Consider the following 144,179-nt stretch of genomic DNA (forward strand, 5'->3'; position numbering starts at 1 on the left):
GTGACAAAAATATCATTCTCTCATCCTTATCAGTATTGTGCATCTGTTTTCTGGCTATTGTGTGCTACACCAAGGAATTTTACCCTCTTAAAAAATTACATGGCATTAAATTTCTATGGTGTAATTCCTGGACAAGTCCTGGTAATTCCTGTTAGAAATGTAAAAATAGAGGAAATGTAACAATAAATTTTCATTAAAATAAAATTCCACAATTTTAACATAAATAAAGCATAAATAAGTTATATGCAAGAGCAGTTATGCAGATGTGCCTATCCTATGTTGCCTGAGGCAACATTTAAGTCAATTTAGTCTGTGTACATTGTGGATAACGCCATTAAGCTTTTAAAGGAAGTATTGATGATGAAAGCCTGCTGCATTCTGCTGCTGCAGTGTATTAAAATGTGATGACCACGGTGTTTTGGGAAGGAGAGCTTCCTCATTCAGTAATTACCATTCCTTCCAAAAGTCTGTCAAGTGAGCATCTAATGTGTATGGACAAGTTAAAGACTGAAATCCAGCTCCTGGAATGCAAACCATTAACTCCACTGCAAAGACTTTCTCTAATAGGGGGAAATGTAATATGAGCATGTAATAAACGAATAAAAGGGAGACCTTCCAGACAGAGAGCCTGACGAGGGACCCATGTATCACTGTCATTTAGTTCTGTAAGGAGGAGCTGTACATGACAACTGTACAAACACTACAAATTTTATTGATGGCCTCATTGCATTGGGCTTGACTGATTCATATCCAAGGGAACAGAGAGGAAGCGCAGGGTCCCCCTCCCCTTTTCAGTTCTCGCCACGGCAACCACCTCAAGTGCAATGCTCAGTTGTGCAAGTCAAGTTGCCATGGCAACAGGGCCTCCGTCATTTGAAATCCTTTCTGTACAATAGAGAAGCCCAGGAATGGGGGGTGGAAGCTTATTAAGAAAAATCAGGTCATAGCTAGTTTTTTTTTTCTCCCTACAAATTCGAGATGTAATAGAATATCATAAGGAGTGTGCGTGTGTGTGGAGGAGGGAATTACAGCTTATGCATCGTATTCTTAAAATACCATATTTATTCATGAATTATTATAATTTTTTTTCTCCTAATACTCATTTTGTTTTCATTTCCACTGTTTTTATAGGATTTGCGCTGTACCATCCTCGCACCTTGTCTGTTCGCACTAAATGTATGTTTATCTGGCTGTAACTTGCTGCTGAACATAGTACATGAATGTACCAGTTATATTAAGACATCCAATCGGCTCTTTGCTTCTACAGCTGATGTCCAGAATAACCGTTATTGAGCACCGGGTAACATCAAGCCCTTGTCATTGGGCTTCTCTGCCTGCAAATGTCGGTAACTGGAACATCATAGCATACCCCCTAATCCTAACCCTAACCCTAACCCTAACCCTACTCCCTGACTCCCAGGCAAATCAAATGTCTCCAAAGTGATGATGTCATGTATGGCCTTCAGTAGTCCCTCCCTCACTAATTGTCTTTTTTTTGGCACAATAATGTGCATCACAGCAAAATAATGTCATAATGTCATGTTCTTTATATGCCGAAAAATTACAATTGGCTAAAACAATGAATGTTAATGGAAAAGCCCTCTAAATTTGTATAGAGATATATACTATTTATTTGGCTGCTAACTCTTCTTTATCTTAATTTGTCTTGCATTTTAAACAGCATTCTGTCTGGATCACAGGGATCAGGAGCAGCAGGGCATGGAATAGCACAAAGGCGTTTTAGGGGGGGTGGGGGGTTATCATACCAGTGCAATTTTAGTTGTAAGGAAGAATTTCATTCCTACTTGTGTTACAATGACTTATAGATCACCAAAATCGGCAAACCTTAGGTAATAATACTCACCACACCACTGGTTAATTGCGAGTCTTTTACCAAAGGCAAACTACATTAGAGCATTTCCACTTTTTTGCTTTGTGAGCTTACAGAGGCCTCCGGGAGCCATGGAGACAGAGATAGTCGGAAATAAAAGTGGCAGGTTAACTATACAAAACATATGATCACCTTGGCTCAGAAACAAGCATCAGAGCCATTATAACCATAGATATCATTATGGCTGAGCTTGGTTAACCACACACATGCACATAAACACAGAGGATGGACAAAATAACAGGAACAGCTAATAATACAATTATATCAAGCATAAAATAAGAAACAGGGCTATCCTTTGCCTTCAGAACAGCTTCAATCCTTTTTGGAATGCAGTCATACAAGTCCTGAAATGTGTGTAAAATGATATTGGACCACTCGTTAAGAAACAAAGGCTGAAGGTCTTTGAAGGATGAAGAAGATGTAAATACACTCTGTACTCTTCCCTCCAGAAACTACCATAAAGGTTCAATGATTTTAGATCTGGTAATTGTGGAAGCAACTGGAGACTTTTGAGTTGATCCTGGTGTTCAAGAAGCCACTGCTGACTTTCTGTAGCAGTGTGTTGTAGGGACATTCCCATCTCAGAATATGGAAACATCATGAAAAAACAGTGTCTGCACCAGAGAGGGCACCTGCTCTTGTAAAATACCCTCATATTTCGTGGTCATTATATGATCATACAAGGTAATCATTAGATCTTGTGACTCTATAAATGACTACCCAGTGAAGGCATTCTTTGGCTTTCCCCAATCTCTTATGACCCTTGGGCCTAGTCCTAGTTGGAACCATCCTTTCTCATATTATGAGCAAATAGCCTTTAAGAGACTTCTAATTTGCTCAGTTGAAGGAAGTCCCACCTCCCCCAAGGAACATAAGAACATAAGAACTATACAAACGAGAGGAGGCCATTCGGTCCATCGAGCTCGCTTGGGGAGAACTTAACTAATAGCTCAGAATTGATCAGAAATTATCTAGCTCTGATTTAAAGGAACCCAAGGATTCAGCTTGCACTACGTTATCAGGACGACTATTCCATACTCTGACTACACGCTGTGTAAAGAAGTGCTTCCTTAAATCCAGTTTGAAATGTTCTCCCGCTAATTTCCACCTATGGCCACGAGTTCTTGTATTTGAACTAATGCTGAAGTAACTATTTGGTTGAACAGCATCCAAACCTGTTAGAATCTTATAGACCTGGATCATGTCCCCCCTCAGTCTCCTTTGCTTGAGGCTGAACAGATTTAGCTCAACTAACCTTTCCTCGTATGACATTCCTCTAAGACCAGGAATCATTCTTGTGGCCCTATGCTACACCTTTTCTAAGGCCGCAATGTCCTTTTTAAGATATGGTGACCAAACCTGGCCACAATATTCTAGGTGAGGTCTCACCAAGGAATTGTATAATCTTAGCATTACCTCCCTTGACTTAAACTCCACACACCTGGAGATATACCCCAACATCCTATTGGCCTTTTTTATGGCTTCCCCGCACTGGCGAGAATGAGACATGGAAGCATCAAGATACACACCAAGGTCTTTCTCATAATCAGCTACCTTTATTTCAGTAGGTCCCATAAAATACCTGTACTTTATATTTCTGCTCCCTACATGGAGTACCTTACATTTGTCTATGTTAAATTTCATCTGCCAGGTATCGGCCCAGTCACTAATTAAATCAAGATCCCGCTGTAGTTGCTGAGCCGCTAGTTCAGTATCTGCTACGCCACCCACCTTGGTGTCATCTGCAAATTTCATCAGTTTACTGTATATATTGGTGTCTATATCATTTATGTAAATTAGGAACAATAGTGGTCCTAAAATTGAACCCTGCGGTACCCCACTATGAACGCAGGCCCACTGCGACATTGTGCCTCTTATAACTACTCGCTGCTTCCTATCTGTTAACCAGTTATCAATCCAGGTCGCTACAGTTCCTAAAATACCTGTCGCTTTGAGTTTAAGTAAGAGCCTCTTGTGGGGGACAACATCAAAAGCCTTTTGGAAATCTAAGTAGATGACATCATAGGCCTTCTTATCGTCAAATTCCTGAGTAGCTTCCTCAAAAAACTCCAACAGATTTGTTAAACAGGATCTACCTCTCCTAAATCCATGTTGGCTATCCCTCAAAATGTTATTTGAGTCCAGGTAATCTACCATTTTCTCTTTGATTATAGCCTCCATAACTTTACCAGTTATACAAGTTAGACTGATTGGCCTATAGTTTGACAAATTACTTCTATCCCCTTTTTTGAAAATGGGTGTTATGTTGGCATGCTTCCAATCAGAAGGTACCACACCTTCAGATAAGGATTTTTGAAACAGTAAAGTTAAGGGTCGGCAAATAATATCCCTCATCTCTTTTAACACTATACTGTAGGTAAGATGCCATCAAGGCCCTGTGATTAAGAAAGGATTGGATGTTCTCTATATAAAAGAAGACCACAAAACAGGAGGAGTTTAATGATTAGGTTGTGTTATTGGTGGTTTAGGACTACAAATTTTGGTTTTGGTCTTTTGTACAAACTTCGTATCTTTGTGTGTTCTCATGACCCTAGTTTTGAGCCACTTGTTTATTTTTCCATTCTTCTTTAGTTTCGGCATTACATGGGAGGGAGAATGCCACTTATGCATAATTCAAATTTTATTTGTCACACGCATCATCACATATATCACGCAGTAAGCGTGGCATGGAACGGAGACAGAGGCACAGACATCAGGGAATCAGAGAACACAGGGTTTAATTGAAGGGTAGGCAACAAGGATCAATGAACTCAGAATGACAATACAATGATCGGACTGGGGAAACATACTTAAACGCGGACTTAAATACATAGGACTAATGACAGCAACAAGAAACAGCTGGTAAAAGCGGGGATTCCACATGAGGTAAATGAAGGGACATGGCACACAGAAGGAACGGACGATCGGGGCAGGACAATACATAGTACAACCTACAGTGAAATGCTTATTTCAACTTCTCCAATGAAATGTTACTAAAAAAAACTGTATAAAAAGAGATGAAAGAGATTAGATATAGTACTTTCTATACCATATACAGAGATATACAAAATATATATGCTATGCACATATATTGCACTATAGAACAACATTGAACATGGAGTTTACAGAACGATGGGGTGGCATAGGAGTATGGCGTGCATAAAATATAATATAATATAATATAATATAATATAATATAATATAATATGAGCAGTTGTCACAGCAGCCTACTGCAGCAGCACCATCTTCACAATGTCCCTCCAGTGTTTAGTTAGAGAGAGAGTTAGGCAAGAGAACTGTTTCTTTATGTTGTATATAAATTTAAGATATCTTTGTGGTAACCCTAGAATTTAAGGTTTGTTGAAGCGAGATTAGGTATTATCCTGCCATACTGCTGTGTGTGTATATATATATGCTTTGTTTCCTTGCTTAGTTAGGCATTTCCAATTTTTGCCTTGCTTAATTTGCATTACAAAAATGAAAGTATCCCGTGGAAATATGTGGAAAATATTTATTTGAGGAATGCCCCCGTGAATGGAAATAAAAGTAAAGCATTAACTTCCACATTCCATCCCAGAACTAATTAAAAGTCAAAAGTTTTTGCACACACTGAGATTTAACACATTTGTATGTTACTCACTAAACATGTACTAAAAAAAATACACTCAATATTCTTTGCTGACAAATAAAATTACAGTATGTTCACCGTTTAGGACCAATACTAGCAAGAAAATGTCATTTTCTAGCCTCTAGCAGTTATAACAGCAGAGAAAATTCGAGACATTCTGTCTAAAAGGGACATTAAATACTGCTTTGTTTCATGGGATGAAACAGTAAACTAGTGCGTTTAAAAGTTAAAGGACAGCCTAGAATCTGACTATGCCGTCACCACACAACCAGTTAACAGGATGTCAGGCATGCACCGTGTTTGAGTCTTTACATGTCTACATGTTTTGATCAAGTACCACCAGACAAACAAACCGTAAACCCATCCAGATGCTGGAAAAAGATTAGTACTGCCATAAATTCCAGTTTGTCAGGCTAACAATGTTTCTGTTTAAATTGGGTTATAGGGATGCTGCTTCAGTTCTGCGCGAAATTTTGAGGCCATATTTTTCTTGTGTTTAGCAAATATCCTCTCGTTACATCACTGCTCTTTTTTGCTGATGCAGTGCAATTTGGACACCAACTATGGCCTTTTTGGACCTCTGTCCTGTGTTATTGCCCTCATGTTGCTTTGAAAACTCAGAAGTGCACAGCTGACACATGCATGCTGATAATTGGCTTTCAACTCAATGTGACTCACCATCGCATCTGTGTTTGTAATTATGATTTAGCTATTTACTTTAAAGTCCCGTTTCATATGCTGATTCTATTATTTTATGCATCCTCAGTATCTTTATTTCTCATTGTCAGCAAAACATACTTCTCATTTTTGTATTTCACCTATTGTGTTAATTCCTGGGGAACAAAGATAGACTAGGCTGTTTTCCAAGTTACACTAATGTAATTAAATATGTAAACTTCTGCAATCACTCAACTTAAAAAAAAAATACGCACGTCACACAAGGTCAATATACAGTAAATTGTGAGTTTACAGTTTACAACCGCGGTAGCGCGGTTTGCGCAACTTGCGTATATTACGCCAATATCGCAGTTAACGGCATGTTATATCTGTATGTTATATACATTATATATCTTAAGCCTTGTTTAAAAACGGTATTACATTATCTTTCCATCCGACCAGCTTATGACCCGGGGGTGTGCATGACGATACTACTCACTTCTGGATTGCGTATATTTATAACGTTTATTTTCAGAATGTCGTTTCAAACAAAGCTCCGTTAGTGTAACATGTTAACATATACTTCATTTAAAAATGGTTATACAGATATGTAAACTGAAATGAATCCTACTAAAGTAAAACGTCGGTAAATGGACGTCCCTTTATGAACGATATAAACGATGTGTTATTTTCAACATTGTGTACACATTAAACATTGGGCTGGCCACAAAATGGTGTGAAGACTGTTTTAGCATCGTGTACGCAATTCGCTACATTGGTGATGCAGAACCCAATACATATACGTACAACTAAAGCAATATGTGTTTGAAATACGATATTATTGTAATTTTGCGTGCATGGAACTTACCAAAAGCGGATATTAAAAGAAAACACACACAAGCGTCATAAAATTAAGCACTACATTGCTTTCATAAATTAAAAACATTAAAATATGCTAATACATGTGCACAGAAATCCGCAAGATCCTGTTTAGTTTCACCATTATTTTATTTAAAATCTGCATCCGCAAAGAAACACATTTAAAAGGTATAATAGCTCGGGACCTAGATGCCTCTGATTTTTCTTTCATCCGATATATTCCTTCGGAGCGCCACTGAATGGGAACCGTTTCTACCAATAATTAAATCTTTTTGTGTTCGTCGCTACGCTATTTTTCAGCTATTAGATAAACTGCTATGTAAGTTCAGTTACGTAAGCTAAGCAAATTCAATCACATATGCAAACTGCATAAATCATCCATTTTCTAACGGCTTATTCTGGTCAGGGTCATGGCGGTTAAATAATGTAATCTATTTAAAATTACTCACGATGTGTACGCTGTAAGTAACGTGAATAACATAAGCAATGCAGATTATAAGGTTTGCTCAAAGTGCGTAAATCACGCAAGTTTCATCGCTCTTTACGCTAGTTGCGTGAGTTATGTACGTAATATAATGTTATGTTACATACGTCACATATTTCCCTATTGGCATTCCATTGATGTTCCTTGTCCCCTGGGCTGGCTCCAGCCCTCCCACTGCATATGCAGATGAAAATATTGTTTCCTTCTTTTCCTTTGAAATCTGAAAATATTGTAGAAACCACGGATCATGAAAAAACACACACACAAAACCAAGGCTTAACTAACTGTTCACCATATAATGAAATAATTAAATTAAAACCATTTAAAGCTAGTTTAATTCTGCAAAAAAAAATAAAAAAATTTATCAATAGTCATTCTATCATTAAATTTGCAAAGAGTATGTTTGCACAACTTGAAAGCTACGATTTTTTTTTTTAAGATATAAGCTACCACAGACAGTTTTAGGGAATGAATAAGAAGCAAAACCTTTCAAAAACTTACCTAGACATTAAAACAGCATTGATGAACAGAACATTGAACATTCTAAATATGCAATTACATTTTCAGTGAACCGATGGTATCTAAGTAAAAGCATCACCTAGAACATGCCCTCTATGCCCACAGTGATAAATGGGATCACATGGGAAAAGATTCCCCCACCCCAGGGGTCAAAGGTCAAGCAGGAGGAAAAGCAACCCATTCCAGAATGGTGGATATATTCTCTAGTAACTGATAAAAGATATAGCATGATAAAGGATGGCGTATCACACTCACATCATACTCTGTAGGCTTGCACTGGCTTTGTTGCTTGCGCCATTTGACACACAAATGAAGGTGGGGGTCTCAGCACTGAACACTTCCAGCTGAAGGACGCACTCCAAACTCAGTGTGTACAGGATGATGCGCCCCACTGGGCCGACATTTCTCACTAGCGACGTCTCTCCCCCAGGATGACATCACATTCCCGGCAGCTCCTTTGCCGGAGTGTCTGCCAGGCCCAGTGCCCAAGCTCAGCAAAAAAATTCCCCAGTTAGAAATCAGAGAGGATTTCTCCTGCCTCTTAACCTGCTCAGAACAGAACAGGCTCACAATAGGTCTGCAGCTAGCTTACGTACAAACAGCAGTTTCATTATAATGGTGATGTTTCCTATGTTTTGAAATATGCAATGCATAATATAAGGCGCTTTCCCACCAAAGTTCACAAACCTAGTTCCAGGGTCTGAGTTTCTGAGCCATTTCGACTGGGAACTCTTGTAGTTCCTGGCTACTTTCGTGTGTTGCTTTTCCACTGAACAGCAGACACTCTGACCATTATGCTAAATAAGCAAGGGACACACAAAAAGCTCATAGGTTAAATTTCACATATAATTTCACACAATGGAGGATGAACAAGTCATATTTGTTAATTATTGCTAGGATCAATCATCTGAAAATCAGTCCGAAAGTAGAGGAAAAATCAGTTCAAAACAGGACACAGCATTTTATTTACATGGCCCACACAATGTTTATAATTCATTATTAAATCTGGCCAGCATATCAATTTTTAGTTTTCTGCTGACTAAAAATTATTATTAATAAGCTTTAATAAACACTGGCAAATTTAACTGCTGGCATCAACATTAATAGACAAAAATATATCGGTTATCAATCTAATTTTTTGATGCAGATATTTGGAGACACAGGCAAAAAGATGTATTCATTAATGCATATAATGTAATTGACATACAAAAATAATCTGCTTAATTTTCGCTTCACTACTTCTATCACTTTTCCCTGTACTTCCATGAAACTTACATGGCCAGTGCTTGTGGCCAACCAATCAGCAAAATGTATTGCTTTAAGCCCTACTCAGTAGATTCTGGTTGAGCGAAAAATACCTACTCCAGAGTTGGGACTATAAACTATAAACTACCTCAGAGGAACTACAGTCAGGCTTGAGTACCTGCAGTGGGAATGCGAAAGAAGTTCTGGGTTCCTGAAAAAGGTTTCTGTTTCTTGAAAACAGTTCCTGTGGGGGGAAAACACCTATATACTATATCAGAAGACAGATACGGGGGAGGGAGAGGGGCCTCAGGGAACTGGCGCTATATAAAAACTGATTGTCTCTCACAGAGTCAAAACATACCAGTGCTAATGATATATATATATATATATATATATATATATATATATTTCGTGTGTGTGTGTGTGTGTGTTGTACTGCTGGGAAGAGCATTAAGATAAAAAGACAAGGCTGCCGCTGGCTAATGAAAATGGGCTGATTGCCTCACCGCTCTGAAGGCACACACGTGACATCCAGCCTTGCTGTCTTGCTGATCCTTTCAATCCTGCGCATTGTATAATGAGTTGGCCGGACCCAGCAGCCACGCGGGCCTGCTGCTGTGAGAGCTCTCCTCGCATGTAACGGCGGCGCTAAGCAGCCACACAGGCCCCGTAAGCAGACTACAGAAGGGCGTGTTTGCGCGTAAAGCATTCTGACAGCACTCCCCGCGTCCCGGCCACGCCGCTATATATAGCAGTGCTGGCTTTCAACAGCCCGCTCATCTCCATTGCAGATTAACCCCGGCCAGGGATTAGTGGCAATGCAGGGACCAGCCGAGCCAAAGCAGGAACGATGCAGTGTGATATGGGGGGGTGGGGAGACACAGTGACGCAGTGACTCAAACAACCCCTTCACCCGCCCTCCTTGTCCTCAATTGTTCTGGTCCGGCAGAGCTTCAGTCGCCTTTCTGACCCCCCACGGCTGTAATACCCCTCCTCCCCACGTACCCCACATGCATATTTAATAATGAACGCGCCCCCCCCTTCCACATTGGGGTGGGTTTTGAATCTCAATCATGGCCTAACTAAGCTGGTCCTATTCAATTAGGCTGGTTTGCTTTTCACATATCCAGTTAATTATGCATCCGATGCAAATTACTCCTAGTATCAGAAACATCGGCATTATGGATGATGGTCAGACAGCCTGAATCGGGAAGGATAATAGTGTCATGGGGGGGTCACGTCGACGGGGAACGGCCGCGAGACTCCGTGGTGAACCTCTCTCACATCCTCAGCCCCGCCACTCATTAATACTGAGGGGATTAGGCTGGGTGGGGGGGGGGTAGGAGGCGGGGAGATGGGGGACGTAGGGAGGGGGGAGCCAGGGAGGGGGGAGGGGGATAATTCAGTCAGTTGCCGTAGGGATGCGCGCAAGCTCTCTAGCTAAGTAGAGCTGCTGCCTATCGATTCAAAAACAACAAGCACCGGCCCTGCGAGCTGAGAGACGGCGACGGCGAGCGTGCAGCCAAGCAGCAGAGGCGACCGTGGGGGGGGGGAACGCAGAGAAACAGCTCCGCCATTGTCTCTCCTCACCCTAGTGGCTCAGCGGACAGGGGATGCCCGTGACTGCCGCCGTTTCAGCAGCGCTGGGATTTGCAGCAGATGAGGGTGGCATAGCCTACATCTCAGTCGCCTAGGAGGTCCTTCCTACCCTCCGCCACACAACCCGAGGACTCCTTCGTTCATTTGCAGGTAATAGGTTCAGGCACCGTCTCCATCCCCGAGGAACCTTTTTTTTTTCCATCATTTTCTCTCCTCATTTTACCTTGTTTCTCTCTATACATACTCAGATCTTCCTCCTGCTACTCATCTCTTGCTTTAACCATCTCTGGCTTTCTCTGTCTGTCTGTTTACCAGCAGTGAGGTAAAACCATTTTATTTGGTGTTTTCTGTCTCTAGTGGAAGCTGGCTTCCATGTTTGAAAACATACTGCTTTCAGTGTCTCCGAACGGTAGCCTTGAATGTCAGAATTAGCATTTGATAATTACGTTACTTCAGCGCGATGTCATTCCCAGGGACTTAGCGCTTATAGCATTGGCCCTTCTGTTGCGTTCAACGTGAAATATGTTGGGAACGAAAGGTAGCTGGACATTGCTGGTACATTCTGTAGCCCCCTGTCATGTGGTTTGTTTTGCACCTGGGTCATGTGAGCTGGTTTTTTTTCAACACTCTTGATCGATGTGAATGAAACATCACACAAATGCATGAATTTACAATACTGGCTTTCAACTATAATTAATTTAATTAGCATTTATTCATCCTAAAACAGCATATGTCTTTTAGTAATTAAAAAATTGCAACACGTGACAGCTATTGTAATGTCTTTGCATCAAAATATGTGGATGCAATCAGAGATGTAATTCAGACTCCATTTTCTACACTAATTATTTGTACTCTCTGCCAAATCGGGACAGCTCTTGCTTTCTGTGACCTATGGCAATCTTATCGGTCTCTTTGTTTTGAACGGTTGTTGTGTAGAAGGGATTGGGTCCAGGGAAAGACAATAAACCTTGTTCCCTGAGATGCCGGGTGACAAACGCACACACATACACAAGCGCACACAGACACACAAACCCTCCTTTTTCACTCCACTTAGTTTCTCCACACTTTCACGCCTTCGAGAAATCATGAGAGATGATGAGACCGTCTCACTGCCGTCAGACAATCCCCGCTTCTGTTTTCCACACGACGTACGCTGATGCTCTGGACGCTATGTGCTCAGGATAAGGGCTGTTCGCTGTATGGGACTTCATGAGAAAAAAAAAAACAACAGCAACATTATTTATAACAGTGGTTCTCAAACGGCTTAGCCTCAAGACCTACATATTTCCTTGATCATTAAGTCAAACCAAAAAATTTTAAATTTTGAACAAAATTTATTGAACAAAAAAATAGTGCAGTAATAGTAAATAGACTAGTGTGCAGTAACAGTAGCACAATGCCTTTGTGCACTGTGGATAAAAAAAATTGCATCAGGAAAAATTTTCCAAATCATTTTTTTTTAATCACACACTCTGGGGTGCAATGAAAATGGCCCCAAGACCTACGTTTGGGCTACAGCTCGCCAACTGAGATGATTTATAACATCATTTTATAAATGATATCTCAAACGGCTTCCAAAGCCACTTCCTGCAGAAGAAAAAAATCTGCTAATTATTTAATATTGAATTAAAATATCTGTTTTTATTGTGAGCGATAAGCATCTCAGAGCAGGGCCTGTTACTTTGTGCCAGGGGATACCACTTGCTCCTAGAGTGTTTGGTGGCAGCCTGTCTCCCCAAATACACGTGGGGACCTGGAGGAAGTCAGACAAATGCCACCTGCCTTTGATTTAAGTGACTCTCTGCTGAGTAATGAGGCACCAAGGAGGGGCTTTACGCAGGCTGCCTTACACAGGCTACTTTCCAATGCATTTTCTCTCCATTCCTTTTGCCAGGCCAGATAAGCATCTAAAATTGTCTTTGTTGTTCATGCAGCCCAAAGGAGTCCTGTAGTGCTGTCTATAAAAATACGAGAAAAAAATATTATATGGTTTACATTAATAATAATATTAAAATATAATACAACAAAATAATATGATGGGCTTTACATCGTAGGAGCATAACTGGTCTGGGTCGTCCCTGATTTGATGACATAAAATATAAGCGTCGTGAGACGGGTTAGCAAAAAATGGTAATGTATTTCAGATATATAACAGGCAAATCATAGAAATATTTTTGTATATATACAAGAATCTGTCTTGCTTTACAAGAAGGTATGACACACACACACACACACACATATATCCATTTTCTGTAACTGCTTGTCCTGTTCAGGGTTGCAGACCTATGGGCAATGTGACATCTCCAATTAACCTTAGTATGTTTTGGACTGTGGGGGGGAAACCAAAGAACTCAGAGGAAACCCCATGATGACACAGAGAGAACATGCAAAGTCCACACACATGGAGCCATGCTAGGTACTCAGATGAGTAAGGCAAGAGAGCTGACCACTGAGCCACCCCAGTTTTATATATAAATATTAAATTCCATTTAAGTGTTTTTGCTTAAATGTACATATATTTGCCTTGCAATGGACTGGCATCCCATCGAATCCTAGCCTTGTGCCTGTGATCTTGACTGGGATGATGGATGGATGGATGCATGCATGCATGTAAACATGTTGTGTAAAATATTGATAACAGTATTGAATAATAGCCATAATAAACAGCTCTGAATATCACTGCACACTGTATTGTGACTCAGCTTAACAGGGATTATGTTACTGATTGGCCAGATTGTGGATTTTATCCTTTTAACAATGTTACGACACTGCAGTTGACACTTTATCCCCACCCCCACCTCGATTCTGCTTAAGATACAGGTTGAACGCTCTTCCAAACTGTTATCTATCTTTACACAATGCATGTTGCATCGCATTGTGTACCAACTGGTAGAACAGAATGTCCTTCAGTGTTGCCAAGAGAAGTTCTGAGCTCACTTTAATTTGAAGCCTTCTCCTTAGTGGCAGAACAAGGGTAACAAGCCATGGTAACCTAAGGGCTATGCTTTCAAATGCCGTAGCTTTTGGCATATATAATTTCTGGGGTTTATTCATAACCCTGATTGCTGGGTCCCTTGCTTCATCAGCAAAATCCTCACTGTATGCATTTCTGAATTTGATCTTGTCCATCCAAAGCACTTTTGCATTTCCTACAGAACATCTCCATCTTTTGACTATGTCTTTACATGTTTTTTCAAGAGCTTAGCTTGGCTTAGAAAAAAAAAATCAGTTAAACAGAAAGTTAATTAATGTGCTTCTCAAGTGAATGCATTTTAATACTGCAGTCATCAAAAATACAACTGTAATTCATCTTACTGATTTATTGTGCTCTAGAGGTGCAGATAGCAAATGTTATAAATAGCTGATGGAATACTGAAATGGTTTATGTTTTTTTAATGTTTTCCAGTTAACGTTGCCGGGAACATGTTAAACCTTCCCACCGTTGAAAGGTCTTTAATCCCTCCCCTCGTGATGTCTGCTCTTATTTCAGGACTCTTTCTTTATGTTAAGCTGTGACAACTACAAAATGGAGGCTCCACTTGTATGTCTGGATGAGGAGTTCGAAGACCTGAGGCCTTGCAGACACGAAGAGGTGGAGCAGGCACCTCGACGTCCCTTCGGGACTGTGCCCCTGGTCCGGGAAGACTTCTCAGAGCTAGAGAACTTCTCTGAGATGATGAGCTTCAAGTCAATGGAAGACCTGGTCAACGAGTTTGACGAGAAACTCAACGTGTGCTTCCACAACTACAACACCAAGACCGAGGGATTGGCTCCCGTGCGCAACCACTCCCACACAGAGGAGGACGAGGAACGTCTGCAGGATGAAGAGTGAGTGCACCCTGTTGCCAGCTTTTCTACCTCTTTATATTAGCAGTGTCGCTAATTGTTTTTAGCATATCCATACTCTGACGTCCTTAACACATCTCTATGTGTCCTGCTACTGTTCTGAGACATGTTGCCTTTGAGTCTGGGCAAGGTGCATCTTTTCCATTTTTATAATAGAGAAACGTGAGATTTTTCTGCATTGTTTCTTCGAGGGCGGACTGTATTTCCACATTCCCAAATCCCAGCTGACTCAGTTGTGAGACTCCAAGGTTAATTCTGGCCTTGAGAGTGATCATGTGACAGGCGCACGGCCCACCGAGCCATCCGCCACCTGTACGGCTCCGCCTACAGCTGACTTCCTTAGCTCTAAGTCATTTCTCTTGTTTTCACGCACGGTTCGCCAGCTCGGTTCGTCCGCGCCTTCCGCTACCAGCAGACAGTTGATTTGCCAAGGGCCAGAAGGCAGGAATGGCGTCTAAAAATAACCTCTCTTGTTACAAAAACAGATCAGCCCTATCTTGTCCTTTCATACCAAAATTAGTCAATATGAAATATTCAAATCCAAACAAAAATAAGCACTGGGTAAAAATGGGGGGGGGGAGAATAAAAATAACAGATAAACAGAAAATAAATATAAGGCTATAAAATAAGACATTATCCCGAGTGCATGAACTGTTATTCTTCCTCCTGGTTGGAATCGCTGCTTTCCTGGCTGCGTGCGGCACGTTGCACCACCAATTTTCTGCTTCCTGAAGGACCAGAGGCTCCGCCTGCATGCAAATGAGCGGACGGCTTGGCCTTCAAAAGACACTTGTTCCCTGTAGTGCTGGCCAGTGCCACTTAGTGGCCTCAGGGCTGGATTCGAAAGAGAGGGCACGAAAAGGAGGAGCTGACCTCCTTCCTGTGTCAAATTCCATGCAGCAAGCAGCACGCACCCTGGCTGATGTCTAAATGTACAGGAAGCCCCTTTCCTCCAAACAACAGTCTTGCTCCATATAGACAAAGACCATTTGGCTCTCAACAACCATTGGCTCATCAAGGTTTTAAGACAAGAGCCAATAGCATATGAAGTCTGTGAATAATTTATTTAATGTTTCAAAAACATTACAGTTTATTGTGAATGTGAATGCGTCACCACACTAATGAAGAATTCTTGATATATAGCTGTACACCCCTAACCTAAAGGGGGAGCCCCAACCAACCACGTCCATTGTGTTTTTTTTAATAGTTTCTTTTTAAATCATCTTATGGCAGTTTTGAACAGTCATCTGTCAGTGCTGTTTCTCGATTATCTGTATTTACGCGTGTCCAATTAAGAATCCACACATACTCTTTATTTATTGGACTTTTTTCCTATATATTCTGCTTTCTTTGTATTTATTTACCATCATTTCTGTTGTCATTATTGACTCCTAGAGCAACAATACAAATAAAGTCAATAAGAAATTGTCACATCATGCCTTTGATGGCTGTGGCCCACAGCAGTAGTTGTCCAATTCCCTCATGGGCTCTGACATGACTGACAGCGACGGGCGACAGCACTCTGGCCGAGCCTTTAATTATAGTGAGAAATTATCATCAGGATTTGCCCCTTTAAGTCCTGCCGTCTGCAGCGAGCCGCGGGATACCACCGCGGGATAACACCTGACTGTCGTTCGCATCGCAGCGTGTGGGATGCTCTGACTGATAATTACCTGCCCTCGTCTGGCTCCAGCTGGGACGACCCCAACTCAGAGGGATTCAATGGAAACCTCTCCGATCAGGAGGTAACTGTGTCCGATCTGCCTCCACACTCTCCGTGTACAAAAATGATGGTAGGCTTTATTCTGTATAACCATGCACACAATTATTAATCTATCTGACACGTTTGTCCAGAACTTACAGTACAGGGTTGCAATTTTATGTGCGTTCCCTGGGATCCAGGCCCTCGACCCATGTACTGTAAGCGCATCACTCTCCTTGTCAAGCTCTTTGTTAAGCTACATACACTAGTGGCCAAAATTGTGGAAACGCTTCCAATTTTTACACACCGCAGAACTTTAATCCAGTTACTCCAGTGACTTATTTAATCATCCAGTGTATGATATTTGTAAACATTCTTTGATTGTTTTTAAACTTTACTAGCAGTATTTGTACAGTAATTCTTAAAGCGTAATGCCAAAAATGCTAGGCGTTTCCACTATTTTTGCAAGCAAAGAACATCTGAGCATTATCATGTATCATAATTCACTGAGATGAGACATACAGTGATCTTGGTGTAACTTGATGTTCACTGCATGATTGCAGCACTCAACCTATCACTGAGGGGGGCGGGGGGGTTCTCAGTGCTGCTGTTGTGCCTGCAGGCTATAGCTGCAATCCCCCCTCCCTGTCTTCTTTTCAAGTAGGATGATGGGGGAGGATGGGGGGGGAAATATAGCTGCAGTGTACTGACTCCTCAGCACCACTCAGACATCCATCACCTGCCATTCTGCTCTCTCTCATCCTACATCTGTAGTCCTCTCCCCCCCCCCCCCATCCCCCCCTCTCTGCTCTCACTCATTTGCAAGGTGGGCCCAGGCTTAGGGAAACGCCTCAGAGTCTGAGGGCCAAAATGATTCTATTCAAGTCAAGTCAAGTGGGGCTTTATGTACAGCAAGCACAAAACAACATTCTCCAGGACCACTGTGCTAAATATATACATGCAGTGCAGAGGCAGACAGGAAAAGTGCAAAAAAAAAAAAAAAATTAACATTAACACACAATGTAAGCATAAATAATGTTGGAATGTTTAAAACTCTAGCCAATGGTGGAAGCAGCAGAGCTGGACTTAAATAGCACATCCTTCACGTATGTTGGATATATACTGAACAGAGGCTGAGAAGGACAAGCAGTGTCTTACAAAGATAAGCAGTGTCACCAGGGAACACTGTAAACACGAATGACCTCTGCTTCCCCCTTTAAGGGTGAATTCATAGTGTAGGCAGGAAGTCAAATCAGATGGACATCCTGTCTGATCAAATTTAGCATTATTATATATTAGTATTTTTTAAGGCATAGAGCAGTCTCAGTTCCTGAGAAGTTTTCTAAATATCTTGGAAAAAGACTCATTGAAAACTTCAACAAATCTGCAGCTAATATATACAGAGGTTAAGCAGAACCTTAACCTTAACTACAGTTTGTTCTCCTTTTGTAATGTCACGTCTGTGAATTGCCAAGCGTCTGATGCCCCAGTGTGGAAAAAGTGGCATGTAAGTTTGTGCTCAAAAGGCGACTCCTATCATGCCCCCCCCCCCAAGGGAGACTGGCGAGAGAAAGCTGGGGCTGTCTTTGAGGGAAGAAAAAAGCACAGTTACGTACTTGGAAAAAGTAGGCCACAATCAGAATCAGCCATTACTGATGGAGCGTAATGGACGCCATTAGCTGTTAGGGCACTCAGCCCTTTTTCCACATCAAGTCAAAGAACATCACTCTCATGAATTTAAGCGGAAACAACAGAGCACTGAAATAACAGAAAATATTTGACGAATTGGATAGAATTGTATCAGCACTTTAATCTCGTGAATTCCCAGTTGTTTGTGCTGGAGATTGAATGTGCCAGTCGCTACTGCACGCTGGGATCAGTAAAGGAGGCGTACAGTGACCGACGTGACAGAGAAACCAGCCCAAACTTTATAATAATCTTCTGAACATGCTGGAAGCCTAATGAGGCAGCACTGCCTCCCGTAACACCTGCAGTACAAAGGGGCGGAGAGGAGCAGGGAATCGTGGCCGGCGGAGGCGACGCAGCGGCTGCAGGGCAGACGCGCAGGCAGTCACTGACGGATGTGCTTTTCTTTCAAGATTCATGAGAAGGAGGAAGAGGAGATGAACGAGAAGAACGAGATGGCCAACTGCCTGAACGAGGAACCGCTAATTACGGCCGATCAGGTGACCGTTGGGAATTATTATTCAATTCAGTTCATTTTTATATAGCGCCTTTCACCACAGAGTTGCCGTAAGGCACTTGACTAGAGTGTGTAGCAAGATGGAAATTAAGAATGCCAGAAGACAGTGAAGGTGAGGGGGGAGTTATTAGCGTTAGGTTGGCTAAATTATTGGCTTGTGGCACGTTATGGATAGAATGCAGAAAAATGAAGCAAACAGGCATGACATCATGGTCATTTAGCATGTCTGCAGTACAGCTTTGGCGCCAGATGGATGGATACTAGGGCAGGCTATGTAAGCTACAGCCCGGCTGCCCGAGGACAGGAGGTTTGTGGAGCACTGTACTTCCCCTGCCCTTGAATGCTCCCAGACGAGGAGAATGTGTTACAGGCACCTGCTCGGGGGAGGTGAGGAAAGCAAAGAGTAAAAATAACTAAAGGCTCAAGGTGGAGGAGATGGAGCCAATCGATAAAACAGTCCAAAGAAGTCACGAGGTTTGAAGTTGAGGTGAAATAATATCTCCATGGTTTCCTCCAATCAGCCAGAGTTTTGGAGGGTGGTGAGGCTGTGGGACAGGAGCGGGGGGGGGTTGACGTTAGCAACAGGGTTGTCGCTAGAGCTGTTTGTCCTTCGGCCCCAAAAAGATGTGCGCTAATTAGTTTGAATAGTATGTTCTCATTCTTTTTTTATTAAAAACTGACCCCTCCCCCCCACCCGTAAAGGCTCAACCCCATAAATCTCTAGTGACCATCTTGGGTGGCAAGGGCTTTCAAAACCGGATCCGTCTGCCTTACGTAGGTGATCGAGGAGATCGTGGAGATGATGGAGAATTCACCAGATCCAGGGGAGACGGAGGAGGAAGAGGAAGAGGAGACCGGAGACTGCTTGCCGCCCAGCAGCCCATCCCTGCTGGAGGAGATTCGTGTGCTGTCCAAGGCCTCCAATAACAACTGCTCCTACGAAGGTACAACCTGCGTGCTTATCTCAGACAGGCAGTGGGGCCGCGGGAAAATCGATTATGGAAACTGGATGCGTTTCAGCTATTTTTGACAGAATTACGAGCTTCTTTTTGAACTGGTAGAAGAATCCCTTGATCTCTCTAACATGCTGGGACAGGAAGATCTGTCTGCCTCTGTGGCTGTGTTGTGTCAAGTCAAGTCACTTTATTGTCATTTCATACACATAAAATGGAACCAGAAAGCTAGAACAAAGAAGAGTTTGAACAATAAATACTGGATAAAAAAATATATACAACAGTATACAACAAAAATACAAGCAAACAGTAGGTGCAAGACAGCACATATAGAAAGTGTGTAAAATGCAAAATGCGCCCCTTTGCATGCACGTGTGCAGGCCTGCGGCTAATGCCCAGTTCGGCCCTCCTGGAGCTGCTGTGTCGCATGGAGGCCGCCATCCGCGAGTACTCCGAGGAGCTGGTGACGCAGCTGGCCCGCCGCGATGAGCTCGAGTTCGAGAAGGAGGTGAAGAACAGCTTCATCACGGCACTGATGGAGGTGCAGAACCGGCAGAAGGAGCAGCGGGACGTGGGCAAGCGGAGACGCCGCGAGAAGGGCTCCAGCACGCAGGGGGCAGCCCGTGCGGAAAAGTCCGGATCCATGCCCATCAAGGTGCTGCAAGAGACGGAGGGGGCATGGGCTGGGTTTGAGTACAACGTAAAGAACTAAATGAAACGATACTTTATTTGCCGTTTGCAGAAGTACAGGTTCACTGGAATGTGTCTTTTCACATATCCCATCATGCTCTCCTTTGAGACACATATCCCATCATGCTCTACTTTGAGACATACACATTAATATATACATGTACACAACTGAGAGTGAAACTTGGTGTCGGAGCGCAGTGTCAACCATTTATTGGGCATCCCTGGAACATAAGGGCTCTGCTTAAGGTCCAAAAGGGACTTATGGCCATTTTGCCAAGGAGGGGATTGAAACCGGCAACCTTCTGATCATAAACACAGAGGCCTAACTTGCTGAGTCACACTCCACCTCCCAAACTAAAAGGCTTGATCTCTGGAGGACGAGAAGCTGCCTGGGTGGTTTGATAGGGTGATGTGCCATAAGCAGGGAGCGGAGGGCGTCCATTAGCATTGAGCTGCACTTATGGGTAAGCTAGGAGGCATGAGTGCGATCCTTCCCACAGCTCGGAGGAGATTCCAGTAACAGGGCTTCCTGGCTGGAGTTGCTCCTCAGCTCCTCAAATCCGCAGTTCAATTTCCCGTTTGCATCCGTCCCTCTCCAGGCTGCAAAAGGCACTCCTTAAATCCACCATAATCTCTATTCTTGACCTATGGCGCCCCCTGTCTGTAGCACCGGCGGTAACACACAGGAGATGGAAGCTGTGTATGCCACTTCATTGAGGTCTCAAACCCCAAACTGACTTGCCTCTTCCCTCCCCTGCTGCAGCGGTTCAGTATGGAGGGGCTGTCCAATATCCTCCAGACGGGGATCCGGCAGACATTTGGGAACTCAGGGACAGACAAACAGGTAAACAAACATCGCTATGTCTCGAACACCCCTGACTGCATGTCCTGCTATGCCCAGGAGCAACACAAGAGGGCAACACATTCACACACACAGAGGATTAAGCTTAATTAGGACAGTTTTTTTTTTTTATTAATGGTCATTGTAGTAAAAAAAATGCTAAATTATGCTGCTCTTACCCATAACACGTGAGCCTCACCTCTGACCCACATGCAGTGCCTTGTATTCCTCCTTTGGTGGTTTTTTCTGGTTGCTTCTTTGCAGTATTTAAGCACAGCAATCCCTTCTTGTCTTTTGTAGTATTTAAACACGGTGATACCATATGAGAAGAACGGCACCCCTCCTACAGTGGAGGACCTTCAAATGCTGACGAAGAGTAAGTCAGTCACTGCGCTCCTCCTTGCCGATCCAGTGCAATCCTCCAAACGCATACAGCAGCAGGGGCGCAGCGCACTTACAACTAATCCGAGTTAAATGAGGAGAAATCTGTCATAGTAATATTCCATTTCATGACATTTTTTGTAGCTATTTTGCCCACATGTAAGATCCTCCCCCTGTCCTTTCAGTCAGTCTGTCCCCTTCCTGTCCCTCTGTCTCGCAGTTCTTTATGCGATGAAGGAAGACAGTGAGAAGGTACCAACACTGCTGACTGACTACATTTTGAAAGGTAACACCTCCACAGTGTTCCACTCCCCCCATATCATATCAAATTATATGGTTGGGCCCTTCATAAGAACTATGCCCCCCCTACTTTAAAACCTGCTAGAGTCATCCCTAGCTGGGTGGTCGTCATCCTTGATGTCTTGCATCGTTTCTTTTCAGTGCTGTGTCCCACCTAAACGAAACGCACGAGGCCCAGCGCCAGCGAGGCTCTGCCAGGGTGCCATCCACCTCGAGTCCAAGCTGCATGAGACCCCAACCATTAATAACGATGGACCATGGCATCTAATCATTGTACCTTATCCATCACAAGCCCCAAATAAACCTCTGCCTTTGCTGAGATCATCTGGTCTTTCCTGCACCTTTACAAAACCCAGGATTTGAGATGGTGCTCCCCCCTTACCTGTCCCCATCTATAAGATGTCTATGTAGCTATTCCAGACCGGATTCCACACGGTACGTCAGGAACCGTCAACGGCCAGATGCACGCACACATGTACTTAGACGGGTCATTTTAAAACCCAATACATATCGTGCATGGTACCCAGCGCGCTCGCATTTGCCTATTGGCTACCCAGCTCAGATGCAAATCAAGGATCTGCCATTCATTGGTCGTAACACACTAGCACGGCATCTCAGTCTAGCGAAAACTGAGAGATAACGTTACAGCTTCATGTGTGGAGGTTAGCCGCCCTGGTCTTTATTTCGCTTTACTTGCGAGCCCGTGCACTTCGAACGCGGCTCTCACATGCAACTCAGATGGCAGGTAGAGCAGGTTTTCGAAATCTGTCACCCCAGTGAAAGATCGAACAACACGTGTCCAATGCCACTCCACACAAACATTGATATAATGTCTTCAAGGACCTCAGGGTTTCGTCAACACAACGATATCTAGCCATCTCCCATCTTTGATAACCCATGTAATTTATCGCATATCATTAACGTAGCTGTCGTATGCATCTCTCTCTTGATTAAAATGAGCGATTTTTATCCTTAATGAAATAAAGATGTGTTCCCTGTGATACTGCTCCCATGACTTTTTCTTGTGCCTTATCCGTGTTCTTCCCGAGTTAACCATTTGACCACAATGACGCTAAGTGGCTGTTGAAAATGATAATGAATTACCTTCAAAAATGCTGTTACTGTTGGCTTTCGTAGGAGAGGTGTTCTTGAGTAGGAAAGGAAAAAAGTCTTTGCTCAGTCATATCTTTGACTTTATCTTTTCTCATATCACACACAAACTCTAGAAAATGTCATCTGGAAACATGCTCTATTAAAATTCAGCTATAAAGGCCTCAGGAATGCCTGCCCACTACATTATTTTAACCTAGGACATCACAGTACATGGATAAGTAACTCTTGAAGTGCAATACCACGTAAACTTGGCTAGATGGCAGTGTTATCCTTACCGCGTATCCTTACATACGTCAGTATTACATACGTCACAAAGCGGTTGTCATGAAAATCCTTTCCGTCGATTCTTTTGTGCTATGTGGATTCGTCTTATAAATTTTGATATATATATATTTTACGTACGACATATGTTATTAAAGGATGCTAAATTTATTCCAAGCAAAAAATCAATTCCGGGTATAATGAAACGACACAGACTTTATTCAAATCAGACAATATGCTATAATGCAATTTAACAAAGTCTAGACGATATTCATGAAGGTTGCGACGGTACCACCTTGTGGAAAATTTTGGTTTTGTTAAATTCTGTTTATAAAGAAAATATTGCGAATGCATAAAATATTGCAACGCATTTTAAGCATTTTTCTGTTTTATTTTTTAAAAAATCCACAAGACAGAAGCTCAATACACATAAAAACATAAGTCAGTTGCTGCACTCATTTTCATATTAACACTATACTTACTATATGGTTCATGTAATACATAAGCCATATTCCTTACAACTGCTTGTAAATACGGTAATATATTATTCTACCTTTCATTACACATTTATTTTATATATGAAACGGATCTGTCTTTACTCCAGATTGCTTAAGCTATAATTATTTTCCAGTGAAACTGGCAGTATATAAAAAAAAGTAATAGAAATAACGTATAAATGCATTTAGGGTGGGGGTGGTCGTTAATTTTCGATTACGTCTCGGCGACTAATGCTTTTGTTGGCATGAAGTCCGTTACGAAAAAGCATCTAATATTTACTTGGGTTATTTTGCAGATACAACATATAAAACGAAAACGTAGCACTGGACAAACCCGTCCGACTCACAGGTGTAGATTAATAAGAATATTACAATGCGGGTTGCACGATTTGCTTTGCAGTGTTTGTGGAGGGGAAACGACGGGTTACATTGAAGTCTTTCAAATATCTATAAAAACCAAAGGTCGCAAGACGGTTGAAAGGAATAATTCTCATCTTTCACATTAAACATGAGAGGGAAAATACGTAATCGCAGAATAAAATACATAATAAAAAATGTTAGTACTGAAACTACTATAATATCAAAAACAGAGCATCACGTTATTTCAATGAACAGAACATTGCACATAAAGGCGTATTTGCATTTGAAAAATTCTTAACACTAAAGGCAAATAAAGATTTTTGGTTGGGTTCTGTCTGAAACCCATAAAATGAAAAGAGCAAGTTGTTTAATCTGTTTCTTACGACTTTAGCACAGGCATGAGTTAAATGATTTATAAGCGATTTGGTTTGTGACAAAACTAGGCCATAGGCAGGCAAATATATTTCAGTCTCAATAATCTGAAACGCAGAAACAAATCTTGACTTTAGCGCCACCTAGGGGAAGAACATCTTCCCACCTAAACCAATTGTTCACCACAGCGTCAGGCATGTCTCACGACACTTAAAGCGACACCGTCTTTAACAGGCATCGTTTTCTTAGGTCCTCATCAACAAATACATCAGTAGGAAAACATTTCACTTACGAACCTAAGCCTAGTCTTTCTATACTGGTACAGGCGGTTTGCAATTTTAATTTAAGTCAACTAAATTATACTTCTGGATGCTGTAGATCACTTCAGGCTAACCATCTTGCTCAAGGGCACAAAAACAGATTTCCTCTTCGGACTTAAGCCGGCAACCTTATACTTACAAAGATATTTGTCACCTAATCCAATTTAATTTATGTATATCTTTAGAAAGCGCGAGTCATCAAGTGTTTGGAAAAAAAAGGAAGAACATTTTGTGCTATTTCAGTGCAGTGTTAAACATATCTACTAATTTTATACATCTTCGGTACAAAATCAAATCAAAAACTGCATATGTACTGCATACGCTTTCATGAAGTTACATCATAACATACTTTGGCAGTAGTTTGACTGGCCTTAACTTGTCTTTTTTCCTCCTGACATCATTGTCTTCATAACTGGTTTGCCACCTCCAGTAGTAACTTCCCCTTCAGGAATCTTTAGTCCGATTTGCTGAGGGTGTCCAGCAGACGGCTGAATCTGGGGCGGGGCTACACCAAGGACCCCGCTTGGTTCTGCGCAGGCACCATGACGGGCACTCCTCCCATACGGGTGATATTAGAACTTGTCACTCCAGTGGAAATGGGGGGAACCAGGGAACTGGTGGGAACGGCAGGTGGAGATGGGCGTGGAGCTCGGGCGGGCTCAGGTCTTTGCAAGGAGTTCCCATTACTGGTGTGCGGCCCAGTAGCAGCCCGGGGAAAGCTGCCGTTGTACCCAGGCCCAGCATGCAGACCGGGGTTGATCTCTCCTGGGCGCAGCCTGTAGCCTGCCATGCTGCCCGTGGCGGTGATGATGGAGGCGGTGTCGGAGACCGGGTAGCTCTGTATGTGGAGGTGGTCCTGCGGAATGGGGCTGGTGATGATGGAGGACAGGGTGCCGTTCTTGGAGAAGCTGTCCGAGCCCGTACCGCTCTTAGCCCACGAGATGCGCTTGGGTGCCTGGGCGTCCTCCCTACAACGGACAGAAGAGTTTTGGAGGTGCGGGACGACAAGACAACAGTTAAATTTCAGTATATCCACTGCAACATTCCATAGTCTTGATGGCAACATCTAGGGTTTTGAATACTGTCTCAATCACAACTCCCTCCCACACCCACAAAGAATCAGACAAGCAACACTTCAGACTTTGCGGTAGACACTCTACACAATCTCACTTGATGTCATTGGCTATGTCGTCCTCGGACTCCTTCTTTCTTTTCAGGATGAAGTAGACGAAAAAGACTATTGCCACCAGGCCCAGCAAGGCACCTATCGTGGCCCCTGCGATCACCCCTGCGTTGGACACTGCACGTGGAAAATGACATGCCAGATCAGAGCTACACACAGAACAGGACACAGTCTCGTCAGATTTCTGTATGACAGACTGCACAGTCCCTGACATGTAAACCGCAGGTACACACGCACCGGTGGAGACCTCGAGCTCGATGTAGCACACCCCCGCGCCCGCAGCATTGCTAGCCTGGCAGGTGTACTTCCCTGACATGTTGCTGGTGAGGTTGGTTAGCTTCAGTGTGCCCAGCTGATGACCTGTAAGAAAACATGGAAGTATGGGGGGGGGGGGGGGGGTCACATGACAGTCACATGATCGTCTGATAACCTAGGCTGCCTATTCCCACAGTGCTACAGCATGAGCTGTGACCAGCCAAGCCAATAAGTCTTCCTGCTTGTCGATGATGCAGACACGGCTTTTCCAGCTGAGCACAGTCATGCTCCAAATGTTAAGCCTTGTCATTCATCAAAGCACCAGAGAGTCCTTTGATTACAAAACTTAGAATGGAAGGCAAATGACATGTGCTATTATTATTTCCTACCTCAATGCACTCCAAATGCATTTTAAGCTAGCAGAGATCACCAAAATAGGCTACTTCACTGAAATGATATACTTATATGCGTGTTAAAAAAGATAAAGCCATTTTAAAAATCTGTGAACAACCATACTTGCAGAAGATACATTTCTAAACCCATTAGAATAATCATGAATGAAGAGAGTCCTGATTGCTCAAAATGCAGACAACCTCAAAATGAGAAGGCATAGAAACAGACCTGTTTGAAGGTGAAAATGACCAGGTAAAGACAAATAAGCTGCATTGGTCAGTGAAAACACACACAAACCTAGTAACACAAAAGACCTTCCAGATGTCATTATGACCCCAAATACATTCATCTCAAAACCCAGAATTTTGGCAAAATGGAGCCAGTCATTTGGTGCACCCAATATGATCCGGAACGTAGAAATACTGGCACGGTCCCCGGTTGGCCTGTCCTGTGAGCATACCATCTGCTGCCCCCTATCCAATGCCACAATGATTGCCACAGTAAGAGCTGATTGAAAGTAGACAATGCTGAGACGGAAGGATAAGAGAGACCAGGGGCATCGGATATAAGGGGAAGGGAGGACGCGCCCCCCCCCCCCCAGTATTGGCAGACCCCCCTCTCCCTTACTTTTTGCTATTTAATACGTTTCTGTCACAATACAGATGAAACAGATCTGACAAATTAAGAACACATTTCTTATCTCTCATTATAAATCCGTGCATTGCTGAGGCCAATTTGCTGCACATGAAGAGTGTGAATACGACATAGTAATAATAATAATTATTACTGACCCCTGAGGGGAAATTCTCTTTACACCACCCCCATCTTTCTCTCTGTAGGTAAGAGCACGCTGGCTGCAAAGGGCAGCCACCCATACCAGCACCCAGGGAGCAGGGGGTTAAGGACCTTGCTGAAGGACCTGCAGATGTGTTGAGGCTGGGCTCAAACTGGCGCCTTTCCGATCACAGGCACAGAGGCTCGGCCCGCTGAACCGCACGCTGCCCCACATACCTAACAGAGACTGCAGTCCCATCAGATAAAATTATATGGGTCCATTCGTTTTTTTGCTGGTTAATTTTGAAACTGCACCCTTAACAGTGTTGGTTGTCTTTTAAATGATGAAATCTTTATTATTGTAAGATTGTTTGAAAATCTCTTGAACCGCATCCTTTCACGATTTGACCATTGCATGTGTGCCCCCTATGTGACCCCACTGGGGGGCGTGTGCATGTTACACTTCACAAGGGGTTTTATATGAAAACAATGAAATAGGGGCTTAAATACAACTGCGATTTGAAGCTTTAGTGTCTAAGAGAAACGTTGAATTACTATTAGTTTAACATGAACGCAACTGAAGATTTTAACGCCGTAATTCTGTCATTCCCCGTTTTTTAATTTTTTATTATCTGCAGCCTTTTCTGAATCCTGGTTGTAAATTAAATCATTCTATGCAGGTCTTTAAGACTATATTGAAGATAATTCCGTGTAATCTGACTGACATGTGACAGGAGGGAAAGTGCATGACAGTTTCCGTCACTAAATGTTTCAGCACCTTCCTTGTTACACATGTCAACTTTAAACATCTGTTTAAATACATTATAAAGAAAAAAAAAAACTACTGAATATGAATGGGTTCCAGTCGTCCACATCAACAAGATCAAATGGCAAATAAAACATCATCTCAATGTACTCCTAATGTTTTTGGGGGTAGCAAGTAGCTCAGGGTCTGTGTCTGGAAGGCCGCTGGTTCGAATAATCATAAGCAAGGTCCATACCCCCCCCCCCCCCCCCGAGGTGTTCCAGGGGCACTGGAGCAATGACTGACCCTCCCCTCGGACCCCAAGCGTCGCTCTCAACTCCATGCATGTGTGTCTGTGTGTTAGTATCTCAATGGAGAGCAAGACGGGATATATGAAAAGAAGCATTATAATGTACATGTACTCATACTTGTGTAGATGGCACTGGGATCAATTAAGTGTCATTATTATTAAAGCATCATTTCATATTCCAATGCCACCATATTTATCCCACCAGGCTACTGTCATTCCATTTCACTGCATGGCCTTTCTAAATTAGAAAACGGATGGGGAGAGAGGGAGAAAACAGGCGTGTAGCCATATGGAGGGCGTGATCGGCAGGGGCACTCACTCAGCATGGGTGGGAAGAACAGCATGCTGTTTGGGGAGCTCTTGTTCCAGCGGTACAGGGGTGCTGGCTTCCCTTCCGCAGAATTACAGTTCAGCGTGATGTTTCCCATCAGCACGGGCTGTCCGGTCATGGTACACACAGGTACAGAGGGGGGGACTGGGGGGGGGCAAGGAGGCAGAATGATGCCATTAACTGACAGTGTTTACACAGCAGCAACTGGCCAGTGCAGATTTTCCGACCGGAGGGCAAATTTCCAAAACTCACTCAGGCAGCAGGATAGGTTTCCGAGAACAGTTCACTAGATTACATGAGGATTGAGCAAGTTATGGTTCCCAATACTGTAACATAGAAGACTGACTTTAGGTCATTTACGGTCTCATCTCAAAAACCGCAAACAACAAAATGAGTTTTGGAAATTTGCTCTTCAAAAGGGTATTTATTTATTTTATCTATCTATTTATTCATAGCCACACTTACTGTTGACTGTGAGCTTGACTTCCCCATTATAACCAGTACCTCTCGGGACAACCACCTGCCAGTTGTACTGGCCCGAGTCGGCCTCCTGTGTGTTGTTGATGACTATAGAGATGTTGGTGGAGGGCATTTTGTGAAAGAATTCCACACGATTGAAGAATTGCAGGTCTACCGTGCCAACCCCAGCGCTGGTGTACGTGATGACCTGGAGAGAGAGAGAGAGAGACAGAGAGAGAGAGGGTGCTCAGCTGCAAAGTATGTGCAGTAAACGGAAGCTGCACAACGTGCAATATTAATATCCACATTGCATGTATCTATTGCACAGTAAAGAAGAAAATTAAGCCAAAATGTATTCTTATTGCAGCACATGTGGCCTCTTTCGAGGTACTGGTCAGATTATCGGTGTCACAAATGCGCCAAAAACTCAAAGGTTTATCTTCTTTTGTGAACAGTTTTGCTTCAAAGAACAATTGTAATTACAGATAGTAATCACAGTATCACTCAGGCTAGGGCTGGACAATAATTCGATATCAATAAATATCGCAATATAATTTTTTTCAATAACGGTGATACGATTTTTAAACACATTTCCGATATTTCGATATACATATATACTGTATCATATAATATACAGTATATGAATAATCAGCCTGTTTTAGTTTAAATGGAAATATATTATTGTTAATAAGCTGAGTCTGAGAGTTTTATTTATTTGATAGTTTATTTCACATTTCTTGTTTGTAAAGGCTAAATACAAATAAAAAAAGTGAACCTTATTTTTTTTTGTACTGTTTTTATTTTAAAAAAAATTATATAATTTTAATCGGAGGAGCCTGGAGGTATTATAGACTTTGCAAATTCAGTTTGCAGACATCCATTGTGTGTGTCCTCGGCAGTTTTTTCCTGAGGCTTTTTAATATTGTCCATATCGATATCGGAATTATATCGTATCGACCAAAATTAAGAAATATATCGTGATATAATTTTTTGCCATATCGTCCAGTCCTAACTCAGGCTGTGAGAACCTAGTTTCTAGGGGTCAGGGTCCGCACACTGCCACAGTACCTGTGCTGATAAAAACAATGACAGTTACAGATCAGAGAACCCATGAGGAGAAACTGATGATGTTCTCACTGTTTCATGATGTGCTGGGAAAGACACAGTTCAAGGGAAAGGTGTTTTCCTTGATTGACTCAATGGATTTACTTTGTATGATTTTGTCTGGAAAATCTGCCCCAGTACCCTACAGACAAGCCTGCAGCTGGGTGTTAAATGAGACAAGACCAACTGACAGGAGACCCCCGTCCTCAAGAAGAGACACCAGGGCCAGCCGGCCACCCACCTGCTTCGTGACGTTGAAGTTCCATACGATAACGTAATCCTTGATGTCCGATGTGGGCTTATAGGAGGCCGGCAGAACTACCCTCCCACCTCTAGTGACCTCGACGTTACTCACTGGGTACAGCTGCGAATGACCTGCAAGGACATCTGACATTAGCCCAACGTAACGCCAGCTGCACAAGGCTTTCAATCAAAGGCGTCTGGAGCCTTTATTCACAAGCAAGGTGTAATTCTGCTTTAGACCAGCAATTCTTGACCCTGGGTCGCAACCTAGATTCGGGTGGTGGCAAGTTATGAAAGGGTCGTGAGTTGGAAATGTAATCATTTTAAAACCAGCAAGCTCCTATACTGATTCACGATCAGATTTCCCAGCCCCAGTCCTAGAATTCACCTATATAAAGAGGTCTTGGTTCTGCAACTGCTTCGTGCAAAACACTCCACCAATCCAAGAAGCAAAACCACAGATTAATTTGAAATTCACTGGCACAAATCTTATCCGATTTGTGCGACAGGCATTGATTTGGCGTAAATTGCAGAGTGAACTGCACACTTGATCATAGCATTAATTTAGACCTAGACCTGATATCGGGTCGTGACTGAGCTGGCATGGTAAAAATTGGGCTGCGGTGCAAAAAATAACGTTGGGAACCACTTGCTTTAGACCATTTCACAAATGTGTAACGAACATGACATTAGCAGAAAATTATGGTTTAGAGCAGATAGATAAGGATGAGCTGGCAATTTAATGGATGTTACCACCTGCCTCCTATTTTATAAGAATTCCAGGATATTAAACACATGGGGATCTTCAAAACCGTCCATCCATCTTCCAATTGCTTATCCTTAGCAAGGCTGCATAGGGCAAAAGGCAGGGGTACACGGTGAACTGGATGCCAGTCTATTATAGGGCACATTCACTATGGGCAGTTGGGAGACGTCAGTGAGTCATGCAGTGAGAGACTCTGCATGACTTTGGACTACAGAAGGAAAGCAGAGCAGCTACAGAAAAATCACACAAAATGGGGAAAACATGTAAGGACAGAGGGTGGGATGTGAAGCCACAAGAACGGGGGCGTGAGGCATCAGTGCTCCCCAGAGGGCCTTTCTCCCATCAATGGTGTCATGTCAGACTGCCCACCCTTAGGAAAATCCTAGGGTACGCTTCTTTTCTAGGGCCATGTCAGTGGGACATACAGAAAAATTTTTAAAATAACCAAAGTGCATATTCTAAAATATTTAAGGTACAGTTTCTTAGGGCAGTTAGTCTACCATTGTAAAAATGCATCTTTCTAAACCCTCTATGTACATAACATGTGTTACAAATCTTAAATTATAGTTCCCCGGTTTTAATACAATTTGGAATATTTGCCTTATATTATTGGCATTACTAGCATATCCAATTTAAAAGCATAATAGCCAGAAAGCTACTTTATTGGATGAAGAAATGGTCATTACATGGCTGATTTACAACAATCAGCACAGAACAAATTTTTCAGCTTCAGCTAGAGAGAATGAGAAACGTGCTTAGAAGATTAAATGCAGTGCTCCTAAACAGACAGAAGGGGGCAGCAAACCTTCAGGAGTATCCCAAATTAAGGCAGACCTTTAACAATGAATACTTGCATAGTTTTTACATTCACTAGTTGCCCCAACAGCTTTTTCTCTCTTTCTCTATTCAAAGCCACATAACAGCAGTCATGCATACAACTATATGTACATTTTTAAGCACTAAACGTCCTTGCAAAATACATTATAAATGACCAAATGGTTAAAAATAACTGCAGGATATTAAGATATTACAGCTACCGCTCATCACCGGGAGGGTTCATTGAATCCCAAACAGGATGTCGCCTGTGTTTTGTCATTGGTCTCTCAAATGCTGCCCCGTCTCCTCCTTAAATCCTCCTCTGCTATGCCCTCGCGGGCCGAAGCTCCGCGGCCGCAGCCCTCACGTCACTCCAGCTCTTTTCATCGCGGTCGCGCTTTACAGAGCAGCTACTCTTTGAGCCTTTCATTCAGCAGACGGCCACATTTAGACGGGAGGGCGCCACCACGTAAGAACCGTACGTGACCTTCAACTGCAGCTTCGCGTAATAAGCGGTATATTTAATGCCACTGCTATTTTAAATAAAGAGCTTCGAGGCACTCAGATTAGAAAGGAGGCTGTATGACATGGAATTAAATTAAAATGTCTTCGTTAGACAAGTTTTGCGTTATATGGTTATCTACATGTTATATTCTGTGTCGTCCAGGTGTGACTTTCAGCCATAAAAGTGCTGTATCAGTAGAACAAATGAGACATTTCTTTGCATCCATACGCCTGGCTGGCGGTTCTTGAAAGATACCACTCATAACTAATCGCGGGGAGGGGGCCGATGCAAGGCGCAATTGGATTACACCCAAATAATCTCTGAAGCTATTTTCAGGCAGGCGGGCAGTTCGGTCTCATCACACGGACAGTTCCTGGCAAAAACCTTAAATCCGTCTTTCCCTCTATCACGTTTAAATGAGTTCTGAAATAAAAATGTCCCTGCGCCCATCTTCTGAAGTGCATACACTACAGGGTCTCTGTAGAGAGGGGGGTAAATCCGTGTAATACGTACACCTTTTAAAACGTTCAGGTCCTCGATGTAATTACTACGCAAAATAAGTGAAAATCTGTTCATTTTTCAAACCCTGCTGCGTATATTGAGATCACAAGTGGCGGGAGGGGGGGTCATAGGAGCAAGAGAGATGATGTAAGACAGGGAAGGGGGGCAAGCCAGAGAACTGAGAAAATGTAGAATGAATCTTTTTTTACACTCCTCATAAATCAGAATTTTGAGAGGGGGAGCAGAGACTGAGTGTGTCACTTTTGACTGGCTGTGGCCCATGGCATATGGGAAAATTCTCCCATTTCAGACCTGCTCCAGAATTGTTCATCCATTTCGGCAGGCAGGTGCACGGCGTAGAAATAATGTATTAGGAATAATTACCTCCTAATATGAAACAAAGGCCGAAGTTCACTGTGCTCATATCAGGCACATAACGCTAAAACACTGCCAATCAGAGATCATATGTGCCAGCTCCCACATATGCAGCACTACAATGGTTATAAATACAAAGACTGTAGATTAGGAGGTGCAGTCTAGCAGCAACAGGGGTGCAGAATGTGCCTGGTGTGTGTGTGTTGGGGGGGGGGGGGGACGGGTAGTTGAGAGTGGGGCTGAAACCACACCTACAAAACAACCCAATTCGCAGGTCAAAGAACACACACAGAGGGGGAGGGAGCCTAATGTAGAGAGGAGTACAGACCTAGTGGTTCTGTGACCCTTATCTTCCTGCTTCACAACCACATTTTGGACAAATAGAACTAGAGTTCTAGACCAGCTTGGACCCAGCCACTCCAGACGTTATGTACTTCAAAACCAAGGAAGCAATGGAGTCTAAAGTATGCTTAGCAGAGAAGACTGCAGTTCATGAAAACAGGGAGGAACGCCTAATTCCCCAATTCATTATAAGCAAGGAGACTAGGAAAGTGAGCAGAAAAGGAGCGAACAAATCCTCCCGGTCGATGAACGTTGCGTCAACGGTGTCAACAAGCCCTACAACCTCTGAACACCTGTTGAGTTTGTGGTGGTACTGGAAAGGAGAAAAAAAAATCCAAAAGGCAGCACTGAGGTTGATCACAGGACACAAGATTGACAGATTAGGTAACTGATGTTTGAAACCCTGAACTGATATCTTGGCCTTTGCAGTCACTGCCTCGTCTAGAGAAGCATCAGTATAAATACGAGGCGGCGGCAGACTCTCTGGGATCAGAGGGGTGCAGAAGTACAGGTTGGATGAAATGCAAGTTCTCAACTCATTTGATGGAGTAATTTCTATATCCTCCAAAGTCTGATGATCTTGGGGGGGGGGGTTGGGGGGAAGAGATGAATGTCATGGCAGCGAGAGATCAGACTTCCTTCTCGCACCTTGAAGCTGGCAGCCTAATCAGAACATCGATCTCGCAACTCATGCGGCAACTCATGCGGCACCGCTGCCTGTCTGCGATCTCAGCGCGCCGATAACAAGAACTTGAAACGCATTTGCTCTTCAACATCCAAACAGCCCCTGTCCTGGCTGTCCACAAACTCCCGGCTCCCTTCTTCATGGACTTTGAAGGAGATATTTATAAATCAGTTCTATTTGGTGGGTGTGGGGCTTTTCATCCAGGCAGCAAAGGGAGCTGGTGTGATGATCTGATCCACTGATATGGTCTCCAGGAGCTCAGCCTCTGGGATGGATGAGCTGGTTCTGGAGCTAGAGGTTAATTGGGGCTGCAGAGCAGATGCCAAGTGATGTATGATGGAATCATATGAGTTTGGATTTGATCTGCTATTCAAGGAAATATCCTGTACGACTAAGCTGGTCTCCCAAAGACAGATGCATTGTATGGCTCTGCAGGTTAGGAATCATAGTGTGTGGCATAGGAAGGTCACTGGTTCAAATCCGAGGGTCGTCAGAGCAATTTCACCTTTCGGGCCTTGAGCAAAGACCCTCATCCCTAACTGCTACTTTCTGAGTTGGTTGTAAGTCTCTTTGGAGAAAAAGCATCTGCTAAGCAAACATAATACAAATACTACATTACAATATATGCTGGTTGTATTATTCGGTCAAGAACTGTGAATCATTTCGTTCAAGTCAACTCTCAACCACAAAAGGTAAACCAAGGTCATCACGTATTATTTGGGAAAAGGTGTGATCTGACCTCGAAGAACCTGCTCATTATGAAGTTTACTGTGTACACAGTATCTGATCTCATGCAAGAGTTTCTAAACAAAACCAACTGTTCACCAGCAAGTCTCAGTCTCAGGAAAGGTAGAATCTCAGCACAAATGTGAAAAAAATCTATTAGTCAAGCTTCCTGAATTATTTGGGTGTAATTAATTCTCTTTTGGGTTTTTGCAATACCCATGAAAGCAGAATAGAGTATTTAAAAGTGAAAAAACTATTTGTAAAGTGCCTTTCACAGACAGTGTCACAAATCACTGTACATAAGAAAACATTAAAAGATATACAAACACAAGATTAAAAACAAACTAATAGTCCAATGAAAAGCAAACACTGGAAACAAACAGAGCACATGGCTACTCGCAGGCTAGACTAGACAAATGCATCTTCAGATGTTTTCTGAAAGTGTCAATAGTGTCAACCGCCCACTAAACAGGACGAAGACTGTTCCATCATTTCGGCATAACAGACTGAAGGACATGATCCCCACGTGTCTTTAGGCTAGTATGAGGAACAATAAGAAGACCCAGGTGAGCTGACCTAAGTGATCGATTGGTGGTATGTCCGGGTAGATGATCCGAAATATACTGAGGGGTTTGATCATGCAGAGCTTAGTAGTGAGGACTAAATTTATACGACGAGTTCAAAATTCTTTTAAGGTGTGTATGATTCACGTGGCTTGGTCAATTCTACTGGGAGCCAATGAAGAGACAATACAATCAGGGTAATATGAGACCACTTAATTGAGCAGGTTAACGGTCTAGTAACAGCATTTGAAATAGACTGAAGATGTACCAGCGTGGTCTTATTTAAGCATGTGAGCTGGGTTTTCAGCCTTTTTCAGACTGGGACCCCTTCAGCAAGGGCCCTCTCTTTACACTTACAGAACGGTGTTATTATTTGGCCTGGCTAACTTCTGTGAATGGTGTCATGTTAACCTGTCCGTCCTTACAAACAAGCTTAGTGGACATTGGCTAAATATATTAATCTGTTTAATTATGAATAAATGAATAAACATAATGAATAAACATGACCCCATTAACCAATTTATTTACTTTGTCTCGACACTTACCACGCAAAAACTATAAACACTATTGAGAGAAAGGTTACATTTTTTTGCAACACCTTTCTATGTCACTTCATAGATTTTTAAGGTGTGTATATACAATTCAGGTAACTTAGTCAACACTATGGACTGCAGATAGTGTTTCTTTTCTTGTTTTAATACAGCCTTTTAAAGTACAAGATACAAATCAAAACGAATTAAGCGAAACAGACAGTGTCTATATAGCAGTGGAGGTTACATATTAACATGAACATACAAATACAACAAACAAAATGGACACACACTGCAGTATTGCTACATTATATTGTATAACACCTCATTAGTAGCATTGTACATGAGTGTTCATTACCGCAGTGCATTTTCAGCTTGTATTACAGTCCTCTGTATTGTCCCCGTGGGGCACTTGTACAATAGAGTATGGATGACAACCAAGCGAGCGCATTTCATAGAGTAGTTTACAGTGATTATCAGTGGTTTGCCTTATTACTGGTTGGAATTTATATAAAAATTTATAGACATTTTATAAAATTTCAAGAAACAGTTTGTCATTACACAATGATTCACAGACCCCTGCTGAAAACCTGTATGATAAAAACAGGAGCGTTCAAGACGGGGACCTAACATGAGGAGGCAAGGAGAAAATTGATAACTGTACATTCAATGCAGAATAGAGATTCCGCAACTGTCAACAGAACCGGAGGTCATTTCACTGTGTGTATGTATCAATGTATGAAATTTAAAAAGCCACAGTGTATGAAACGTTAAATGTGTCCTAATAGTTTTTTTTTTTTTATAACTAAAGCATTAACAATGTTTTGCAGTTTATTATTGTTTTGTATGTTATCAATTGCTTTCACTTGCCTGTTCGATTCATGTATAATGAGACCCGTTATATGTAATTGGTTCATACTTCTTTAAGAGATAAGCATTTTGTGTCATGCTGTGTAATGCAAAAATAAGTATGTTTATTTAGACAAATCTGCACAGAGTTATCCAGTCTACTGTGGATTTACTTTCCACATACTTTCTTATGTAAATAAAAATTTGATGGTTTTGCATTACTGAAGCAAGGCTATGGTTAGCAAACGCGTCCTCCTGATTTAATTGAGAAGCTAAAAGCCCAAGTGTTCTGTAGGGAAATCCAATTTGAATTTTTAGTATTTTGGTTTTAATTGGCTTACAAATTGACTACCCATGATTGAATTGGTCATTAGACTGCATAAATTTAGTGTTTTAAAAGGTTTTGAGCAACCTGTTAACTATTAGTAATACGTAAAAATCACAATTTTGCTTGTCTCTTTTCAAGATTTACAATGTAAAGTCACCCAAGCAGCACTCAAAGCAAAAACACACAAATATCATCACCACTTCCTTATGCCTCCTACAAAAGATCGGGACAGGAAAACCCTGGACTGCCTGATATACACACAGAGACTCACACACACACAGTGGGACAGTATCCAAAATGACCAAATTCAGTACACAATGCACCAGGTGTCTACTATGGGCAGAAACTCAGGAACAATCCTTTCTTCAAATCCATACAAGTCAGTTTCCTGAGGAAGACTTTACATGTTCTGATTTCTATAGCTGTGACCTCACTCAACATTTTTTGAAAAAAATACCAACATGGAACAACACAAAAGAATACTGCACTGCAGGGATTCCAACAAAAAGGCCATTTATAGTCAAAAAGTACAAAGGCTTTGCCCAGCCCTCCTCAACGAGTTCCCGGATCATCCTGAATTATCAGCAAGGCACAATCATACCGGACAGCCCACTGTAGATGGACTGCATTTCTGCTCTGTGAATAGAGAGTCTGGGATCTGGCATTTGATGAGGTCTAGGGACCAGACAGCTAGAAGTGGAGGCGGGTGGTGGAACTCATCAACACTGCGGATTAACAATGCGTACACTCTCTCACAAACTGGATCACCACAGCGAAACACTGCAGATTAATCAAGCTGCGATTGGTACAAGCCATCCACTGCACTCATGTGCGTGAATACCCGACTGCCCCTTTAGGTGTTACTGATAACTGTCTGTTATGAGTGATCTCTCTAATTTTAAAGATACGTTAAAACCGTGACTCACAACTGGTCATGTCCCAAAAGTGGTCACAATACCATTTTCAGTGTAGTGTGTGATCAAAAACAAACAAACAAAAAGTTTTTTTTTTTTTTTTTTAACAGGTAGCACCAATCCCTCTGGCACGTTGAACAGATTAAGGTCCTAAGATTTTAAAAATCTGGGTCATGACTTAATGTCCAAAGAAAAATGTGTGTTCCTCAGGCTAATCCAGTTGAGAAACACTGCTTTAAGGGATACTCTGAGGTTTTCATCAATTGATACAAAGGCAGTTGTCAGTTAATGAGGTGGCTCAAGGGTTAACCAGTGCCGTCTCATCCGTAGGGTGAAGGGTTCAAATCCCACCTCCACTAAATGTGCCATGTGCGTTTCCTCCTGCAGTTAGGATAGGGCAAACCCCTGGCATGTGACCTGGGCTGCCTCAAATAGTGCCTAGGCTGCCCTCCCATGAACTGGGTAAGTGGTATATAAAAATGGATGGATTTACTGTACAAGAGCATTCTGTCACTACTGAGTCACATACAGCCAGTTCCATACTGGATCTGAACTGGCCCTCAGTGACATACAATCCATCCTGCTTGTTCTGGCTGAAGCTCATCTCAGCCAGCAAAATGAAACACAGCTGGGATACGCTCTCACAGGTTCAGCCAAACACTACAGCAATTAAGAGGCACCAATTAGCACAACCTGGATGGGGAAAAAGAGCGGAGGTGGGATTTGAACCCAAAACTGCGGAGGAGAAAGGCAATATTGCGACTGTGCAGTACTATTTATGTTATAATTGTAATAATATTGTATTTTAAATAAGTTTCATTTCAGGAACCCAAATGAGAAGAACCATCACATTGTCATAAATACATACAACTCGAAAACTGAATCTTGCAACCATGTTTGACCTTAATAATTTCACTAAAGGATGGACGGGGTCCAGCGACAGTCAGATGCTAGATGACTTTCACTTTAGGGCCAGTAGACTGGCACATAAACTCTTGTGTGTTTCAATTCCTGTGATCACTGCAAATGGGGACTACAGCAGAGACAATACGGACCATAACAGTGGTTCACACATACTGCATTTGAGGCCTGAAACCAGCTCGGACACTGTGTGCAGGGCAGCAATTCATCTGCCTAAGCACTGCAGTGAATGTGGCCTCAGGGAAAGTTGGTCATAGCCACTGCTGAATCTCTCAGTGGGCATTGTTGCCATCAAATATCCATTAGCTGTGTGAGCAATGATATCCAGCTGTCATCCTCTGCTTCTGGTCCAACAGTACACCTACCCAATGCTCCATTTAAGTGATTTCCTCTAAACTACAGGCCGCAATTTCATGAGTATCCCACCGCCGCAGCAAACACATTCCCTGACGTTGAAGGTCTGAAACGTTAACCTAAAATAATCCATCATCATAATTCCAGGTTGAATACTCTGGCATTCAATTTGGAGGAATAAATGGCTTAATTATCACCAGTGACCACATTCCTGAGATGATGATAGCTGGCCCGATGCTCTAGATGAGAGCAGACTGGAAGTTCCCTAGTCTGTGACAGCCAGGAGCATGCAGTAACATCCACGCTCACCATAAGCAGTAATGCAATTGTGCTGCATTGTTTACGACTTGCAAGCAAACGTCAAGTCCTCCATCGAGGCACTACTGAAGTGCATGGTGCAGTTTGTGTGAGTATGAGCTCAGTGTATCCGAGTCTTGTTCTTCAACTGCATTAAACATTTAGGTTCTAAATAACTCTTAGTCCCAAATTTCAAATGCACACAAGCTTAAGTGTCACTTTATTTCAGCCCATGTTGGCATCTTACAGGCATGACATGCAAACCTCCAGAGCTGTTGTGTCACCCAATCCAAAGATGGAGTTTTTTTTTTTTTTTTTTTTTTTAAATCACCCATTTCACCATTTTCACTGCAGCTAGGTTGACAGATACGCACAAGCACAAACACACATCATTTAATGCTGCGGACGCCCTCCACTCAAGATTCATGTCATAACCAAATCAACCATTTTCATTAAATTCACATCTATTTACACAAGTATGACAAACGCAACTCTTACTTTGTTGCTTGGAGCTGGCATTGTATTACAAAACAATGACTTGAATCTATACTTTTATTGTGACATGAGAACAAATAGCATTGCAGATACAACGTGCAAAAACAACTTGAAAGGACACTAATAAATGAGAGTGCAGTAATTGTGGTGCAGTGGCACACAGCCTGTGTTCACAGTTGAATAAACAGGGGCCGGGCTGACACAGTGAGAGTCTGAGAAAGTAAATTATAACTGACTGTAGCACAAACCACACGGCCAGGCAGAGGCGCCTCCCCAGACAAGCTTTGGGAGTCATTTCGGGAGTTTCTCAAGCAGGGCTCTGCTTTTTAGATTACAGATAAATCCCTTTTATTTTGGTGCTGGATACTGATTTCCCAGGTGTGACCTGAGAATTACTTGGCTTTAAAGAATTCAAAGAAATGGTTTTATACCAGACAGCTGACTTGGTTAATTTTTGCAAAAAAATTAAAAATGTATCTGCTATGCTGATGCTTACATACCGAAACTTTCACCCCCATTTATGGTTTGAAATGTTATGGGAGCGACTCAGGTTTTACTGTTCCATGGGGTACAATGGCAGCACCAATGTAAACTGGCAAACCCATAGACTTGATTCTATCATAGACACAATATATGTTAAAAAACCCCAACATCATCCAGGCATCATTAAAGTGACACAAAGCTTAGTAATGTTTCTCCATTCACCCAATGTTTCTCACCTACTCTGAACAGCTTGTTTAGATAAGTAAATTCAATGCAGGTCACTTTTGCAGTGAGAATCCAACACCCCTACCACCACACACACAGTATTTACTCAACAAAATCATTAGTTCAGCAGTTAAGACAAGCAGGAAGAAACTTCAGTTTAGATGTTTTTTAAATTATACTCTCCAGGGCATCGGCCATTCCCACACCAGCATATCAGGGGAGGTTTCAGTCTTTATCTCCGGCATTAAGGCCAGAATCCTAAGAGGCAACGGATCCATTCAAAGCACAGCTTTAAAGGAGCCGCACATTCATCTAAACTCACCACATTCTGCGTTCTGATGCAACAGCAAAAAACCTGGCAGAGATTCAGTATTTCCCAAGAGAAAGCACAGTACGCATTTACTCTCACAACATTATTGTTGTATTGTATTGTTGTCATGTAAACAATCAGTGATGAACTGGTTCCCATAAATATTAAGGAGGGAGTTGGTGGCTGTGCGTTCAGAGGACGCATCCTCTCTGCCTGAGGTCATGACAGTGTGGCAGGGAAGTCTTCCCCATGAGGAAGGGGAAAACACACCTTCTTATGGAACTTGGTCCAGATGACAGCCTACACTGAGATGAACAGCAATGACTAAATCCAGCAAGGGAACTCCAGGCAAATTGAGCCCGGACCAGCTGGTGTTCCCCATGTTTAGGGAAGTGCATCATTATTTCGTATTGTGTTGCAAACAAACCAATGAGGGAGTTTCTGGTGAACGGTGAAGCCCGAGAACGTAACAAGCCTTACGAACCGGTTGGTGAGAAGGCTGTCGGTTGCAAACAGCATAATTGTTTAAAAGTTAAATAAAAAGTGTGCAGAGGACAGGGATTTGGTATCGTTTCCCTGTCTTTTGGCTTGGATCCCAATTTTTCAGCAGTCAGGGACAGAAGTCTCCCAAGCGCTGACAAAAGGAATCCAGAAATATAAACCGGCCTACAGTTCCCTCATATCTATGCACGCTTCTTGGCAGCACTCCACCTATTTTTGTAAAAAAGCAATAAAAAGGCAAAAAAAATAAAAAATCTTACCATTCTGTGTCACAATCGAGTAACTGAAAAGGGGGGAGAGGGAAAATAAAATGGGCAAAACACAGCATGCTCACACGAAATGACTTCATTAATAAGTTAAGAGGCTAGCGCAGTGAAGTTGGACGCTGTTTACGGGGAGAAATGTCTCGGCGCTATAAACATGAACAATCTCGACCCGAAGTCTTGTCAAGGAGTGGCAGACAGTCACGTCATCTTGGCCTTTCATCTTTCCTGATGGAAAAAAATAAGTAAAATAAAGAAAAAAAAAAACAAGAGATGTGTGACAACAGAAAACAGACAGGGGAGGAAGAAAAACGACAGCGACTCTTCCTCGCTGGGTGACGACGCCGCTAACCACGCGAATAGAGTTTGATGGAACGCTTGCAGTCAGCTGATATGACAGCGAAGGCTGCACAGTCGTCGTTTTGGGCCACATGCAGTTACCTGAAAACACCTTCTGCTACGCTACCTGGGCCCTGCAGTTAAAGGGCTAGCAGTAATCCTGTACAAAACAAAACAGAGAAAAAAACGATAATCTGCTCCGTTAGCTATGTGGGGGAAAGTAGCAAAGGCAGATCTGACACAGAAGCAGGGATAATTTTGTGTGAAATGACTTTACCAGCTTCTTTTCGTATCTATCTGTAAGTTAACAAGACAGACAACCTTAATTACTTTAGCTTCATGTGAAACTGCTAGCCACATTCAACTGCTTCAACACCACCTTTAAATTAGTTTCAATGGGAGAGGTATGCGAATGTCAGACTGCTTGTATGAAAATGAGCGCGCGCGCACACACACACACACACACACACACACACTCCATGAGACCGAGGCGCACTTTCCTTTTCTCAAGTGTCAGGACAGCTGTGTCAGAAACCACCACGGAGAGCTAATTTCATGCGGCAACACACGTCCGACCTTGAACAGCGGACAGCAGAAGGCGGGCAGCGATGTGCATCGGGAGCTCGGTTAGCCTCGATCTTCTCCCACCGAGAGACGACGTTCGGAAGAGTTCGCCTGCTCCCTTTCGAAACCAGGCTACAGCAAGGAAGTGCAAGAGAACAATTCCCAGGGATACTGCTTGACAAAAAACCTGGCATTTTTCAACTGCGCAAGCCACCAACGCCAAGGTCCTTCAAAGCGACTTCACATATATATTGGCAGGAATTACATTTATATAATTCCAAGAGATTTCTAAAGGTTTTGTCAGATATATAATCATAAAACCACATCCAGCTGGTCAAGTGGTCTACATTACATCACCGTCATATGCGAGCTGAAGAGTCGAGTCCTTATGATACAGCTTGAGAAACTTTTTTTTTTCTTAAGTAAACCACTAAGAATATGGCTTAATGAGTTTTAATTTTTATTCAAACACACCGATAATTAAGAAACTGTTGATTCCAGAGGGAAATTCAAGAATCAAACCCAGCACAACGGCAAGGAAGGGCTCGTGTCCGTCTCTAAAACCACTTCTGGACACTCTAAATACCATACCCCTTTGACGATGTCATATCAGAAGACATTTTTGTCCATCACATTACTGGAAATACCAGTGTGTCGTACCTACACAAACCTGTCACTATAAACCAAGAGGTTTTCAAAATGCATATTGAAGTAGCCATTTCTCCTCTAACTGTAGCAACTAGCCTTTTATTTCACGCAGCCTTGTACTCCACCCCCAAACGGAGGGTCGAAATAGAGAGCCCCCCCTCCCCCCTGCACTATGAATACCTGTCGGCTATCTTTCTGCCGTCCCAGCAGGAGGTCAAATCGACGTGACTAAATTGCCTGGGGGTATCGAGGCTGACAGCCTGGACAGCATGCACAGCAGGCTTTGCGTCAGCTATGCTGTTCCTTCTCCTTGACTAAGTGGCAACAGGTCGGGTGGACCTTTTTCCTCCTGCTGTTCTTTCATTGTACCAAATCATAGCTCAAGCAGCACAAGCTAATTCGCTAATATGGTGACGTCACCCCTCCCACTCCAAGAATAACAGCAAGAGACCACTTGGTTTGCTAAGCTAATCCTCTTGTTGCGAAGCTTGTGCAGATGTGTTAGCAGGGTTGCAAAGGGGCGAAAAATTTCTGGTAAATTTCAGGAAACTTTCCATTCCATGGGAAGTTAAGATGGGGAATTTTGGAAACTTTCCATGGGAATTAACTGGAATATATGGGAATTAACAGATATTAACTGAAAATTTGAGGTAATTTATACAAACAATATCATAAAAAACAAGCAGAAAACATTTCTACACATTAAACATACAAGTTCCCTGTTATAGGCTAACTGGCAATTTTGCAAATTTCCAGTTTATTCCCATTAATTCTCACATATTCCCATGGAAAAAGTTTCCAACTTTGAAAATTCCCAGAATCTTGCAACCCAAGTTGGCAGCCCTGGGACTGAACTTGCATCTCCTACATCAGCAGCTTTTCAGGTGTGCTTCCCAAAGGCAGGTTCCCTACAAACATACTCCCTTAATGATCAATTACAGGAGAGCATACATCCAGAGGACTTCAGGGCAATCTGTATCAGCGGACACGGGCCCGGAGATCGCGTGGCATGCCGTGGCGATCAGACAGACGCCCCTTTCACAGCCTTCGAATCATGCAGTAAATGGGGGGAACAAATGGCACACTGTTTCCACATCTTTCAATAACATAGGCGGTATTGTCACGGAAAAAACAAAAAGTATCACAAGTTACATCATACAGTCAGTGATTTATGAAAATGCATGGAAGAATGATCACGAAGTAACCCTTTCACTGATAGCTAGGATTCCCAAATTCACTCTTAAATAAAAAATACAAGATGCCACCCCCCTGGGTCGAAGTGGGGTGGGGGGGTGGAGGTTCCCGACAAAATTTACCAAGCGGGAGAAAACAGGACAAAGCTTTTTATTTTTCAATACAGCACCATCCCGAAATTTACAGAACAAGCGGCAAATCTACCAATAGAGTCCATGAAGACATGGAAACCATGGATGTGTGCATCTAGTTTGACGGCTATGAGATTTCTTTTCCTCACATTCACAGCTGCAAAGAGGCAGAGGTCTAGAAGACCATGGGGGGACAAGTGCCCAAAGACACATCCTCTCATTTGGGTGATCAGCCTGAGGGAGAAACGTAAGGTACACAGCCTTAGTGGACATGAACTGAAGTGATGGAGGAGCAAAAGAGTGAGAGAAGCAAGTGGGCAGCCTGGGAAATTAAGGACGGGAAGAGAACGCCAAGGAAGAACATCGTTTGACCCCAAAATTCTCCAGAAATCCAAACCATTCCAGAATCAAATTACACACAAAGGCCAACACTTAAGGCAGTCAAGTAACTTGTCACTGTGTCCCGGAAAAAGCTAATGAGGGTTGCAACATGGCCGAGGAGAGTGTCATGTCTTTCCATTAGCATGACACGATTACGTGTGAAAAGCTTGTAACGTCGCTCCTGTCACAGGCCGTCCCAAGGGCCATTGAGAGGCGGCCGTAAGGAAGGCACTTTGCACCAACTAAGAGTTAATCCTGATAATAGCCAAGAGCCTTTGTTAACATATCGACTGGTTTCCCGACACGTGATGGTTTGAGGGTAGCGTTAGGCTGCGAGAAACATACTTTGGGCATAAAAACCAAGCTTGGCAAATTGCCAATTGGTTCAGTGTGAGTGATAAGAGGTCAGCTGGGGGCGGCGGTCACTAAGCGACATCCTCCTACACTCTCATCCTGTCAGTTGTGCTTAAAAGATAAAGGAGGATAGAGAGAAGAGCCTCTTGAGCAAAAAAAAAAAAAAGACAGCAGCATATCTCCAACAGCAGCTCTGAAACATGATTAAACATCAACACCCATCACTTAATGCATGAGGAAGGGATACTTTTAAGTACATTGATACACAAGCTCAGTGTTACATGGGCCATTTGTTGACTTTATCTTTACAGGGACCAAAAGCAATCCCACACAACAGTGGATCATTGTTACTGTCAGAGTTAAAGATATATGTAACCTTGGAAATGAGATTACAGGAGTTAAAAACAATAACTTGTTTGGTACGAGTGATTTGTATTAAAGGTTACACACAAGACAATACCGCTTTCCAAGACTTCCTAGCACAAACTCTTCAGGGACTGAACACACAGGGCTTTGTGTGTTACAAGCAATGGAACCTTTGTGCTATGACTCCAAGACCTGGGGTATTGTGTCCACTGGCATGGTGTTAAGTTACAAACATGGCCAGTAGAGTATTGCTATTCCAGGACGCAGAGGGACAGCAAACAATGCGGGAGACTTGAGTTACTGGGTCCCATAAAACAAAAAAAAAAAAGCACCACTGAGCCCCCCCCCCACCACACACACACACACACACACACACACACACACACACACACACACACACACACACACACACACACACACACACACACACACACACACACCCCTTTCCCCCACTAAACACAATGATCCAATAGCAGGAAGGAAGGGTGGGTGAGTTATGACCTGTCACTACCGGCACAATTGTGAGCGGCGAATGCCTTTAACTCTTGAGGGCTTGCCCCACAGAGAGCCAATTTAAGCGCAACAAGCAACGGTTATGGGTTTATGAAATCCTAACTCGCGGACACCGGAAAAATGGGTCACCCTCTTGAAGGGGGTGGCTCGTCGTTCGTCAAACGCAACAAATCCTCAGAATAAGGAGGTCGATTTAAAAGAAACTGAGAATAGCAGTGAGAATAAAAAATTGCAGTAGAGTCCTTCAACCCTTCACACAGGAAAAATATAATGAATGAAATTAAATGAAATGACATTTACACTAGTACAGGTACATTGGAACGCTTATTGTCGTACATCCCATATTGATCTTTGACAGACAGACAGGTAGACTAAAAGCACAAAAATATTGGGACACCTGGCCATTACACCTTCAGGAACTTTTATGACACCCCATTCTAAATCCACAGATATCGATATGGAGTTGGCCCCCCCTTTGCAGCTATAACAGCTGCTACTCTTCTGGGAAGGCTTTCCACAAGATTTTAGTGTGTGTCTGAGAATTTTTGCCCTTCTATTCAGACGAGCATCAGTGAGGTCAGGTACTGATGTTCGACGTGAAGGCCTGGCTCACAATCTTTGTTCCAGTTCATCCAAAAGGTGTTTGATGGGGTTTAGGTCAGGGCTCTGTGCAGGCCAGTCAGGTTCTCCCACACCAAACTCTCCCAACCATGTCTTTATGAACCCTGCTTTGTGTACTGGGGCACAGTCATGCCGGAACAGAGAAGGGCCTTCCCCAAACTGTTCCCACAAAGTTGGAAGCATAGAATTGTCCAAGTTGTCTTGATATGCATGCCAAGAAAATTTCTATGCCATAAAAATTCCTGTTGGTGTAATGGCCAGGTTTCCCAATAACTTTGGTCCATAGAGTGTATATATACTGGAGTGTGAAGCTTGGGGTCCAATCGCAGAGGCAGCCATTTATTCAGCACCCGTTACACATTTCAGGGGGTTTTGGGCCTTGGTCAAGAGCTCAACGGATGTGTGACTATTCTGCCAAGGATGGGACTCGACCTGGCGACTTTCCGGTCACAGCCGAGCCAACCCCCCCCCCCCCCCCCCCCGCTCCCCGTGTGAAATAGGGTGTGTATTTGAGGGAGGGGGGAGGGTGGGGTGCAATCAGCAAGAACCCGGCTTGAAGAGGCAACAGCCCATGGTGTCACAACATTGCCCTCTGGACAGCGCTCTCCGCGGACCGTGCTTGGAGTGGGGTACCTCCCCACTGGAATGCGAGGGGGGAAGAGTAGCATTTATTTAATTAGGTGCCGTTATCCTGGAAATCGGTATGTGGGGGGGGGGGGGGGGGGGGGGCATGGGGCGGCTTTGTGTCCAAGCACACAAGCTTATCAGGGAGGACCAGACAGCTAGGGAAGGAAACGAGGGCTGTCAGAGAGAGATAAGGCCAGGATACAAGCCCTTCCTGCTCAGAGGCAGCCCAAAGGAGGGCCTGTGGAAATCAACTATTCCAATAACCAACGTTTTCTTTTTGGTTCGATAGAGCAGTTAGGAAAGCAACGCCAAAGTACAGCAGAAAGGCGACCTCAAAATTATGCACCAGTAGATTTTTTTTTTTTTTAAAAAAAAAGGATCATAACAAGAGCAGTTTAAACTTCATCTGGAGTGACGGCGCTGTGATCCACGTTCCAGAAATGCTCGCACATTTCATTCCGCAGCCACAGAGTTGACTGTCATATTTTCTATTCCCGGTTAATCAGCATGAGTCTGGCAGAGGGATGCTTCCAGATACAAATCACACAGCAGCGGACTGCTTGGGTCGCTTTAACTGCAGCACCCCCCCCCCCACCCCAATTTTGTAAATCTCAGTTAAAGCTGTTGTCCTTGTAAGACATGCGTCTGAAACTGACTTTTTAAGACAGTCATTCAGCTAAAAGGAATGAGAAATTAAGAAACAATGGTTGGCCCTCCTGGTTCTGTTGGTCCCTGCTTTAGGGGCCATATTAGCACAATGATTGGGCGGGGGGACAGTCTCTAAGCTCGTCCGGCTTTAGCGGCATCGTGAGCCCGGATTTCCCCATATCCTCGGATAGCGCGATCCCGGATCCTAGTGCAAGGCAAACCAACCGCTCTGCTGTCTGCAGCTGCAGGAATGAACCTGGTTTTAATGGGTTTGACGTCTCAGTTTACATTTGCGAAGCCTCGGTTTACAGTACAGATGATGCTGTATAGGCCTTTTATACAGTAAAAGCCTTTTAAAAATTGATTCCCTTAAGTCTGTAAATATTTACAGTTCTGTAAGAATGGCAGACAAAATTACTCCACCCCAAAATTCCTCAGTACTATTTCAGAGACAAAAAAGTTTAAGGTAAGGACGTATATAACTTGTCTACTGTTTGAACAACCAAAAAGTGGGTATCACACTAACAGGTGATACCCATTGTCAGGTTCTGCAAAAGAAATGCTCTGGGTCTTTGTGAGAACACACACACACACACACACACACACACACACACACACACACACACACACACAGTGCCATTTCCTGAATTAAAAATGTCCAAAACAATATGATACTTTATGACGATTTTAAAGGACAATAGCATAATATTCCGTCGCTCCTGGTACAGCTGTGGGCCTCTGCTCTTTCGGATGGGCTGCAGCCCCACCCCGTTACCCTGTACTGGACAGGAGGTTAGGAGATTGATGGATGGATAGTGTTGAGTCCATAGGCCTTGCAATCCTCACAGGAAAACTGCTCAATACAAAGGCTGCCAATTTGCATACTAATGGCTTCTAATATACAGCTTTCAGAGCAGAGGTACCAGCTACAGAAGTGTGATTTAATCAAATATAAACACATTATTACAAGCAGTAGAGACTTGGTGAAATGCAAGCACTCTAGATATCAAGCTCATACACCATCAAGGGACCCCTTCCTGCATATTAACTGAAACGATTCACACTTCATTGACAAAGTCATTACCCCTTTACGGACCAACACCCAAACTATTAGCAGCCAAAAGCCGCTTTCCAAGCAGCTATGCCACATGCCACTACACTAACCAAACCCACAGCAAACCCCAAGAATAACAGGCTTGTTGAAATCCTGTCAGGTTATGGGATAAGCTGACCAATTAAAATGGTGTTAAATGGTATTTCAAAGAACAAATGAGAATTTAAAAAAAAAAAAAAAAAAAAACGGTATGTTTGCTACCACAGGTGAGTGACTTCCCAGTGTTCCCAGAGCCACTAATAAGGCCCACTGTTGGGAATCCTCTGTTGTGAGTTCATACATGGAGTGTGGTGGCCTTCAACTCCTACACACTTATCTGCTGGGAACAGCAGTCTCTGGGATGGTGCCTCTCACATCAGCGAACCTCTCTCGACCAGACATTCCTCCCCGGTAAATGGAAGAGGAGAGACAGCGTCATACACACACGCTCACATACACAGTGCTTGCAATTTATGTAGTCGCTCAAATTTATTCATACAGTCCCCATCCCCCGGGTAACCAGCATGGTAATTACACCTGACAGTCTTCTAATACAACCAGGCAATATTGCGTGACTTGGGGTCTGAAGTGATCCAAGGCATACAAAGAATATTAATTACGGTTTCACAGAAATGCTATGTATTTTACCAAAAACCCATATGTTATACATACTTTCAGTGCAGCAGTATCTTAAGTCACCTGTATTTAGTGAAAGTTCAATCTGTTTTTTATATTTATTTTATTTGGTAGTAGCTGTGTTTCAGTTAGGCGCAATAAGTCGAAACCCTGCTGCGCTGTTGGTTTAAAAATTACAGTGGCAGGAGAAGGTCTGTCAGTTGGCATTACGGCTTCGGCGTCTCAGGCAGACCCCCCCCAGTCCCCGTCCCAGTCGGCTAGAGCCCACTCACTTCCCTGACTTTGCCGCGTTTGGATTAAAAGCCAGTTCTGCTTATGCCTCAAGATTCCTGGGTAATCCCACTGATCCCGGCGCTCGCGATTAAGGCGGCATGATCCAAGACGCGAGAACGCGCCTATGAAGAACGCGCCTATGAAGAACGCCTTCGCTCCACCTGTCAGGTTCCAGAGCTTTCCGACGCAGCCCTCACCACCTCAAAAGCAAAACTTTTTTTTGTTGTTTTTTTTTTTTTTTTTTTTTTTTTTTTTTTTAAACTGAGCACATTGTCTGTGATATTCTGGAATACCTAGTAAACACGTCAATTTTCCTACCACACAGTACTGCTTTATATCTTTTCCACTGGAGAACAAATTGTACATTTTATTTAGCAGATGCTTTTATCCAAAGCAACATAAATTGAGAAAGGAGGGGTCAACTGGGGGTCAAAGGCCCGGCACAAACAGTCTGCCAACTTTGGGATCTGAACCAGCAAACTTCTGATCACAGGCTCAATGTCCTAACCCAATGAGGCACACACGACCCCCGGTTTCGTTTTGACCAGTGTCTTACTAAACTCAATGTTGATTATTCTTTCATGCTGGATGGGGGCCTTGAACATTTGCTGATTTGTGGACTAGTCACAAGACCCCAAACTGTCCTTGAGATCTAGTTTTCCTGCAATTCTCAAACTTCTAAGAGACATGACCTTTTCCGTGTCCAATTTCCAGCCTTTATCGAGACAGGCTTGCCAGGTTGCAATAATTTACATCGTTTCCTTTGACAGAATGGGTACATTCTGGGGTGGCAGGGCACCTCGAATGGGGAGGTGCTGTCAGGATTCTGTTCCGGATAGTTCTTAATGCCTTTTGCACACCGGCCCTTTAAAAGACTCCGAGATCACTTCAGCAGTGAGTGCTGCAGTTGCATCCGGTGGCGTCTGAAGACACGGGAAAGTCATTTAAAAGAAGCAATATCCTCTCACCACAGGACAGCAGAGGGAGATGGAGGTGTTCAAGCACCAAAACCTTAAAAAAAACTTAGTACTTTTTAAAAATAAATAAATAAAACCAGTTTCTCTCCACATATTGGCTGAAGATAAGTGTAGAGAGCAGGACATAACACACACGGGAGGCAAATGGCAGCTTGCAGGGAGGGCACTTTTCCCACAATGCACCGTGATTATCAGTAGGTAATAAAATGCCAACATTTGGGCAGGACTCTGCACAGGCCTGTCCACAGGGCCCTAGATGCAGATGGGAGACGGCTCCTCCCAGCTTTCCCTAGCCAGATCGACCACTCCCAGGCTCAAAGCATGATGCTTTTGGTTGGTTAGTGATTTCAAGTGCACCCCTCCAGCTGGGCTCTGGAAAGAGGTAATTGCCATGGTCATGGGCGACGGACAGTGGGATATAGCTGGACCGCGGAACTTGAAGCAGATTTCTTCCACTGCTGAGCTGGCTTCCTTTAGCCCATCTACTAATAATGTATATATATATTTTTTTAAATAGTTTAGAAGTTTTTCGCAGCAACAGGCTGTAAAGGAATTAATGGCTGATTTGTGGCTGTCTGGTTTTCACGCACTATGTACCCCGTAAGGTTTTTCTGTGGGTCCCTCCACTGGCCAGAGACTCACACAAATGAAACAGACACATATGCAAAGGACCTACAGCCCATGACCTAAATTTCATTATACTGATTCTTAAAGCTGCCACCCCCTACCCACCACTGTGTCTGGGGGGTGGGGGGGGGGGTTGCGTGCCCTTCCTCCTCTGGATATGCCAGTTGCCTCCCAAAGTCCAAAGACACACAGATGACGTGGACTGGTATGTCTGGACTGCCCATAGTACCCGCGTGTGCCATTTGATTGCCTGAGACTCTGCCCAGGGTGACCTTTGGCTTCAGGGAGGAGTTTGTTGTTCCTGGGGCCTCCTTCAAAAAAGTCACTTTGGGGCCCTGCCCCCCCACCCCGAGGGACAGGAAAATTGGGAAATTGTGAGTTAGTACTCAGAAGATCATAGTTAGCTAGCAGAACATGCTGCTTCAGCATCTCCTGAACAAAGATCACATTTATTAATGCTTAGTGACTGTCAAAGACCAACAGGGGGCCCCCAAATGTGTGGTTTGAGTGGTATAAACACACCGCCTGCCTTGTGCCAGGATTTCTGGAAAGAGCTTCTGTCTGACTGGAGGGTTCATTAATAAACTGCGTACTTTTATGAAGAGATTTCTGGCAACGGTGGTACTGCATCTTAATCTAATTTATTGTCAAATCCACCAAGGGGAACCCCCCCCACCAAGTCAGCAAAATTTACTGAAGAGGACCCCCCCACCCCCAAAATTGTCAAAATGGGGGGTTGGGTTGAAAAGTTTGCCGATCCATGCTATATAATGTATATATACCAGAGAGAATTTGAGAAAGGAAACTAGAGTTTCCCTAAACTTTTTATATTATGAATTATATAATATTATCGGAGATTGTGCCAGGAGTTATTTTCACAATGCTGCTGGACAACAAAAATATCCCTCCCCTCCCCGGGGGGATCAATAGCTTCTATCGCGTCTTATTTTGGCATGAGGTTTACGTAAGCATGCAGGCCGTGCAGAGTGTGAGTGTGTGTTTCCTAGTTCCCTGCATTAACAATTCTGACAATTTGACATTAACTACAGCAAGAGGGTATAAAGACCATACTTTTTTTTTGGCGCAGAGGACACAGGGAATTTATTTTCGTGTGTTACTCAGAAACAGTCACATGTAACTCCACCCCATCCAAAACAAGACACCGTGGACAGGTTTACACAAAGAAAGAACAGGGGCCTCACAAAGACACAGAACATAGGCAGCTATTATGCGAGTTTACCTCATAAAATAGGTAAAAGAAAAATACTAGCATAAATAAATAGGCAGAGCATGGACACGAGGACCTAGGAGGTACAGCTGGCTTAAAGTAAAAAGTATTATCACTGCACTGTCTTATCAAAAGTCTGCCAGGATTTAGCACAGGAAATGTTACTCGGAGATACAGCACTGTAGAAGTACTGCTGGTAAAGGTTTGCATTTTAACCATGTCGGGCCCGCAGCCGAATTGCCAGCTTTAATCCAAATAGATCCTGTTCTGCAGAGACATTTCAGGATAGACGCAGATAGCTTGCATTTAAAACATGTTCTAGTATTCAGGCACAGCAAGACAACAGAAAATTAGATGGAGGTTGGAGGGGGTTAAAAAAACAAAAACATTAAAAAAAAAAAAATCATGGGAACAACAGGAGTAGGTTATGAAGAGAGATTCATTACAGAGGCATTGTTTGTGACTTCCACAGCTTAACATAAGCATTTCTATTTTCTTCAAAGAACAGATTCGATTGTATTAATCATTGACAGTGTTGAGATAGACCTCAAATTAACCAGGTCCATTAGTTACTTCCCAAAACTATGATGATAGGATTTCTGGACCACTGCATTCATCCAATCAATGCCTTTTAATGGCTTTTCAAGGCTTGTGGAACACTAAGCATTTAGGGATAACAACAGTAATTTGTAAAAAAAAAAAAAAAGGATTTAGAGGACAAGAAGAGAGAAAATGTTCAGTTTGTTTGACAGGGTCATGGAAAGTCGATTTTCAAGAGCAACCCACTCGGGTTCACAAATTTAATTAATGTACGTCTTCACACTGACCTGTAATAACTGACAGCAGGAATGTGATTATGATTATTAACAAAATGTAATTAAGTTAAGAAAGATGTAAAAAGGCAGCAGAGCACGTTAATGGAAGGCCCGATAGAGTCCACTGGAGTCCCAGAGCACAACACCACAAATGGCAGGCAGAAGAGCAGAGAGGATCCCGCAGAAATAATTAAAGACTGCACTGAAAGTTCTGGGGTGAGCTCATGACCCCACCCTGGTGGTAAGAACGGCACCAGAGCAGATTAGAGCAGTGAGCATGAAGATGACGCACGGTGCCTTAAAAATCAACGTGTTCTCTCTCACCGCAGCTGATCCTGATCCTGCAAACAGTACTAATTATGCCAGAGACCCTCCTGGAAGTGGCTGGGGGGGGAGGGGGGGTGATTATTAGGACTGTTCTTGTGTTCGCTCCTCCTTCCATTCACGTTTATCCTAAAATGTGCTGGTAGGTGTCCAGTAATTGCAGTGTGGGGGGCCTTGGGGATTATGCCTATGCTGACTGCTACGCTTTGGCCAATGAGTCAAACTGCAGCTGGGTGATTAGGAGTGTGAGAGAAAAATTGATCAGAGGGATATTTTTGTAACCAGCTTTAGAATGAATTTTTATATTGGTGAAGGAGTGCCTGCGTGTTATATTCTCAGGTGTTAGCTGCCTAAGCTTCAGAGAATTAAGTTAACCTTGGTGTAGCGATTTGTACTTGAGCTTTACCTGCATTTCTGCAAAATCTAATGAGCATAGAGAACAGAAATGTATGTTTGGAGCCACTTATCAGACAGAGCAGAGAAGCTACAAAGAAGCTACAGATGGGTGAGGGCTGCAAGCTACAAGGGAGTGCAGAGTGCATATGCTCCAAGCTCGATACAGACTGCATTAAGTATATGTGTGCTAGCAAGGTGCACACTGCATACAGCATGTGTGTTAAAGTGTATGTGCAGCACCCTAATCAGTTTGATCTGGTTCTGAGACGGGGGCGTGAGTCATCTGTATACCAATATAAAACTATTAAAAAGGTATGTTAACTTAAAGTTCTTCGAGCATTACCACAGAGGTGGCAGAGAGGTGGTTGCTCCCTGAATTCAGAAATAAAAGCGACGTCATACTCTGAAGCAGCGACTAAGTCTCATAGATTTCTACCACCTGAGGACATCACCCCCGGTGACGTGGGTTGAAGGATTCCATTTCGGGAGCCATGCAAGGAAACAAGGAAAGACCTTAACACATGGTGGTATTCACTTAATACGCAGGGAAATTACCCCTTACCCCTAAACCTACTGCATGAATAATGCCTTTGAATTGCAAGCTGACTTTGATTTGGAGGTTCATGCTTTGAGAATGTTTGTAAGGGAGTGTTATTATTAATGAAGCGGAAGAGAGAACAGAGCACATCCGTCGACTGGCGCCCCTAAATGAGGACATGCTCAGAGATTGATTAAGAAGCACATTAAAAGCAGTGTGGGGATTTCGCACCGTGACCACAGCCCTTTCTCTGACTCGCCTACAATCGAGCCACGGGGACTGGAAGCTGAGGTTTGTCGTCACTCTCTGAATAATGCTTGCCTCAAAATTGAGGGGGTACGTTTACACCTGGATTTCAATCCTGAACATGGTTTATACTTGAAATATACACCTTCATCTTCAATGTGCAGAGCTAGTCCCATAAGAAAGTCATGTGACATCCACGCCAAGACACGGCTGAAGGCCAGCACATGACCCCCCCAATCTGTGTCCAGCGACCCATCTGGCTTTGATCTCCATGGTCTGATCTATAACCCAGGCTTACAGGTGCCCAAAGAGATGAGATAGAAAATTCCCCATACATGGCAAAGCAAGACCCAAACACAGGCCCCAGCTGAAGGACAACCCCTCTGTCCAGGGCTAGGAAATTAATAATAATAATAATAATACTTGAAAGATTGCTGAATACATGGGTGGTTGATATTCACATTCCACAACAAAACAACAGTACAGCACTGCATCAACATAATTCTTAAAATGCATAATTAAATAGCCTTGAAAATCAAGTAGAATTCAGTTTTGATAATGAGGGAGGAAACAGATGAAAAAAACCATCTACACAGTGCGCATCTTGTGGCTGATATGGCCTAATCGCGTCTCAGCCCAGCACTATCATTACGGCCAGAGCTGTGATGTTTGTGTCCCAGAACCTCTAATTAAAAAGCACTTCGGCAGAGAGAGCCAGGCGCCTCCAGGCTCGGCATTATCTCACGCGTCGTAGGCGGCGCCCCTGTGCATTGTGGGAGGTCGGCCAGTCCTCGTTTTTCAGTAACCGCTGGATGGTGACGATCCGAAGCACGTCCCATAGGATGAGGGGGGAGGAATAACGGCTGGCTGGGACGCTACCTCACGTACGGCCCGTGGGGGGAGCCGCACTCTCGCACAGTGCCAGCGAGTGCAATATGCTAATGATTATTTAAAAGGCTCGTTAAAATGATCTAATTACAAATCAGAGTTCTATAACAGCCAGCGCGAACGTGACCAGCTCCACTTAACAGTAGAGCGTAGAGCATTAGTTACAATAATCTAAGCTAGCCGTTTTATTCCTTTAATATGTGCACGAGTACAACAAAGCACAAATTTTTAGGAGTTCAAAGGTCAAATAAACAACTGTCATAGTGGCGTACAGGGATACAAGTCAGGGGTGTAGCTAGAAATTCTGGATCCTGACAAAACTTCACAGTGGGGTCCTCTGTTTTCCCACCATCTCCCGTACAATAATTTTGCTGATATCAAAACTATGATATCAAAGTCCTGAGCTGATATCAAAGTTTGGAGTCAGGGCCGATCCAGGCATTTCATAACTGATCGATGTCGGCTACCGCAGCCTGACCCAAAACCTAAATCTATTTAAATTTCCTGCATCCACCCGATTTATGAGGTGCAGACTGTAACCTTGCATGACATGCTGCAGAAAGTCTGAGGCACTTGCCTCAGAACTACAAACTAATCAAGATATCAGCCATGCGGAAAATTCTTTAAAGTGGAAACTCAGAGTAGCCCAACAACTACTTGCAATGATTGCAATGCCATCCTTTCCGGAGGAGGTAGCAACCGAGCATCATTTAATGCGACGAACCAAACTAGGCACTTGCAGAAACATCATAAGGAAGAATACTGCGAAATTGTAAAGCACTCAGTCGAAGCATGCACTGACACCTACTGCATGTGTACTTAAATATTTATTAAAAGGCTAGATGGGAACTCAGAACAGACAGATTTTGGATACATCGAGCAGTGCTTCTCCTGTTTTTCACAGCAAAAAGCATCTATTCAATCAGTGATCTAATCCAATGCCTTGATGTTGTCACTTAGCAGGTGCTCTGAAATAGCTGAAATAAAATGAGCTTGCTTAGGTACTTCCAAGGAAAAGAAAAACCGACCATGCAGGTAAACAGAACAGGCATTTATTTAGTGGGGGGGACATCTCTCCCTCCTCCCTCTCTCATATCCCAGTCACACACTGAAACCTATGGGTCATTCCATGTCAAATCATCACAGTTTCGAACCTCATCATGGATTTTAAGGAAACTTGGCATGCTGATTTGGTCACATGAGTAACTCATGAAACTGAAATTGGGCGCATCTTGGATCAATATTGAAGGAGATTCAAGCGCACAAAGGTTTTGTTTTTTTATTATTTTTTTTTGGGGGGGGGGGGGGGGACTATGAATTTGACTGGCTATATTTACCTTAATATAAGATGCACAGAAATGGTCCTCATATTGTTTTAAGCTATTGTCCAGCTCTATAGATTGAATAAATAATATGTCATCCCCATATGAACAATTACTATGTAATAACTGATTAATATATTAAAAATTCAATAACAAAAAAAACCTACATTTCAAAATTGATCATTTTTTTAGTAAAGCTAGCTCATAATTTCATAGTTTCTAAAGTTTAAACCCTAAATATGACCCCAGTCATGCTCCCAAAACACTTTAATTTCATTTAAAAGTTAGCTTAATACATTACCTTTAAAAAAACAAATGTTTGATGTAAAAATAGAGTACAGTATCGCCTAACGGATATTTGTCACACTAGCACATTTACATTGGCTGCTGTTTTCTTTCGCATCCACAGTAAGGTAAAATGAGTAAACGATCGGGACTGTAAACTTGACAGAAGTCATATACGTAACCAACATGTACATGTAATTTTCGCAGATATTATTGTGTCTTTGGTTGAAATTGTGTATGTCCGCCCTGTTGCTGTCACAGGTTCAACTACTAAAAGCACATCCTGATGATCCATAACAAGTCTATCAGGATGGCATGGGAATGATAGGATGGAGATGGTCCATGAAGATGTAAACAGTGCAGTTAGGCCGAGTCACATACACAGTTAGCCTGCGTACAGTGCAGTTAGGCCGAGTCACATACACAGTTAGCCTGCATACAGTGCAGTTAGGCCGAGTCACATACACAGTTAGCCTGCGTACAGTGCAGTTAGGCCGAGTCACATACACAGTTGGCCTAACTACACTGTATGCACGCTAAGTCACATACAAAGTTAGGCTATGTGCGGTGCAGTTAGGCTGGTGTCATGTTGTTGAGTACATGGGCAAATGGTTGAAAACTTAAAATTTATCAACCACTAAAAAAGAAGTAGTTTTAGTTACAGCAGTTACTGAAAAATAATGAGCCTACATTAACTAGCCCCCCATGACAGTCGCTACACCAAACCTTTTGACTCACAGGAAACACTAGATCGTTGTAAACCCACCTGTAATGACTCATTATCCCAATTTCCCTAGAATCAACGGGCAATTAAAAGCCACCCTTTTAAATATACATTTCCGTCTTTGTGTTTTCTGTGCACATGCATTGACAATCTAGAGTCAAATTCCTTTTGTGTGTAAACATACTTGGCCAATAACACGGATTCTGATGCACAGATTTGACAAAAATGCTTCCTCTCAGTCAGATAAAACTCCTATCCAACCATGTCCCATCTGCATATTGAGTTCAAGGTCACAAGGGTGGCCGGAAACTAACCCCAGGGACAAGTGGTGGGGGGGATATCCGGGGGAGGGATGCTATCACACAAAACGCCACCGCATATTAGCCCGAGTCACCAGATTCTCTGACTTGTATAAAAAGGATTTATGGGAGAAAAGACAGAGCTGACTGTTGCCTGCGACATGCGGGGATTTCATCAGAGTCCCCTCTCCAGGCTAGCAGGAACCCGCGTCAGGAATAGCTATGCCGCACTCGCACACCTCTGTCGCGACTGACAGCACCAGCAGCCGTCGCTGCCATCTTCACTCCGATGGGCGTGCGGCCCCGGTCAGCCCCATGCGGCTCAGAAAGGGAGACCGGAGGGGGCCTCGCCGGCAGCGGCCGCACCGCTCTCAACAAGCAGAGCTAGAGGGGCAATGCCTGACACGGGCAACTGCACAACCAGTTACACTAGACGGGCCCCAGACAGTCACGCTGACGGCAGAGGGGTTACTCATTAACGTGCTTCCCAAGTGACAACTCTGTAGGCCAGCCGAGGTAAAAATAAACGAAAACAATGACATAACGCCGGGAGTTAGGAAGTCGGTGGTGCGCCTACTGAAGAGTAAAACTTCATTATCATCCTTTAATGTCTTACTTTAATATTAATAAAGCCCTGATCTGGAGAAAGGACATCTGGTAGAATGTTTTTTTTGTTGGCCCAGAGCAGCACCAGTCAACCCATCAGACGATAATAATAATAATATTATTATTATTTAAATATAATAAAACCAAGAATTTAAAACAGTTAAACTGGTAAAATATGAGGCACGCTTTAACATCAGCATGAGAAAACCCAACAATCTCCAACTGGCTCTCTCACACTACACTGCCATACACTGCTCTACTTTGGGGCTCTGGGTTGTTAGTGTGAGAACATGCAATTAGCCTTGCCAGAGTCATAGGGAGAGCATGGCGCTCATGAACACAGACGGCCGTAAAAAGCAATAGCGTTTCCCCAGCCATAAGCAAGGCTGGTCCATCACATTCCCCTTTGACTGGGGAAAGGGGGAGTGGCCTGCACGTGTGAGTGACTTCATAGGCCAGCATAAATGTTGGGAAAGTCGCCCACTTGATTTCTCACGACCCCTGGCCAGCTCCTCCAGGGACGACGACAGAATCCTGACTGGATGGCCTGGGAGCCTTCATGCTCCCCGAGGGGTAAAAGCTGACAGTTAGCCTCACTGCGCTCAGACAGTCTTGTACATAAATGGACACCAACAGCGCTATTCACTGCTCATGTACACCTGGGGATGTGGAGCAGGTAACAGGATCACAGTCTACATTATTCCTTTAGAAGTATTTTCACAGTGCCTACAATAATTACCCACTGTTTAACAAAAGGCGACCACAAAACAACAAATATCTGACATCTCCCTACATACCAAATACATCTGATTTCTTCATAGACCTTACATGCTTCTGAGAACCCAAGATGTCAAACTGAAACAGAAATTCTGCTAGCTACTGGCAGCTTCTCACAGAACATTATTTTAAGAAATGAGCAACTTAAGATAAGAGATTGGCGTTGACTTGACATTTCATCAAACTGCTATTCTTAGTGTTTAGGCACTAGGGCAACCAGTAGGAATGAACAAGCAAGCTGTGTATATGGGTGGTATGGCAGCTTGCTAGCACTGGCACCTCTAGGGCTGCGAGTTCAAATCCCACCTCCACTCTGTGTGGTGTTTATATATATACATATATTCATTGTCCCAGTGTCGTAAGTGTCTCCTCCTGCAGTCCAATGACATGCAGTTAGGTGATGTTTTGACTCTGGACTGCCCGTGGTGTGTTTGTGTGTGTCTTGTGATGGAAAGACACCCTCTGCTGCCTGGGATAGGCTCCAAGCCACCCTGCAATCCCGCCCGGACAAACAGGTGGAAGACAGGACATATGGAAGCTTGCAGAACTCTTCATTTCACCTTAGAGGAGAGGCTGAACGTAGAGCCAAGTCAATCACCACAACTGCTGCCCCAAAAAAAGATTCAGCGATGTCTACACCCAGCAATACAGGGGAATGATCAGTCTGGAGCACCTATTGTCGCAGTAACGTTTTGCTGCAAGCTAATCTGCTAGGGTGGACTGTCACACTAGAATAGTAAACATTAACAAAACCATACCGAGGTACTATGACTGGGCCAATGATTAACTAAATCTCAAGGCCTGGCTGGGCTCAAGATGGACAGGCCGAAACCGCGGCAAATAAAATCCTAGTGGTTTGTCTTGAAAATTCGCACCCATCCTAGTCAGACACTAAGCACAGGCTATTAAAGATTCTATAATTTAAAAATATATTTAAAAAAAATAATTAAAAAGCAGACTTTCCATTTTTCCTGAAGACACCACAGAGGCTTGGCTGGTCAGCCAATCATGTGACTAACTGGCTAGAGACCAAGATACCAAGCAATCTCACTCACACACACACACACACACACACACACACACTCTGTCTCTCTCTCTGACCCTGACTTTCCCCTATGAGCAAGGCTGTCCAATTTTGGTCTAAGAGGGTGCAGTTATGGATGTCTTCCAACTCTCTTCAAAGTGCTGAAAAATCTCCATTGGCTAAATTAGGGTAATGGTCAGTTTAACCAACTGCTTAAGTGGCCAGATGGAACACAAATAAATGTACATTCTGGAACTGCACTGACAGAGCTCGACCAGCACTACCAGCGCCCGCCGGGTCAGTTTACGGTTGTTGGCACATGCCAACTCCCTACCTGTAGGCAAAGACGAATGAAGATGCACCGACCAACGTCACACTGCCAAAACGGGAGGACATATTTGGTGTTAACTCAGATTAGAGGGTTTCATAATAACTAAGACGTGTTACCCTTTCATATCAGGTGCCTGACTGATTACTGTTAAACGCAGATTGTTAAAAGTTACCCAGTTCAGAAGAAATAACATCCCATGGGTGGTTTTTAAAAATACTTCTTCGTTTTAATACTTCCTTCTTTTTTTTTTGGAAAGTTCTGGAAACGATAATATATGCCGGAGGAAAGCCGAACACATACAAAGACACACAAATCAAAGACAGGATTCAAACCTACAGTCCCAATGAAGAGGCCACTGTGCTCCCCACTGAGTCACCAGGCCGCATGTATTCACCTTGTCAATGCAGCGAGAAATCCATCACTGGTCTTATCCTCCAGCATTTCTTTTAATCCCAGCGTTTATCAAAATCTAGTTCCTCAAAACAAGTCGCCAAGGAACTAAACTAAAAATAACACACAGAAGTCTGGTAACAGGAAAAGGACATATTTCAGGATGACAATCCCCCAAATGACAGGACTGTTTCACTGCTGACATCATCAGACTCATGTGTATTTAACTTTAAAAAGGGCACTGGAACTCAAACATACACCACTAAGGCAAACAGTTCACAGCAATTTGGACAAAACTTAAAAGGGTCCAACGGATATTACGCAAATACATTTTAAATGTACTAATTAGGAAACCAGTGGGAAGGTTGATTATTCAGGGAAAGCGACATGGACAGCTACCAGTATGCAAAGAAATCAAAACCCAGAAAAACACTAATAAAATAGTAATGATATAATTAGTGTGAATAAATGTGCATTTTATCTGTTCACCACTGGGAGGTCCTCCAAACAAAGACCAATATATAATGGCCTGCATTCATGTAGTAATCATAAATACATCCCGCATATAAAGACAGAAACAGGGGCTTACACAGAGCTCAACCATTAAAGTCATGTTTTTGGAAATAAATGGCATAAGTTATCAGGTAAGATCATCAGGCAGATAAAGACTAAGTTCCCATTGTGGCTGGACTAATCGATCTCCATAACAGCAGTGATGGTGGCTTTGCATAGATGGACTGAGTTCAGCAATACTGCACACTTTGATGCTATGTGGACATTGCACTGAAATTATGCAGAAAGCAAGTAAGAAGCACAACCTAACAATGACAGCAGGTCACCAACTTGGAAAAACCAGCACTTCCTTTGAAAAGGTTATTCTGGCTCTGTGCACAAAAATATCATGTCTGACAAAGTCCACTAGTGCCTCTTCAACAGGACAAGGAAACCACATGGTTTCTGACTATCATTTTAAGCAAGCCACATGGAGTTGGGGGAAAACGTTGGGGAAGAGTTTGGGGTGATGAAAAAGAAAAATTCCTTTTTTTGGTATTTTGAATAAGAGGATTAAAGGATCAATAGGACGAGATCATGGTGCAAATTGTGTTTGAGAAATTCAGGATGCAATTAGACTGCGGAAAACAAATGGTGCGCCCAAAATTGCATACTTGATTGCATACTATATTTCACCTAGTACATGGCAAAGTGAGCAGTATGACCCAATCCTCAGTATGGATGAGACAGTAGGCAAGCAGTACTCAGGTGACATGCTACTAATGGTGAAATTTTGAAGCGTGCAACCAATGGATGTACAGTATCCCACAAGACCATTGGAGGTGCAACCAGAAATGAAGAATGTTGCTTGCGCATACATTTTTTGTCGATTGCAGGAGGAATATTGTCTTGGTCAAATTTTACATAAAAAAAAAAACAATACTGTCACATAAATTGAATCAACTATGTATTTTTTTCCATTCAGTTTTTTTTCCCCCACCTTCATAGAGGTCAAGTTTGTCATTGGTCCAAGTGTATTTGTACTGTTCCCATGCATACATACAGTGACTAAAATAATGGTTAAGTAATAGGCTTCTAAAAAAATTTAGTATGTATTGAATTCGGGGATGCACTCTAAGTCTTTACATGTGCTTGGCTGTAACCCCCAAGTGAGTACAGGAAGCAAACACACCAAGGAACAACTGTGTTGCCCAGGTTAAGGAATAAATCAGCATTTGGTACTTAACTTATGAACTTTTTGGCAGGTACAAATATGCCCTTCTGGGTGGCTTATCTTTTTTTTTTTGTTAAATCACCACTTGAAGTGCTCATATTTACAACCATTAATAACACTGACCAGGGGTTGTGTTACAAGAGCAGTAATTTCATGCATGCGTTTTCAGTAACAGCTTATTCAATACAGGGTTACTGCTCAGCCTATTCCTCAAAGCACAGCACACGCAGAACCATGGGCAAAATGTCAATACATCACAGCTCCCACACACAAAGGGTACAACGGAAAAGCCAATTAATCTGAAACGCAAGTCTTTGGATTCTGGAAAGAAAAGCAGGAGACGCAGAGAAAATCCATTTTAACTTGAGGAGAGTATGTGAAACACACACACACACACACGCACACACACACACACACACACACACGTGGGACAGAAACTGAACCCACAGGTCTGAGGTCACTATGTTACCCACTGAGCCACCGCACTGCCCTACAAAATTATAAAATTCAGAGCAAGCAATAAGGAATATAAATCAGCAAGGCGCACATAATGGTGGAAAGGGAAAACACCACACATTAGCCATTTATCCTGTTAGGAAGCAGCGAGACCTCATTTCCTGTGCCAGCCGGTCACTGGCTTCCTGGGTAATGCTCTATTGTGAGTTTGCAGCCTTCCGGAATGCATGAAGTGACTCTCTTCCAGCTTCCTTTCCTGTCCTGACACAAGGATACACCTGAGCTTGAGGTCTAGTTTAATCAGGAGTGCGGCAAGGTCGATATATAAACCGCGTCCCACAACCCTCAACCACAGAGATTATTCCCATTTTGGATAATGAGTAATCAGGTCGGGAACCAAGACACAACTGCACTTCAGCAGCGGTGGGGCGATCAAATAGCTACAGTATGCTTCTTGTTATTCCAATCAGATGCTGCTACTATCCACAGAACAGGCAAGATCTTCACAGTCAGACAAACGGAGTGTAGATCAGTACCTGACTGATTCAATAACAGGATACCTATGAGGGCATGTACAGTTTGGGAAAAGGTCTTATGTTGGTTTCATTCAAGAAACATTAAATATAAATCCTAAAAAGCATTTCGGATTATGACATTCGTTCATTGAGCAGCATAAGCAAATACGATGCATCCAATATAAGGCGCGACATGTCACGACAGCTTTTAATAGTCGTTGGACGGACATCTTACTCAATTAACCACGGACAAGACATGTATTCAAATCGTTAGTGTGGGAGATTTGTATTTTCCCATTCTGGTTTGCATGTATTTATGTATTTTTCAGTAGTATAAAGAAGAGTTAATTATTTAGGTGTGAGGATGTAATTTAATAGGCCAGCGTTATTCTCCAGTTAAATAGGACGACAGTGAGCAAGTGCAGAGGTCCGTCGTATTCTTCTTATAGGGGAAAAACTATTTTAAACATGCCCTAAATTATACAAGAAATTGCACGGTACGTTTATTGTCGCTGTACACAAAGGGAAAAGAAGTCTCGCGTTTACTAAGTACACCTCCAGAAAGCAGCTCTGACACCATTAACATGAAAAGGTCAGCTGAAGGTAGATTAACTCGACTGAATAAATTTCACTGTTTCTTTCTCGGCGAAGTATTTCGAGTTTAAAACTAACTAACCGCGCATAACGACGTTGCTTTTCACGAAACGGTACCGAAGAACAGGTGTTTGAAGGCAAGCCGCTTTCTGTATCTCACACTGCACGTCAGTTCCACAACTAATGACCAAAATCATTCAAAAACAAGCGCAATCCCCTCTCTCTGGCATCATTCAGCTTCAAACCGAAAAAGTTAATGAAATAATAATAAATGTATGTAGTCAAACGGTACAGTTGTAGCCGATAAGTACATATTAAGAGTGCAACACTAACAGTTGTACTCCATTTGGAAAAGTACACTTTGTGCATTTTGTTCAGTAGATTATTTTGATTGCAAACAAAGCGCATCATACCTGGAAAAGTCCCCAGAACCAGTAACATGAGCGAGGTGATAAGTTTTCTTGAAGCTCCCATCTCCATGGTCCAACACGCACCTTCTTCTGCGCGTCCCACCCTTCCGACTTCCAGCCTAGACATACAAGATCCTTTAAGTATTTTCCCGTTATCTTCGCCTTTTCGCACGGCAGATCTTATATTAGAGGTCCCTTTTCAATATCAGTTGATCAAAAGACCAAAATCCAGGTCAGGAGCTGGGTGCTGCTTGAAATTACGCCCGAGGAGCCATAACCTCCAGTTGCGCGTCTGAATCGCGAAGCTGCGAGCGCACAGAAGCCGGACGCGCAGACTGACCAGCTGCGACCGGACAAGCAAAGCAGCAAAGAAACACTTCCCGCTTCTGTTAGGAAATTTCCGCCCAGAAATAAGTGGCAAATAAACAGAAACGATTCCCTATCCCTTGCTGCGGAACTAGTTCTCATCATGGAGCTCATCCGCAAGTAAAGGGCTTGTGTACCCCGGCCGCCGCACCTGGGTCCGCCCGACACGCCTACCAAACGTAGGAAACGCCCCTCATTTCTCCAACAGGTGTCTCGAGTGTTTTTATGAAAAACATTCTTTTGAATGTTTTGCTATATAAATGTTTTACAAACTCAAACCAATATTACACTTCCATAAGTTCACCATCAACGTTTTGTTCAAAATAAGAACAAATGTTAGGCTACAATGCGGTTCATAAGTTACTTCATGTCACCGTTTAATTGCCCTAAACAAACATGTGTATTACTGTAAACTCATAGATTACAGACAATTCAGTCAGGTGAGGGGTATTTACGTAGTTTAACTTTGGCTGACTGCGCTAACTAAAATGTAATATCCTACTCCATATACCTGAGCAAGACAGATTACACAGTGGTTTTAAGCAGTGGCGACCCGTTCAATCTAGGGTAATTTAATCAAAATTAATTTTCCTTTACAATGCTTATGACGCAAATGAAAACAAAACGCAGACCCTTACATAACAGCCTGCTAGTTTATTTTATCAAGGTTTCATGGAAATACGTTGATTTTTTTCTTCTTTTTTTAAGCCAGATAAAAGCTATTTTAGGCGCGCGACTTGCGTCGCTTGATCAGGAGAGTCCTGTTTAACGTCACGTACTGCAATAAAATAAAACCGAAGAGCATGGATTAGCGATGCTGTAGCACACACACGACCCCTTGGTGACACATATTTATTTAAACTATTTATAGAGCTATGCATTTTTCTCATTAAGGCCAAGCTACTTGCAACGTGCCTCTTGGTAGGAGTGCCACGCCTGATACTTTGTTTTAGCCGACAGCCCCATTGTGTGTCTGCGCTGGTTACTTCAGCGAATCAGTCAGGGCGGCTTGCTGGAGCAGAGCTCGCAGCACTTAACCTCGGCAGAGCAGAGAGAGATCAGCCTTCCGAGATGAAAGTCTTCCTCGCTCCTCGGGGCTGGCTGGTTGCCATAGAAACGCGGCCGAAGTTAATGCAGCAAGACTTGCCAATTACTAGGGGCCGGTGTGCTCACTTGTGTGATTAAATCCCGAGATACTGTGTTATTGGTACGCGTTACGGTGGCCTAGGATTATTACCTCTGATTGATCTGAATTACTGACTGCGGATGTCCACTAAGATTGCGATCACAGATGATTTCAGACGTGATGGGTTTTACCGGAGGGATATTTGAAAGTAAAGGTATGAACGAAGAAGAAAATTCTTCCATTAATAAAGTTTTATATAAACAAGGTAAAATTATGTCAAATATATTCAGCACTGACGATTCTTTGCAAGTCTATCAGCAGTATCTATTATTAAATAGGCCTACTGGTAACATTAGTCACATGAAATATGTACCATTTTTAGATCATTTATCCATTTTATAATTCATTAAGGTCATACATAGAACCGTTTCAGAATTGGCTCTAGATCAGTGTTTTCCCCCAATTTGCATTTTAAAACATTTTTTTGATATATTTTGTGTCTCACACCACAATGTATAGTGGTCTAGGCAGATGTTTTTGGATTATAAGATAAATCTTCTTTTCTTAGATGTGGTTCTGCTGCTTTCTGGGGAACCCGCAATAAAATAGCTACTTGTTTCACTCTGCATCAAGGCTCCTCAAATCTGGACCTCTATTCCAAATCCAGGCATTGTTTTCAGTTCTCCCAGGTAGTTAATGTAATAATTACTGATTCTGATTGGCCAGAGGTTTCGCACCTGAGTCACAGGTAAAGAAAGGCTGGAAAATCAACAGGGCTCGGACCTTGAGGACCATGATCTGTATAGCCTTGTTATACATCATACAGTTAAACAAGCATTTGGACCATGAAATCAATGACTATATAAGAATTAGTGGATTACAAAAAAGAATTGACCCTTAATGTACAATTTCCGGGTGGCATGGTGGTGCAGTCCTATCGCCTCACAGCAAGAAGGTTCTGGGTTCGATCCCTGGGTCACCCAGGGTGCCTCTCTGTGTGGAGTTTGCATGTTCTCCCCGTGCGTGTGTGGGTTTCCTCCCAAGGCATGCAGATTAGGTCGACTGGCTACTCTAAATTGCCCATAGGTGTGACTGCGAGTGTGTGTGGCTGTTTGTCTGTGTTGGCCCTGTGGTGGACTGGCAGCCTGCCCAGGGGGTACCCTGCCTCTCGCCCGATGATGCTGGGATTGGCTCCAGCTTCCCCGTGACCTAGATGGATAAAGCGGTATAGATAATGGATGGATGTACAATTTCCAGTGTAGAATAACCTTTCTGTTTTTGTATATTCCTTAAAGTGAAAGTGTGTAATTTGTGTTTTTGTGTTGTTTTTTGGTACAATGCTATACCTCACAAGACATCTAAAAACCAATATCCATAAATACAACACTACATAATGTTACGCACTGTTCTGGTATTTCGTATTTGGCCCCATCCCGTGTATTCTCACCTGTGTGTTACTGGTTACTCAGTGGAAGTCTAGCAGGTTGGTTCCTTGACATCTGTGTACTTTTGATTCATTATCTGCCTCATTTATTTGTCACTTTGGACTAAAGTGTCTGCAGTTTAAATAACTACAAATGCTAAGGAGCAAAGCTGAGCCTTAATAAGGTTTTTATGAACATATTTTGACGACTCCTCAATAGGACACATCACATCTAGCTTTACATAGCTAATGGATAGTTAGTCATGAGCAAAAGTAAAGGTAACCATTAAAAAAACACAAAATCTATGCAAATATTTTTGAGAGTACTAATCTGTACAATAGTGGCTTTTCTAAATTAATTAATTTAATTTATTTATATTAACAAACAGGTATGAGTTCTGCAGAGGAACAATTTATTGTCCCTACCTGACTTTACATTAATACTCATTCATAAGATTTTTGGTGTGAATGGAACAGTTTATGGATGGACTGCAAAGCATAAAATGAATAAAACTACACGCATGAAGAGGGGTCTGTCCTCACATGGACATGAGGTTTGAAACAGATTTCTATTTTTACAGGAGTCATTAGCATATGTTTTACACAGTCCAATTAGATTCTGACCTTGAATGTGAGCTAACAATCAATATAATTGCACTTGATTACAGAAGATCAACATTAAAATCTCATTAAAGATCCTTCTGCAGACACCAGACCCACTGTTACTTAATATGTCTCAGCTTGAAAAGAAATTAGATGCTGATGGCGAATTTTAATATTTAATTATCCTAAGACGAGACCGAAAATAACACAGGGCATTATCACATCAAGCTTCCAGTTGTGGAGGTTAATATCCATCTTCAAACTGACATTTGAAGGCATTGTAGTGCCATAGTTTCAATACATAAATTTAAAAAGATGCATCTTTTGTACAATATAATCATCAGCACTAAAACCCTGATTGTGATTTTTTAATAATACATGCCTGTTCTTGTACAAATTGGTTGAGCAATGATGTGTTAGATTTTGTTTAGACATCATACTACAATCATTTTAAATGTATTTTTACCCTTTATTTCTTAAGATGTTAAGTAATTTTAAAGAGCTGAATTTGAATCTGATTATAATATAGCTGACATTTTACTGCATTTTAGTACAATGAAAATATTAAGTTGCTACAACGACTCTTACCTAAAAACATGATTTGAATAATTCAGGAAAGCTCTACTTGCTCATAAGTTATACTTTTTCATAGAATCTTGCATCCATTATTAAATATAGTGTGGAAAACTCAAAAAAGTCTCATATAATTCTCCTTATTTTTAATTCACATTTGTTTTGATAACTTAAAATCATTACATATTCATAGAACATAATATATTTAGGGGGGAAAAAATCAAGAAAATTAAACCTGACTTCTTGTTGCTTTAATAAGAGGACATATCTTCTCGGTTTGAATTAAAAAGCTGTCAGCAACTATTAATATGCACAATTTAGTAACCATGGTTTGAGAATGAGCCTAATTATCTTTGTGACATTCTACTGCCATCTGCTGGCAAGGACGGAGAACAACTTATTACAGACTGGCAACGAACAGTAGTCCGTGAGATTCATACACAGTAGTCAATCTGTCACATATTTCACTGCAGGATAATGGGCAAAATCATATTGTGCTGTGAATACACGTGTCTGGAAAATAACTGATTTCTCAGGAAAACAATTTACCTCAGCTAAGATGGAAATGTATGTTAATTCTGCCTGAAATCCAATCTACAGGCAAGCTTTCAGAAAGGTAAGTAGCCATTAACATTCATCATGGCACAAGGCCTGAGCTGGGAAATGGGAAAAACTGGTGGACAAAAACGATGGTTTAGCCAAAGGGTTATGGGTTCAAACCCCACCATTTATTTTGACCAACGGTTCAGGAGAGTGTAATAAAAAACAAAACTTTATCACTGGAACAAAGTTTTATGAGTTTTCGGTCCTCCAAATTATAACCATAAAATGGTACAAGATTACATTAGGCTTCATTGAGCTGAGTTTTGATTTTTGATTGCAGCTCACGAATTCCAAATTCTGTACCAAAAGCGGTGCTCCCAGAACTCACAGGTGCGGTGAACAGCAGGTGGATGGATAGGGGTCATTTATTGTTGTCCAAAACAATGTAAACATACAAGAAGGTGATCCGGAAACCAAAACATCACCACTCTGTATTCACAAATAAAAAAATAAAACAAAACTGTTCCCCCCCGCCCCACCCCTTCGGACAAAGTGTTCGAAATACCGGAATGCTTGACGACATATACATTCATACATAAATATACACATACACACACTGGACGTGCATGTATGCATACGGAGAGATAGACTTTATATATTATATACTTAATACTGTATATATATATAAATTTATGTATATATTCATACATAATTTCCTGTGTTTATTAGAATTTTCCTTCATGTCGGAATCTTACCTGGCACACTGGTTTTGAAGTTACACTTCAAGAACATAAAGAAAACAATAATTAAGGAAAAAAATCTTTGAAGGCAGTTTTTAAAAATTAACTGACAACAGCCACTTACTGGCCGTGACTCCTCCTCCCCGCAGGATGGGGATGCAAGTCATCCCAGACAGTGACGCAGACAGACTCCCTGATTTCAGTGTGGCTACGAAGGCAAGAGCACCTTCCCGTCCTTCCGCCCCTAAGCTTCTCCTCGAGTCCCCGCAATGTCCGGACAGGGCCTTACAACGCATCCTTCTTGTTGAATTTCAAGGAATAGCCGATGGCGATTTCTAGACATTCCACTAAGGACCCGGCCGACAGGAAGTCCAGCTCCACCTCGATGAATTTAATATAAATAGCGGACCGGGGCGAGCCCCCTTCCTTGGACTGGACGTTGCAGTTCCCCAGCAGGAACTTGGTGACGGCTGAGGGCTCGCCCCGGCCGTAATGCTTGCCTGAGCTCTGAAAGTGCTGGAACAGGCATTGCTGCAGCGTCCTGTCCTCGGCGATGCCCAGGTAGCAGTACGTCACTTTGGCCGAGGACCCCTGACCTCGGTCCCGCTCCGGAGACCCGGACGGGCTCAGGCTCCGCTCCTGATCGCTGGGCTCCGGCGACGATGGCCGGTCCCCAGAGTCCGATGGCGCGGCGCCCTTTACCTCCTCGTAGCCGATGGCATAGAGGCCATAGGTTTTGGGGATGCCACCGGGCAGCAGATACTGGGAGCCGTTGCTGCAGCCAGCTACCCGTGACTGGGCCACGGGAATCCAGTCCACCTCCATGTGCAGCTCCAGACAGCGTGCCTCGCTGATGGTGATGTCCAGGAACTTGTAGTAGACGTTCTTCCAATTCATCTTCTGCACCTTGGTCATGATGATGCGGCCCTCCGCCTTCTCGGGGTTGAAGTACTCGCGGAGGCGCTTACCCAGTGGCACCTGCGAGCTAATCTCGGCGTAGTGGTAGCGGATCTCCTCGCGCCAGCGCGTGTTGTAGCCCACACCGAAGATGGCCAGCTTGTTGGAGAGGTGCAGCCGGGAGAAGTCCGTCCACGTCTGGAAGTGTTCCCACTTGATCTGTACCGACTCCAGGATACGCATCACGTTCCGCATCACTTCCTGTTTCCTGTGGATCATGCCAAGAAAGGGTGCAAGGTGTAAAGCTGGGACTCAAGCTTAGTGTGGTGGATCACAGACTGATGTCAACAGTCTAGATGTTTAACTCACTGGCCATATAACATCCACGGATTCATAATTACCATGTTTTTAATAGGATAAGACAAACACACACACACACTAACTGAGAAATCAAAACCAGTTCCAATAATACAGTGCTTTTCAACCCAGTCCTCGAGAACCCCCAGATCGTCCACATTTTTGCTCCCTCCCAGTTCCCAGCCAATCAATAACACCGTATACCGGGAACAGCTGTTTTGGAGCTGGGAGGAAGCAGAAATGTGGACTGGAGGTTCCCAAGGATTTGGTTGAGAAACACAAATATAAAAATGATCCACTTGCAATGAATAAATCATTATTATATTTAATAACGGCTTTAAGATCCATGGAGAACACAAGCATGAATAACAGTGCTAATGTTTGGACAAATGAAGAGAGGTGAAGGAGAGGAATGTTCTGGGACAGCTGTATCCTGCGTCGGAACTTACTGGGAGTCTTCCGACGATTCCTGTCGAAGCTGGAGAATTCTGTTCTTCGGATGACGGATTTCCTCTGAAAAGCACAGGAGGTCTTTTCACGGAGTTGAAAAAAAAAAAAACAGACCAACAACAGAATCACACAAAGCCAAAAAGTAGGGGACACTGCATGGTTTCATCACTAACACTCAAATTAACCCAAATGGACAAGGTAGATCTCTGCAGAACGCTGTTTTTAGTTCTAGGTTATGTGACAGGTTTGTTATGTTGAGCGTAATAGACGCTTGACTGTGTTTACCTGGATACAAACCTGCAGAAGATCACTCCGCACAGTGAGTGCAAATATGTAAACTAAATACATACAAATTAGATAAACTTAGTAATGACAAAAACGTGAGTAATATCATATAGTGAAGATGCCATAAACTGAACAGGGATGCACAGCAATTACAGTGGCAGGGGAAAAAAACATCATGTGGCTCAGTGGACTAAGCCTCTCTGCCTGTGATCGGAAGGTTGCCGGTTCGAGCCCAGCCTCGGCACGCCTGTAGGTTCTTGAGTAAGGCCCTTAACCCCGAGCTCCCTGGAGGCTGCTATGGGTGGCTGCCCTCTGTGGCCAGCTTGCTCTCACTTAGAGGGGATCAATAAAGTACCAATAATAGTGACTTGACTTGGCAAATATTATGGAAAGACTTGGACTCGACTTGGACTTGTGGGCACATGACATCAGACATGACTCGGACTAGTAAGGTTTGACTCAGACTCACAAGGGGTAACTTGTTCCCATCCCTGGTTTCACCGCCAATGAGCTAACGCATGCCCCCCCTGCCATGATGTTATATAACTTGACAAACCTACTCTGATAAAAATGGAATTATTTAAAATACTTATTACAAACCATAAAGAGATGTCAGAAGATATCCAATATGTACAATATATAATTACACTATATTAATGTTATTACATCTGTTCTCCTTTCCTTTCAAATGTACAAAGAGGAAACACCCCACCAGGTCAAACTCAATAATCAACACAACAAAATGATCATTACTGGTTTGACTACAACACAAAACCTTCTGATCATCAGCTCCACCTTAACCACTACACCACCTAGTGGCTGACTTTCTTGTTGGACGGAAGTTGCTGATGTGCACCAATAACCAGGATTCCTGCTGGTAAATGGGAATCTTACCCTAGATGTTATGGGAGTAACCAAAAACCTGAATCAGGTGCCATCTGCGTCATACCGACCCTGCTTATCACTAAATCATTACAGCTTATCATAAAGTTCATCCAGTGACATACCTCGGGGAATAGAGGACCGCGAAGTTCACTACAATGTTCGGCCTACCAGGACCAACCATCTACTACAGCGTTATGAACATGATACTCTGCCAAAACTTAGAACTTCACATTCGTTCACCTTCCAGTTCTGACAGCCTACCCTGGTGATCTTTGGAGCGTGTAATAAAGCTTCCACTAACCTGCTTCTAACTCCCCCTCCTGGAAGGCGGGCAGGTCCTGGCTGCACCACTCCTCCTGAGGATAATCCTCCATGGTGCTGCTGTCCGACTCCATCTCCTGGTAGAGGCCGCTGCTGTTGATCAGCACTGGCTGGCAGCTCTGCGAATCCCAGCCCCCCTGACCGAACACTTTCTCCAGCTGCTCGATCGAATAGCTGCTCTTCCTCTTGCCGATGCCGTGCTCCTTGACCCGGCTGTAGCACCGTCGCAATGTCTGTTCAATCCAACGGCAGCTTAGGGTCAGTGAGGCGAGAGCTTGCCACCATATAGGAGCCATACGATAACAGGGTTACACTATGATATGACCCATGTCTTACTTCAGGGGGAAGTGACTGACAATAGACAAAGACTTTCCACACTACACAGGGAGGGACAGTGCACATTTCACAGTTTAAATAAGGGAAATAAGGTTTATTTCCTCCTAAGCACAGCAGACAGCAGTAACTACGATAATCACATCCCTGACACTGCGAAACTAAACACCAAGATCCATAGATGGCTGGTTTAAGGACCTTTTCATCAGTTTCACATCCCGGTTTATGCACCGGGTGGCGTGTGGCCTCATTACAAGACGTGCATCACCATTAATCAAATGTGCTACTTTTATTATAAATGCACTGACAATCCCGCCGATTAACCGATGCACGTAGACAAGTGTGCAACCCAGAAGGCAAGGCATGGGGTGACAGGCTGGTCCCTGACAGCATAAGTGGGGTAAGATGGAAACGGTGCTTACTCTGTCCTATTTACCTTCATCCTCTCCCTGCACTGCGATGGGGTCCTTTCGTAGCCCAGCTCCGCCAGCGCTCTGGAGACCCGCTCGTACATGGCCGGCCCGGGTGCCTTGCCGGAGAACACTGTCCCAGCCACCTCCAGCTGCTGCATCCTCGCCTCCGTGAGCCGCTCGTTGCCCCACACGGCGATCAGCGCGTTCGTCTCGGAGGGCGTCCACGACATTCCCCGGCAGGCGGTGAAGCTGTTGGAGGCGGAGGCCGCCCCGCTCCGGCCTGCGCCCCCGGAGACGCCGATGCCCACGTTCAGCGGCGAGAAGCGGTTCGGCGTGGACGGGTTCGAGTGATACTGGTTGCCGTCGCTCAGATCCTCCGACTCCGGAGAGGGGGCCTCGGTTTTCGGGATCTTTAATGGCGCGGATATTTCAGCCAAAGGATCGGCGTTACTGGGCGCCGCCATCTTTGTTCTGTTGCTAAGGGGAGGGGAGGAGGGGGGGCGGGGGTTGGACCTGACGCGGGAGGATGGGCCGGAGTGTGCTGGATCGAGGCTTGTGGGCCGGTTCGGAATGGCGCGTGTGGACGGCACCCGGGGAACCAGCCCGCACCTGCCGGGGTTATATATGTTTCATGTCCCGTATACCAGAACAAACACATTTCCGCGTATTTTTTCGTAAACGATGCCCACTGTAACAATAATTGCTGTTTCAATTAATATAAATACAACTAAAATTAATTAAAAATGGACACTGAGTCACGTGCAGTGACATAAGCAAAAATATTAGTAAGCCCCGTATAGAATACGATTGCATGCGTGACTCTGTGTGCCATGTTGCCCACCAGCTTTGTACTCTGTGCTGCCTGGTATAGACTCCGACAACAACCATGTGCTTCACCAGGATATGTGTATAGAAGATGTATGTATGTATGTATGTATGTATGTATGTATGTATGTTTTATCAACTTGATCAGATAGATGAAGTTTTCGCAAAAATATTGGAGATGATCTATTCAAAAATAACATAGCTTGAGTGGCTCAATAAGGTATGTTAATGGCTGTAACTGATAGCCAATTATAAGCATATAAATTTTAAGCAAGCAAATTTAACCAAATAATCGAAAACACGCTTACGATCCTAATTACACTTGTCACCTATACTTCCATTTTAAAGAGACAGTTCTAAGAATTGACCACTAGGCGGCGATGTTACCAGTCACACTTTTGATTCTGGAAAGGGGATGATTCTGCTATATTGTACAGAATCATTTTACGTAGCTGAAATTGTTTGTAACTTTTTTGTAGAACTTAATTTGTTATTTACTCTAAGTAGATCAATTGCTCACCCAAAGTGTATATTTAAATGGCTCAAACAGGGCTTTTTATCATCTCTACTATAATCTGGGGATTCAGGGGCGCAGTAGGGCCATGGATACCCTGGTAGATTCTGGGGGCCCCTCACTTTGCTGGAGCCTGTGAATGCATACAGTTATATAATGCACGGGGGCAAGATGACATTTTGTCAGGGGGCCCAGAATATCAATAGCCACCTTCCTGTGGGCTTTGATTCGTATTCAAACATTGAGAAAGATTTTTATGTCAAAATTATGCCTGACATTGTAATATTGTATATAACCAAAAAAAAATTTTTTCTTTGTATATTGTCAGATTAATCAGGAAAAAGAAGATGGTTCCAAAGGAATTCCCAGACGGTGGAATTAGGGGTCACAAAAGGCCAAAGGAACAAGACGTATTAGCAATAAAACACCATTAGCTCAGGAAAATGAATCACAAAAGTGTATAAAAATTCTCTTGAAATACAGAAAATGTTGCATGATTAATTTAATTGAGAAGATATTGAAGCGACGTCTAAGGTTGAAATTACCCAGCTTTCCACTTAAGGACCATTTTCATTATTTGAAATATGTTGTGAATGTGTGTTTTTTTTCCCCACAAATAACGGATTTACAAGTGTTGTACGGGCCACAGTGGCAGGTAGCCTCATTCTCAGATGGCACCATCATTCCCAGCACGCCCGAATGCCACCGCTTTCTCTAAGCACACGGACAGCCGCGTACAGTCACGCTTGGGACTTGCACCTCAGTCTTGTAACAGCAGAAACAGCCTCCTAATGCCGTGGACCAGGACGCATGCCTGGCATTGCAGCGTGCATTTCAGGAAAATCAATGTGCAATTCATGTGGCATAGGATACATGAAAGTTTCCACTGGGAGTGGACAGTGGGATTTGGCCACACCCTGCCTCACTGCATGACATTACAGTTATGTTACTGCCGCTGACTGATGTCACTTGTTAATAATAAGTATTTTTGACTGAAATAATGCTTTATTTGCAGTAGTACAAGTGCACCAGAAAGCTCCTGCTCACATATCCCATCATGCTCTTCTTTGACACATACGTACAGTTGAAAGTGAAGTTTGGGGTCCAAGCACATGCCATTTTTCAGACTCCCCCGGAACATCTCAGTGGTTTAGGCGCCTTTCTCAAGGGCCCATCAGACATTTGATTATCCTGCTGAGACTTGAACTGGCAACCTTCTGATCACAGGCACAAAGGACTAATCCACTGAGCCTCATTCATTTCTATGGGGAAAATGCTAATGCTAACTATGACAACCTTAACCCATACCCAGCCCTAACCATAACCATAAGTAACCAAACAAAATACAATAAATTAATAATAATATATTTTATTTATAGTGCACTTTACATTCTACAAAGAAAATCTCAAAGTGCATACAGACAGTGAAAAAACATTACATTAAAAGGAGGAATAAAACATTTAAACAGTAAAGCAATCAAGAGTTTTTGCATTTTTAGTTTTTTCATTACAGTCACGGATTTTTATAAAATAGGTAAAAAAAACTAAAAAAAAAACGGGTGTATATCACGTTGTGGGGACATTTGGCCCCCACAAGGTAAGGTATACCTGGACCACATACACACACACAAAATGTAACTATACAGCAACCTACTACAGATTTAAGGATAAGTGGAGACTGATGGTGAATTGATGAATATACAAGCATTAAAATCTTACACAATATATTAGTATGCAAAGCTTTACTAAAGATAACGTGTAAGCTAATTGGCCGAATGTGTTTTGGTATGGATTTTAATAAATCATAATGTCTTATACCGATTCAGCAGATGTTCTATACATCAAACATTGTTGATTCTTCTTTTGCAAAAACTCCTTCCTTCTGAGATTCTGATTCAGAGAAATTTTATTGTAGTTTAGTCTTACTAGTTTTTTCATGTCACAGAAACCTTCGCTACTTCCTGACCGAATCCTGGAGCATTTGTGCTTCACCTTCATCAAAGCATTGGTAAGTTCATCAAGTAAAGGAGGTTGTCTTGCGTTTTCTCCTGTTTCCGTTATTCTGCTTTGTTCCTAAGATGTCCCGTTGAGATGAGGTCAGGGCTCTCTGCCTGCCCTAGAAACATTCCCATACTCTTTTTCACTGTTTTTGTAATAGTAACAATAAAGATTTTATCTTATCTTATTAACCACTGCAAACCCAATGATTTGTCTATGTTCCTGTCACACCTATTGTCCTGTATTCAGAAAAGTGACCCATGTCATTGATTGGTTAGAGTATGTAATATATCATTGTATTAGTATACTGACCGCTATGTGTGAGATGTATCACCACACAGATGTAGATGTTAGATGGGTATAGTGAAAGTTTCTCATTAGTTTAGGATGGACTAGAATAGGTTGTGATTAAGGTCTTCAACATTTTTAAAATGGTACTAAATCACTGGTGTCAGGGCCTTATCTTCGAGCAGTCAGTGTTTAAATTGACTTCCTTCAGGGAGAGCATTTTGATGTCCATCTGGGTGGGTTCACCAGCTGCCCGGCCAGTCACTGGTCAGTTTTCCCTCTCTGGGGCCAGGGGTCATGACCTGGCTGTCCTTTCTGATCGCCCTGCGGTGATTTTTGACAAGTCTGCACGTTAGATGTCTGTTAAAGGTCAAAGAGAGACATAACTAGTTGTTTTTCTTTTCTTTTCTTTAGAGGGGCTAGTAAGGAGATGAGGAGGCTTTAGAATGAAAAAAAAAATACTATTATTCAGAATAACATTTTGAATCAAATTAAGGAATTGGCCATTTCGATACATAAAGAAACGACTGACCTTACTTTAAATTATGTTACCAAATTGAGCTGTTACCCTGCGGATGGGTAAGCAATATGGACAAATATGAAATAATGTCAAACACTAAGTAAAGCTGCTGTTTTCTGTCATTTAATATCTTCAGAACCACGGGCATACTCAGTTTGTTTGAAAGAAAACGAGAGCTAAAACACCGGGGGTGGCGTGTACCCCCCAATATTTAATTCGAATTCATCCATCCTCTCCTTCCCCCAATAAGCAGACCTTTGTACTTTAATTTTTAAGTTGTGTCCGCCCGGTATCAAACTCTCTATTACGGTATTGCATACACGTCACTCCCACCCACTCCCTAAAATAGATCTGATTTTCTTTCATGCAAATCAGTACAAAAGACCGGGATTTGTGTTAATCTGACTAGCATTGAAAACAGCCTATTATGCCGCACAAACATGCACAAGCGATAAACTCGGATTAATGGAAGGTTGAACTTGTTTGCACTTCTTCGGGGGGCGATGCTCTACTCAGTGCGCACCAGACACTCGCATTGTTTCGCGGTGTAATTTATACATGGACCCGTCATCTGAATTTTACATATTACCCGAATTTCTATATACACACTCTTCGCCGTCATATATAATGAAGACAGATTTCATCTGGAGTTAAGATTAATGGCTTACAGTCACGTGGCCGTAGCAATTTTTAATGCAGGCTCCTAGGGCTATATTATTAGACGTTACAATTAATTGTTAACTCATAGTGTAATCAGCATTGTTAATTTAACACTGACAGAGATACGCGGCGTTTGAATAAGTTTACTTAGGTTATCTAGGTTTAGATAAAAAGTTGACTTTATATCTGCCTTCTGAAAATGGATTTAACGCAATTCAATAATGGAGGAAACTGAGGTGTTGAAGTTTGTCAGATGGCTGTTATAATGACTTGCTTTAGTATTCCGCCCATACAACCTCTGTCTATTTTTCTTCATTTGGTTGTTTTTCAATTAAAGATTTGATTCGTAACTAATACGCTAGTGTATTTTTCAGGCATTATAGTACAAATAAAGTAATCTATGCATGCTCAGAGCCAATTATGGGATGTTACATTTCAGTCACAGTTGGGGAGATTTCTGGAAAGGCAAACTTGCCTGATCCATGCACAGCTGGGGGGTAATTTTCTGTACCGTTTGACCTTTGCTGGACGCCTGCGATGTCCACGCTGGCCTCCGCAGATGTGCTTCTCGCTGATGGGACGGGATGGGACTTAAAAACGCTCCCCCCCCCCAAACAAATTGCGGTCCCCATCATTACTGGTGTCCTTCTGAAAGCTCCGCTGGCTTTTGCTTCGAATTTTTGCCGAATTACCGTTCCGAAATATAAATGGAATCGAAAACAATTTATACAGTATTTAAAAGAAGCAGAATGGGGGACATTTAAACAATTCCACAGCCATCTTAATTGACGGGGGTTTTGCGGTGTCTTTTGCAGTTTCGGCGTGTGCTCTATGTTTTAAATTGTCATTAAGACGCTTTTCAACTCTCCCTCATATTTAGTTTCATCTCATTACTTTGTGATACCGACCCCCCCTTCCATTAGATCATCTCAGATCACCTCTCTGGGAGCGCTGATTACTGCACCTGAACTCGGCACGCCGGGGCTCCTCACTCGGGACGTCGGGTTTGTAGATACGCTACCTGTGTTTATCCTCTATGTATGCAGAGATGTCAAACATCTAAAACCATGCTTAATCCCCCTCCTCCTGTGAAGGTATCGTCTAGCTTTTGGAAAAAGTGAGTTTTATAGAGTCACACCGCATTGGAGATGAGTCAGACTGCATACAAATGTGGCTTCCCATCGACTTCAAATGTTTTTGGAATGGACAGGAGATGTACTAAGGCGTTTATACACATTTTTTGTCTTGTGGGGGGGGGGGAGCATATGAAATAATATTCATATCTTGTGTTCCTCAGAGGAGGATGAATGTATTATGGCCTGTCATTGCTTGATGCCTAATGTGTCAAATGAATACATAAATACCTAAATTAAAATGACACCAGACGCCAAATAAATTCATGCTGCAAGCCCGACTTTCGCCAATTAAGCAGGACTGTCGCGCTGGATTCTCTCGCATGTCAGCAAACAATGAATCCTCTCCCCCCCCCACCCCCACCCAGCTCCTGCAGAAGCCAGCACATCCAGGCTGTCCCACCGAGCATTTACCTTCTTGCCTCCCCAGCTGGGGCTCACCCCTCGGGCCCCCAGGGATCCTGACATCGCAGTTAACCTCCCCTCGAGCGCCGGAGGACCAGGTGCCGTCCTGCAGTCAGACGCGGAGGTAATTCGCCAGCCCTCCCGAAACACACACGGCCCGTTCATCTCCACGTCCCTCGCCGGTGCCCGACTTTACATTAAACATTGTCTCATTAGCTTGATGTGGACGAGGTCTGCTCTAATGAGAGACGGTGTAATGACTCAGAACATCTGATCTCACCCAGCGAGAAAACAAACCAGGTACTGAGGTCAGGAACAAAGTTGCATCATGCTACTGGGCCTCTGAAGAATCTATTGTGCAAAGAGGACACTGGGACACAGCGGGTTCGGGTTCGAGTGCTCACAAATATCAGGCGAAACTTGCCATAACTTGGAGATATTAACATGTATATTGCCTTACAAGATAGATAGATGCTTCATTAATCCTGAAGGAAATTTCAGGTTTATATTAGCTGAAAACACATTTAGACAGTAAAAAGACATTTAGATATTAATAGACAGTAACAATGAATAATAAACAACAATAAACAGTAACAATGAAAAGAATGTTGGGTTAAGTATTGCACAGAATTCTGCTTTAATGGCTTAGAAATAAATAGTATTAGAATCTTTATTGATCTAAGCATACAGACATATCAAACTAGGAACAAACATGACTAATATTTAGTAATGACTAATATTTAATCAGTAGTTGCACCTCTATCAAATGTTTTCTTTTTTCATTTAAGGATTGAATCTCTGTTTTGTAATTGTTTACTGCGTTTGCAATTATCTGGCCTATTAGGAAGGTGGAGTGAAGTTTTCTGTTTGACTCGGCCCACCTTTCATTAATGTCCCATGAATGCAGAAGCAGGCCGTTCTTAATTGGCTGCTTAATTTCATTATAATGTGGCCTGAAAGCAATCCATTTCAGCTGTACAGTAATGAAGGAGGGGTTATGGAAAATAATAGATGACCTTAAAATGAGACAAAGAAACTTGACAGAATAATCAATGAAACATTATGACGAAAATGCTAAATAAAGGAGTTCAGAAGAGGAAAATCTAAATAGCAAAAATCAAGACAAAACAGTATAAAAGCTATACAAGTTGCTGAAAGTCATGTTATATTAAGCAAAAGGTCTTTTTAAATAAAAGGTGTAGATGTTTACTCAAAAAATGAGGTACTAAAATATTTGGAGGGGCACTATATAAACTAGCAGTATGTAATTATTATGTTAATTAGTTTTAATATTGCAATCTGAGGTAATTTTGAAACTTACCATATTCACTGTAGGATGTAATAGTGACAACTCAGAAATTGTCAAAAATATTGGGGACCATACATTAAAATAAATGATACAGATGTATTTAATCTAATTTACCCATTTGTGATTTATGCATAAAAAGTTATACAAGGACAGCAATTGAGGATTCATTCATCAAGGCTTGGAGTTGCCCATTGTGTTAACTTCTGCTGAGCTGTGTCCTGCATCCACTTTGTTCCAGCGTGCAAAGTGTCCACGGCCCAAGAGAGGAAGGGAAAATTAATGAGGGATCCATAATGGTCACCGTCATATGATGCATGGTCCTACTTAAGACCCACTCCTGCTATTGATGCTGCGACTGGGAGGACCATGGGTGATAGACTGGCCACTCCATCGCGTGGGTGGTGGGACGGCTTGGGGTGGGCCTCTGGCCCTGCATGCCCAGGTGTGAGGCAGCTGGACCCTGAACATCAGTGCTAAGATCTAACCCTGACCCTAGAGCTGTCTGCAACTCAATACATCATTAGGCCCAGCATCTGCAGTGACCACTGCCGTTTTCAATGGGTAAAAGACTTCATTTCAAAATGGGCCGGTTACCTCTTCGCTTTCACCTAGTTAAAGTAAGAGAGGTAGGTAAACTGAGAGAGTCAACAGTAGATGCTTTTCTTCAAATGCTCATGTTATCCTTAGTTCATTCTTTGTTTTTCTTTTTTCATTTTTTTATTTTTTTTTACCAGAATTCCGTCCATTAATTCAAACCTTTCTATGTTTTCAAATGCTAGCCTTTCTGTTTTTAAACAGAGAAATCCAGAAGTTAATTGACATGTAGGCTGTCGGTTTAGGGTCCAAAATGTGGTCTTCTCTCAGTTTTATTTGATTTGCTTTTGGTTTTATTTGTTTTGTAAAACAACCGACAAAGTATTGTCAAAAGCTCAGTTAATATGTTATCTTGTGAAAAGTTTCAACAAAATGTAAGCAAAACAACTAAATATCTAAATATCTATTGATATAGCTACATTTTTATTCACTTACAGGAAGGAAGAAATTGGTAAGGTGGAACACAGAAACCTATGGGCCAGATTATTATTGTTAAAAACCATAGGCCGACAAATTTTATCTTTACTAACTTTAACATACATGCAGTACATTGATCAAAATTTTGGATTTTGTAAGTCAGACATCTTTAACTGAAAGGCAAGCCTTTGTGTTTTATATCGTAGACAAGAAGCACTGCATTTAATTTCCAATTATTAAGGGTCCAAAGCATGAAATGCTTATGGACCATTATTGTTCTATTTATTGTTCTAGTGAGAGTGAAGAAGACTTACGTCCTTGACGTCTTTAAAATCTACAAAACAGATCAGAATATATCAAACATTTGGTCACTGAACTGACACATGAAGATTTATGGCGGCACGCTTTGCACCGTCAAACAATGAGTCGGCCTCACATGTGCTGACCGATTCGCTCACGCTCTCCTCACGTTTTGTTCTGGTGATTGATAACGGCAGTCATACTAGAGGTGCTCCATGGGGTGCAAACAGACCCCCAAAAACTGTCTCCTAAACCTTTTCGTGTTCCTGGTTTATGACAGTCCATGTGTTCAGTTGGCTTGATTCTCATATTTGCACAGCAGTTTCCTCTGTGATATTTTAGACGTCATGCTATGTTTGTGACCACACTCTTAGGAAAAGATAAATCAAGCTCAAGCTTCAGCTGTTGACCGTGCTTTTAAGTAGGGAGTTAAAGGATCATCTTTAATTAACGAGTATTATTTAACCGTTAGCAGGGATGGTCACTCTTGGGTTACTTCCTATCCTCTGGGAGTTCAGACAGAGTTATTGTGTGGAAGTGAACTGTGATGCCCTGACATTTTCACTTGAGGTTAAAGGTCTGACTGAAATGTCGCTGCTTTAGACATTCAAGCAGATGGCCAGCAGCTTCTCTGTGGCCTTTAATTTGAGGGAGGCAGCCTGTAGTGTTGAGTCACATGCAAGTGCAAGGGACTCCTTAAGCCCAGGTACAAGGCCTTTGCAGACTGTACTGTAACATTCCGGAAGCTCTGGAACCATCTGCCACATATCTGCTGATGCGAGTTTCCATTTTCCACTCATCCAATGTCATGCCTGGACTTAAAATACCAGCTATCAGTTTCTATGTATCCTGACCTCAAGAAATCCCAAGGCAGATGCAAGAAAAACTGTATCCTGATCTGGACACGGCCTCCCCAGACAACTGAACCGACTTTGGGGACTGTGGGGACCTCCATCCCTGGACATCTTATTTTCTCTGGCCAGGTCATGACCTCTGTGGTAGGTGGACGGGAGATTCCCTGCAAAAACAAGAGGGAGGGAACCCGAAGAAGCGATTTGAGAAGTGAGATTGATGGGGAGGGTAGATGGGAATAGAGGCTCGGGGAATGAGAGAGTGTAGCACGTGTGTCAGGGATGTGTCCCCGCTGTGACTCTAATTAAAAGGGTCTGGGAACAGAGGGGAAGGTTTTTACGCCCAGCGGGGCTGCCGTCCACCCCTGCCTTTGATTAACGGTGCGCGGTAATACCCCAGAATGCGGCTGCACGTGCGGCCCTCCAGAGGGGGTGCTTGGGGGGCTTGGGGAGGGGCACGAAGCATATCCCTCCTAACCTCTCATCAGAGGGACCTCGGATTCGGATGAAGCCCACCTCAAGCGACATCTCTCGGGGGATCAGCTGGCCTCTGATGGCTCCTTGCAAAGGCTCCGTCCCAAATGTTAGTTAACGGCAAAGTGGAGTGGGCCTGTAATCCTTTTATCAGTAATTGCATTTGCCTGAGCACCACTGTAGATAGTCAGGTGAACTCTCATGGATATACATTTTCTCTTCAATGGGTTCTCCGTGGTTCAGAGACTGTCAGGCCTGCATATTACCTTCGCTGGTTACTTATTATGTGTGCATTTGGTGCAGTCAAAAATTGGAGGGAAGGAACAGTTCTTCTCTCATCACAAAATGAGGTTCAATACAGCCCTGGAATAGGGTTACCGCACGTCCAGGTTTCCCCAGACATGTCGTGTTTTTGGGCCGCTGTCTGGTGGTCCGGGCGTTTTTTTAATATACAGTAGACACTCAGTAACATCGTACAGTGTTTGCAAGGCTTGTGCACACGCCTACTTTTAAAATTAAATGATATGAACATCCCTAACTGCCACGCTGCTCACGAATGACGTCATCTTTTGGAAACGATTGACACTTCATTTTTATTTTCTCGTGAACAGCGAATCGCATCGTTTGCTTGAAGTTTAACAAACTTTATCTTAGCGTTTTGTAACTTTTGTTGAGAAGGACTTTAATACACGTATGTAGTGCCAATTGTGTGTAGATTGTAAAACGAGAGTTGCGTCCGAGTTTCCCTAGACGCAAATTTTCACTTTATAGGGTGGTTAGGGAAAACTCATTAATATCCATAAGAGAAGTGCTACCTGACTGGCCAGGGAATACAAAAACTCATTAATATTTATGAGCGATGTGCTACCTGATTGGTCAGTGAACATGAAAGCTCAGTAATATTCTGATCCCCGGACACGTCCTCTTTTTCGTCTCACCAAACATGGTCGCCTTACCCTGGAGCTCATTCGCTGCTATGTTACATAGACACAATTAGCGATTAGTTAATGTGTTTGTGCCAGAGGCTTTAGAGATTACGAGTCCTTAACCTTTTCTTTCTTCCAGGATTGTTCTTTCCATAACTATTAATCAGAATGAGTAAGATTTTTATTGGCCAAGTATGTTAAGCATGCAAGTCTTAGTGAGTCTGCCTCAGTATAACATATAACACACAAGACAATTCAAGTGACATTTCAATACAAAAGATAGTGATTATACATCATGCTCGTATAAAAAGAAACATCTGTATTTGTAATTCTTAATTTAGGATTAAAATGTTAAAGCTATCTTCTGATTGAATTTCAGGTATGATCGAGGAGTTAGAGTGTTTTAAGGTGATTACTCTGCATTGAGGAGAGGGGATTAGCTGGGATCTGGAGTGCAGGTCCGTGCTGTTTCCAAAGCCACAGTAATGCAGGCCTGCTCCCGGGTCCCGGGTTTGCACCCTCCTCACCGTCACCCGCCCCTTTTCTGATAGGTCAGCCCTCTGTCACAGATACGGAAAGGCCTGCCCTCGGTCATCTCCTCACTCAGCATCTGAAGTGTCCGATTTGGCATCACAGTGGCAAATCTGAACTTAGCCCGCCCACGTACCAATGATTATATACATGATGTACTTTGTTAGCTGCTCGAAATTTAATTAATTATGATCCCGCATTGTGTTCCAGGTAGCGTGAATATTCTGTCCACTCTTGTGATCGTCTATTCCTCCATTTAGATCATATATCTTGCATTTATCTAGCAGATGCAAGTGTCTCAAGTAACACACAAATCAGGCGTACATACACCATGGCATACATCCATGCAAAGCTACAGGAAAACATTAAACGCAAAAATGTTGCTGTGGTACTAAGCATACTAAGTATAAATGCTGCCATGGATGGTACATGAACTAAACATAAATGTTACTGCGGATGTTACGTAAGCATACAAAGCATAAATGTTGCCATGGATGCTACGTGAACATGCTAAGCATAGACGTTGCTGTGGAAGTTACGTAAGCGTACTAACCATTAACTTTGCTATGGATGTTACGTGAGCATACTAAGTGTAAATGTTACGGTGAATATTACGTAAGCATACTAAGTGTAAATGTTGCTGTGGATGTTACGTAAGCATACTAAGTGTAAATGTTATGGTGAATGTTACGTAAGCATACTAACCATAAACAGTGCCATGGGTGTTATGTAAGCATACTAAGCGTAGTTGCTGTTTATATTACATAAGCATACTAAGTAGTACTGGACTGATTTAAATCTGTCTGTATCTGTTGGGTCTGTGTTTTTTGGCCCTGTGCTGGATTTTCAACGGGGGGCCCAAACCCTCCACCTCAGTGTCCCTCAGTTCTGGCATGTCCTTCATTAACATGGACCCTTCATTAACATCCTGCTAGAAAATGGAGGGGGGGAGGTCAGTCCATTGTTATTGGGGGCTCCCAGATGACGCCAGACCAGATCGTCCATCACTCTGTCACACCTGGCACTCTGGGGTGGTGGGAGGGGGGGGGGAGGCAGGGGGTGGGTCATAGCAGTCCATGCATATTCACAGGGAGCCCGCTGGACGCCTAAAGCGGCATGATTATGCCCCCGGTGAGGAAACGGCATCCTCACCCATTGCACTTTGTTGCCCTGTATTAAAATTTGCTAATAAAGAATATAAAGATGTCCCATGTTAATGCCCCCCCAGAGGCAGGCAGGCTAATTAAAGGGCTGCCTCTTTATATGAGCAGCGGTTGCTCATGACCAGAACAGACGTGTAAATGCATGAGCTATACTGTGCTTTTCATACAGTTTTTGCACCACTAACTTACAAACTATGTCAAACTCATCAGCTCATTCATTCACCCATCTATTCTCTCCTTTCCATTGCTTTTGTACAATCTCTCCCACCTAGTCAGGTGTTTAACTGTATTTTTTCGTCTTACACCTTAAGCCCATATCTAGATTTCATCTTATGTCTTAATATGTTGATATATTTTGCATATTTATGTTCTATTCTTTTTATGGCTTTTTCCACCATTACCAATGAGGACCAATGTTTCTTTCATATATATTTTTTGTCTAGGTATATCTTCACATGTCTGGATAAATGTAGCATTTCAAAGTTGTCCCCTTTTTTGTCACTTTCCTTTGTCACAGTTTTAAAAGGTCTCCTCTTCCATCGCTTGAATGTACAGTGATAATGAACCGTTCATGAGTCACACTGGGGGGAGTTTCCATTAAATGACTGACAGTCCAGGAAGATTCCACATACTTATTTAGTTGTTTTTTTAGTTGTTTTGCTTTAATTGTCGTTAGAGTTATCCCAGGTTGTGCTGAATGGTCAGTTCGTAAGTGTGGTGTAATATATTTGCAAAAAGATAAGGTCATCTTTGTGTAAAACATTAATTCTCTGCTGCCTTATGATAGCTGGTGCTTTAAAATCTCTCCGTCAGCATGCTGATTCTGTCCTGATATCTCTGATTTCTCGGTAAGTAAATATGTAAATCCGTCCATCTGAGTGTGTTTAACACGCCTGAAAGTGTCAGTGCACCTTGCGTACCACTGCATTCACTCAGCCGATCTCTGAGTTGATTGAGCATCAAATTGTAACCAGGGCACCATGATTAGCTCAATGAAATGGTCTTTATCCTAATTAAAATGCTTTTCTTATTGTGTTTGAATGTAAGTGAGTTAGCATTGTACTTAGAGTGTGAGCCGATCTCTAGGGGGACGTGACTGCCCTGTTCTTTGTGCCGTAATCATGCTGTCAGGCTCTGTGACGCGCGCGCGCGCGCGCGTGTGTGTGTGTGTGTGTGTGTGTGTGTGTGTGTGTGTATGCAGGCTCGTGCATCTGGCAGCAGACGGGCCCCGTGCAGCCCCCGCTATTACCGTGACAGGGGCTCCCATTGTTACAGACACACTGCCGTTGTCAATGCATGTTAGCAGAAAGGGGCGGGGGGGGGGGGGCGACAATATTTCTACAAGCGGGCGACTCTGTCCCTGGCCCCTTGACTGAGACAGGAGCCACTGCATCACACAGGTGGCCATGTGGGTCCACTCTGGCACTGCATTGGCCACGGCATATTAGCTATTCCTGTTAGGGGGAACTACTACAAACTCCTACAAAAAAGTTTGCTTGGTCCAGTTCATCTTATGTATCATTTTAATTCATTCAGGCACTATTGCCACTGCTGATGGACCACAGAAACGGGGGGGGGGGGGGGGGGGGGACGCATTAAGAATGCAGTAATGATGAAAAAATTGCCTACAAATAATTTTATGCAAACTGATAAAACTTTACTAATGAAATTTTGAACTATGCATATAAACGAAAGGTGAAATCTGAGTTTTTCATAAACAGACAGGTGGACAGGACACCATGCCTCCCTTGTTCAGATGCGTTCTGTGGGCCACACGCCTGCAGTCCATTAAAAGGTCCCTGCACTTGAGGTGTCCGAGCCATACTGCAGACATCACCATCCTCTCTTCCCAGCTCTAATTAGGCCAGTAGCCTTTCCTCTTCCTTTCCGAGCCGGGTGCAGTCTGCACCTCACGCTATAACAAAACGCCCAGGCCTTTGGTTTCTTTGGTGAAATGAAAAACTGCCATTAAATTCATTGTCGTCTCCTGGCAAAGACAGAGCTCCAGTACTGGGTGGGATGATGTCAGATCCCAGCACTGACAAAATGAAAGACCAGCAGCTGATGGGAGCAGACGAGTTGGTCCCTTTTATTTATCAAAACTAATAAACCCATCACCTACCTCTCTGCTAATTGCCATGTGACTCTTTAAAGGTATGAGGGAAGGAATAGGGGACTGGCCTAATTTGGGGGCCTTTGTCATGCCGGCACATTCCATTTTCCCAGAGGAGCTGGAGGAAACTGGGAAACAGCCATTAGACACAGGGACCCTGAAGGAAAAAATTAGACCCTGTGATCTTTGCTAGGGTTTGACATTTTAGTCATGTGTGTGAAAGTTAATAGTAGAGCAGGCTGCTTTGGGAAGGACAATGGTTTATTGTGGGTTTTTCAGGAAAAAAAATGAACTTGCTTAGCTTAAATACAAAAATTCATCATATGACTTTTATTTTTCTTCAAAAATATTTGGAAACATCACTACGTCTAAATGTAAAAAATAGGTAGGCGTATAAAAACCAATGATAATAAGTCAGTTACAAAGAATTCTATTAGTCATGGCAATACTTAAAATGGAAAAGTACGTGACAAACCATGGAGGTTGAATGAGGTCAAAAAAGTTCATTTGAAAGGTTTTTTTAATTGTTTTCTTGTTGGTTTCATTCCAGTTATGTATGTACAAATGTCCCAACCCAAATTAAAGTGCCAGTACAGCTTTTTCCAACCCCCCAGTTTCTGTGCTTTAACTACAAATTTCCCAGTGTCCGATCTGCTGAAACATGACTAACCAAGCGAATGCCCAGAATTTGCATTGGGGGGGGTGGGGGGGCGGGTGTTGAAATTGGTAAAATAAATTGAGAAGGAGAGTCTGACAATGAGAGGAGATGGATCCCGTTCATTGTGCTGTCTGTTAATTATTCCCTGGTCCCCTGGCTTCAATAAGGTAATATAAAAGAGTATAAAGGAACAATTTGGACTGCCCCAGCTGTGAATACCCGGCCCATCAGGCGGACAATAGCGGTAGAACAGCCACAGTAATTCGGCGTGTGATCATGGACACGCCCCTCTACCGCCGCCTTTGTTTAAGCTGACTGGCGACACATCGCTCCCCGTGTGTCCAGATGGGTAAAATCCATAATGCAGAGGTGAAATGAGGGGACCCCCCCCCCGACACCCCTCACCCACAAACCCTCTGATGGTTCCCTCGCCAAACCTCGCGCTCCGTTGCCGATCTCATAACGCTCCATTACAGGCGAACGGGATCCCCAGTTCGCCTAATTAAGCGCAGCTTCGTGGACCTGGCGCGCCCCGGGTAACCAACCCCTGGCTTCGCTCCTGCACCTGGGGGCGCTACCTGTTGCATCGCCAGTTTAGGTCGGAGGGAGTGGCTCAGCTGTCAGCCTGCCGCGGGAGAGGAAGAGACTGATTGGTGTTGTGTCCCCGTGTCTGGTGACTCGTGGTGTTTGTGAACACTGTTATTTTAGGGCTCTGTGCATGACTGACACCTCCTTGTGAAGCTTGCCCTGGCTGCCAGTGCCTCTTCTGAGGTTTTCCCACCATTATGGAGCCACGCAAGTAAAATTCTTTCATTAGATCTGCATCAGGAGAAATGTAGTTCGTTTAACTTAGTTTATATAATGAAAAAAAAATAAATAAATAAAATAAAGAAATAAAAAGAAAAAAGAAAGAAAGAATAATAGCCTACTTAAGCGGTATTATTTTTTTCAGCCACAATACAGAGCGCGCATAACCACACACAGTCGTGCAGGAGCAATCAGGAATCATCTTGTTGTTTCCCTCAGATTGCAGAGATAATGCCCACTTCACCTTTCCCCCCCTCCCCAATCAATACTGTGCAGACCGCCAAACTTCAGCGGCAGTTCACGATTGCTGATTACGATGGAGCTCCAGTCTACTGGACTAGAGCCTTCATTCGACTGTGATTTGCGGGGAAAAAAAATTTTGTTCGAGCAGCAGAGAAGCATGACAGGACTTATGTGCGTTTTTATAGCCCGGTAGGTTACAAAAGATGAACTTCCTTTCAGAAACGTCTGTAATTGATGAGGGTGAAATTATATGCAAGTGCAAATCAGTACAAAATTTGCAACACATTTTGTAGAAGTTAAAGGGTATCCCAATTTGCATAGAAATTATATCATTTATGAAAGTTATACACATTTTTTTCAAGTTTATATGAATAAAGAGGTACCTCTTTCTGAGAAAAGTTATGGCTTTACAATGACGACGATCGTCCAATTGGAAACTCTCCGGTAATTTAGGCGACTGAAGTTATCAGATATATCGTTCGAAGGCGATCAGCACGACCTGTTTAGTTGATGAATGGCTATATTATGCATAATTAAGAGAATAAATAACGTGACGGAAAACGAATGTCTTTGTAGAGTTTTTTTTATTAGCGCTGGAGAGGAAAACAGACAATAACCATTTCTGTGATGTTACATCATCATCTATACACACAAGTTCGCAAACAATTTTAGATAATAAATTCGTTTATTTTATGTAGGCCTACTACCTAATTCCCATTGTGAAGGAACATTTTTAAATTTTCAAAATGCTACGTGCGTTAAGGTGATTATTATACATGACAGTTATACATTGCTTAGTTTTACGTTACATTATTAACTATTGACAGTCTTTTTAAAATCTATATTTGGCTCAGAATTGATAATGCTGTGAATAGTTGTTGGATATCTAATTTCCATGAATATCTCAGTAATGATTGTGTGAAAGCCAGGCAGACAGTCCAAGACAGACGGAGAGACAGACAGATAGTCTATGGTCCACAGATTTTCTAAATTAACTTACAGGTTTGGGGGGTACAATAATGCATATTTAAATTTGTGCGCGCTTTGCATCACAAATGAGATTGTGTGAGGGCAAAAAAAGAATTAACAAAATGGAGGGAGAGACCAAAAATTCATGAAAATGCAAATGTCCAAAGGGCAGAAATGATAGGGGTGTGTTTTCCCAGTTAATATCCAGCGGGTTGCCACTAATTGTCTCTTTGTTGTTCGATTACCGCCAGTTTGCGCTAGGTTTACGGAAACAGGGCGGTCCGCGAGAGGAGAGGTTTGTTTAACTTCTTACCCCCCTGGCCCCAGTCGTACGCTAAGCCCCCTGAGAGCGACTAATCCCTCTGCTGAACTCTGGAGCCGCGGCCCTCTTCCCCTTTGCTCGTTCCGGGCTTTTCCGCTCTCGCGGTTTCAGAGTAGGCCGATAGCCACGGGCCTAATACGCGCTTCCAGAGCTAGACCTTGGCATGTGTCTCACGAGACTCTGGCCGTTCTGCTCAGGGGCACGGCTACGCTCCCATCTGAGCGCGTGCGAGAGAAATACCAATTATACCACCTGGCATATGGGCATCGTAGCCGATCTGCGGCTTAATAACAGGGATACCAAATGCTTGCTAGTGAAAGGTCAATGGCACTTTGTGCAGTTGCCAAAAGAATCCCAATTATCGGCAACTCTTTCCTGGTGGCAGTCCCCTCTCCAGCTGTGGGGCTGGGCTGCCTCGCTGCAAGGACGCCGACTCCTGGGCACACCACACCTGCAGCCCAGCCGCCCAGGGGCAGGCTGTCGGCCTCCCTGCCCAGCTGGGACGTGGGCCGGTCCAGCCGGCAGTGTCAGCATCGCCCCCCCCCTTCCCCCCTGAGGAGCCTTCACCACACCCTGGCAGTTTGAGGGAAGAGACACGTACACAGCTGTTCAGCTCCCTCCCCGTGCTGCTTGCCTGGGATGCCTGCCGGCTTTCCGCAGCTGTAAGCGTGTGAGTCTCCAGAGGTTGCGTAGGGTGCCCCACGAGTCCAGCCTGGCTCTTTCTCTTTTAATAGCAGCGACAGACACACATCGGCTGATTATAGTGTAGCTGCCCGATTGTAGGAATGGCTGGTCTCCTTCTTTGATTGTCTTTTAACAAGAAACAGATAAAAGTGTCGTATACGAAGAATCCGATACAGTTCGAGTTCAATTTGAACGATCCCCAAAACAAAGTGCATCTTCCTTTCTTTGGCACTTAATTACAGAAAACAGGTGAAGGCACTGCAAGGAAATAAAAGGAATTTTCTCTCCAGTGTCCAGAGCTACCCGCAGTGGTGAAAGTTGGGTCAGTTGACAGGTACTCTAAGGGCTTTGCGCTTAATTGAGTTAAGCTAATAGTGTTTCGGGGTGCTGAGGGAGGCGAGTGGATAGACAGTGTTAATGAGAGTTCGATTGAGGTGATGTTCACTAGGAGGTGAGGCGGACACCAGGACTGATCCGTATTGATTCCCTCGCACGTTCACACCGTAAAGCTGCTACTTTTCAACCGCCATAGTGGCCGAACTTCAATTCCCTGGAGACACCCAAAAAGCGGGCCCAGACGTTTTCTGGCCAAAGGGATCTGAGTCTAGCCATAGTGAGAGAAAAAAATGAAATTGAAATGACTTTCCCCGTGAAAGTCCGTGCTTGAGAAAAAATGTCTGGATTCGTAGACAGGGGCTTTTAGCAGGAAACACCTGCGTCTGATCTCAATACCTCAGAGCAAGCAGGGAAGCTTAAACTGTAATAGAGTGACCAAAGCGAAAGGAGAACATATCACTTGCATTACTAGAGGCGATGGGTTTATTTGGCAATAGCGAGTGCTCCATGGCGAAGCTATTTCAGTTTGGTCTACATTCAGCATCTTCCCAGGTCCTTTCTCATCACTCTTCAGACGGTGCCTTCGAGACGGAGGATGGCTTGGTCTGTCTGCATCCTAAATACCCATTAACCGGCTGCCTTTTGTCCACCGGGGCTTTCAGACCACAGCCCTAGTGTCGAAGGCCCCGGAGATGCGTAAAAACAGTTTCAGTAAGTAGCAGCTTGTTTGCCGAGCTCAATGGCTCGTGACAGATGCTGTGACAATGACACACACAGACGGTTTCTGTCTCGTTGGAAGGGTGACACCCTGGCTCTACCCGGAGCGTAATATGCCCTTCTGAGGAGCCTTTTTTGGGACGTGACCCAGAACCCTTCAGAGCCCTATATACTGATTTTCTGAGGACCGTGGTGCTGAGCATCACATCAGGACAAATATAGAAAAGGAAAGAAATGCGACAAATCCAAGGAACGCCAGAAGACTGGAAAACTGCAGACGATGGTTGCTGTGGAATGTTTTGTTAATCTTTCCATTTTTTTTCTCATAAATATTTTGCTTAAGTTCAGTATTGAAGGCATTTGTTGCCAACATTTAGTTGCCTAGTTTGCTTTTATTTAAAATTTTATGGGAAATCTCTTTCCTGTATAATCTAGGCAAATAGAATGTACAGTCCTTTTAATAAAGTGGTCACCAGGGAAGAAAGGCATCGCTGGAGTCTTGTGGCTTCGACGCAACAACGTAACGGCGTGCACTATGCAAATTAGGGGCTGCTTGAAGGCGGTGAGGATGACTGTAAGGAGGGAAAAAGCTATTTTCTTTGTTTTACAAGGAGATGCAAACCATTAAGTACATTAGCAGGCGATTTCGTTGTTCATACCAGAAGAAAGGTCTATGGAATGGTGGCTTCGGCGAATAGGATAAATAGCACAGTCATCAGTGAAGGGAAGATTAAACAAAGCAGTTATTATGTGCAAAGTGCAGAAAGCGAAGCTGAAGTGTTCCACTCGAGCAATTACACATGTCATCTCGCCAGTCCTATTTGAGTTTTTTCCCATCAGCTTTGGTAATGATGTATGCATTGCTTTCCTTGCACAGGTCTATCACGATGGTACTCCAGATCCCGGCTTTCGGGTGAGACCGAGGGCTTATCAGAGAGAGGGGACCGGGGCCATCGCATAGGCATCCTAAACACCTATCGATCTGGCTTGGGGGGGCCCGATCCCATCCGCACGCTCAGCCCAGATTGTGGCCTCGTGGTACATTTATGGGCTCAGCTGCCTCATGAATGTAGGGCCCCCGAAATGAAGCACAAAAACTTCTCCCAGAAGCCAGCGGAGTGAAGGTCGTCACGCCAGCCCTCGCTAGGGATTGCCCCTATTGTTCCCTCTGCGGCGGCGGGACATCCGTGGGTAATGGGTGTCACACTGCGCCTGTCAGATGGGGGGCCTCTGCAAGCACATGTGATTGCTTAGGATGGACACGCCCCCAAATGCCACGCCTTCTCATACACGCCCCCATTCCCCTGGTGCCATGTGTCGAAATGTACGGTGTTCTATTTCAGACATTTCAGAAAGGCGTCGCTGGCAAAGGACATGAACAGGGCATGTTTTAGGGACACTTTGAATTCCGCAAAGCACTGTGTCTGTCACCCCTCTCCATTTATTTACACCGGCGCACAAAAACAAAACAGAGAATGTTTGCTTAGATACCATATGCTTGTACAGTGATGTAGCCAGATGTTTAGAAACAACGAGGGTGTCTGATAGGTCTGGTTTGTTTTTTCACCGGCGAAAACTTTTTAATGACTTTTGTCTCGAAAAAAAGTGCCAATATGATCAAAGTATTGTTTTACCAGAAACTGTTATCTTTGCCTTCCAGAAGAAGTCTAAATGTGCGTACTCCCCTTGTCCATCTGCTATTGAATGTAGATGTGATATAAATAAAGTTTGTTTGAGCAGTAGCCAGTGTGTCCCCTTTGTGTTTTCAGTTCATATATTCCCGTATTTGTCAAGAAACACTGTTTGTTTACATGAGCAAAACAGAGTATAAGCTATTACCCTAAATGCAATCTTCTTTAAAAAAAGGCCCAGCCAATGTAACTTCAAAGAATCTTTTAATGTCTGTAACACAAGATACAATCATGTAAATATATCCACACACACAAAGACAGATCACAGACATACCAAATGATGATGTCTAGCATTTCAAAGGCATGGAATGTGGCAGGTAATTGAAACATCTACATTTGAGACAGCAGCAGGTGACAAGTGTTTTTCCCTAGACCTGTTTGTTTATTTTGATGCCCGCGTCCCACCCGTTGGTGACGGTGTGTTTATATGCCTGCGTGTCACACAGTGACAGTGTACCCCCCCTCCCCTTTCCACCCCTCCAGGGATGATTATTAATCCAATAATTAAACATTTATTGCCAACAGCACCTGCTCCCCCCCCCCCCACCCCCCGGGAGTCCATCACACGATTCTGGGAAGCTTGATGATAGGAAGACTGTAAAGGAAAGCAGGGTGGAAGGAGAGAGAGTGAGGGGGAGGGATATGGAAGAGGAGGGGGGATGCTGTGGGTTGGGGGGGGGGGAGAAAAGAGCAGTGATTCAGAAGGGTCATCAGATAGCCAGATTCTTTCACACCGGCGAGGTGTTTTTGTGTGGATGGCGTGTGAAGTTATGTGAGCCCAGGACAAAAGAGCGAGAGAGGGATCACAGGAGAGAAGAAAAGAAGAATAGAGCAACTCAGTCCATGGAGCGCCACCATTAATGGGAAAAGTTAATATCCCCCTTTGCCTCCCGCTACCAGACTCAATTTCAATCCCCTTCTTGCTTTTTTTTGTACAATACATAACAAAAGGCAGACAGGGAGGCTTAACTGAATTTTTAAACCCTCCATCCCTGGATCTGGAAGATAAAGGTGTGTAGCGTGCAGAGCATAGCCCTCTTAGACAGAGAGAGAGGAAACGAAAGCGAGAGAGAGAGAGGGGGACAAGGAGACGGACAGAGCCCTCGTGGGCTGAGGCAAGATGCTGCGCTACTTGATCAAAACTCTGCTCCAGATGAACCTCTTCGCCGACTCCATGGGAAGGGACCTTTCCAACAGCACAGAGATGCTCCTCAATCTCACCTACATTCCCTCCTTCAACGCATCCTTTCTGGACATCGGCAACTTCAGCAGCTTCAACGGTGAGTCAGTCACTGGATTTTACTAAAACGTTACTCATCCCTGTGTGCTGTCATAGTGCTGAAAAGACTGCATGTGTCTACGAGAGTCCATGTGTACAGAACTGTTATATGTCGATACCTTAGATACGGCACTGAGAGTTTCGGAGTTATTTCCTTGTAAATCTGCACACACGTCACATACACATACTCAGAAGCGTGCGCGCGGTTTCTGGGATTAAACACGTGATAATGTGCGTGATAATGGGATAAAAAAAAATAATCTTTTCCTATTAAAGTAAACCAGTGAAAATCTGGTGAAGTTATAGTTTTAATGAGAAAAAAACGGATAAAAACGATATAAAATAATGTATTGGGTTTTGGGAAGAGGGAACATTAGGCAATAAACATGAGAAACTTAGAATGAACAACTAAATACACCATCACGCCAGAAATGCTGATTGGTTTTTATGAAGAACAATTTTTTTGTCCATAAAATGAACGTTCTTTCGGAGAAAAAACTTCATATTTGAAAAAACTTTTCATAACTCACAATTGTCAACAGTATCAAACTGTCGAAATATGATCGAGCTGAGACAGTTGATCTGCCAGAGGTAAGGATCGGTCTCTGCTAATGTTTGTTTCACCAGAAATATATTGGAAAAACTGAGACAGAGCTCGACAAATCACAGAAAAGAGTTAAAATGTCCGTACCATAAAGTGACGCTCTCTCGTTCAGTTTCTCCCGGTGACGGACCGATCGGTAATTAGCGCTTTCAAAGCTGCGCCGCTGCGTTGATATTGAGCTCCGGCCACCGTCCGCTGCCAACCTGGTCCCGGGGGTGGGGCGACACCAAGCTCCCGCTGCGCCCAGCCTCTCAGACCGGGCACCGGTGGAGCAAGGGGGTGCCGAGCAGAGAGAGCCTGGCAGGGGGTGATTGGAGGGAGCCTTTTAAAATGGTCCTTCATGCTTTTGCTGTGTAAAAATAGCTTATTATGTTCAACAATGCTAATATTTTAGACAGTGCGACGGTTTCCATCGCCATTTATAAAACCAGAACCGACTGCCAATATTTTTTGCAATAAATCTGGTGTATTTTGATTACGGCTTTAGTGGAATGGAATGTGCTCATTTATTTGAAGAAACGTGTAATATCCAATTATTCATCCAACTATATCCTAAACAGAGTGAACTTTTCTATAGCCTGAAAAGATGTGTGTTAAAGATGTGTGATGTGTATGTTTTAAAGGCATCACCTGTTTCTTAAAACGTACCTAATTGTGCGTGAGACATAACGGTGTCATATGTAGGCCTGTGTTTTTAAGTATATTTTGATTTTTGGTGAACTGAATAAGTTATTAAAGGAGATGTAGCTTCCTGTAGCTTCATTTTACCTCCCCGCCTTGCAATTTTTATTTCACTTTCCCAGGAGATTGACAGAAGGCATTTTCACACGTCCATCCAAGGTAAAGTCCTGATTGCAGACCCAGGGAATCAAAAGTCAGCGGTAGAGGTTGCGGGGGGGTTATGGGGGGCTGGATATCGGGGTTGGGGGCCATTTCAAAGGCTGGCAAAGTGGCAGGTTGATTCGCTTCAGAAACCCGGTATAGATAAGCTACTTATCTTCGCGGTGGGAGCGTATTGATAATGCTGTCTCTCCACTCTCTTTATTTCTCATCAGAGACCAATAATAGAGTGCTGATAGGGAAAATAAATAAATAAATACCAGAGGCTTCACAAAATCAGAAATAAGATTTATTAGACCACACCACAAGCATGCAAAGCATCTGCAGCCGCCTTGCGAATGATGGAGGCGGGTCGCCTTACACTTGCTCTCTGCGCCCTTGTTTGCAGTGAAGATTCCCGTCAGATCTTTGCACGCAGTGGGTACTAACTTTCTTGATGTCATATAAAGGGATTCAATCAATGAAAAACACGTGTGTGCGTAAATTACGCTTGCACCCAAAATTCTGCAGACCGCTAAAAAGGTAATTATACATTAATTTGCGCCATAATACAGTGATTAGTGCTGCTCAATGTTTTATGGCGTTAATCGTCTAATTATGTCTGTGAGCAATAAAATACTTTAGGTTAGTGCTCACCATAATGGCGGCTGGGTTTGACATAGTTGACTTGGAGTCAGATCTTCGGAGATTAACGATCCAAAAAGTGGGGGAAAAGATTGTCCAATGACTGAAAACCGTAAACCCTTAATTTACGAGGTGATAAAGGCAGTTTCATCTTCTGAACTAGGGGAAGGGAATTATCTGGGGTCTTGCTCTTTGGAGAAGACAATTTTTTTTGCACTGTTTACTCTGCTGTTGTGGAGTAGTGGTAGTTCAGTCCGTTGAAGTCTAGACAAGAACCTCAATACTTTAGAATAAGTGGTCAGTCTGTTGCAGTCCCTTGTGGAAGATAGAGGGAAAAAAAATCAATAAACCCCAATAGCAAATTCTGGAAGTGATTCTGAATCCACTCTGACAGGGAACTTGCAGGTTCTGCTTCATTCAGTGTTTTCTCCCCATGTTGTACTTTTGAATTTTTATTCCCTGTTGGACAGGGTTCAAATTCGAATCTCAGATCACGTTTCTAGCTTTTACATAACAAACAGATGGCATTTTCTCTTCTGTCCCAGTAGGTTTTGGTTGTCTGTGTCATATAGCAATTCGTGTTATGATAAATGTTTTTCCATCTTTTGAAGTGCTCTCCTGGCCAGACATTTATTCAGAGAATACAGAGTGAAGTAATTGTGTAAAGGTGTCTCTAGAGAGCGACGTTTGGGCTGAGGCTGTCCCTGCCGTCATCCTTTTGTGTTCCTGACATCCCGTCTTTGTTTCTCGCGTTCTAACAAACAACTGAAGTACTCAGCGGAAGGCTGCATTCACAGCTGCGTAGGAGAACACAGCTCCACAATGCACCTGCATCTTCTTGAGGGTTTGTGTGTATACGCCATGATTTTCCCGATAATTAATTGTGGACAAACGCAGAGTACGAGTTCCTATCAGTTTCCTTCACTGTTGCTTACACTGCAAATTAGCCCTCAACATCAGTGTTGCTAGTAGTATGCCAGTAGGACGATTATTTAATATTAGCATTTTAAGCAAATTTAAGTTCCTTAAGGTAGTCATAGTACCTTCTGTAGATTGGCTAATAGAAAGATACAGATGTAGGAATTGCTGTGAGTTACAAGTCGCAGTTATCACCTGAATTACATTTACGTTGTTTAGCCGATACTTTTGTCCAAAGAGATGTACATTTGGGAAAGTGGGGTGAGTCAGTCCCTGGGGCAGCTGAGGGTTGACAGATTTATTCAGGGGCTGAATGATGAACCTTCTGATCACAGATCCACTGTTCTAAACCAGTGAGCCGCATGCCACCCCCCAAAGCTATTATTAAACTGTAGCCGTCATGGAGACTCTCACCAGAAGGTAATGGTTTCAAATCTCTGACAGAGCGCTCCAGTTGGTCATTTGAGCCATTTTTGCATGTACAGCTTACGTGTGCGAGGGATGTGAGTGTGAGCATAAGCGTTCGTTTCTGGACTCCGAGTTTCATTATCTGGCCTCGCCCGTGGCTGTCGGCTGGAATTGCGGACCCATGAAGATTTCAGACATCTTTTCTCTCCCCCAGCCTTGGCACGGTGGGTGACTAATCCCTTGTTCTCTAATTGGCAACGCTGTTGTTGGAGGAAACGTGTCCATTGTGATGAGCGCATGCCCTGGGTCTAATCCCTCTGCGCTAATGTGGTTATTTGTCTCCTTACAGAGGTCAAGTGGTCTCTATTTGCAATTTATCAAGACTTTTGCCATTAGTGCCGTACCCTCTGCTCATTTCTGAACATTTTCGGTCTGTTTTTTTCATTCCTGACAAGCCTGTACCAATGTCATTTCCACACTGGACACACAAACAAGCTCTCACCACTCCTCTTCTTCTCTACTACATTCTTCAATGAAGTGATTTTTTTTGTTTAATTTGTGTATGTCCTCGGTTTCAGTACAATGTTCTAGCTATCACTGGTCATGTTAGCTAGTAGAACTGGACCACACTGTTTGTCAAACTGAAGTTAAATGGCTTTTTTCATTATTCCATTGCAGGTTTCCAGCGGTGCTTTTTAACGTGGAAGATTTAGTGTTTTTACCGCGAGCCTGCCCAGTGCGCCCACCAAATGCACCCGGCTTCTGCAGTGAGCACAGCGTGCAGCTGATAATTTCATTTCAAGCATCGGCACACGGTTATACCGGGCGGGAAGGAATTATTCCGGGCGTCCTCCTTCCCTCCCATGCCAGAATCTGCTCCCTTTGTGAGGTGACACCAAACAGACCCCCTTTAGCACTCTCCTTTGTCACAAATGTGCTAATTTCCACTCAGGAGGACAGTGGGACTCCTAATTTATTCAGTCAAAACGGCCGGCCACCAATGCATTATTAATGACACCGAGGGCTTCTGGGGGCCAGCCTTTCCAAAACAAAATATGTTTATTCATACGGTGCCGACTGACGGGGGGGGTGCCAGGCTACACCGTGCCCTCAACACAACCCCAACGCATGCTGGGTCAGTATGTCACACACGAAACCAGGCAGAAACTTGCCATTAATTTCTTGGCTTCCTGGTACACATTAATAAGCACTAAACACACACAGACACATACACGCAGGAACCTTTTTTTTCCTTCTGCGGACGGGTTCAAGTATTACTTCAATTCTACTCGAAATTTGCTCAAAATGTCCCCACAAAGTTAGCAAAACCCACACACGGGAATCTGTGACCTAGGATTGTATTTATGAATTAGTTGTAGACATCTTTTATATATATATGTATATATATATATATATATATATATATATATATATATATATACATACATACATACACACACACACACACTTAGCAAAACCTGCTCTCACGTACACGTTATTAAAGACACTATGCAAGCTGACACACCGCTTAAGGACACAGATAAATGTCCGTATGTCCCTGCTGGGTGGGAGGCGCCCGTTCGCACACACAGATATCACACGCCAATCCAGCTAAGGAGCTCACACTGCCGTCATTAACAGTGACCTTTTCCAGTATTCCACTGCCAGCTGTTTTGCATGGCGGGACCTTGTATTGCTTTAGAAGGGGAATGACTGATTAAGGGTGTTGGCGGGCAGCTGCGCAGTTGCCTAGCGTTGTGGATCGCTGGAATCGCTCACTTCCCACAGCCCAGATCATACGCAGGGCCTTTTGTCACGGACACAGAGACTCCCCTGCTCCAAGTGTGCGACCGGCCAGAAAGCAGGAAGCTGTTTCCCATCTGCTCTCCACGTCTTTCCACTCCATCTTCTCTGCTTGTTTAACTCATTGTTTTATTTAGGGGAAGGTTTTTTTTTTTTTTTGCCAAAAATACAATCATACACACCTGAGCAAAGTCCCAGGTGAGTCTTTCTGTACGGGGCACACACTGGGATCCTAACTAATGATCTTCTGGTACAGCCTGGATGCTTAGCCCTTGCTGCACTGGCTGTGTTTCCCCTGCCTCTCCACTAGGGGGGCGGTTCATGTTTCAGTACCAGACCAGAGACATGAAACCTGTTGCTATCCTTTCCTGTATTTTTCTGTAAAAAATAAACAGCATCACCCCCAACAAAACACATACACAGCTCCAGAGCAGGACTCCAGCATCCCCTCCCTGCCTTACTCTTCTTCATAAATTCCTTATTATCTCAATCTTCTCCGGCCGTCATTCCATGAATAACATTTTGAATAGATATCTGTCACGTAGAAGCAAATTACTGTCATTTGTATTCCTCCGCCTACAACACGAGTCCTCTTCAGCTTAATCAGACAGATTGTCTCATTCGGGCATTTTCCACAATCTGACACTGACAAGCTAATCTCTGGTTTTAATGTCTCTACCTCTGTGACGATATGCAGAATTATGTACATAAAATGTGTATTGAAATACGCATCTGTCTGGATATGCATGTATGGAGGTGAATATATATAACGTAGGTGGATTTCGGTGACCATAGTTGTTAGCTGCACGTATGCTAATTTTCAGATTTTATTTCTTCCTTCATTTTAACTGCGGATTTATTTCCTCTGAATGCAGATTTTTAAAAAATAAATTAAGTGCAAGGTGTCCAGATTTAGTTCCCTCTCAACCTTGTGATTATTTCCAAGCTTCTCCAGTCATTTTTACGACTACTGGGTAAAATGCATTTTGGAGGGAATTAAGATACAGTGGAATAAAGTTGATTCACGTCAGATAGGAATAAAGATACAATGTTTGTAACATTGATCGTCATCTATCAGTATGATAAATGAATGCGTGCCAGTGTCCGTGTGCTTTTAATCAAAACATCAGAGGAAGCAATTCTCAACTCAAAAATCTCTGTAAGTCCAGTGTGATTGATTTTGCCTTGGCCACTCTCTTGCCTCCCTGCCTAAGATGACTCCCAGTTATTTGTAATCCTGTCGATCAGTCTGACTTCCCTTTAGATAGTGGGGAGACAGGTGCTCGACAGCTTGTTCCTTACCGGGGCGGCTCCACTTCAGCCTGCCCATCTTACCGTCTTAATCACATTGCCCCCCAAAAAAGTATGTCAGGGCTCTGTGTAAGATTAGAGCGGATGCTTATTTGAAGCTCTTAGTTTGTGATGGATGTGAGGACGTGTGTGGACTTAGTGATGAGTAGAATGTTTAAGGTGACCACCACCAAATCACAGGAAAATCAACCTCACACTGTCCATATAGAGGAGTTCATTTAGAGCACATTAGACTGCAGGAAACAAAGCGAAACTGGAATCTAATTTGCAGTGACCGTTGTCGACGCCCCAACACCTCCCTGACAGTAAGAAGAATTACATGTTACAGTGTCACACACTCCTGTGATATCATGCTAAAGCATGTTATCTGAACCCATATTCCCTTGTTTCAATGTGTCACAGCACCACAAGACCCAATGTTACATCGTTACATTTGGTTAATGTACTGAATAAGTCTGTGTTACCGTCTCTCTCTCTCTTTCTCATATACACACACACACACACACTAGGGTGACCACCTAATCCATGTCAGTAGGGACACTATGAGCTACAACAGGATTTGTAAACTACCATTTCATACATTTCAATTAAAAGGACCAGGATTTCACTTAAGCACTGGGTTCTTGCCGTATGCTGATTGGTCAGTCTCCTATAATCATGCATATGTGTCAGTAATGTTAATGCGAAACAGCTGGATGAGTCTTTCAATCTAGGAACTAACCAAACATTTTAGCAGAGCACAGAATCCTTTCAGCTTTAAAGTAGTTCGTAAAAGCTGAAGTAGCTCATAGTGTCCCTCCTGACATGGATTAGGTGGTCACCCTAACACACACACATTACAGTGTGTTCGGGCGCTACAGATACCCATGTTACAGTGTGTTACAGTTCTGTGTACATTAGTGTTACAGTGTCACATACACTCCTATTACAGTGTGTTCACGTCCTACAGATGCCCATCTTACTGCATGTTAGGACAATGTATCTGTGTTATCCTGTGTTACACACACACGCCATATTCCAGCACTACACAAGCCCATGTTACAGTGTGTTAGAATAATGTGTACACCTGTGTTACAGTGTGTTCAGGTTTTACAGAAGCTCTTGTCATGGTATATTAGGACACCATGTACCCTTGTGTAACTGCATGACGTGCAACTCTGTCAGCCTTGTTAAGGCACCACACACACCAATGCTGCGTCAAACAGCCCGCTAGGGGGGATCCTCAAACAGGCGTGAAGTCAATGAAAGTGAGGGGTTAATTGTGCCGATGACAGGGGGGTCAGAAAGGGGCACTCTGACCCCTGGTCCACTCCTCATCATCAGATGGCAAAGGAGTTCATTTGTCTCTGGTCCTCTGACACAAGTCAATGGCCATAAGGCCAAATGGAGAGCCCGCAGTGTTTTTAAATGAGTCCGCTCTTTTGTTCTGGACATCTGCTCCCAGCATTATTATTTTAATCAGTTTCATTCCCTGGCCAGTGCGCTCCCCTGCTCGATGCACGCAACCCAGGCACACGCATACACATTTGTACAGTGTGGAACACAATCCCAATTACCCCCTGAGTGTTTCATGAGTGTGTTTTTGCAGGTACCATATGTTTTTTTTGTTATTAAAGTTTCTCATACAATTCATAAATTCCTAGTCTCGACGACAGATACGGACCGCCCACGTCGCGCATGTGCTTAGCAAATCAACTGCTCTTTTCATGACCCTGTATTCATTTGAGGACTGGCTTCTTGGTACTGAGATCTGGACTCTAAGCTATTCAAACAGCAAGCTGCCAGACCCTCTCATACAGCAAACCCATTAATGATTAATTTCATGATCAGAAACGTTTTAAACATGCCTTTAAAAACCGTTTCATCAATGCTGCGATCACCACAGCTGTTCAATATGTCAGTGAAAATATGGTCTTTCGGATTTGTAAAATTTTGGAGATGCCAGGTTATTTACGGCGTGTCATCTTATTTTTATTCATTTTCAAGCAGCACATTTTCAACGCTAGGTTAATTTAGAATGACTTGCCTTATTTGACTTACATACTGAGAATATTGAGTTGCTGACCTGTGATTCTTGTGTCATTCTGAAGAAAACAAGAACGTGAGTGGCAATACTGCACGAAAGGTTTCATCCGTGTTTTTTATTTTTAATTCAGATTTTTTTTTGCACAATTCATTACTGCCGTCCATTCCTGAATGTGACAGTGGTGGGAACGCGCCCATATGAAGGTTTGATTAATTAGCCTGGGCTGTTAATGCGGGAGGAGGATGCCAAGACGCTGGCAAACGTGATGAATCACTCTCGCCCTGCATGTAATCGCAGCCTGCGGAGAGGAGCTGCGCAGCCGATCAATAAGCATTTCACACTTAAACACTAATTAAGTCATTACGGGCCAATGCTGTCAGCCCTTACGGATTTACGCTGTGTCTCCCCCGGGAACCAGGTTGGGGACAAGAAGGACAGCCGACAGTGGACACCTTCATCTTTTTATTCTCGCATAAGCAATGCATAGTTATACCAAGAGGGGGCGCCACAGTGACCTCAGCCATAATTACCCAGGCAATTATTGCAGTGAGTTTGTATGGAGATTCAGTGACAACTCTCATGCTTCTAGGCATAAATGTGAAGGATGCACACAACCCCCCGATCATCCTTGCGCATGGTGGCGCCATCTCCCGTATATATATACCTTTTGCAGTCGGTTTCAAATGTTCCAGTTACATCATAAGATGAGATCTCCATTATATTGCCTGGGACCCACAGATTGGGAGTGACGTATTAATGTCTAGGCATGCACAGGAGCCTATTTTTAAATCATGTCTCCAGATTTGTAACGATTTGCTTTCATTTTATAAATTGGCCTCCATGAAGAGTGCAAGCAATTCTGTTAAAATAAAAGATCATAATCAAAGTATGTCCTAAAGGCATAACTGCATACATATCATATCGATGCGTGACGTTTCCATGTTTATCTACAGTTAGTGTATATATACAACTATTTAAAGCAGCCTCCCACCACCGGCATTAGACCCGCTGCTGACACCTACTGGCCGGGCAACGGTAAATCTCTCAGTTCGTTTGTGGGGATGGCAAGGCCTGAAGAAAGATCATAAATTCATTATAATGTAGTAATATAGTTAAAATGACTTCGTTGTGATTTCTAGAGATAATTGTCTGTACCCAACACAACCGTAATCAAAGAACCATCGTCGTGACTATAGCCTGTTTGGTTGAAGCATACATGCTGCTCTATACCCAACCGTTTTCTCTCAGATTTGGTAGCAGTGGGATTCATTAAGCCTGTGGCAAAAACTGAAGAGAGGAGCGAAATGATGACTGAATAGCCGCTTTTTCTATCAGTGTTTCAGCACTAGGCTGCTTTTCCAGTGCGGACGGGAGCCAACCGTGCCCAACACAACTGGCACTACACTGAAATGTGGCAGTTCACACAGGGTCTGTTTGTATTATATTGATTCTCTAGAACTGGAAGAACCTTTACGCAGCAGCCAAAATAGTACGTCACCATACTGAAATTTTGAACATATTTAAATTTATGATCATTTAAATTAAACTCACCAGTAGGGTGACCACCTAATCCATGTCAGGAGGGACACTATGAGCTACAACAGGATTTGTAAACTACCATTTCATACATTTCAATTAAAAGGACCAGGATTTCACTTAAGCACTGGGTTCTTGCCGTATGCTGATTGGTCAGTCTCCTATAATCATGCATATGTGTCAGTAATGTTAATGCGAAACAGCTGGATGAGTCTTTCAATCTAGGAACTAACCAAACATTTTAGCCGAGCACAGAATCCTTTCAGCTTTAAAGTAGTTTGTAAAAGCTGAAGTAGCTCATAGTGTCCCTCCTGACATGGATTAGGTGGTCACCCTACTCACCAGTGTAGCACTGCATAAGACTTACCACAAAAGCCCTGCCCTTAGACTCCTCTCCCCAGGTGCTAATTCAGGCGAGTGTAGTTTTCCTGAGTGGCCACTAAGTGGCGATACGTGCTACAAAAATGCTTGCATAATTATTTGTCTGCTGTATCCATACAGATTTGTGGATTATTATTAGTATTATTATACTGTTTCATGTCTTTGGGTTTCTATTGAAGACAATAACAAGATAGATTGTTAAGCATTTAAACACCAGCATCGGTAGAGACCAAATCAGCCTCGAGACCCCCCACCTCTCTACACATAGACGGTACTTCCGCAATATTGGTGGGGACAAGCATGATAACATTGGTTTTATATTGGCCATTGGCTGGATATTTGGCTTTACCTCCCCTTTATCGACACCCCCTAAATCACTACACTGACTTATTTCCTGTTTCAGGAGAACATACAGATTCTATATATGTGTTCTGTATATATTGGCTAGCCGATATGTTTATTTTTTGTTTTCGTTATGCAGCTTTTTCCGCAAAACCGATAAATGAGTAATTATATGTGACAGCTACTACGATCTTTCAAACAACAGAAATTGATTTGCTTTATTTTTAGTATTTTTTTTACACAAAATACAGACTGAATAATTTTATAGTTGTCGTATGAGGTTTTTCTGCTCCTATTTATATATTTATATATACATCTTTTTATATATATTTATTACACTCTGCCAGGCTGATGTTGAGCAAAATAATGCAACGCAATTTCGTTCTGTTGTGCACTAACCCGTGTATCTCTGAATGACAATAAAGTAACTATTCTATTCTATTCTATTCTTTTTCTAAAATTCCACTCGCAGCGACTACGACAACCTTTAATGTGACATAAATTGGTTTAGTATATATGTGAAATTATTGTAGGCCTGTCCTTTTTAGGATTTATTTAATTATACTTACAATCTGAGTTGCCTTTTTAAGTATGTTCTTTTTGGAAGCAATTCAGAGCTTTAACTGTTGGAAAAGCATAGCAGAACTGTTCCAGTTTCAGCTAATGCTTGGTTCCCTCATTGGTACTGAATGCATTTTGTAGCCTAGATGGTTCCTTACAAAAGGTTGTGCCTCTAATGCTGGTTTAACAACAAGAAGAAAAAACTGAACATATCAGCTGATGTACCATGTTGTAGTATAATCTGTATATTTCCCTGAAACAGAAAATGTAACTTTAATGATTTTTGGAGGTGCCATTTTTAAATGGGAGGTAACGCTGGTTATCCAGCGAACGTCCAGTGAAAAACTTTACCAAGCTGTAGGGACTTTACCAGTCATCATTACCAGCCAAACCCAAATCTATGTCTTTCCAAATCTATGTCTTTTGCATCTCATCTTCTCACATTCCCTTCTGGCCCACAAATGTCTCAAACCTTCTTTTTATATCCTTCAGATTGCTAATAATTCCATGACAGCGCTCATATTTCTTAGAGCACCAACAAACTAGTCAGCAGATCGAACCCTTTTTGATTCCAGTTTTGTTTTAATGAGTGATAGACCAGGACTGGGGTTTTTTATACCACAGAGTAAGATTTGCCAGGTCACCACAGTGCAGAGCAACAGGCAGGTCCGGGGCACGGCTGGGGTTGTGACCATACAGGAGCTGTGTTCTCCCTGGGAAACTGTGGTCACGGAGCAGCCAATTTGCCGCAACTACAATGTCCGCGTGGAGGAATGGTGCCGGCGTTGGGTGAGTGCTCTCACTGACTTGCCCCCTAATAGAAATTTAATAGGTGTATTAGGATTGGCAGCTACACTCTCCGATGACTGGGGCTATTAGCATAAAGCCATTTATTAGTCTGATTTCCCAAGCCGAGAGGACCTCTGTCCATTCATGTGGCATGAGCTTGGGGGGGGGGGGGGTTTGATGATGATGTGGTTTCCATGGCAGCGGCAGAGGAATCAAACACTGGTGAGAGAGGTGTGCAACAGAATCAGTGCTGTCCATTTGCGGGTGCCGTAGTCTCTCTAAGACTGAGTGTGTGAGTCTGACGGGCCCAATTAAGACAGGAAAAGCGCTCCTGAAAGTGCAGCTTTTGATCTCCGGGCTGTCTTGGCTACACTGACCCTCTGCTTGGGGTCCACGGTCAGCCGGCATTTGTATGCAGACTCACAGCGCTAGCTGCAGCTAGCTCAGAAGCCACAAAATAAGGGGATGGCTTAGCGCTCCTGCAAAGTAATTGCATTCCGCCCGGTATCATGTTGTTATTCTAATGAGCTGGCTCGTTGGTATTCAGTCTGTGGTGAGCCCCGCTTTGTCACTCGTACAGGGTTGAAGGAAGAAAGTGCGTAGGAACCGGTTCTGCTTGAGACTGGGTGTGATTACCTTCAAGAATGTTCTCTGGTGGCTCTTCATTAGCGTTTAAATTCTGTGTACAGAAGCCCGATGCCTTGTGGATCATGGCAGGGTAGGGGTATTAACACCACCAGTCCAACCCTGCCTTACAGCATTGGGTCAGAACCTAATTAGGGCCTGACTCAGGCCTCTGAGGGCGTCACCAGGTCTTGATGGCGATCGTGAAGAGGAAGCAAGGGACAGAGGTCCATTTTTACGGCACTACCAGGTTGTAGGCATGTGGACTCTCCCAGATGTTCATTCCCAGTTTCTCCATTAACCCGAGTTCATCCTTCTTGAGACACCCTTGCCTGCCGCCGACCGCCATGTCATCTGTCAAGCTGTAACCGAAACTCACAAAGAACCGCTCTATAAAATCGTGCAGCATCCGTAATACACCTCCCAATATCTTTTTTATGATTAAAGATAGGTGCCATGTATGGATCACAGGCATGCAGCGAGTGTAGTGGTTTCTTTCAAATGTGTTGACATTCAAACCTCATACATCCTCATACATCCAGACCAGGGCACCTTGTGGAGATGGTAATGTGGTGGCTTCTCCAAGTGTGCCTTGCTGATGAGCAATATGCCTCAAAGTCCAAGCTCCTGTAGCAGAACAACATTGCATTGGTTACATAAACTCTAACCCTTCCTCCAACTCTAAGTCGCTTTGGATAAAAGTCAGATAAATGAATACATGTAATTATTGTCATCCTAGCTGCAGTGAAAAAAATTGTAACTGTAAAATTTGTTGATAACACTGAGCTATGAAAAAAATGGTGGGCTCTCCTTCCACATGTCGACCACCAGGGGGCGGTGATGGTAAAACCTGCTGATCAGACTATTTCTCTTTTACATTCACTCTGCAATGTATCATCATTCGTTTGGATTTGCCGCATGACAGCCCGCGAGATTTGCATTTCGCTGCAGTGAGATGGCAGAATCTGCTAAAAACACGAGTTTCACTGGTGAATCGTGAGACGCTTATGTGTGAAGAAGCCTGTCTCACGAATACAGTCAGCTACAAGTTCCATTAATTCAGTTCAGCTGGTCCTGTTGGTTGTGGCTTTACTTCAGAATCATGTGGATGAATCAGTTGGGGTCTGTTTAAACTATATTTTGGTGGGACCTTTGTTTGTGGGCAGTGTTTGGGTCTGTAGGTTAGGATACTGAAAATGTATGCAGAAGCTTGCTGGTTCAAATCCCGTGGTTCCTGGTGTTGAGGGAAATATGGCTTCATTGCAAAATGGTGAGATGTTTTCATGAAGATCTGTGTTTGCTGCATACAAAGTTGCTGACAATGGGATGGCCGACACAAAGTCCAGTTGAGTGCTGTCCACTCAGAATATTCTTCCATGCCGTCAAAAGAATTTTGTATGCTTAGCTATGCTTCAGGTCATCCACAAAACCTCACGTATCTTCTTGTTGTCATAAAGACTGCTTGAAAAGGACAAAAATGAAGCAGGGGAGGTCTAAGGTGAAGGACGTTGGGTTTTGTAGAACAGGCTAACTTTTGATGGGAATTCAATTCCACAGCTCACCAGAAGGGGTAAGTAGAAGTCAGTGGGTGTCTGTGATGGTTTCCCAACAGGCACCTGGCCCCCCACTCCAGCACAGTCCCATCTCTTTCAGCTGTGCAGAGTGCCCCCCCCCCCATCACCCCCTCCTGGCTCTTTATTCCTCTCTCATACCTTATTTACGCCGATCGATGCCACCTGACCTTTCTGTGAAACAGCCCCGTGCGTCTCCGTGGCGAAGGCTGCTCCCTGCTCCCCTCCAGCTCTGCAGTCTCCTGCTCGGATTGCCGCCACTGCCGTTCACTCACACACGCTGCAGCACAGCAGTCAGCCCTGAGTCTCTTAGGGTAGCCGCATCTACAGTGTTTAGCCATTGAATCTTGAGAAAATCGTTCCACACATAATCTCTGTAAATCTGTAACCTTAAATAGTCTTCCATCAAGCTGCACCCCTGGCATGAGGGGCATGTGGTGAAATTGGCCATCCAGTAGCATTTAGCCTGGATGAACAAATACCTACCATACATCATTTTGGGGTGTTAATCTTGTGGTACCATTTCTAGCCACTAGGTGGTGCAGTAGCCTCTCTCTTTTCCACTATTTTTTCCAACATCCTTTGGATCTTTCAAAAGATCTTGTGTTATTTACAAAATAAATAGGTTTATTAAACAAAATCGTCTTATTCTAGATACTACATTATTACTAATACAACATTATTAAAATTTGTTCTTGTTTCATATTTTATGGATGTGATATGTTGAAACACGTAATCAAGTGAAATAATAATAAGAAAATTTAGGAAGTTAAGGAAGTTTCATGTGGAAAAATTCGTAGAAATCCTTCAGAGCATTTCGAGAGATAAAAAAGCAGTTTCATGAGATACATGAGCGACTCAGCAACCTCTTTTGGATTTCAAGAAAAGGTTTTGGGCAAAGGTGAAGCTGAAGGGACTTGCTGGATAAATAGCAAAACGTTATAGACGGAGCACCAAGCCAGCCTAAAGTCGTTGCTTATTATGGGTGTTTCTTTGTTCCTGAAGTTTGGGATAAAAGCAGTACAGACGAGCATTTGCCAGCAAGACGCTCCAGTCTGACGTTGGGGAGCAAGGCAGCAGAAGCATGAAAGGTATGGAAAGGTATCCACACTGCTGGTCTGGAGGCGTCAGAAGTGAATTGATTTTGTGGACTAGTGGGGAGGCAGTGTGGATCATTTGGGACTTGACTATCCCAATATAAGAGGTGCATACTGCCTCCTGGAGGTGTCAAATGGCATTACAGTTACAGCACTCAATAAGCAGCAAAAAAAATCCTACAAGAACCCAAGAATCTGTGCCCATGAGCATGAAACCGTACACAGAGTTGAATCAGATTAATTCGAATCATTTCAGTTGGTCACATCACTTGACACGACAGAATATGAGTGAATGAAATAATACCATTATACTTCAAGTTCTATGAATTGCTTTAGAAAAAGTGTCAGTGATTAATAAAATCCAGAGGTGAGCACCTCAATGTTTACATCAGTTGAGTTGTTATAATAGTATGTGTTAATCCCAGGATAATGAAATTGCCTCACTTGTACATGTGTATAGCCTGTGTAGACGGTGGGCGTAAGGCGAGGATAGAGGTAACCTTTCAGTACTGACCTCTTAAAGGGTTTGTCAGCCACCTCCAGCAATTAGCCAGAGAGCAAAAACATTTATCCTGCCAATTAGAGCACAGCTCAGACACAGTGTGGGGTGACAGTAGGTGGGGGGGGGGGGGGGGCTTCCCTAACCCCCTCGCTGATTATTTGTGTTGGTTGCTTTGCATTTGAAAGGCTGGCCGCCTGCACTTGAAAGGAAATGTCAGGGTCGAAGGTCAGCTCTGATAGCTGCTCATCAAAGCACCTGACATTTCGGAAATCCCTCTTCCGCGTACATGGGACAGACGGTCACGAGGTGGGGGGTTGGCAAGAAGGGGTGCCGGGGGGGGCGAGTTAGCCAGCACAGGGATTAGCCCCCTCGCCATTCCGGGCTCTGCTGTTGCCTAGTTGCGCTGTGGTGAGCGGAGGAGAGATGGGATTGCTGGCCTGAAAACAGGGCCGTCTCCCATATTTGTAAGGCATGGCAGGGGTGACACACAGAGGAGGCTGGAGAGTTCCTTTTGGATCCGTTTGTGGGTCACAGCGCAGGGCAGAAGGGACCAAGACCTTGGGGGAAGTCCACAAGCTTTCAGACCCACACAGCGGAAGACTGAAACAGCCTTGTGTTTCTGAGTGAAAGAGAGTTGAGCAGTTCATGTGGCCCAGTGTGTTTAAGGAAGGGTACAGGTTCAGAGACATTACGTGAGAAAGATTTTCTCTGAAGATTCAATAGCCAAATGGTTGTTTGAATCCTGGCAGACTGTAGGCTAAGGATGGATGGATAGATGGATAGACAGATAATCCCAAAGGAAGGCAAATGCATGCAGAGAAGTTTTGTTTGTCGTAAATCCAAAAGGACAGTACAAGACAGGCCTGACAATATAATACAATGAACGATTTCACACAATTCTTATAAAATGAGGGAAAGAAACAAACGGGTACCAATCATTTGAAGTTGAGTAAAAAAAAAAGTATTGAAAAACACAAGACAAATAATTATCACAACATTAGTGTGTTAATGGGTGCAAATATGTAAGGTGGGTAGGCGAGTGTGCAACATGCATGTAGAGGCTGAAAAGGGAGTGGCCGAGATTAGAGGAGAGTCTGTCGGTACGTTTACATGATGTTAGAAAAAACTAAATTATTGTGTTAGTCACAATAACTTAAACCAGAATGTGTGCAGGTTGAACATTATTTGCTGATGTTGAGAAGTCTTACTGCTTGTGGACGTAAGCGTCTCTAGAAGAGGGCTTTTAGGCAGCAGAGGAGCCTCCCTGACTTCAGCAGCCTTAACAGTTTAGGGGGGGGGGGGGGGGGGGGGTAGGTGGGCGGAGTCACCAGTGATCCTGAGAGCCCGGCTTCCGCACATTGCGGAGTAAATGTAGCGCAGTCGTAATACACACTTTCCTAGTTGCATGACATGAAACACAGCAGGAATGGAACAGAAGTCGTCAAGTACAAATGAGTGGTTGAAGTGCATGGACAGTTGCCGAAGTACCTATTTTGAGTGTAACAGGTCCCTCTACAATGTAACAACGAGGGCAGACGTTTTAAAAACACAAGTGCAGTGTAATTCAGTGTAATTCCAGTGTAAACTGTAAAATGTATCAGGAAGGTTTTTTGTATTTAGTAAGATGTTTGAATAGCAAGGAAAAGACTTATTTTTTAAATAAATATAAAAATGAAATGGGAAATGTCAGAATAACATCTATTGATTCAATTTAATTCAAAAGTCTGAAGAAATGAAAAGAATAGGTTCATTTTTTCATCTCTTTCAGTTTGATTAGGTAATCGAGATATGTGAATGCTGCTACCGCAAAAATCAATATTATGCGAGGAGAAAGGCTTTGACTCCCCCCTTGTGGTAGATTTAGGAATAATCACAGAAACAGTGGCGCTAGAACCCGGGTTTGGTGTCTAGACACACACTCATAAAATGTGAAGAGAACATTTAGCTTAACAGCATCGTTGGACTGTGATAGGAATCCAGCACGATATATAGAGGACACGCAAATTACACACATACACAGACTTTTGGGACCAGGGCCACAATTGTGGTTCATGTTCAAAGTTATTAATAAACAGTTGTCAGTAAAACTACCTCTGACCAGTTATAAAAAAATCAAATCATTCACAAAAAGTTACACAAACTAAATATGTTGTAGTATTTCACTAATAAAAAATAGACGTTCTCCATAAATATTTTAACAATGGATGTCAATTACAAACACACCTTACCAGTTTGTATACAAGCCACAATCGCAACCGAACAACACGTCTAGCAAGCGGAAGCCGCCCAGACATGCCCTTAAATAGCCTCCCTCTCTGGCGCGAACCCCGAGGCTTAGGGTCTTACAGTGCCCCAAAAATCAACTGCCCCCTAGGGAGACCACCAGGAACAGCAACGGAAACAACAGCAAAAATAACAATAACAAGAAACTATTTACTGTAAAACTATACCCTCCTCCCGGGGCACTACAATATCGATTGTTATAAGTCGATAATAATCCAGTACAGCTAAGAAGGCTTTAATACAGTAAAAATCCAGCAGGTTATTTTCATCCTCCTTACTTTCGCGGGATCCTGCGGTGGTCTGTTGTGTGGTGGGTGCGGCAGCGCGCGCTCCCCAACCTGACTTCACCTTTTTTGGCTGTACTGCGAAACTAATTTCTGTGCTTTTTATTGAAAATTAAGAAAGTGCGGTGCTCTTCTGTGCAATGTCTTTTTAAGTACTTAAAACTGAAAAGTTATATCCAAACACATTCCACTATCTCACATCTTTTCAGTGGCTGATATACTGCTTCATATTTTGTAATCATTTTATGTATTTTGATATTTTCGTTATTGTATTCGTACTCTTATTCATATTTATGTCTTGTTAAACAGCTTTGATTTTTACCTTTGTATTACACATTTCGTTAAGCACAATCCAAAGAGCAGATGGAAAGGGATTTCACTGAACAGTGGTGCAGTACTGTAAGTAATTGTGTATGTGACGAATTAAACTGGAAACTAATTGGGGCATTCTGTGTAATGCCAAAAATGAACGCACGATGTCGCAGTGACATCGTTTTACGGCCAACTATTAATTCTCAAAACAGCAGTAGGTGATAATGAAAACAAAAATAACGATTATGTCCAAATTCACAGAAAATGACCCAATGTAAACATATAGAATAGAATAACTAAAACAAGCAAAAAACAAAGAATACAAATTTCAGTAAATCCACTGAAGTATTTAAATTTTGACAGTATTTCGAAAGAAAATGTAAGAAACTATGTAGAATATTGTCCAGCATTTCTGTATAGTAATGCTTTTGAATTTACGAACTACATTTAAATTAATTAAGTCGTCTGCCTAGTAAAATGCAGCAATTAAAAATGACAGAATCCTATAATTTAACAAGCTTTTGCTTATCTGGTTGGCAATTAGAAAATATGTGTACTGTATACCGAACCAAAGTGAAATATTTATTCTCTGTATTACAAGTAACCGACAGATGGCACCATCAACACACTTGAACCTGATCCGATGTGAGTTTTTGCTTAAATGTCGTTTAAGAGAATAAACATTCGGAGATTACTAAAGTAATGTTCTAGTGGTGTTCCAGTTTAAACGCAGCTCCATATTCGTATAATCAATCGTGACACACCTCCATAAAAATAATAACCGAATTGAGCGATATAAAGCATTTAAGTGCTTTTCATGTTGTGACCAAAGGGTTTTTCAAGTGTCCGTGTTCCGTGTTACAGTTAGTCAATGACTCTTTTAGAATTACTGCTTTTACTGACAAAACTTCTTAATGAGGTGTTAGCAATTTGATGTTAAACAAACAATTATAGGTGCTCATGTGGCTGATGGAAAGATGCAGTACACAACATGTTTTTATAAATATAAACATTTTTTGGAGCATCTCTTTCAAAATAAAATGACTATCCCTTCTGCTTTTGAAATGGTTGCAACTCCAGTGTTTTAATCTAATATTTTAGGAGTGTAAGTGTTACCTATTCATCAATTATATTTCTGATTTATGGCTCTGCTCTGGAATATACTGGCATTTTCGCTTGACTCTGCGCTCCTGAACTGAATTAAATCAAGGTACTGTGAGCACTAATCCATTAAACGTACTGCCTTTAGACTGCAGTCACGTTATTGGCTCTGACTTTGATGTACCCAGAACTTCCATTACGCTGAATGTGGATAAGGAGATGACAGTGTGACCAGAGAGATTATGGGGGGGGGGGCTGGGGATACACTGGGGCCTAATTAGAATTATTATGGTCATGATCTGGCTTTTTGTTCATGTGGCGTGGCAGTGGCAGGTGTGGGGGCGGTTTTTGGTCTGCTGCACTCGGCTCTGCACTGCGCCCTATGTTGTCCCCCCCCCCCCCCCGGGCCTGCTGGGAGGCTTCCTTCCACGGCCCCTGCAAAGAGGGAGGGACGTGCATACCCCTTTCATGACTGTGAGCCAACAGGCCACTCCGCTGCCAAACGCTGACATATTGTCCGGTGGCTTCCGTAGTCCGAGTTTCGTTCTGCGCCGGTGTGTTTGTGGACTACAGAGAAGAGGAAAAGTGCAGGAGAGTTTTGCACCAGTGACGGCCATATGTGTGGAGCCTCCCTAGCATACTAAAATACGGGCCGCGCTTCCAGTAGGCGGGTGGCCCGGGGCAGACGCGGCAGAAGGCTGGAGCACAATCACCAAAGAGCTGACCCCGTAACTCTGCAATCTTCACGGGTCACCTGGGGCGATGACCATCCCCACGACCCCGATTTACAATCCCACAGACACGCTTTGGCTGGGTGCAGCAAACAGGGCCAGTTCTGTTCCTGAGCCCATGGACAGCACACTGTTTAACAACAAGGCTCTCTGTTCCGGTCTCCCTGAGTGGCCGGCTTGCTGTACCCTTATGCACTGTAGCCTAAATTTCTCAAGCTGTATATTTACAAATTCAGTCACATTAGAAAGAGTTATGAGTGAATAGGATGTATAACTAAGGACTCATAACTCTTGAATCGGAATCTATTTATTTATTGCACGTTCTGCTTCCAATCCAAAAATCCTGCACCAAATTTACACAATCGTCCCCCGCCAATCAGGTGGTTAACCATATCTTTGTCGATATCTTAATGTCCATGTCATAGAAAGTCATGTCTATGACATTATGTTCATATGTCTCACCGTTTATATGCTTTGTATTGCTTCTCATTTGCACTATGACCAATAAGAAAGATGTCTCAGCTTAGTGAATAACTCCAGGCATCATATCCCCGAAGCTGACAATAAAAGATACTTTGACTTTTGAACTTAAATACAACAGTTAAGCAACATATATGTAAAAATGATCTGGCAGGTATTTGCCTATCACTAGTAATAACGTGCATCTGATTCCCATGCACGCATTTCACTAATGAGGCTTTGACCCCCCCAGCCCCTCCTCCAGCAAAAAATATTTGAGTACTAAGAAGGCCTCTTATTTTTTTCCTTCTCCGCCTATTGATTCCTTCCCTTGCAGCATTGATCCCGTCGTCCAGCTTCCCCAGACCATTCTGTCCCCCTGGTCTCATGTTAATGCTGCCCTCTTACCAAATTGCACCAAACTCTTCATTAATCAGTGATGAAGTAGCACATCTGTCACAGCTTATCCTTACCAACAAAACTCGTTTGCTGATCACTCAGTGTTTATTTTATTTTTTTATCTTGGTCTTAGCATATGAAGTGTTAAGGCTTCATTATTCAGTCTGTTTGTCACTCAGACGTGTCCAAGCAGTCTCGTCCTAACTATGCTGGTGACTTCTCTTCAGATTTCCGCTGCAGCCCCCGTGACTAACAAGACACGCCACTAGGGTGCCCCTGTTTTCCCGGACATTAACGAGCAGGAAAAGAGTTATTTTACTCAGTAAGCCATTTCCATTACCAGCGAGATCCCCTATCTCTTTCCTGTTGGTCGCCCCAGTGAACCCGGCAGGTTTTTTGGTCCAGATTTGTTAATTTTCTTTTTGAGTGTCGGCAATTTACGACGATGGGTTGCAATTCTGCCCCCCCACCACTTCCGGAGATCTCTATGGGAAGATCTTCATGAGAGGGCTCAGAATCTGTGGTGTTCCGGCACGGGACCGGGTGGCAGGCCAACAGATTACCAGCGATTATGTGCGCCGAATCCTCCCCGTTAATCGGACGAGTAAACAGAAGTGGCGGAATTAAGCGAGCTAGACAGCCTGGAAAAAAAACAAATAGATTTGTTCGCTTGCAGCTGGTGTTCCTATTACTGTATCCAGCATGAATGTTTTCCGGTCGCAGGAAATGATGCATCTTACAGTGCAGTGGCAAACATGGGGTCTCTTTGTGTGCATTGTTTGAGGACCAAGTGATGCATGTTAAAAAAAAAACCTTATCCCCTAAATGCTCCAGTGGTTTGGACTGAAAGCACAGCATAGAGTAACAGCCTTCCAGAATGCCTGGTTTCTCCATCCTTAGCCTCCACCTCAGTCGTCTCCAAGAGGGATCGATGCCCAGGCAATGCAATCCAATGTGACCCGGGAATCTGAAACATAAAGGGTGGGAGGCCTCAAAGACTCGACCGTGACTGGAATCGCCGTCCAGGGGCCCGGCCTATTGAACACTGCGAGGCTTCACAGCCAAATCTGACTCACGAATGGGCCCCTGATTATTCCGAGCGAATGACACAGAGTGTGCTCTTTTATTACCGGAAGAGAGCGTCCGTTTGACTCCATTTCCCAAGTGAGAGGCGTTCAGCGGACACTCATCGGGCATTACAGAGTGACCGCATCTCATTTGCGAGCAGCACTCCATATTTTATCCACATCATAAACGCTCGCCGGTTTATTGGTCGAATCAGCTAAGCTTAATTAAATTCACAACGATTGCTACAGACCCCGAGATATGGTTCTGGGTATGGGCGATATTGCTGTGCAATGGGTCCGGGGGAAATTGAAAAATAACTCGGTTAGACGTGACTGATATCCCGCGCGATTGGTACAGATACGTGGAAAGTACGGGCGGGAAGTTTTATTTTTCGTTTCCCTGCCATGACTAATCTGTTTTCCGGGTGACGTAAAGGAACAGGACGTGAGAAGGACAGTTTACTGGTGGGTCACATGTATGTTTTAAGGTATTGTCAGCACCTGCAGAACAGAGCCGTCTCGGTTGTTCTGGAATTAGAACTCCGGACCTCTGAGCACCATATGGGAGTGGCAAGAAACAATAGCCAGCTGACTAATTGTCATCCCAGACAATTTAAGTGGCAAAACAAGAGACCAGGGCCATGATTCCAAATATGGGCACATAACAGGAAGTCTGTTATAACATCCTCCTGCTGTTTCTTTATTTAGCTTCAGTCAATATCATACGAGATTACAAAATTTTCATATTACAGCTTCCCCTCACCCAAGTTGTTTACTTCCATGCTTGCTATCTTATGATCTCAGCGAAAAATGATCCCACTATGGATCCAAGAGTCAGGGAAATGAAAGTGATTTTTGATCATTTTGAAAATGGAATAAGGTCCTTGAGAGAAATTAAATTCTGTAATATATCGTCTCTCCGTTCGGCGGTAGTAACCGCACCGCAAATAAATCAATACCGAAACTAGTGGCGAGTGAGGAGGACAGATGTTTGAAATATTAACCAAGCAGCGTGAAACACAGCTGTAAGAGAAGCCATTATTACAGGATGGATACTTTCTGTGTTGACTTGTAGTTCTATGAAATTGAATTCAGTAGCAGGAGCATTTGGTCAATAGCCTAAGGAGAACTGAGAGGTGGTTTAATCAATACGATGTCCTGTGCCAAAAATATGAAAGGGAGATGGGTATTACTGTCTGTCTTTTTTGTATTAAAGGTCATTTGCAAAAGCTTCAGTGTAGCTCCGTTCCAGTCAAGCATTTCTGTCTCCGACTTGTTTGTTACAGTGTTTCAGATACTGATCATGCCTGACTGCGGCTACAAAGAGAAAAAGAATTTGTGGCTTCTGGTTGTGCTAGTGGTAATGCTTATGACAATGGGTTTGCCACACATCTGAATGCTTTTACTAGTAAATGAAGCTTTTCTTGCCCAGACAGCTACAGCAATCAGTGGAACGGCCTCAATTTAAACCCCGTAAAGCGTATTGAATATCTCAGTTAGCTATCTTTTTACTGTTCATCCTATCATTAGCCCCCATTGTTGTCATTGACTTAAATAGTCTTCTGCATGCAGATATCTGAAGGTAAATACGCCTTGTGATTTACACGCGACGTTGTTGTCAGTTCAGACTCATCGGTTTGTACACGTTAGCTATAAAATGAAAGATGACATTGTAAAACGGAACAAAACTGAATGACTAAACCAACAACATATATAAAGCAAGACTGAAACCTTGTAGGTTTAAGCTATTGTCTATATTTATCTAATCTATCTAGTACTAAGACATCTTTTTTTAGGGTTATATTCGTTTAAATAATATAAAGACAGTTGTTAATTAAGTAAATGCCATTTAGCCGACTAGTTGTAAATCATTAACCTGGCTAGATTATTGGCTATTTATTTTACCTTGTAGGGCCATATAAATAAAAGTCACATGTTCCTTGGTCGTATAAGCCGGCCCACGAATTTGGCTGGGATTAGGGTCAGGATGCCGATAAAGGGTGTCTCAGTGAAAATTCTAGAAATGCGTTAGTTGGGTCAGACTCATAAAGGTGGCCTTTATCATACCTGAGACAATGGCCAAGTTGCAGGACTTCACTGTGGCCAGTGGAGATGCTTGTCTCCCTCCTTATCGCCCCTTATTTTGAACAGCACCCCCTCACAGTTAACTATGGGGGAGCCTGTCTTTACAGCTCAGCAGAGTAACCCCTTGTATTTATCACGGGTGCGCTGCTCCGCTCTACTAATCCCTAAAAAAATTATGCAGTCACACTTCGAATCACCGTCCCCCCCCCCCCCCCCCATAAAGTACTATTGGGGCTCCATGCATGCCTACACCAGAGGAAGATGAGAGTCGCTCAAGTAAGGAAACAGGGTAATGAGTTAGACCAGGGACAGGACTGCCATGTAAAACAATTCCTGTGCAATACATCAGGAGGGTTTGCTTGGGGCATGGGGGGGTAGGGGTGAGGGGGGGGGGGGGCAGTCGGGGAGATCCTGACGTGCTACAGAGGTGCAGATAATGCTCTAGCACCAGTGATGCCGACCCCAGGAACATCTGAGCGTGCTAATGCGAAACAGCACGGACTGTGACTGGGGAGGGAAGAAGAGCAGGGATTATGTTAGCGGGGCTGTGTGATGCATACAGACTGTAGAGGTGTGAACTCTGATCAAAGGGCCGTAATCTACTAATACTCAGTACCTCATACACACGCAGGCCGGGAGCAGCGTGTGGCTCCGTGGGTAAGGTCACCAGGCCGAATCCTCGGGTCGGCTGGGTCACTTTGCCGTTGGGCCCCTGAGCAGGGCCTTTAATCCCCAGCTGGCTGACCGTGCCAATTCGAAATTCCGTGTTGCTTTAGAAAAACGCATCGGCTAAATAAATAACGCTAATGTTTTATAGAGGTCCCAAATGTATCGGAGGCTGCTGTCCCTCTCGAGGGGGTCTGTAGCATAGCACCATCTCCACGAGCTCTCCATGTTCTGAGGGTTCGGTCTGTTGCTCCCCTAGCTGTGCCCCCCGCTGGGACTTTGTGGGCCCACTGCTTGCAACCCATCCCCCCCCCCCCAACCCACCACAAGTAGCCTCACCAAGACAGCAGGCGGTGTGAGTGCGCGCCCATGTCTGACCCGTTGTATTATGCTCTTAAATGCCTGGTTCTAGGTTTGCAGAAGCATCCCTCAAATAAGATGGTGCAGTATTATTTATGTATTAGCTTCTGACATGACGTATGGCGGCGATGCTGATATCTCAGCTGGTTCCTCGCCCTGCACCGTCCCACAGGAGACACTAACATTTCAGAATGCAGCCGGTGCCCCGGCAGGCTTCCATGTGATGTTTAGAAAGATTAACGACGGCAGACAGTGTCCCTAGATATAAAAGACCCCATAAAATGTGTTTATTTTCTTTTTATTATATTTAAATTTTTAATGCATATTTTATCTCTACCTAAGAAGGCGGCACTACCACCTGGCTAGATGAAAAAGCCCAAGATTTTATCTCAAGCAGGATTTCAATCTTTCAAAGGAAACCGCTTCTATGTTTTGTTGGCCATCTATTGCTGGTCCAGCCCAACCCTGAACCGGAGGATAGCTTTGCCCATTAGACCCAACCAATCTCTCGAAATGGGAGACACATGGTCATGGGCGTTTTACCTACACAAAAATATTCTGAGGGCAGAAGCAAGAATGACTGGTTCAGAGAGATAACCAATCAAATTTTAGAATAGGTGGATCCAAGCGACTAGAGGAGGTGGGGCCAACCAATCTGATGTCTTAGCCCCGCCTCCTCTAGTTGCTTTGACCCACCTCCTCTACAATCTGATTGGTTATCTCTCATAATCAAGCATTGTTCCTTCTGCCCTCAGAACATTTTTGTGTAAATAAAACTCCCACAAGCAAAACACATGTCCTCATTTCACAAATCCAGCCCCATGAATTTGTTTAGTTTTTTTTTGTTCAGAATGTCCATGCAGCTACCAAGCTCTGAGTTTGGGGTGTTTTGTGGGTCAGTCCCAGCGGAGGCAGGTCACTTTGTGGGTTTGGAAACTGATGGGTTAGATGGGTGTCCTGGAAACAAGCTAAACCGAGGAAAGCAGAAGGTGTGTGTTTGGTGAGCCTCACCAAACACAAGGAGCGCAAAATATACAGCAGTTGGATTTTATTACTGGTTATAGGCCCCAGATCGTCCTGTCAGTCAGTCAGCATGGATTGTGGCCGATGATCAAAACGGTTCTATTGGCACTTTTTTTTTTCCATATTAGTCCTACAGCTATAGTGCCACTTTAACCTTCAGTTTTTTATATATTCATAACCGAAGTGCTATTTGTTTGTCTGGAATATTCCACGTGATCGCCGCAAAGCGTGGATTATATCATTTTAAGGAGCCAGATGAGGCCTTTTAAATCCCTTTTAACGCTGAACTCTGCCCCTCACTGCATTCATTTGCGAGTGCGGCATGTTTTTGCGGGAGATGAATGCGAGAGCGGCCGTTAATGGAGATGTATTCCGTCTGCTTGCTCATTTTCACTCCTGAATCTGCTTCCTTTCCCTCCTTCATGCCAAATCAATCAGCCCCCCCCATGCTCCCCAAGCAAACCCGCATTCTCCTATTTCACCAAGCGCATTAATTAATTAAGAGAAGAGCACCACAAACAATGCGCCATCCGCAGCCCCCCACCCCATCCCCCCATTTAGGGGTCTTTACAGATACCTGGTGTGAAGATCCTGGATCTGATCAGCAAACAGTCCCACACAGGGAATGGAGGGTGGAACGGGGGGGGTTATTGCCACCCCCAGTATATTCCAGAAAGGCGATGAGAATGATATACGGACATTGTTCACTCTCTAGCTTACGTGTGCAGACAAACCCGGAGTGCAGAGTCATCGCTCCCACTTTCCTCTCCACAAACGCTCAGTCTACTTACTTCATAATTAAGAGACGTGGTTACAGGGGCCTGCAATGTATTGGCTTCCCCATCCTGGGGGGGGCGTCTCTGCCTTGCGCCCATAGCCTCCGGGATAGGCTCCAGACCCCCACAACCCTGAATACGACAATCAGTTTCAGAAAATGGATGGATGGATGGTTACAGGGGTTTGTGCCCCAACCTTGGCCCTCCTCGAATACCCACACCCACCATTTTCACTCCTAGGTTGAGACATCTCACAACAGTCCCATATCAGGGGAGACTGGGGACAGCTGTTGAATTGAATCTGGTACCTATTTACTCAGTAATCGGTGTACTTTTAGTATGATAAGTACCATAAGTGGGGTGACCCACAGTCCAAAGACATGCTACAGTAAATTGAATTTGGCAGAGTGTGTGTGTGAGTGTGTGTGTGAATGGTGTCCTGGGTGATTCCCTAATTTGTCCCCGTTTTTCTGGGATTGGCTCCAGACCGATGGACAAGAGGTTACACAAAATTAATGAATAAATGAATGTTTCATAAATGTCAGAGTTGCTGCGAGGAGCCTTAAGCTAGCAGTTGTGCAGTGTCGTATAGCCGGGTCAGTGTGATAAGTCCATTCTGACCCCGTCCAACAATTGTCTCCGGTCTCACCTGCACGGGGACCCACCAGGCCTGTGTCTTTGGCTGACATCACTCTGACTACCGGGTCCTGCTCCTGCACCCATTGTCCCACATTTTGTACCTGGTTTACCACAAACCCAGAGGATGTGGCGGAGCAGGACGATACCACAGATGGGTGACGGCACCAGAGCAAACGGGCACCGCTGGGCCTGACATGGCAGCAGAGGGAGGGGTCACTCGATGGTTTTGTTTGTCAGACTAGAGCCGGTCGGGCAAAATGTCACGTCCGTGAGGAGCCCCAGCGGCGAGTTCGACCAATCGGCATCTCTGGCCGCTTATCTCGGCGCCGGGGACAACCTGCGCTCCTCGGATAGTGGCTGGGCGATAAATAACGGTGGGAGGTGGATGGGAAGGGTTAAAGTGGATTTTACCTGGAGCCGCATGCGGCGCGGTGGGGGGATGGGGGTAGTTTCGATGGGGGGGGAGGTCGTTTCTCTTCCCTGACAGTTAATCAGCCCCTGCAAATGAAGGCATCCTCTTGTCCGACGTGACGTTACTAAATTATCATTAGTCTAAGAGGAACAAAGGATCCGGGCAGGAAGGGCTCCAATCCGGACCCGCGTCCTTGTGGGGGGGGGGGGTCTCATTCTGGAGGCCTTTCACGTCGCGTCCAGAGAACACCGGCGTCATGGCTGAGGGCGTCGGGAAGCACAAAAGCAAGGAGGGGGCTTAATGGCCGGATCCGCACAAAGGCAGGGCCGGGGGGGGGGGGGGGGGGGAATGAGGATTTAGATCTCGAAACAAGAGCCCGCCATCGTCGTCGCGCGAGATGGCCCCCACCATGACAACGAGGCAAAAATTTTAAGGAGACCCCAAAGGATGAGAGGAGGAGATTACTGGAACGGCGAGATGCCGCTGTAAAGAGCCTCCATTAGGCTGGGCTCGGTGGAGTCAGGGTGCCGCCGTCTCGAATCGGCCGCTCGTGTGCCGGGGCTGGGCACCGCTGGGGGCAGCCTTTGAAGTTAAATGGAGTGGACGCGTTACGGCACCAGCTGCAGCTAGCTAATGACGCTAGCCTTTGCCCCCCCCCCCAAATCCTTGCATCTTAGAACACACACTCACGCTCATTCTGGTTTCTCTTTTCACTTCATCGGCACAAAAATTACGTTGTGACCCCCAGAACGATGAAATCAGCCAGAATTAACTCTACTCCCCCCTCCCTTGGTGGTGCCTTGTTGTTTTTCGCTCCTCTTGGGGTTTCCACCCCACCTTCCCCCCATCCCCCACAGGGACTCCCTCTACCTCGATTTCTGGAGTATTGACAGGCTTCTATATGGTAATGAAACGGGAGTACATCTACGTATGGAAAAATGGTGCCCCCCTCCCCCCCCCCACCAGGCCCGAGAACGTGGAGCAGAACCAGTCCCTGCCAGGCTCGGAGAGTAAGTGGTGCTGTAGCGTGTTTCCTTAGCGAGCTTGGCGGGGGCCCCCGCCTGCGGCTCCGGGCTGGAGGTCTGGCCCCAGTCACCTCCATCTCCTCCCGCAGAGGAGTTCCAGGCCAGCTCCCCTCCCTCATCACAGCTTCCTCGGAGACCCAGCACACCTGCTGACCTCACATTTCCATTATTCTGCCCGTTATTGCCATCATCTGTTATTTTAGCATTATGCTATTTTAGCCTTATGCTATGTGATAGATTTTAGCATGTCTAACCACCTCTAGCTCATAAAAACACACAAATACAAAAAAGAAAACACGCTAATTCCAAGGAAGACCGGCCCTTAGCTAGCTAAGCGGCCTGCAGTGGAGTTTAAACAGTATTTTGGAGTAAATTGGAGTTAAAAGCACACCCTGACAGCTACTCCAGAAACGTTTCAGGCCACATGACATCTTGGGAAGTATTCCTCAAATTAACACCTTTTTTTGCCGTAATGGCAGGGGGGGAGGCCAGTGACTCTCTGAGACAGAAACTCAGATTAAAGCGTCTTTTAATGGATGGGTGTGGGGGAGATGGATCCAGTTAACCCAACCAGGATCAAATGGAGCAGCTCTGGGAATTCATAATGTCATGACAGAGCTGTTCTCCTAAAGGTTACTCTTGACACCTATGCAGCACACCAGCACCAGCAAACCCATCACCGGAGAGTTCATCTCGCAACCCTTTTAGCCAGTGTTTTTCACAGCCCCACAAACACTTTCTCCTCTTGTGCTCTTTTCGTTTTCTAAAATGGTGTGATATGTACATTATCTGCGCTCCTTTTATTATGTCACTGTTTCACTAGTATAATTCAAAGTTCATGTTAAAGATGAATTTCCATCTGATGTAAATTTGATGGACATTAAAGGAATATTCTATTCTATTCTATTCTAGAGGAAATTCATTTTTATGTGGCTCCTTAGAAAAAAATGCTTGATTATTTGCTGTCACACATTGTGTTGGGGTCCATATCTCCCTACACCAGGCATGTGTGACATCAAGGTACTAACAGTGTTAAATAGCACTTGCTTAAGCTATTCAAAATCCTTCCCAGGTAGCTCTGGCCCTCCTGAGAGTCTGTCTAGTTTCCTGTTCTATTTTGAAAAGAAAGAGCTTGGTATGGTGACCCAGGGAGTATATGACTGTAACACAACATTTAAGATTCCTATAAAGTGAATCTCTCTCCATTTCATATGCAAGTTAGATTATATTTAAAGAAATTAAAGGTGTGTTCTGACCTTGTGCCCGTCAGACACAACCAGGTGGTTAATCATACAGGTGATGGGCGAGCTTCGTGCAGAAAGGCTGACTTTTCTGACGGGTAATGCCTGCTGCTGCCGTTGGCGTAACTTCTGCAGCCACGTCACGTTGAAGCGGGCGAACGGAAAAAATGTGCGAACACTTTTCTTTATGCACCGCCTTCAATAATGATAGGCTAAGGATTATTATCAATCTCCACTTATAATTTTGTTCCATTTCTGGAAAAAAAATGTATAACTGAGGTTTTTTGAAATGAATTATTGTCGTCATGACTGTGACCTCTGAAGGTCAAACACCGTGCTTTACCACGGAAAAATGACAAGCGGCCTTAAGGGCAATTATACACGGCTGAAGGCTCCCGCCTCCGCCGGAACATTCCAGGATGTAGAGGTTGGCTCCCAAACATCAGTTATTTTGCGACAAAGATCTGGGTGGAGAATTTGAAGGCCCTGGGGCCTTTTGTCGTGCGGTCGTGGCATCAAAACGCTTGTGTTGTTTTTGGTCGCGGTGGGTTGTGGGTTAGTTATGTTTGGGAGCTGGTTCATGTACCGTGTGCGTGACCTGTGGCTCGTGAAGGACACCCACAATCAATAGAGGCAATTAATGTTACATGAGAGCTCGCAAAGTGGGGGTGGGGGCGTGGTCGGGGGAGATCTGAAGCTTTTCCCCTCCGAAATGCTCTCAGCATTCAGCGTGTTTGTCCGAGTCTCACTTCCCCAGGCCTCCCAAGCCCCCCACCCCCCCAAAGCAGTTTGCCTGGCTCATGAGCTCGCCCCGGGGAGGTCGAACACCTCAACGTAAAAATCCATACCGCGGGAATCCACAGCAGGAAGACGTGCCGTCTATTGACTCGCCGAAATGCCGCTATCGAGCAGCTGATTTGCGAGGAGCCAAGAGACTAATGTCTATCAAAACGCGCAGCAGAGAGAGATGTCCTCGTTAGCTCGGCGGTGACACGTTTATCGATATGTCGGAACGATGCCTCGCGGTGAGGATAAATGTCACCCGGTGCGAAACCTAGTGACATTCATGGAGAAATTCCAAAAAGAACAAATTTTTCCCCCCTTCGACGGGGGTTTGCGGGGCCAACTGCATCCTCCTGATGTTTGCCTTGTGTTTGTATCACTTATTAGACATATTTAGCGTCGCTCGATTGTGAAAGTGGGCCACTGTGGTCTGATGAGCTGAACACTTCAAATTAAGATGGGGAGCGATGGTGGCGATGGCAGTGAGCGCTGACACACAAACGGGCATCTCCAGGCGAGCTCTGCCATTTTCCCCGTGGAGCTCATGACCTCCTCACGCACCAACAGGCTCTCTCATGATACAAACACAGACGCGCACATACATCCATGCACCAGATATAGGCGGGTTAGGATACTATGCTCATAATCAGAAGGCTGCCAGTTCAAATCCCATGTCCAGCCATTTATCCGGTGCCCCTAGACCATGTTGGCAGGTTATGGGCCTTGCTTCAGGGCCCAGAGGACATGTTAAAATTCTGGAACTGGCAACCTTTCCCATATTATATCAGTGATTGGCCCCTGAACAAAGCCCTCAACACCCTAATGTTCCAGGGACTGGTTGATCCTCCATTGTATGTCGCTTTGCAAAAGTCTCTGCTAAATAAGTAAATGTAAAAATCTGAAAGAATTTCCCTGTACAAATAGCAAAATAAAGCATCATTTCCTCAGGCTGTATCACATAACTAAAATTGCAGAGAGTGACAAACAGACCTACACGCACATACATGCACACCGTACACACAGAAAAAGTGACAGAGAGAGTGACAGGGAGTTGGTGTGTCACCTGCCAGTGGACTGGGGAGGACATGGAGGATCCCAGCAGGCTTTCCTTCTCACCGCCTGCCGTCCGGAAACCGTGTGGCAGACAGATATTCCGTATAATCGTCACATTTAAGCGCTTCGCTGTCGCGCTCGACCTGTGGACATTTTTCAGTATGTCCCCGAGGTTCTGGTGATTTCGCTGAACAAACGCTGTTTCAAAAGGTGCCCTAAATAATGGGTCCTCTGCTCTGACTGGAGCTAAAGCAGTTATTTCTGCGGTAAAACGGTTATGGCGATGTGGGGGGGTACTGTCGCCTTCTCCGTACTTTTTCCCCTGAATCACTCTCCTCTGCAGCTGGAGGGGAAGGGAGGGAGGGGGCAGGAACCGCCAGCGAGATAATTGCCTGTTTTAATTGAATCCCGTGAGTATTTTTAGCCCGGAGGTGATTGGAATCAGGTAGCCTCGCTTGCCAGATTACTCAAATGATTACCTGCCGTTCAAACAGGCGGCGCTGGTGGCGGGAACAAGCGGCTTTTTTGAGAAGCAACCCACACCTGCTGACTTAAACGCTTCTCTTTTTCCATTAACGAGTGGACTGAGACTCTCCTTTTTTGCTCTTCTCTGGCTTTATCCCCCCCCACCACCTTCCCACCCCCACCTCAGACCCTAATTAGGGAGATCCGTGCTGCCTGATCAATAGGCCGCCCTCCTAGGCAAGCAGGGTTACTGTATGTGTGTGTGTGTGTGTGTGTGTGTGGTGGGGGGGGGGGCGGGACAGAGGTCGATCATAGATCTAGAGAAGCAGGCCTGTTGACCTAGTGAGTTTCACACATGCTTGGGGAGCCCGGATATAGAAACACAGCTCAGCTAAGAAATTCCCAGTGCAGATCTGCTCGCCATTTTAGCTTTTTAGTGTTTTTTTTATTTAAATTGGTATTGATCCGCAGCAATTTTCTTCTCTTCTCTCCTGTGCCAGTCTGGGACGCTTGCATGTTTTTCTATCGCTGGCGCACAGATTTTCTTCTGGCTTTCCTCTTGACTCGGCAACACGTGTCCGTCTATCTGAGCTCTCCCACATGCGGCGTCCCGCTCCCGAAAATGTCCTGCGTCAATGGCACTAACAGGAATTGGAACAGAAGGAATACCTTTCATATGTCTGCGTCCCCGTCTGTTGGTGACAAAGAGGCTACAGCAAACGTTTTGCTAGCATCAGACCTGTCACCTGTATTGTTTTATGACCTTGCGATGGTTATCATCAGGGTTGCTGCCTTGCGGATTAGTAACCCCTGGGTGAGCTCCCGCTGGTATATTGCGGGGAGGGGGGGAGCATTTACATTTCGGGATCCACCCGGCAAGAGAATTATGGTGGTGTCGGTATTCAAAAACATGAGCTGGATGTTAATCAAGAGGCGCCAAGACAGTCAGAAGTCAGTTTTAAACGATTCCTAAGTTGGAGTGAAAATAATTTTCACTCTTGTGTTTATTAAATTAGGGGCTGGCCAGTTGGCTTAGAGAATCTTATTCGTTGACTATTTAATTTCCTCTTGTTCTGCCCGCCTTCTCTGTACTTCTCCATATGCCGTTTTTTTTTTAACGAGGTGGCTCGCTAATTAAATAAAATTAGCATACTGGACAGCGCATTACTTGAAAAACAAAAATGTGTGGACTCAGTGTTTTTACTGCCTTGAACTACAGGGCAACAGTGGGTCTGTTATTTTTTTACCTTCTAATGAACTCACCTTGTCCTCTTAATGTCAAGTCGCATGTGTGTAGGGGCACAGTATGTAGTAATATAAGCCACCTAATTTATGCGAGTTAAATTTAAAGCCAGAAAGAAATGCAGTACTCCTCAAAAGGCCTCGGAAATCGCAAGGTCTCAGTGTGCCCTTTAAAACATGCTGGGGTACAGACATTGTCTAAATATATTCCCGTCCCAATTAGTGTTTGTGTGGAGGTTTCGGGTGAAGAATATGCCATGTTTTCCAGTCACCAGTTAACCTCTAAGTGTAATTAAGGCTGTATACTGGATCCTAAAGAAGCGGAATTGTCATGAGTTGAGTTGGGTTGTGTTGGACCTTCTTTAATGCTCTGCTTATCTGAGTAGCTTTTTAAATTTACTCAGTTGTCTCAGTTGTTCACGCTGTCTGAAATGTCGCCACGCGAGGCAGCGGTCAGCTGTATAATCAGCATTTACACCCCCCATTCCTGACCCCCTCCTCCTTTGATAAGTTGAAACTTCCCTGGAAGGTCACAATGGAAAAGAGTTAGCTAATAAAACAAACATGTTTCAAGAGAGCCGGACGGGATAAAGGTACATGAAAGTGGTGTCAAGGTAAGGTCATGGAAATTGTAAGTGAATGTTCTACCAAAAGTGTTTTTACAGCCATTCTCTCATGGTTGTTTTTTAAGGTAGGCTAATCATCTGAAGTGACGGGAAATCTCACAATGCCGAACGATTGTGACAACGGGGCCGTGTGCCGCGATGCCACAGTCTGACTCTGCACTCGCGTCTGCCCACGTAAATCGATCCTTCACAGAAATGACATCATCGTTCCTGAGGGATGCGGTACCAGCGGTGATGCAAGGCAGTTTCAGCAAACTGGGTAACAAGGGAATTTGCACGGATCCATTGCTAATTCGGGACAAGGACGCCATATGCGACTAAATCGTTAGCTGTTACCCCTAAATCACTAAACCATTAAAATCAACCTCTAATCAGGAAGTCGCTAACTTGTTTAAAGATGGAATCCAGCTGAATAAAACTGCATTTGTGTAAAGTAACATTCTGTAACGCATCTGTAACATTCAATTGCCGATTATTCTACCCTACAAAGGCAAAACTGCATGTTATCAAAATTGTGTTATGTTCAAAATTGTGTTATGTTTTAGCCTCTGTTTTATATCTTAATTCAACTGTGCTTGGTTTTGAAAAAGTACGCTATCATTTATCTTCCTAATATTCATACGGGTGGACAGGTAAAACACTTTGAAGCCCTATTTCTCATTATCACTGTCACCATAGTTCCTGTTTTTTGTCTTTGTAGGACGGTATTTATTGGGTGAAGTAAACATTGTATTTTCTAGTTTTATGTAACGGCACCAAGAAAGCATTCTACATCGGGCAGTAACATAGTCATACAAAGGAAATTGACTACACATACTGTATATACGGTGAACAAAGAATGGTTTTGATAGTGGATGGTTGATGTTGATGGTTTTATTTACAAAAAAAAGGAAAGGGTGACGCTTTCTCTGCTTCGTGGGCAGCATGCTGCCCCTCCCCTCCTGGGGGGACAGTTCAGAACCCAACCCTGCTCTGTGTTTGGGTGTCCTCCAAATATTCTGGTTTCCTCTGAATTCAAAAAACTCGCTGGTTGGGCAAATCGCCATCTTTACATGTGCCACAGTGCATGACTGAGCATGTGAGATTGTACTCTCATGCAGGAGGTCTTCCCTTTGTTTCCCAAGACAAGCTCCAGACTCCCGATGACCCTGTAGTATGTAAGCGGTTGGAGGATGGTTGAATGTAACAGGAGTCTACAGTGAATACTTATCTGTGCTCTGAATCATCAGTATTGTTCTCGTCTCAGCTTTTGGTCTTTGGAGTTTTGGATGAAGACGACACAGCTAGTTACTTGCAGATTTAGATGTGCAGAACGCACTCATTCCGTTATGTACAGAAACAAAAGAGTGTGATTACATGCTGCTTCCTACCACGGCAAACAAAGAGCCACATCCGTCCTCATCATTACAGTATTGACTTGTTGCATGACAAAAACATTGATTGAAAATTCCAAGTTAATTATGGATGCAACAGATTAGATTTAGGAGAAACCTTGTGAATGCTATTCTCCTCCAATTCACACATGTTCCATTACATTTTGACATGTCCTTGATATTACACATTGAGTTCCTCAGAACCTTCCAAGGAGTTATTTTTAATTTACTGGGAATATTTCCTCCTTTTACAGCCCTGTCTTTAAATGATTAAAAGGCATCTTCAAAAGAAGTATCCAGTAGAGTATTTCAGTGAAAAGCACAAATAGTATCATCGTTAGCAGGTTCACATTTCACTTTGATAGCATTCAAGTTGCATAATAATAAACTGCATAATTACAAGATACATTATTAGGAAAGATTATTGTAAGAAAATTGCACATTGACAGCGATACATATCTTTGAGAAATCCTTTAATAAGCCAGGAAAAAACAAGTTATAAGATCTTCCGAATAATAAAAAGTTAATTAAGAGCTTTTTTTTGTTATTTCTGTGATTAATGGGTTTGTGTCTAGACTTGCAAATATCGAGATGGTCCCATGACCGGGGGGGGGGGCATTTCGGAGCGCCGCTGTGTTTCCTAAGACCCCACTGCGAAACGTGATGAACCACAGCAGGGGCGAGTAAACATGGCCACACGTGGAGAGAGGTGACCCTGCACAGTGAACCCCGGAAGGCCGATGTAGGTAAATGAAAATGGCCCAGGTCACCATGGCCACATCAAAGCCACTGATATGGATTCTCTGTGTGCTGGGGGGCTGGGGCGGGGGGGGGGAATGTGAATTACACACAGCAGGCTATTTTCTTGGACTACCATCGCATATCTTCCCGCAGCCATAAAATGCCTCTGGGACGCAACAGAGGAAGACTTAGCATCATCATGTCAAGGCGGCATAGCTAGCGGCTCCAAAGATGCTCTGTGAGACATCGGCTGGGTGACGGGACCTTCCGTGTGCGATTGATGGCTTTGTCAGAGCTCGTCGATGACAGTGACGGCAGTGCTGTCACCCCAGGAGACATTCTTCCTGGCAGGGCATTAAAAAAAAGTGCTGCATCATGATCATCATAGCCAGCATAGCAGTGGAATGTGGACCACGGTGAGGCAAACCGCCCTACACCATTACAGAGCTGTCAAAACCATTTCATCGTTGGGCCTGAGTAATGGTACGGTGCTTCTGACTGGCACCACACACAAACACACACACACACACACCATCCTCAGGACCACGAAGATGACTTATAGTCTCTATAATTCCTGGCAGACCGATGCTCTACTCAACAGTTGACCCATAGTTGCAGGCTATTATTAGAGGTTGGCCAATTACAAATATGCTGCAATAGGGTTCCTCCTCGTGATTGTCTGTTCTGACACATTGGCTTACAAAACGCTTGTTAAGGACCTAAACGGTGAAGGAGTTACTGTAAAAGCTGGAAAGCCATTGTCCTGATTGGCTGCTATGTTTCACTTTATACTTGGCAGCCTTCAGAAGACGGGTATGGACACAATAGCCTGCCTGGCTTGATTTATTCTAAAAGGATGCTATTTTCCAAATTCAATAAAGCTTCTTCTTTTGAACTGTCCATTGTCAAAGAAGGTTGTTGTTTTTTCCACTGTTGACAATTAAGCCCTTAAGAGCATGGATATAATCCTTGACAGAGTAATTAAGACTTCCTTCATCAAGGTCCCCCGACCCCTGCAGCGTGCATTTGCTTGTGCACTCCAGACTCCCCTGTCAAGACATCGGCAGTGCTGTCGCTAGGCACCCATCAAGGTAGCAAATTAGCATGTGTGATGTTAACGAGGAGGATTTAATTAGAGCTAAACTGAGAGGTGGGCTCACTCTTATGAAGGCCGAAAGTCGGGCCCCTGGAAGAGTGCAGCGTCCCTGTGGGGCTTCCTCACAGCCTCTGCCTTCCATGTCAGCTCACCAAAAAAGTTATTTGCCCCCCCCCCCCCCCCCGCAGTTTTTCAAAAACTACATACCTAGCGATTACAGTCAGGAGATCGGAACCTAGCTAGCTGGTGTATCTGTCTACGTGGGACATGTCACGTGAAAAGCTTCCTGCTCTGAACCACTGTCCAATGCCCCATGGTGCCACAGATTAGCCCCGCCCCTCTACACCCACATTGGCCAATCACGCTCTCCATCGAGGCAAACCGCTTTTGAGTTTCCACTACTGGGTGCCATGTGTTATGTGCTATGGCACCCTGAGTCTGAGTAATTAGCATGCATGCAATGTCCTCCCTTCTGTAGGAGGATGTGGCATTAGCCAACTGAAATTTCATTTATTTTGCAGACATTATAGTCCAGAGTGACTTATAAGTGAGAGCAGGGTCGGCTAGTCGTTGGAGCAATCTGGTCTTAGGGACCAATGGAGAAATAGCACCGCCAGTCACAAGAATTGAACCAGCAACCTTCCAATCATGGGCACAGAGTCCTAACCTGCAGAGCCAGCTAATCTGGGTTTTCATATTGATTAGTTCTGATTGTTCCTTGTTCCCAAAAGGATTATACAGCTCCAATAAAAACACCCAATCTGGCTCTTCCCTGCTTCTCATTGATGAAGGGCTTATACATTGTTTTATGGGCCTTTAAGGGCTTCTAGGAGTTCCAGCAGTCCTAACCATCCTAACAGTGCACTTCATACCACTCAATGTCACCCATTCATTTTGAAGGTCATTTGAAAGCAGATTCTTAAAAATATAGAGTGGTGTCTTAATTTTTTCCGGAGCTGTATACCGGTGTGTTACATTTTGATCTAGCCCCTGACCCAGAATCTTACCTGAATTCCTCATTTTTGTCTCTCTCAGTGATGCATCTCCTGCCTTGACCCTAAGCTCCTTACACCAATTTGCTTTGTTTGCATTCCCAACGATTACTCGCAGGTATAAATGTATAAATGGCTCTGCCTGTCTACGCCATCTCCATAGCAGAGAGGTGCGGGCTGAGCTGGAGTCTGTCCCGGGTATCAGAGGCCTCAGAGAAGGGCACACTCCGGATGGAACGCCACTTCATAGGCTTTGGAGACGATCAGAGGTGGAGGTTTCAGGTCCAGAGAGTACAAATCCAGACCGGGATTTTGTTTCAACCAACCAGTTGAGTACTCTGTGACTGTGACTCTTTATACTCAACTGGTTGGTTGAAACAAAATCTTGGTCTGGATTTGTACTTTCTGGACCTGAAACCTCCACCTCTGGAGACGATCGAGGACGGCCAGTCTGTAAAGAGTGGGAAGAGGCTGCAGCTATGGACCGAATATGCATTCTTCTCACGCACGCAGCCGGGACCTGAATACAATCTCGTATCCATAGAGCTATGAGGCTTCTCAGGAACAACCTGCTGAGATGCTGTATCTCCCTCCTCTGTGGTGCATTTTAAGGAAAATCGCTCAAAGACACCATATCAGACAAGCCGTTACTTATCAAAGGCTGAAACTCCGAGGTTATATTAAATTGCAGTTACATATGACTGCCGACGCCAGGTAGCTTGCACTTAGGTTCCATTTGTAACACTCTTGCAACTCCATATTTAAATTGGAACTGATTTAAATCTGGGCCTCGCAGTAGTATACAGAACATTCTGGCAGGGTTTCCTGAGAGGGACACGTGGCAGATGTGCAGCCGCCAGTCGGCTCTGCATCATCCCTGTCAGAGATGCTGTAAGATGGCCGCCGTCCTTGCCGGGGGTCACGGGTGAAGCAGGAGCACCAGCAGTAGGTGCCTGGCTCACAGGGACGGGCGCCTACCCTGCAGCGAGGGATCCAACATCCCGCTCCTTCGACCCCCTATGCCAGCTGTGCTCAGGGGGACAGTGGCACTGCCACAGTTTCATACTAAAATGTTTCCCCTTTTCTACACAGGTGTGTAAAACCCCATCCAAACTTTGCAAGGCTTCTTAGCTAGGGGCTATTGTCCTTTATTGTGGAGAGGTCTGGTAATAGCAAGGTGAGCTGTAGCATCAAATATACCATGAACATGTGTGATTAAGCAGTGGTAAGACTACAAGGCAAAAGCTTTGGTGTGGCTCAGTAGGTTAGGGGATCCATGCCTGTGATCGGATGGTTGTCAGTTCAACTCCCAAGGCCAGCAAACTGATGCTGCCAATGGGCCTCTGAGCAAGGCCCATAATCCCTAATTACTCCAGGGGCATTGCAGACTGGCAGACCCTGCACTGTGACCCCCCCTCCACAGTTTGCTCTCACCTGTCTGTGTGTGTCATGGAGATTCATGGGGGAGCGTCATTTGATAGGCAAAAAAGTTTTCCCATGGAGATGAGTAAAGTACCATAAATGGTGCTGTCGCTAACTGGAACCAAACAATTTGTGGTTCTACCTTTTTATATGTGAATGAGATACTATAAGTGAGGAGAGGGTCTGTATCTCAGGTCAGCTGTTTACCTGGATGAGTGGACCAGTTGTTCAGCATTCCATTATGTGGCAGCAAAGGACACTTTTAAAAAGTAGTAACTCAACACATCCGTTGTCAGATTCATGCATTACTCTGGGTCAGATCTGGGCAAAGCTGGTCTGCAGGCCATGTCCAGCCCTTAGGGTTTTTTTGTTCGTCCACAGGATCATTAAAATAAAAACGGTGAAGTTTCACAATCAAGCCCCATAAATAATCACAAATGCAATGGCCACTTCCATACTGGCAGGTAAAAATGAGCTTCTCCAAAAAGTGACCAAGTCTCATACTGTAGCTCTCATGGGGCACGTCCTGCTGCATGGTGAAACTCCGCGGTAAATTATCGCCCAGGCCTGCTCTAGACGTACCTGGTATTTTCATAGAAGGTGAATGTTTCCACTTTTGTGCTACGAGAAAGCGAATGGCTTATTTTGACTCTTCATTCATGGACAGGAAGCCCTCTTATGCCGGGTACCAGGAATAGCTAAACTCCAAATCCGTCACATCCGACCGCCCCCTCGTTCTCCCTTGCAGGGTGTCACGGTTTCATGAATGAAGTGTCACTCTGCCTGGGTGCCTTTTGGACAGTTCAGTCCTTAAGTAAGATGTTGCACTTTGGGTGCTGAAGGAAATTACATGCGTCACCAATGTCAGAGGGCTAATATGAATTCTGAATTATTCCTTCGATCCTGTTGACTGGCTGAGCTCATTCGGTACTAAAACCGCAGTATTAAATTAGAGCTCAATAGGAATATTATCCCTTTCTTAGAGCAGGCGAGAAAAAAGGGTCAAAAAGCCTTGACCAAAGTGAAATCTGTATTCATCTTTGTTTCGACAAATAAACGAAGCATTTTATCTTATGTGTTAACGCCTCCCCCAGTTCTGAAGCAGCAGTGATTTTACAACCACTGCCCCGACAGAAGGTGGGGGGGGGGGAGCGGCAGCTGAACGTTTGGGGGATCTTGGGTAATTGCTACAGCTGCTGTTTTCTTGCGTTGTAGGGCATTGGCCTCTATGTCTTAGGGGGTGTGTCCCCGGCAAGCAACGTGTGTGTAGGGGGGGGGGGGTTATCACGTTTTACATGATCGCTGTGAGCCATCTGCATATCAATAACCAGACTGGACAGGATCGAGTCCCCAGACACTCTACCCATCAGCAAATTGGGACTCTCCCAGTTTAGAGCTGCCTTTCTGGTATTTTTACGATTTCCTTGGGTGTTCCTTCATTTCGCTAAAAGTGGCATTTGTGGGTCATGCCTTTGTGGGGAAGGAGACAGTGACATGGCCTAGGCAGCTGTGACCCTCACTCCTGGGGCCTGGTGGTGGCTGGGTGGGCTATGATTGGGGGGGGGGGGGGCGACATGAGGTCAGGACCCAGGACAGACAGCTGAACATTTCAGCCATTCACCCACAGTGACAAACACTGCAGCCCCAAGCCACAGGCTGACCCTCCCCAAGATAATGTCCACCTCTGGGCCTTCACTCTCTCCTGTCACACCCCCCCCCCCCCCCCGCCGCCTAATCCCTCCACTGCCCTCTTGTCCCGCACCATACCATTTCGCCTCCAAGGGTAGCCGTGAGATCTTCACTCGGACTAAGGACCCCAGCCGTTTTCACCATGAGGCAGAGACAGAGCGTGCGAAATGTGACCCTCCCCTGGCAAGACTGAATTAATAATTTATTCAAACATTCACCCCCCCATCCTGAAGATGTTGGTTTGTCTGAACAGAGGCCTGATGTTATTAGCGTTTACTGAATCTCCCCGGGAGCCTGGATCATGTTTTCTTTCCTTTTCCTCATTTTTCCTGTCCGTTCTTCCCCACCATTGGCTGGTGTCACACAATGACCTCCCCATGGTCTTCACTGCACAGGGGGGGTAATATTACTCCAAGAAACTCCTCCTGTTAATCATAAAAGGCTAAAAATGTCAAGATATCAGGCCAAGTCAAGTCGCCTTTATTGTCAAACCTTCCATATACAGGCACACGGTGGCACGAGATAACTGCCCCCCATACAACATACAAACAGCAAGTGTCAAGGGCAGGGTTATTGTAGGACTTAAAATGCAGAACACAGGACAGTGCCAGTCTGGGGGGCTGGACACAAGGGTTTATATACATTGTGCAACGTGTATGTATGTGAATATGAAGTAAGACAGCAGCAGCATAACAGGGTGGAGTAAATACAGTGAGTAACCATAGACAGATAAATAGTAATAAGTTACAGTGACCAGTGCCAGTCTGGGGGGCTGGACACAAGGGTTTATATACATAGGGATACATAATGCAATGTGTATGTATGTAAATAAGACAGCAGCAGCATAAGAAGGTGTAAGACATGTGATTTGTAAGCCTTCCACTCTCCTAAGGTTCCCTGAGTATTAGGGAGGACCAGCTCGCTGTCATTCGAGAGCCGTGGCGGATTTGCAGCGACGTTCCATTTTGACGTGCCCCTCATTTCCGCTGGTGCTGTCCCGAGTCACGGCCTTCCTCTAAAGCTGTCATCCAGCGTTTGCTGATCCGAGCGTAATCGATATCCCAGCGTTCCCTGCTGCTCTTCACAACATTTTCCTGCTACTTCGGGGCGGCTGTTCTTCGTTCAGTAAACGGCGAGTGCCAGGCCGCGGAGAGCTGTTCGGTCTTCGATTGTGGCTTGAGTGTGATTTTTTACGCCTCATTATCTGAGCTTGGAAATACACTTAATTAGACTATTTAATTAGGCTGACATACTACTTACATCGCCTCATTGACATTTCTCAGTTACAAGCGTAATATGTATATAGTTAATTGGTAATTATTTGCGATTGCCATCCTGGTTTAGCACGCTGAATCTGTTTGTGCCTCACATATCGTTTGGGAAAGGATAATGTTTTTAGAATTAAATTCTAATGGCAATAAACAGCTAAGGCCAGAAAGCAAGATGTTTTGTCAATTTCCCAATTTTCTCAATTTCCATCAGTATTAATAGTGTTCTTTAATTATTTGTTCAGAACTTCGCAACGAAAAACATCACGATTAAAGATTAAAATCTTGCACATATTTATAGATGTCACATACTCTTTGAGCAAAGAAAATAGTACAACATCTCGCTTAAAGCTACAAAATGCGGTGAATTTCATGGCAACCAAAAGCGGAGAAACGAGACCAAAAAGATTTCTTGCCCCTTTTTCAGTTTTTCCTAAATATTTTATACAAACTCAGAAAGAGTGATATTGAGTCCTAGGGGCAGAGCGCATTATACCAGTATAGTCATGAAGTGATGAAAGGATTATTACATTTACTTTGGAAAATATCTTTTTCACTGGTAAGCCATTAAATGTTTTCATGGCCATGTTTACTGCAATCAAACTTGGTCATAATGTGAAACAATTTAATTTTGTTTTATAAGAAATATAAAAGATTGCAGCTCCGATAGTAAGGGGAGTATATTATTAAGTAATATATAACCCAAACAAGTAATATATAACCCAAACAAGATTTTAACTGTTCGGTCACAAAGTAAAGTTGTCCATCAAGATACACATTATTACTGGCGCACTGCAGGAAACAGCAGTGACCACAGTAAACATCTCCTGCTCACCATTTGTGACTCATCCGTTCCCGTTTGATTGTTGCTGGAATCTTCCGCCACGCCAGTCCGCACTGCAGACAAAGCCTAAATATGACGGCACACTGGCCCTTACGCTCAGTCCCTCTCCCTCGGACAACATGACATGGGGGATGCGGCTCATGGACTGTGACACTGTGCTGCCTACGATCTGCCGGTTGACACACACCTGCCCGGAGAACCAGCTCACTGATGGACTCCCACTATGATCATAGTTTACACCTTGTTTTCATGAAAGCGAGCTGATTTTCTCTGTTTTCCACAATGTTATCATGGCCGGGGAGTCGGCAGCCAGTCAACCTTGGAGCCCTAGAGGATTATTATTATTTTTTTGGTTCCTCTCCTCTGTTGTCTTCCAGCTTTCTTTCTTCCCAATTTCCATGTTTCATGCACCATTTTGGGTAAATCATGTAATAATGAATTGCTACACACTCCTGTCAAGTGCCTTGCGGCGACACTGTCATGAAAGGCGCTATACAAAATAAACTGAATTTGAAATTGACTTCCAGAAGAGGAGGATTCCTGATGGCTTCTTCATAAGGAGGAGTCGGCCTCAAGAAGGACTTTAGAGGTTATGGAAGGCAGACCTAACACCCCCGCCCCCCCACCCCCCCAATCCTGGGGCACAGAGACTCGTGTCCCGGCAGGACGGACTGCAGAAGCTTCGGTTCCGACCTCCTTTCTCCTCTCCCTGAGCTCCGTTAAATCAGGCCAAATGCCTACTTGTCATCTGGAAGCACACGTCACATGTGGTGCTATGGGGGCGGGGGCAGGGGGGGCAGCTTGCTGAGGACTCCCCGGCCCTCAGTCTCACCCCCTCGAACCGTCAGCGACCGCCCCGGTGCTGAGGAGAGGGCAGCTGTTTTGTACAAGGGGCTACAAAAGACACAGACAATGTCACATGGCCAGCCCCTCGACCAATGATATCCTGCTCTCTGGCATGAGGAAATGGTGACCTTTGAACCCTGTATTGTGCACCTGCTGCCGCGCTGAACAAAGCAGGGCCAGTCCGTGCAGTAAAACAGGCCCCCACTGGTGTATCTTCAGCACCAGCAAGTCCTATTGTTACGGGAGGCAGCACTGGCTGTGTGGTGGACTTGTTTTGGTTTCCGGAAGCGTGGGACTGTCCGTTCAGATTCGGGTGTGAGATCAGGACCAGCGCAGTGAGCTGATGATGTAGCGCCTACTGCAGGTGTGAGAAAAGAGACCCCAAATACTGCGTTGTGGGTGGGGTGTGGTCACAGTTTAGGTGGGAGTGAGGAGAATATGTCACCACGGTGATACCACCCAGCTCTGCCGGTTCTGGAATCCTCCGCGGCCGGTGCTGTCTTCTTACTGAAAGGCTGGCAACAATGATTGAGAGCCGTGAAGTTCATCCTCACGGCTCTGGGGAGATTCAAGGCTGCCCCCCCCACCCCCCCCCCGAGTTTGCTGGAGGTGCCGTAAATAAAACTGAAAGCGGGGGGTGGGGGGGGGGGGTTGTGCAGTAAAAGTGGCGTGATCCTCCTACTGACCTGCCGAGCCACTGTAAATCACAGGCAACCCCAGGGCC

The 144,179-nt window shown here is 43.8% G+C and overlaps 3 protein-coding genes and 1 long non-coding RNA gene across 6 annotated transcripts; 1 reads left to right on the forward strand and 3 right to left on the reverse strand.

The window, feature by feature from the left end:
- Window positions 1-10,704: 10,704 nt before the first annotated feature.
- On the forward strand, window positions 10,705-22,819 carry fez1 (fasciculation and elongation protein zeta 1 (zygin I)). 2 transcript variants are annotated; one of them, XM_023834835.2, is made up of 10 exons: window positions 10,705-11,052; window positions 14,393-14,730; window positions 16,394-16,493; window positions 18,550-18,636; window positions 19,432-19,597; window positions 19,987-20,261; window positions 21,060-21,140; window positions 21,438-21,513; window positions 21,739-21,804; window positions 21,960-22,819. In XM_023834835.2, the coding sequence occupies exons 2-10, from the start codon at window positions 14,405-14,407 to the stop codon at window positions 21,974-21,976; spliced, it is 1,194 nt and encodes a 397-aa protein (XP_023690603.2). In that variant the 5' UTR covers window positions 10,705-11,052; window positions 14,393-14,404; the 3' UTR covers window positions 21,977-22,819. The 2 variants fall into 2 exon arrangements, with proteins under 2 accessions (XP_023690603.2, XP_023690605.2); XM_023834837.2 differs by having other exon boundaries at window positions 16,442-16,493.
- Window positions 22,820-23,390: 571 nt separating this feature from the next.
- esama (endothelial cell adhesion molecule a) lies at window positions 23,391-66,680 on the reverse strand. Its single transcript, XM_072713660.1, has 7 exons — window positions 66,177-66,680; window positions 30,537-30,670; window positions 29,198-29,399; window positions 28,721-28,876; window positions 26,162-26,284; window positions 25,912-26,041; window positions 23,391-25,709 (listed from the first exon to the last, which is right to left on the reverse strand). The coding sequence occupies exons 1-7, from the start codon at window positions 66,298-66,300 to the stop codon at window positions 25,247-25,249; spliced, it is 1,332 nt and encodes a 443-aa protein (XP_072569761.1). The 5' UTR covers window positions 66,301-66,680; the 3' UTR covers window positions 23,391-25,246.
- Window positions 66,681-67,173: 493 nt separating this feature from the next.
- Window positions 67,174-67,676, reverse strand: LOC140591737 (uncharacterized). The gene is made up of 2 exons (XR_011992042.1): window positions 67,455-67,676; window positions 67,174-67,317 (listed from the first exon to the last, which is right to left on the reverse strand). It is a non-coding gene; the product is annotated as an uncharacterized lncRNA (long non-coding RNA).
- A 3,281-nt stretch (window positions 67,677-70,957) lies between these two features.
- Window positions 70,958-75,965, reverse strand: msantd2 (Myb/SANT DNA binding domain containing 2). 2 transcript variants are annotated; one of them, XM_023834873.2, is made up of 4 exons: window positions 75,512-75,965; window positions 74,723-74,975; window positions 73,251-73,314; window positions 70,958-72,712 (listed from the first exon to the last, which is right to left on the reverse strand). In XM_023834873.2, exons 1-4 carry the CDS (start codon window positions 75,950-75,952, stop codon window positions 71,833-71,835), a joined length of 1,638 nt encoding a protein of 545 aa, XP_023690641.1. In that variant the 5' UTR covers window positions 75,953-75,965; the 3' UTR covers window positions 70,958-71,832. The 2 variants fall into 2 exon arrangements, with proteins under 2 accessions (XP_023690641.1, XP_023690639.1); XM_023834871.2 differs by having other exon boundaries at window positions 73,251-73,332.
- Window positions 75,966-144,179: the final 68,214 nt, after the last annotated feature.

The sequence above is a fragment of the Paramormyrops kingsleyae genome, chromosome 6, assembly GCF_048594095.1.
Source record: "Paramormyrops kingsleyae isolate MSU_618 chromosome 6, PKINGS_0.4, whole genome shotgun sequence".
Classification (NCBI taxonomy): domain Eukaryota; kingdom Metazoa; phylum Chordata; class Actinopteri; order Osteoglossiformes; family Mormyridae; genus Paramormyrops; species Paramormyrops kingsleyae.

Bases quoted from the DNA above. Each gene is read 5' to 3' on its own strand.
- fez1 (XM_023834835.2), top strand. From the start codon at position 14,405: ATGTTAAGCTGTGACAACTACAAAATGGAGGCTCCACTTGTATGTCTG. The intron at 21,141-21,437 runs GTAAACAAACAT...TGTCTTTTGTAG, and splicing joins ACTCAGGGACAGACAAACAG to TATTTAAACACGGTGATACC. The intron at 21,514-21,738 runs GTAAGTCAGTCA...TCTGTCTCGCAG, and splicing joins CCTTCAAATGCTGACGAAGA to TTCTTTATGCGATGAAGGAA.
- esama (XM_072713660.1), bottom strand. From the start codon at position 66,300: ATGTCTAGGCTGGAAGTCGGAAGGGTGGGACGCGCAGAAGAAGGTGCG. The intron at 29,400-30,536 runs GTGGGTGGCCGG...CTCTCTCTCCAG, and splicing joins ACTTCAACGTCACGAAGCAG to GTCATCACGTACACCAGCGC. The intron at 28,877-29,197 runs GTAAGTGTGGCT...GCCCCCCCCCAG, and splicing joins AGTCAAGCTCACAGTCAACA to TCCCCCCCTCTGTACCTGTG.
- msantd2 (XM_023834871.2), bottom strand. From the start codon at position 75,952: ATGGCGGCGCCCAGTAACGCCGATCCTTTGGCTGAAATATCCGCGCCA. The intron at 74,976-75,511 runs GTAAATAGGACA...TGGATTGAACAG, and splicing joins AGTGCAGGGAGAGGATGAAG to ACATTGCGACGGTGCTACAG. The intron at 72,713-73,250 runs GTAAGTTCCGAC...CATGATCCACAG, and splicing joins GAATCGTCGGAAGACTCCCA to GAAACAGGAAGTGATGCGGA.